The sequence below is a fragment of the Ahaetulla prasina genome, chromosome 5 (assembly GCF_028640845.1).
Source record: "Ahaetulla prasina isolate Xishuangbanna chromosome 5, ASM2864084v1, whole genome shotgun sequence".
Taxonomy (NCBI): domain Eukaryota; kingdom Metazoa; phylum Chordata; class Lepidosauria; order Squamata; family Colubridae; genus Ahaetulla; species Ahaetulla prasina.
This window is the reverse complement of record NC_080543.1, coordinates 99,459,408-99,581,303: the sequence shown is the minus strand read 5'-3', so window position 1 is coordinate 99,581,303 and position 121,896 is coordinate 99,459,408. Positions and strand designations below refer to the sequence as shown.

The 121,896-nt window shown below is 36.9% G+C and overlaps 1 protein-coding gene across 4 annotated transcripts; it reads right to left on the bottom strand.

Annotated features, from left to right (window-relative positions):
• Nucleotides 1-18,652: 18,652 nt before the first annotated feature.
• Nucleotides 18,653-92,105, bottom strand: NCK2 (NCK adaptor protein 2). 4 transcript variants are annotated; one of them, XM_058186614.1, is made up of 5 exons: nt 91,683-92,105; nt 77,193-77,281; nt 45,228-45,471; nt 27,719-28,440; nt 18,653-19,683 (listed from the first exon to the last, which is right to left on the bottom strand). In XM_058186614.1, exons 3-5 carry the CDS (start codon nt 45,451-45,453, stop codon nt 19,489-19,491), a joined length of 1,143 nt encoding a protein of 380 aa, XP_058042597.1. In that variant the 5' UTR covers nt 45,454-45,471; nt 77,193-77,281; nt 91,683-92,105; the 3' UTR covers nt 18,653-19,488. The 4 variants fall into 4 exon arrangements, with proteins under 4 accessions (XP_058042597.1, XP_058042595.1, XP_058042596.1 ...); XM_058186612.1 differs by lacking the exon at nt 77,193-77,281; XM_058186613.1 differs by lacking the exon at nt 77,193-77,281 and having other exon boundaries at nt 91,727-92,105.
• Nucleotides 92,106-121,896: the final 29,791 nt, after the last annotated feature.

Sequence of the window (121,896 nt, the reverse complement as noted above, 5' to 3'; positions counted from 1 at the left end):
TGGTGGCAAAGGCACTGTGGGCCAGATTTTGCTGTTTCCATGGTGGCTCCATGGGCCAGATCTAAGCATCCCATGGCCGGATCTGGCCTCCGGGCTTTGAATTTGACAGCCCTGCTCTATTGGAAGTTACCGATGACTATAGTCATGCAACGCTAATATTGACCATAGCAACTAATATTGTGTTTCACTTAACTGCAGTGATTTGCTTAACAACTATGGCAAAAAGATAATAACATTGGCCGTGACTCACTTATCAACTGTCTTGCTTAGCAATGGAAATTCTGGTCCCATTTGTGGTGGTAGGTCAAGGACTACCTGTAATTATTAGTGTTATTAGATAACTTGTTTTTGAGATTTGTTATAAAAAAATCTTGAAAATCTAATTGTCTTCCTCCTTCTTTTATCCAGTAAATCAGGGACACGCCTGCCTGAATACCTTTCCAATACTATCTTGTTTTCCAGGACTTAAAGAACATTTTAACCCTCTTTGCCTATGGTTACGATATAATGGCTGATTTTTAAAATGTTAATTTTGCATCTAATTGTTTTTTTCCATTATTATACAAATGTTATGTATGCGCAATACTTACATCGTTGTAGGAGAAGGAGTGGCAGAACCAGGGGGTGGAGGTAAGAGAGGGATCAGCCTAGAACCGTGATGGCGAACCTATGGCACGCTTGCCAGAGGTGGCACGCAGAGCCCTCTCTGTGGGCACGTGTGCCGTCGCCAGCTGCCCTTCTGGTTTCCAGCGCACACTTGTGCACCAGCCAGCTGGTCTCTGAGTTTCCGGGGCTCCAGCATCCATGAAGGCCAGCTGGGGCGCCAAAAACCAGGTAGCTGGCACGTGCATGCACACCGGCTAGCTGTTCTCCGAATTTCCAGAGAGACCTCGACTTTTACTGAGACTCTGTTTGTAGCAGACCCAATAAACGAAGTCACTATTGGAAAGAAAACCAAGTTGGCTCCAAGTTTCCAGTTGGCACACACACGTGTTCCAGTTTGGGCACTCGGTGCCAAAAAGGTTCTCCATCACTAGCCTAGAGTCTCTATGTAGCCACAAGAAGACTAAACCCAACCTCCCTTGAATTCTGTTGACCATAATTTAACTCCAAACCAGTGATAACCATTAGCTGAAAAAATTCCTGTGCATGGGCTGTTTAGTAATACAGTACATTTGAATTGGATCTTCACAGCGTGGATCTGGTCTTCGATGCCTGACATTAATTTTTCTCAATTTTTCCTCCAGGTTCTGCCACTCCTTCTCCATTTATTGTCATCTCTGCAAGTAAAAATGTTCCTATTCACAAAGCTCAGAAATCAGGATTTAAAAAAAAAATATTTAAGAGTATTTAAGCATATCTAGGTCCCATTTTAGTAAAATTAATTTGTAATTTGCTTTCTCATGAACCTTGGCAATTATATTGAATTACAAGCATTGGAAGAGGGAAGACTGCATGTTGACTATGGAGGCATGTGTTGGTTTGCTCATGTAGACCTGGTTGCTAACTGTCCTGGGATCAGAGATTGAATGACATCCAAGTAAAGAACAATCATTATCAAAGTTAATTACTATAAATCTGCAATTTAAAATTAGCTGCCTTGTCCCCAGAATACTACTAAAAAGAATTGTTAGTTTAGAATTATTTATTTGAGCTTTAGCCATGCACTCTGAGTCTAATCCGATTAATAAAAGAAGACAAAGTTGTATCATTACAATAAGCTCATTAAAAAAGGAAGCTTATTTGCATGTAAGACAGTTGTAAATACAAGCTACAGAATAGCCTGACTTTCACTGCTGTTTGCTCAGCATTTTTTAATCAAAATCCCTAAAGTCCACTTTATAAAGGAAATTAAGTCATGCATTCTGAACGCTGCATGCAAAAAAGAGAGAGGAGAATCAGTATTCTACAAAAAATGCACTTTTTCATCATTGACAACTCTGTACATTTAACAGGAATATGTTTAGGTCTTCATTTGGAAAACAATTCACTGTTCTGATTAGAATCAAGACACTCTTAAAGTGGCTATCACATTGAAACCCATGTTATATGGTGGACACAGTCAGAGTGATCGTAAAATATTTTCATACCTGTGTGCTTGATTCAAAGCTGGGCAAGCTAAACTCACTTAGTTTTTATTTATTTATTTATAAAATTTATCATCCGCCCATCTTAGCATATGGTAACCTTAGGCGATTTACAATATTTGAGATGTTCCATCTCACCTGAAATCCTGACATTGGAGGCATTTAGGAGCCTCCCTCAGCAAAGAATTTCTTGTAAAGTTGATGCTCTAAAGCAGGGGTCTCCAACCTTGGCCACTTTAAGACTTGTGGACTTCAACTCCCATAGTTCCTCTGCCAGCAAAGCAAAGCTGGCTGAGGAGCTCTGGGAGTTGAAGTCCACAAGTCTTAAAGTGGCCAAGGTTGGAGACCCCTGCACTAAAGCAATATCATGAGGCGTTTTGTTCAAACATTCTCATCTCATTCCTTGTGCAGGGGATATAGCAAGTTCACTGATTTCTCACAGCAGTGGTTCAATCTGGACTCCCTGTTCAAATCTGCTTTGGAATAAGAGTCATCAACTGACTTTAAAATGGTAGCCAGGTCGACAAATGAAGGGTGTATTCAAGCTTTCTTGCCACATAGGGGCATCTCTAGAGATGAGACTGCTGGAGAAAGAAATGCTAACGTTCAATAAAGCCAAGATAGACAGTCCTTTGATTACATGGACCCAGCCACACCCTTGACATTTTTGACATGTTCTTAAAGCTGGCTTGCATCCATTGCTGCAAAATCCAATTTTCTGTTTAACTGCTTGAGTCTATGCAATGCGAGAGACTTGGTGTATCAGACAAGAAATGTGGAGAAAGCAAACTGGAAGCTCTAAACCTCAAATTAATTCCCCATCTCTGGTATATAGTCAGTGATGGTAACTAGCATTTATACACAATTTTTGTTGTCAAAGCTGTCATCTTTAAGTTTTGTAACAAGAACACTGGATTTGGACATTTTTCCCAATCCTCGCTTTTCAGTCTTCCATTCTATGATGCTTTCCAGATGTGCTGGATTGCAACTTCCATCATCCTCAATCATCAGCTTTTGCATCTGGAGTACATTAAGCTGGGGAAAGCTGTATTACAAGTAATGCAATTGGGAGGGAGTTGGATAGATATACATTTCATAGACACCCATATGTGTGTGTGAATGTATGTATATACTGTATGCATATGCACACACATATGCATGTGTATACACACACACGCATATACATGTATACAAGTTTGCATATCTGGAAATATGTATCTCCAGACATTTGTAAAATGGAAAGAAAACCTTTCTTCTCCAAATGTGTTTGTCTTTTCTGCCTATTTCTAGCATACTGTCTCTATTCTAAAAATCTGATACACTTATAACCCAATTGCAGAGAGAAAACCCGGAACCATTTTTTCCTCTCCAGCTCCCTTGCTTGTTGCCAGGAATTCTTTCCAAATCATCTCCATGTTCTTTCCCAACACCCGGGAGCAGCACTGGCTGTCTTTCCCTCAAATAGCTGCTAACATTGTGCCTTTCTATGGGACTCACTCCTCCCTTCCTTCCTATTCTGAAATCTGTGCTCCTCAGCAATGTACAGTAAGTGTTCCAAATAATACAGGCAGTCCCTAACTTACAACTAGTGGCGGGCTGCCCCCGGTTCGGACCGGTTCTATAGAACCGGTAGTAAAACCGGTGGGAAGGTCCGCCCACTGACCCAAACGTCATCAAAACTCTTCTGCGCATGCGCAGAAGCACGTGGGCACGATGTGAACTGGTAGCAAAGTTAAGTAGAACCCACCCTGGCTTACAACTATTCCTTTAGTGACCATACAAAGTTACTGCAGCATTGAATAAAGTGACTTATGACCGGTTTTCACAGTTATGACGGTTGCAGCATCTCTACAGTCATGAAATCAAAATTCAGATGCTTGGCAACTGGAATGTATTTATGATGGTTGTACTGTCATGTGATAACCATTTGTAACCTTTCCAACAGGCTTCCGTCAATGGGACAAAACTTAACAATTGCCTTGCTTAACAGCAGAAATTTTGGGTTCAGTTATGGTTGTACACCGAGGACTACCTGTAACGCTCTGGTGTAGATCTCACAAGGGGCAGCAAGCTCAAACGAGGGGCAGAAGTACCTCCAAACCACACTGAAAGTTGGATGATCTTGGCCAGTAAAGCACATTTACTGGATGATCTTCGGAAGCACATCAGCCTTAATTCATTTGAAACTTGGTGAAACGTCTGTTTCAAACCACTTGTATTCTAACTTTCTTTTCTCTGCCTGGATCAGTCAATGTTGTAACCATGCTCACTTTAGCAAATTTTCTAAATTTTCCTCAGTTTCTATTTATTTTTAGAGCACTCTTAACTGCTGCAGCCAAAGCCATTGCAAAATTATTCTCCCAGGACCACATTCTTAATATGGTTTACACATCACACTAAAACAAAAAACGGTATGGTTTACTGAACATTTACAATTAGAGGGCTCCTACAATCTGCTTAGAATAATTCAGTCTCAAATATTAGTTGATGCCTCTCAATTAGCAGAGATTTTTTTTTTGCTTTTTTTTTTTTTGCATAGATGCTTAATTCACCTGATTTCATGGCTTGGTGAGACTGATTCTTTGTCAATTCTGCAGATGTTGTGATCTTTTAATAAGGCAGCAAACACAATCAAATTTTAGTAGGCTAAGCATTGAAGAATTCTGTACCTGTTAATGGTTATTTTCCCCATCCATTTCTAAGGACACATTATTGGTTGTGCTTAATATGCAAAACTTACTAAGGTTTACTTCTATTCCATTAGTCTCATCTCCTTTTCAAGATTAGCCTTCCTCGTTCCAGTCTCCAAAACTGTGATCTGTGAGCAGAATGTTAAATATCAAAAATTCCACTACCTGTAACAATTCTCTTTCTGCATGCTTCAAAGATGTCAATATTTGCAATCCTTGGAATAATTTTGGTTATTTTGCACTTGCTAAAATAGTCCTTTCAGTATGCTATAGGTACCTCCTAATTGGTGGATGATGAATTCTTCTACTTTACGGATTATATGTCACAAAATATAATATGGGTTTGCGTGATCTAAAATTGGGAGTTTGGTGCTTGTAGTATGGAGGCCAAAATTAGTCCAAACTGATTGTGTCCCTACCATCAGCAGTAATTGCTGCATGAAATGTGGGGACAATAATTTAATAACTTAAGTCTTCATCTTATCTTGCTAAAGTTATGGTTATAAAAGCCATGTTTATAAAAGCCAGAATGAGCAGTGAAAGTCAACAATCATGGTTCCCATCTATTTGTTACTATGGCACAGGAAGAGCATGCATGACTCAGAATGGAAGAGAATGAATAAATGAAGGAAAGAAAGTTTTCTAAAAAGTATTATTATTTTTTTGCTTTAATGGCTTTGGAATATTTTTTGGATTAATGTTGCTTTTAATTTTGTGCATGCACAAAGTGGGGGAGGAATTTTTTGTAGGTGAGCAGAGCATCTGTATTAAAACTCTGAACATTTTGAGGAAAACTAAAAGAATAATTTAATTAGAACTGCAGAGTGGTAGCCACAAAATACTAAATGGGAAAAAGTGGAAAACTTGATGGGGAACAAAAAGAAGTACCAGTCCAGTGAGGACATACTAGAAATATTTAAAACATTGTAGCATCATTAATAACAAAGACAATATAAAAGCAGTGACCTGACAAAGAAATAAACAGGTTTGTCAAAAACAGATCATGCCAGACTAATCTTATTGCATTCTTTGACAAAGTGACAAAATTAGTAGACCAGAGGAATGCTGTCGATATAATTTACTTGGACTTCAGTAAAGCATTTGATAAAGTAGACCATAACCTACTACTAGATAAAGTAGAAAAATGTGGGTTAGACAGCACCACCACCAGATGGATTTGTAACTGGCTGACCAACCGCACTCAACGTGTAGTCCTCAATGGAACTACATCCATATGGAGGGAAGTATGCAGTGGAGTACCCCAAGGCTCTGTTTTAGGCCCAATACTCTTCAACATCTTCATCAATGACTTGGACGAGGGATAGATGGGGAACTCATCAAATTTGCAGATGACACCAAGCTGGCAGGAATAGCCAACACTCCAGAAGATAGGCTCAAGTTACAGAAGGATCTTGACAGACTTGAACATTAGACGCTATCTAACAAAATGAAATTCAACAGTGAAAAAAGTAAGGTTCTACATTTAGGCAAAAAAAACACCAATGCACAGATACTGTATATGTGGTACCTTGCTCAACAGTAGTACCTGTGAGAGGGATCTTGGAGTCCTAGTGGACAACCGTTTAGATATGAGCCAGCAGTGTGCAGCAGCTGCTAAAAAAGCCAACACAGTTCTGGGCTGCATTAACCGAGGGATAGAATCAAGATCATGTGAAGTGTTAGTGCGACTTTATAATGCCTTGGTAAGGCCACACTTGGAATACTGCATTCAGTTTTGGTCGCCGCGATGTAAAAAAGATGCTGAGACTCTAGAAAGAGTGCAGATAAGAGCAACAAAGATGATTAGGGGACTGGAGGCTAAAACATATGAAGAACGGTTGCATGAACTGGGTATGTCTAGTTTAATAAAAAGAAGGACTAGGGGAGACATGATAGCAGTGTTCCAATATCTCAGGGGCTGCCACAAAGAAGAGGGAGTCAGGCTGTTCTCCAAAGCACCTGAGGGTAGAACAAGAAGCAATGGGTGGAAACTGATCAAGGAAAGAAGCAACTTAGAACTAAGAAGAAATTTCCTGACAGAACAATTAATAAGTGGAACGACTTGCCTGCAGAAGTTGTGAATGCTCCAACACTGGAAATTTTTAAGAAAATGTTGGCTAACCATCTGTCTGAGATGGTGTAGGGTTTCCTGCCTGGGCAGGGGGTTGGACTAGAAGGCCTCCAAGGTCCCTTCCAACTCTGTTGTTGTTAAAAAGGTCATTTTAAAACAGCTGATTTTCATTTTCACCAATTTAGCATTTTAAATTTTCATTTAGTGTTTCTTCTTAACCAAGGTTAAGTATCAGAAAATTCCAAATATCAGCTAATGTATAATGTAATTTGGTCTTTGGGTTGAAAATATACGTACAGGCCTTGCAAATACGTACAGGCCTTGCAGGCATCCCAGATGTTTAGAAATTTCTATTGTTATTATAGTTTATATTTTTTCTGATTTTTCTATTTCTACAAACAGAAAGTCACAATATAAAAGTAAATAAATATAATTTTTGGATAATCAAGACATCTGATTCAGGCACTGGATAAGTTGAAATGAACTAAGTCAATAATCTTTAATACACCCAGTTGGTTCTGATAGATTTATTGCACTGCTTCTTCAAATTATTAGCACTCCCAAAGTGCACGTGGCAATTACCCAGTTTCTGAATGTATTTATCCACTGTATTCACAATAATCTCCGTGAATTACATATTACCTATTTGCTGCTGTTAAACTATTTTTAACTAAACACAATGCCCATTCTTTATTAGGATAACTACATCACCTAAGTATAAGTGAAGAATTTGGGTACTTTCTCAAAAATGGTGAATAACAACTAGAGCGGAATGCAAAGGCACATTATTTACGGTAAGCTGTTTAACTTTCATTTAACTAAAAGAAGGAAAGAAAAAAAGATCAATAAATAAGTTTTTGGGTAAGATTGCTATGTACTCTCAGGACTTTGACAGGGTAGCCAAATCAGTTCTTATTAAAATGACATTTTCAGAACTCTCCTTAATACATCCAAGAATACCATCCATCAAAACTTATCTTGCTGTAACTTTTTAAGGATATTCTCCCTTTAACTATGGTTCTATAGACATTAGTATAAACTGTGCATTACAATTTCAGTTTTGTTAGAAGGAATAGCCACAAATGTAAATGACCGAAGATTTTTTTGGCTACTAGAAAGGGGGAAATAAAATATATTATTCCCAGTAGAAAGAATTCTTGTATAAGTTGTATGCATTTTGCTAGAACACCTGTAATGAGAATTTACAAATCACTATATTCTATTAAATATTAAACTCAAAATGTGACAATACTGTAAGCCTACCCCAGTCTGGCCCTGGAAATACACACTGAACTTCCTATTTACTTCCTATTGAGCTCTGTTTATTTTTCTCAAGACTAGGTCATGCTGTCTTTCCCTTTTCTTTTTGCAGCTATTTTCCACTCATGAAAATCATATAATTCTATATTAAAATCTCAGGATTTTGACACTCTTAGCAAAAAGCAATTGGGCAAGATTTTTTTAAAAAAAATTAGGCTTCAACACTAGATTTCCTTAATTATTAAGGATTGCCTTTATTAGATTGCATGGCTGTCTTACCCTGTCTTAATCCACTCTTGTGTGTTTCACTAACAGAGACTATCTGAGAAATAAATGCACACAGAAAACGGTTTTAAAAGATTCAATTTCACAATCTTTTTTGCAATATTTGTTAAATAAATCTGGCTTCCCCTATTGACTTTGCTTGATGGCAAAGTCAATAATCCTTTGAAGGATTTGCTTCCCGAATCCTTCCAGGAAGGTGAATGATCACATGACCCCAGAATGTGGCAACCATTTTAAGTATGTGCCGCTTCCCAAATGCCTGAATTTTGATCCTGCGATTGTGGGATGCTGTGATGGTTGTTAAGTGTGAAGACAGGTTATCTTTTTACAATGCTGTCATAACTTCAAATGATTAAATGAATAGTCGTATGCCGAAGACTATTTGCGTATTTCTGGAAACTGATGTTTTTGGGAGAATTATAAACTGAAGCAAGAATTCCTACATTATTGTACAAATATAGTCTTTTGCAAGACTACGCAAAAGAATATTTTGTACTACTACTGGAGGGCGCATATTCCCTGCAACTATAAAGTTACTCAATTTTAAGTTTTGGTAGTTTAAATCAAGCATCCTTCGTTTTCTGTTTTAGTGATCAAGAAATTTAACAATTAAAAACAACTGGACTTGGACTGCTTCTTCATCTTGGTGGAATGGAGGAAGTCCTCTGAGCTCATCACAACCCCAGGAATCTATTTGACTGCAATCGCCTCTCACATTCTCACAGTTGAGACTTGTGATTGAAGGCAGATTCATGTCTTCCTTGCCCTATTTAGTTCTTCAGTTGCTTGAAAGATTATTGAGGATTACTGAGAACTGCTACTCCTGATTTAAAATGGATTTTGGAACGAATTCTAGTAACCCTCAAAAACTTCATTTTTAGTAATTAAATCGGGATGGGAGGAGTTAGCTAACTGCTGAGGAAAAAGGCGACATAAAAGAAATATGTGATGTTTATATAGATTTGAATGTAGTCCATAATTTCCATTGAGATAAATCCATATTATTTAAGATAGTAGTCCTACTCACTTCATAATAGTACCATTAACCCCCAAATATATGGCTAGAAACTGAATCCTGAACTGGCACTTACCAAATATGCCAAGGAAACAATTGAATTGTGATTTTCTTCTCAGGCACTGACAAGTTAATCCATTTTAGCTGACTGCCTCCACCATTTTGACAGCTTTTACAATAATAGAAATCAATGTAAATATAATGAAAGCTTCTTATTCACACAACTGGAATAAGACAATAATCAGACAGATGATCAAATGGAGGACAAACATAAAATAAAGATAAGCCGAGGCCAACAATAAATAAATTACAAAAGATGGGCATCTAATTATCTGGCTATCTAATATATACAAAACAAAAAATCTAGTATCTTCAGTTCATTTGCTATGCACAAAGTTTAATATATTGTCTCAGAATTGGCAATAAGACATGGTTTAGGATAGGACTATATATATATAATTCAACTTTTAAGAATGCTGGACTTGTTTCATAGAGTAGTACAGGTAGTCCTCAACTTATGACCACAAGTGAGCCCAGAATTAATGTTGCTAAGTGAAACATTTATTAAGTGAGTTTTGCCCCATTTTACAACTTTTCTTGCCACATTTATTAAGTGAATCACTGCAGCTGTTAAAGTAGTAACATGGTTGATAGGTGAATCTGGCTTCCTCATTGTCTTTGCTTGTCAGAAGGTTGCAAAAGGGGATCACGGGACACTGCAACTGTCATAAATATGAACCAGCTGTCAAGCATACGAATGTAAATCATATGACCATGGGGTTGTTGCAATGGTCACAAGGGTGAAAAATGGTGATGTCACTCTTTTCAGTGCCGTTGTAACTTCGAACGGTCACTAAATGAAGTGTTCTAAGTTGAAGATTATCTAGGTATATATGATTCAACTATCTAAATAAGGGGTCTCCAACCTTGGCAACTTTAAGCCTGGTGGACTTCAATTCCCAGAATTCAGCCAGCAAAGCTGGCTGGGGAATTCTGGGAGTTGAAGTTCACCAGGCTTAAGGTTGCCAAGGTTGGAGACCCCTGACCTAAATAATACAGATGACCTAATTCATAATATATTGGAATATGTGTACTTTTTAATGAATGTTATTACATATATAAATTTGAATTCCTGAATTTCAAATTTGAATATAAATTTGAATATATTTTTTTAGTTTGAGATAAATCAACATTTCTCCACATCCTTCAATGGCCAAGAAAAAGAGATGGGGCCACTCTACTTTCCTTCCCACCAGTAACTCAAGAACCTGTTTTTATTTAAAAACTCACATGGATTGCAGCGTGAGCCAATGTGGTTTACAGCTGAAGAAGTTAGACTGAGATGGCAAGACTTGGGTTCAATTCCATCCTCAGACATAAATGCTCACTGGATGGTTTGGGCTATTCTCTTTCTCAACCTACCTCACAAACGGCTGTATTTACTGCCTTGACCTGCAGGAGAAATGGGATAAGATGTAATAGAAGTCTTTTCACAGAATACTGGTAGTTCAAAGGCACAACAGTAGTTAGATCATTTCCATTGGCAAAAAATGTTAAATAAATGAGCAAAAGAATTTATTTAAAAAAATCTTAAAAGTATGGGAAAATGAATCTATACAGATTTGATCGAACCCTGAAATAAGGCATAGGAGAGATGAGCCTGCTTTGCCAATTAGACTGAAAGAAGGAAGAGAATCCGGAAGACCTTCTCTCAGAATCGCTACTAGCCAGTAGAAGATTAAAGCTATCTTAAGGAACCCAGCTACTATTGTAGCAACTGCTAGGTTTATCCATCACCACCTAGTAATTATGTGCTGCATAACATGAAAACAAAAAAAAGCTAGGCAACAATCAAAGTCTTGACTTAAATTTCTGAAGCTAAAATGGGATAGTTCTGAAGTCACCACCTCCATTTCCTGTGTAGGAAGCTCGCTTATTTGACTTTCTGCCATCACTAAAAGCACATATAACGGAAGAATGTAGTCCTACAAGAAGAAAAAAGCGTAGTAATCCAGATATACAGTTCAACATTTTAGAAGGAACTAGAGGTACCTTCAACTCATGACAATTGGGATCAGAATTTCCATTGCAAGTCAGTGCAGTCCTAAAGAGTCATCATATGATTGACCATTTTTACTGCAGTTGTTAAGTGCATCACATACCGTATATACTCGAATATAAGCCGATCCGAGTATAAGCCGAGGTCCCCAATTTTACCCCAAAAAACTGGGGTAAACTGGGGACTCGAGTATAAGCCGAGGGTGGGAAATGAGGCAGCTACCGGTCGGGGAAACCCTCCCTCCCTCAGCCGAGAAGGCTGGCGGCTCCCCCGCCCCGCCCTCTCACTGCACCGGCAGGGCTTCCCCGCGCTAATGCAAAAGCCCGCCAAGCCCGGTATAATGTGAAAAAAAGAAGGAAAAAAAAAACTCGAGTATAAGCCGTATATACTCGAGTATAAGCCGAGGGGACGTTTTTCAGCACAAAAAACGTGCTGAAAAACTCGGCTTATACTCGAGTATATACGGTAATTGTTAGGCAAATCCAGCTTCTCCAGTTGACAAACTGCAATCGCATGACCGCTGTAACTGGTTGTAAATGCAAGCCTGTTGCCAAGTGCCCAAACTGCAACCATATTTATTTATTTATTTATTTAATCAAATTTGTATACCGCCCTATCTCCCGAAGGACTCAGGGCGGTTCACAGGCCAATAAAAACATATAAATACAGATTAAGATCACAATTAAAAAACTTATTCTAAAGCCAAATTAATTAAAATGATATAAATACTAAAACCAATTAAAATCAATACAAATTTAAAACCTACCCCAGTCCTGCGCAAATGAATAAATATGTTTTAAGCTCGCGGCGGAAGGTTCGGAGGTCCGGAAGTTGACGAAGTCCTGGGGGGAGTTCGTTCCAGAGGGTGGGAGCCCCCACAGAGAAGGCCCTTCCCCTGGGTGTCGCTATGGAGATCATAGTGTGATGGTTGTAAGAGGTAGGACACACTGTCAATCTCTTTCTCTAAATCTATTGTAACTTTGAACCAATGTTAAATGAACAATTGTAAATCGAGGACTACTTGTACGCTAATTCAAAAAATAAAGCCTTGACCTGGCTTTTGCACATTAGCAAAAGCAAAAATATTTGGTTGTATTGAAATAAGTATGGGATTCCTTAAAAGTATCATGAGCACAATTAATCAGGAACCACACAAACTACACTAAAATGAAGCTCACCATTAATAGCAAAATAAGCAAAAATGAACCTAGTGGATCATACAATTTATTCATAAACACAAGCTGAGTTTCTATTCAAAAGTCCATTTTAAATGGCACTCTGAAAATAATTTTAGATGTTTCTGACTACTTCCCAAAGCCAAAATACAATAAAAACATAATAGCTACAGCCTTCAAAACATAGGGCTGTTTTTGTAAAAGCCCTTCAGCTGAGGTTTGGTGACCATATGAAAGCCAAGATCTAAGTAAGACCAAAAAATGATTAGTACCTTCAGTGATGAGATAATCCCATTAAATTAGATGAACCGAACTCATTGTAAATAAAATGTTTACACATGCCAGACTTAAGTTATACATTAACTGGTGGAGATTGAAAGGAAACTTGCCTTTGAACAAAAGTTTAACTTTTGCCAACAGATTCTTGGAGTGTCTGCCGCCAGCTTCTGTTAAGACAGGATATCAGAAAAATGGAACAACTTCCTTAGTTGGCTTTAAAATATCATAGTTTTGGACTATTTGCAATTGGACACATTAACAGCTGTGACACATAAACTAAAGCGAGTATGCAGACTAGGATTTAAAGTTATTTAACACTATTGAGGGCAAAGGTTGCAAAAGTGAGCACCATTTAACTATAAAATAATTTGACTAGTATCAGTGCAAATGATTTAAGATTATTTTGCTTTAATGTGTTTAAAACTAATCTAAAGGACATTTAGATGATTGTGTAACTCCAGAGAACTATACTACAGTAAAACATGTAAAACTGTAAAATTGATTTTGCTAAATCATTTGAAAGTTCATCCAAGGTTCTTATCTACTAAGTGGCCAATCAAATGTCTCCAGAAAAACGGGGTGGGGGGGAAGGAGAGTGTTCTTGAAGGTTACAGCACTTCTAGGCCATGGTATTCAGTGGTATTCCATCTCTGAACAAAATGATTTTCTTTATGCGTATATTAATATCCATGATTACTTATCCATCTTTTTAAGCCACCTCACAAGGATTTTTAATAGTCTTGACAAAGAGTCTTCCCTATTCTTCTGCAGTATCCACTTGGTACAGGTTAATATAAACATGGTTTAAAAATGCAAAACTTACCAGTGATAATCCTTTCAGTATCCAATCTAGCTATTATTGCTGCCAAAATTTTAGCTAGAGTATGGAATTAAATTTCAAATACTAGAAACCAACTAGTCAAAACACTGGGGGAAAACCCCTGTTTATGCTCCAAAAGCAATTAAATCTGCATTTTTTCAAAAGGCTTGAGGGAAAGTTAAGGGAGCTGTCATATGAAAAATTATGCTTAATAGGAGGTTAGAATAGAAGTCTGCCCACAAAACAGAACATCAGCATAAGGGATTAAAATGATGCAAGGCAAACTACCAAAAATATTCTTCGGAAAATGGATAATCTTGAATTGATTGCTATATAGAGGCATAAAATGGTATTGTAAAGAATATCTTAATTTTTCCGAAAGACATAGATCTTTCTATAGAATAGATTTGTTCTGGATTTCTAAAGGATTAGCCACTTGTGTGAACAAAATTGAAATACTTCCAAGGAATTTCTCTGACCACAATCCTATTATTTAAATATATAAGAAGGCTAGAACTAATAGGAGACTAAATGAAGTGTTACTATGATGTGATCTAATATGGAAGAATGTAAAAAATATATTAAATATATTTTTAGGATAATCACAATAATAATAGTATGGCATGCCATACTATATAGGATAATTTATACAGGAGAAAAACAAATTAAAGAAAAAGATCAAGAAAATATGTAAGAGATTCCAAGGGATCTAAACATAAAAGGGCCGTGGTAGCTCAGGCTGGTAAGAAGCCTGTTATTAGAACACAGCAGCCTGCAATTACTGCAGGTTCAAGCCCAGCCCAAGGTTGACTCAGCCTTCCATCCTTTATAAGGTAGGTAAAATGAGGACCCAGATTGTTGGGGGGGGGGGGGGCAATAAGTTGACTTTGTAAATATACAAATAGAATGAGACTATTGCCTTATACACTGTAAGCCGCCCTGAGTCTTCGGAGAAGGGCGGGATATAAATGTAAATAAATAAATAAATAAAAAAAATTTAAAAAGAGGAAGAGCCAATAAGATCTCCAAGGTGGAAAAATACGTTACAGCAAATTAAACTCCTACGGTATCAGCTTTCTATCTTAATGTTGTCAGACATGGAAATAAAATTCAATTTCATTAAATTTTTGAATCAACAAATAATTGATTCAATTATTGAATCCAGGAAATGAGAAAGGAGAGGGAGGGCAAATATTAACAGAAGAAAATGAGAAATTTATGATAAATTATATTGTCAATGAAAACACTAATATGTTTTCTATGTAAGACAGAAATATCAGTGGGGCAGATAAATACTTAAGAAGCAAAACCTGCCAAGTTAACTGATACCCAAAGATGAACAATGAGTGGGCCATTAACAATAAATGAAATTTGTGATGCTATAAAGAAGGATAAAGATACAGCCCCTGGTCCAGATGGATTATCAACTTGTTACGGTATAAATACTTTGAAAATATTTCTGAATAATGATTGGAATGACAATCTTAGCCTAAATGCTGAAAATGTTTTACAAGAATTTATCCATGAAGACCAATGGAGATGTTGGTAGGAAACATTAGGAATGTTCTTAATGTATTAGAGTACTTGGAGCAATACAGTGAAAAATAAGCTGCCTTAATATTTCTTGACGCAAAGAATTTTTTTGAGAATTTAAACTGGACCTTTCTGTTTATAATTTTGAAAGATTAGTTTTTTGAGAAAATTTTATTGCATGGATTAAATGAATATATACTGTACTTCACAAAAGGCAAAAAAAATAATGAATGGAGACCTCATCAAGGCCTAATAAAATAGAGAAATACAGAGAAATATTCCATTCTTTCTGGCTCTTGAAGTTTTGAATAGAGATGTAGGGCAAAATGAGAGAATTGCTAGAATGAAAGTTAAAATGAAGTTCATAAACTAAGGGCATTTGCCAATGGTTTGGTTTTAATTTTGGAGAACTGTTTAGAAGGGATAGATATATTAATGGAAAAACTAAGAAAAAGATGTGTATTGGCTGGATTTAAAATAAGGAAAAGGAAAAATACTGATGAAGAATATGGAGATGGAAAATTAAAAAGAATTATTTGTAAAAACTGGTTTTCAGATCAATAAAAATTAACATATTTCTGTATTATTATAACTAACATAAATTATATGTTATTTAAAATGTTGAATTGAATTGAATTCTTTAATTGGCCGTGTGATAAGATACACAAGGAAGTTGTCTCCAGCACAGAAGCACTCACTGTAATACAAAGCAATACAACGCAAAGAATAATACCAATAAAAGGGGGAAATAAAGACGTTAATAAAAAGGATAAATAATCCTACTACAGTCATACTATATACTACACTAACTATATGGGTTAATATATAGTACATGGGTTACTATATACTACACTACACTAACTATATGGGTTAGACAGAATTGTTAAAGTATAGAATGAAATTAAGAAGGATTTATTAAGATAGGGAAAATTACAATTGTCATTGTTGTGAAGAATTTCTATGATAAAAATGAGTCCCCAACCCCTGGACTGTAGCCCACTACCTGGCCGTGGCCTATTTATAACCAGACCACGTGAGTGGTTGGCTGGCACATGTGTGAACAGCTTGACTTGTGCAAGCAGCGGGCTGTCACGCATACACGCACAGAGCTCAATTTACACGAGGTGCAGTTTGGCCCACCAGTTTTCCCCTCCCCTCCCCACCAGCTGGGCATCCAAGCTGTAAAGGTTGGGGACCACTGATCTAGGATCGTTTTTTGTTTTTTTTTACTTCAGACAATAATGTTTTGAGAACTGATCTACCATTTAAACCGGGGAAAAACACATATCCAGATTTATATGGCAGGGGGCGAAAAAAACCCAAGGGTTAAATATAAGATTCTCCAAGATGCAAAAGAAAATAGGAGTAGTGAGATTATCTGATTTTAAATTTTATTTTCTTGCCTGTTTTATGATTTGGATAAAGGAATGGCTGTTATTAAGAAATAAAGAGATTTTTAGATTTAGATGGTCTGAGGTTTGGGTCGCATGATTACTTACAATATGATAAAGTTATTGTATTATAAATTATAAAAGTTATATATGAATGCCATACTAAAAATATGGAATAGTTACAAATCCAGCTATATCCGAAAATACTTTGTTGGCCTCAGCTTGAGAAGCATTTTAAACAGTGAATAAAAACAAATAGTAAACATATTCAGACTTGATATTACAGGAAGATGGAGGGAGCTTAAGAAGAAATCAAGAGAACAATTAATTATAGAGGGATTTAACTTTCAATAGTTCCATATGCGTAATAAAGAGAATGATTTAATATATATTTAAAAGGACCTGGGACAGACTGTGATGAAATGGCATTTGGAAATGAGTTATGTACAAATAGTGAACACTTAATTGCTAAAATGTGTAAACTTTTATTGAAATTTGAAATAGTGAGTTAAAAAATGTATTATAAAATGAGCCAAGTATTTTGTTTATAATCATTAAATGGATAAAATGGGAGACCATGTGATTAAAAAAATCTAAAATTCAGTCTTACAATTTAAAAGAACACTTTTAAAAAAATGATGTATCAGTATATGACACCACAGAAATTGTCTAGAGCAGGGTGTCAAACTCATGTCGTCACAGTAGCATCACTTGACGTATCAAGACTTTTTTCCCCTTCACTAAACTGGGCATGGGCATGGCCAGTGTGTGACGCATTCAGCCTGTAGGCCGGGAGTTTGACAGCCCTAGTCTAGAATGCATAAAGTTACTTCTAATCATTCTTGGAAATGTGAAAAACATAAAGGGACATTTTACCATGCATGGTGGAGTTATGAAGAAGTTAAAAATATGTTGCACACAAATATATTTAGTGATGCAGAGAGTTTTGGGAACCAGAACTTTTCTTATTAGAACTTATGGACAATAAACTTAAAAGGATCATGGACAATTGGTTTTATACATGGCAACTGAAGAAGGCTATTATATGCACAAAGATGAAAGACCACAGAAACAACAATAATGGAGGAATGGATTATGAAAATGGCTGTGTTTGCAGAGATAGCTACATTGATTTGTTTTATTAAGGAAGGAACTGCGACTATTTTTATAAATATTGGAAACCCTTTATAGACATTTTGCTGAAAATGGACAAAAACTAATTGCTGATGTCAGCACTGATTTAAAAAGTTTGTTTATGGGAAGAAGGGAGCTTTCATATGCAATATGAGATACCGAAGATGGTTTATAATTGCTACAAAATGAGAAATCAGCTATTTTCCTTTTTTTAAAATCTTATTATAATCTTTCTTTTTCTATTTCTTCTACCATGTTTCTGTGGCTTTTAAAACCTTTGTAACATCTTTTAATAAAAAATTGTTCATTAAAAATTAACAGTTAATGATATCCATGCTATTTCAACAAAGCAAAACTATAAAATATTTTAATTTGTCCAGATTTATGTAAAGGGGAAATGCTATCTTTGCATTGATTTGACAATGATACCACTGTCAATGCCATTACCAAGGATAAATTCAATACTCCATCTTCACATGATACCTTTTTATTACAATATCAAAAAAGTGGGGTGGGGGAGGTATGCAAGTTTTCAGGATCAACAAGGTCCTTTTTTTAATATTTTCAGGAATGTGCCATCAATACTATATTTAAAACCATAAGAAGGTTAAAAGAAACACAAAAGAAACGCATTTTCTTCATATAACATTCTGTGTGTCTTACTACCAATCACACCACCTTCTGTAAACCCTGATTTTTTTGTTATGCAAATATATATATATATTATAAGTAAGTATGTATGTATGTTATGTATGTATGTATGTGCTGGAAGCCCCACCCACCCATAATTAGCTATGTTTATTAAACTTCTGTATTAGTGTCAATCGGCTACAGATACATATTACTTTAAGAATTAAATACATAACTGTTTAATTCAAACAAGCAGAAGGGCAAGAAGAGAAAGCATTATGTGGATGGCACATCTGGTTGTAGATACCAAAACATTCAACCATTACAATTCAATGATTCTCTAAGTAATCAACTTTCAATGAAACATCTCGGTTGAAATTACATGTCAAAATACGCTAGATAGTTTTCTTTACTACAATCATACCGTAGTAGTTTAAGAAGAACTATTACAAAATGCTTTAGTTAGTGTACTCTTCACAAAGAGCCAAAGAAGCAATGTAATAGTTGTAGGAGAGTGTGGGAAGAATGCTTCTAGAAACTAGGAATTTCAGAAATATATTACTTGGTAAGCAAAATAGCTACAGAACTCACAGCCACAACCGTTATGTCTACTATTATTTCACTTAGTTAGCTGCAGGTTCAGTGCATTCAACTGTGCCCAGTCTCTCAATGATGATTTCTGCCATCAGGAGCCGTCTGATAACACTGTTTCTCACTCAAGAACACCCCTCCTTTATCTGGATTAACTCTGTAAACGTGTACATAGAAAGAGTTAAAAACCCAGGAAATAAAACGAGTGCTTACAATGGCCCACCTAAGTGAAAATTTCAACCTGAGGGGATTCAAAACAACTTAATTTTTAAAAAGACTAATAAGCAAAAATGGGGGTAGAGAAAAGCAAGGAGGAAAAGAGAATATAACCAACAGAGCAAATACTCAGAAACAGACCATTCACTGACAGTTGTGTCTGGTGCAGAGTGCCCTGCTCTATAAAAGTGATTGAGGACCTAAGGCTTTTAAGTTACAAAAGGCCCCAGCAGGCCTAGTCCATCTTCAATGTCACTGAAGTGCTTTGACAAGATATAACTTTTCCCCGTGCTCACTGGTGAAGATAGGAGCCTTTTTGTAGTGTTCCACCAACTCATCCATAGTATTAAATCGACGCTGCCCAATGCAATAGACATTGTCCACCAGCTGCACCTTGAAATGTTTGTTCTTCCCTGAAGCCTTTAGAGATACTGAAAAGTCACTGGGCTGTAGAGAGAAAGAAAAGACAAATGTTTAGAGAATGCACAACATGGGATTTAAAGTCTGTTACAAGAGAAATTATCTGTACTCCGTCTCCACATACACTAAGGATTAAGTATTTTAAAATGTGTATTACTATCATCAATGGCAGAGTAGCTATCCAGCGAAAGTATCTTAGTAACATCATAGACTAATATAAATCAATCCATTTATCCAGAATATTACTGATTTAAACCAAAGGTCTCCAACTATCTAGAGAAAAACTTCTATGCACACTCAATAAATGTAAATATTCAAATGGAGAAATAAGATCACTATGCTAGCTTTACATTTAATTTCATGACCACAAGAGGGCCTTTCTTATTTTTTTTAAAGGGTGCCTAACACAAGTTTTAACAATTCAACATTTAACACGGCCCAAGATAAATATGTGCAAATGCCACATTACTGGTTTAAAAATATATTAAAAACTCTGCTCCTCTTATCTCATTATATAAGAACTAAGTTTTCAAACAATGAACTCATTTTTGCTATTTGCAAAGGGGAAAAAAATCACTCAGCAAAGATTCTTGAGCACACAGATTTTTCTTCCCGTTATTTCATTTAGCCTCTGACTGCGATGATTTTCTACTGACAATAGTTCACTTGTTTCACTTTAAAATGATTTGCTTCAAAAATATTTTTTCATTTCCCAAATTCGTGTAGTGAAATATTAATCTCTTTTGGCTATTTACCTAGTTCAGTGCAGGAGCATGTTTAAATAACAAAACTGGTACAAATGATTGATTTGTAAACTGAATATAGGAAGTCCTCAACTTACAACCACAATTTAATTCATCCAAGTTACTGTGATAGACCAATGCAGAAAATAAACAAAATAAAGTTTAAAGCAGAATTAAAATACATTTGTAAAACAGTCTAATATCCGTAAGTGAGATCCAAGATACAGACTATATTAAATTACAATGTAAATATTAAAATTATAGCATATATGATAACATTTTATATGATAACAGTGGTATCTAAAACTATTAATATCAACAAAAAAACAATATCTAAATTTTAAATGAATGGTAGTTACAAAGAATGCATTGCGGGAGATTGGTCCATCAAAGTCTGATGGACATACTAGCTAAAACATGCTTCATCTATGAGCACTAAGACGTGCTTCATCTATGGCCATACACTGAATCTGTGTGACTAGGATATATACTAATCATTTTGATGTCTCCATAAAAGGACCAACAAAAAAAGATATGTTTTCTAGTTCTACTTCTCTGGAATTAAAGGGCGAGAAACTTATGCCATAAGGAGCATAATGGAATAAGTTGTGACAGTCATAAAACAGGTCACCCATGTGACCGACCTGATTTTGCTACCTTTTAAAAAGCAACCTCGATGGTCGTTAGGTGGGCTAGTTTTCCTGAAAACCAGAAGTAAATGCTGCTTTTTTGGTAAAACATCGTAAAACACAGGATGCTGCAAACAGCAGTAAATGTGGGCCAGTTGCTAAGCCGCCAGAAATGCAGTCATGTGATCATTGGGGCCCCACTGGTGAAAATTTCACAATTGCCTCGTAAGTACTGCCAGGGAGGTCTGTCATAACTTTAAACAGTCATTAAGCAACCAGTTGAAAATCGAGGACTACCTTTATAGGTTGCCAATAGCTCCTTTGCTAAAGGATTAGGTAAATTCTTTGTTAAAGGGTTAGGTAAATTCAAGTTCTCTCATGCTATCTGTGAAGCGTGTACAGGAGCTGTAACTGATACAAAGTGATGCAGCTTTTTTTTTCCTTTCAAGTCTTGTAAACACATACTGTGTTTACACTGATAGAGGGGTTTTCAGAACTTAACTATGTTTTTCTACTTTGATATTTTAAAGAGCTTAGAATGATCTGATGGATGACCAATCTTGTTATGATCTAACCCAGAGGCAGTATCTGCAGTAGTTCCTATTTCCTGAAACCCTTGTTTGCTTTTACCCTGAATTTATTCCTTTTCTGCATGTTTATTCAGAGGTAGAAAGCCATATATGGCTCTCAGCTGAAAAAAACCAGAACAAAATGATGACCTAAAATTTATTAGAAATTATGTTGAATAAAGCTCATTTTACGGATTGAATTTTCCATTATGCTATCCTGGCAAACTGATTATGCCAATACTTTGCACTATCTAATTGTAGAAGGCACATTTACTTCTAAAATTAATTTATTTGCCCAAATTTTCTACCAATAGAAAATTTATTGCTCATTCTCCATATTATGCAGGAACTATTGCCAAGAAAAATTATGGGAGCAAGAATTTGTAATGCTAAACTCTATTTGCTATGAGTACTTGTACTTTAAAACAGGGCACTTGTACTTTAAAACAAGGGTCCTCAATGGGCCACAGCCCATTGGAAACTGTGCTGCACAAGTAGTGGACATGCATGTGAAACCATCCCCTCTCCCACCACCGCTGCCAGTTCACAGAGTCGGAAAGGTTGGGGACCACTGCTTTAAAAGATACAAAAACAACAAACAAAAAAAGAGAAAAAACATCTGATTCAGAACTGAATGTCTGAGACAAATGTTCAAGGATGTTCAAAGATTGTTTATTTCATTGAGAAAAAAACTTTACATTTAAATTTTACCACTATGTCACTATTGGAAAACTCCAAATTGGGGAACAGAAACTGAATCTAGGTATGAAAACCTGTTTCATTGGCTATTGGAACGTGGTTCTGATAGTATTAACGTTTGTTGAAATAAAAGAGACATTGGTAAGGAAAAAATGCGGGAGATAAACTGGTACTGATGGAAGATTAAATACATTATTTCCTTTGTACACTGCTCTAATCCTGCCAATTCAAAGCAGTGATTTCAATTACTTTAAAATTTGAAGTAGAATTTCCTCTCGATAGACAAAGTGAGCATTATGACAGCCACGGAAAACAAAGTATAGTGGTTAAGATTGATTTCTATACTAGTGACAGCTTATCTGGAGAAGGAAAAATCAAAGCAATGTGCTGAACAAGGCCTACGCAGCTATCTCAGACTCATTAGTTACAAAGCAGACATAAAATAATGTTTCTGTCAAAGACATTTCTACTGAAAAATGAATATTAATAATTGCTTTCCAAATCAAACTCTCATATTTACATTTCAAATGCATATGCCTATCATTTTTCCTTCCACCAAATAACAAAGACATTGTTTTTGTGGCATTATATTTAAAAAGGGCGGAAGAGGATGAGGGGAAAAATCTTTAGTTCTCTTCAGAGAAGCGCTGCCGAACAAGAGGCTCTGACAATCTTCCTTCTGCAGAAAGGAAAGGAAAGGTCTAGGCTCCCACCTTTCTCCTCACAATGGGCAAATATTTTAAGTAACAACAGGAAATGGGGAAAAAAATGCATATGTCACTGAATGTATTCTTGACTTCTTCCTGTTGTGAATATTTAATTAATAAAACCTTAAGACTTCATCTTGGCATGTTATGCAGACTACAGTGTGTGGAGGTTAAAGTCAGTTTCAAACTATTCCCTGCTGTCTTCCGTTGAACTCATTTCAAGAGTGTTTATTTTTATAGTTTGCATCTGTTTGCCTTTTGGGTTTTCAGCTCTTGGCAGATATTTCTGTGACTTTTCCCACTGGACATGGTTGCTACAGCTGGATGGTTTGCAAACAATATTTCCCAGGCTTAAGACTAGTGGAGCTGCTGCAATTGTGACAGCTACTTTAAGGAGACATCTGAACTAGTTACTTGCTATGGGTCAAACTCTAACGCATAGCTGATCAGTGTCAGTCACCATGACAAATATAAAACCAGCCTTTGTAAAGGTTCAAAATAAAAAAAAATATGTAAAAAGAAATGTTTTTTCCATCTTTAGTTCTGTACTAAATAGTTACAACTCAAAATGCATTTTCCAAGTTTCCATACTTTTGGATCTTTGCTGGAAAATTGACAATTTGAATCAGGCGACATGAAAACAATTACACCTGGTAATGGCATGCCAGTCTCAAACCTCTTGTTTAATACAGTATCATTATAGATAACTCTAGACTTACAACAGTTCATTTAGTGACTGTTCAAAATTACAATGGCACTGAAAAAAACGGACTTATGACTGTTTTTCACACTTACGAACTTTGTAGCATCCCCATGATCAGGTGATCAAAATTCAGACGCTTGACAATTGACTCATACTTAAGACCGTTGCTGTGTCATGTGATCAACTTTTGCAACCTTCTGACAAGCAAAATCAATGCGGAAGCCAGATTCACTTGACAATCATGTTACTAACTCATCGACGGCAATGATTCATTTAACAACTGTGGCAAGAAAGGTTGTAAAATGGGGCAAAAGTCACAACAAATGCCTCATTTGACAACAGAAACGTTGGGCTCAATTGTGGTTGTAAGTCGAAAACTACTTGTATTACAGCATCCTCTTATGCAAGAAATCTACTTTCTTCTCAAGGTCTAACAAGCCTAGCCTTTTACCCTCTAATCATCATAGAAAACTATAGTAACTATTTAGTAACACAGCATGCTGTTTTCCCTCCCCCATTTCAATATTTAATTATTTTTCAATTCGTACTTTTCTAAAAAAAAAAAATAAGCTCAGCTCTATCTATGAGTTAATTTTGGATATTTAGAACACATGCCCGCTTGTGTCTATAACCTTCTGATATATAGGAAAAATGCATGCCAGAATCAAAGGTCATAAAGATCCTGTAGAAACCCATTCTGTCCTTTTCCTCCTCCTCCATCTATATGCTACAGGAATGTAGAAATAAATCTTCAGTCAATTATTCTGTAATTTGCTTTGCATATAGCTGCCATCCTCATAACATTTCTCAGATAACAACCTCAATAATTTCCTTTGTTTTTTACATAATACATATCACCAAATTAGTAGTATGCTGGCTAAAAATTCTGGCAATTTTTAAGCTCAATGAATTTAAGAACACCAGATTCAGAAAAGGTGCAATTAAATTCACCAATCAATGCTTTATTCCTGTCAAAAAAAATCATTTGAATAAATGTAAAACAGAAAGAATAGTCTCTTGGCTTTTTCCCTTTTCTTTGATGAAGATTAATGGTTATACTTTCTATTTGTTCTAGCTATGGAGCATACTATGTCTTGAATTCTATAATTCATAAATTGAATATAAATATTGGATTTGATTTTTATTTAGGGCAGTTCACAAAGTGTTCTTCTAGCACAGCAGGACATCTTTTAAAAAGTGCATAACGCTACTTGCCCAAAGGCATTAGAGTCTTGAATTGTCCTAAACGTATTCAAAAAGATCACAAGGGAAAACTTGTGTTGCTCTTCAGCTTAAAAGTACAAAAAACACTATGAGTCAGCAAAGGCCACTGAAAAGTCATGATGAGTATATAATAATCTGCGTGCTATTTCTGAAACTCAAAAATTTTTGTAAAGCGAATATTGAAATCACCATTGGCCTTCTGTGGTCAAACTTCAGATAAGATAAAATGATCTCATAACTAATGATCAGTTCTAAGGAGGTGCCAGCTGATGGGACTGAAATGCCCTACGAGCACTTCTCATTCCATATTCAAAGAATATGCAAAGAATTAGCAAAGAGAACTCTTTTATCTTATGTTATTCATAATTTTTCAAGGAACTGATCCAAGGCCTAAGATATAAATCAAGTACAGGTAATCCTCAACTTACGACCACAATTGAGCCCAAAAAAATTTATGTTGCTAAGTGAGTTTTGTCCCATTTTACAACTTTTCTTGCTCCATTTGTTAATTGAATCACTGCAGTATTAGTAACACTGTTGCTAAATGAATCTGGTTTCCCCATTGACTTTGCTTGTCAGAAGTTAGCAAAAGGTGATTACTTGGCCCCGGGACATTGCAACCATCATAAGTCACGCATCAGAATTTAAATCACTTGACCATAGGGATGCTGCAATGGTCATAAGTATGAAAAATGGTCATAAGTCACTTTTTTGAATGCCATTGTAACTTCTTCAAACAGTCACTAAATGAGCTGTTTTAAATCAAGGACTATCTGTATAACAACGCAAAAATATTCTCCAATATTTATTTGTTACAGTATCAGATGTACAAATATATTCTTTCAGCTTTCTGGGACTTTAAGCCAGAGTTCACGTACCATCCTTATCATACAAAAAAAGAGAATAACGCTATTGCCTATTTCATACATAAGAGTGAACTTTTTTTTCATTTCAATCCAGTAAAGCAGCATCATTCCAATTTTTTTTCTTCACCACCCATTAGTGCAGCTATTGTTTGGAATTGTCTTTTAAAATACAGGTAGCGACTTTTAGCAATCACTCATTAGTTATTATTTCAGCAACCATTCAATTACGATGTTGATAAAAAATTAAATTTACAACCAGTCCTTATATTTATGACCTTCACTGATCTGTTAAGCAAAAGAAAGGAAAGCTGAAGTAAGATCATAAGCACAATTGCAATTTTACTTAGTTACTGTTTTGCTGAGCAATCAAGTTGCCAGACCCAACTGCGGTCGCTAAATGAGGACTACTTACAATGCACAATCCTCTAAAGGAAAGGCAATAAAAGTTCACCAGGTGCAGCTCTAGATATCTACTACATCTTCACATAATGAAATCCTCAATGACAACTGGCATTCAAATTAGGCTGTTGATCATTTTAGTGACTATGTGACACAACTAAATGAATAATGGTATTCACTGCTCAATTAAAACAAATATTATTTCTATTGTACTGATTGATCAAAATCACAACTATCTCAATATATCTCACCCAATGACAATACTTTAAATATTTATGTTTATTCAAAACTGTTCCACCATGTTTACTAGAACTTATTTATTCCTAGTTCAGGCTGTACTGGATTCACAGACCAAACAATCATGAATTTTAAATCAAAACCAACAAAACATAAACCCTTTGCATGTACTTTGTAAATCAACTCTGCTTAACAAAGTATCTTTTCTTTTATGTACACTGAGAGCATATGCACCAAGACAAATTCCTTGTGTGTCCAATCACACTTGGCCAATAAAATTCTATTCTATTCTATTCAAATAGAATATATATCTCTATAAGGTATAATCTAAAAATCAATTTTTGAAACAAAGCTAGTAGAATGTATGAAACATTTAAAAATAGTGAAAAAGAAAAGGTGTAGAGATTTAACCATGGTCTAACTGTAAATTTTTCAGTATTACTGAAGTCCATCTTGAGGTGGAAACTTTAGAAAGCTGTAGTGTGAAACCCACAGGAAGTGGCAAGAGAGAAAGCCCATCTAAAAAGATCTGAAAATTATTCAACTGTATCCAATTACATCTGCTGCTGTAATAAATGTAGTCAATCTTTAAAGTAGTATAGGATTCTTTAGTTGTAATACTATGCGGTTAGATTTCAGCAATATTCTTCTCAAACATATATAGATTTCAAATCTTTTGGTAAAAGGGGCCAACATGGCTGTTCTTTGGAACTTGTTGACAATTCCATATACAGAACAGTCAGAAGCAGAAAAAGCAAATATGTAAGTAGACGCAAAAGAAAAACAGGTTAGCTAAAATTTTGCTGAGTTGAGCTTCTACAGAATCTGAATGCACACCTTTTGTAAGTTCATATGTGCAGGATTAATAAAGCAGAGAATTTAGATACAATTACTACACCCTTTGAAACTTCAATAACTTTTCCTAACATTTGCTTATGAGCTTAAATTTGCTATGAGAAAATCCAATTGAAAACTATATACCTGAAAAAAATTAAAACTGAGCACAGCAATGGTGCACCATATTTATATTTCATTTTGCCCTATATATTTTTTTCAATTAATGAAAGGAGAACTGTATTACACAACAGATGAATAATCACTTTGAAGAACTCCACTTGATTCATACAGCAAGGCAAAGCTATAATCTGTTACTTCGTTTATTCTGCATAATGCGCCACAACATTTTGAATTTATATGATGGTAAGCCGCTCAGTGTTACCCTGTGGTAAGATGGGCAGCCAATAAATTTTATAAATAAATAAAATTTTGAAACAATAGCTACTTACTGAAGATTCACTGTCTCTGACAAGGAAGTCGCCTTCTGATCCCCTTTCATTCAGAGCACATTCTGCCTGATGTCGAGTAACGTTCCCATAATACCATTCTTTTCCTGCAAACCGTCCTGTAGAAGAGGGCCCCGTGTAGCTTATCTGAGGAGGATGGGAAGCATTAATGGTAGGACCATCACTTAAGATTACTACATAGTTTTTGGGAACAAGACCAATTTGCCCACGAGAATTTTTACATTTCCACCATTCTGGGTCATTTTCTGGTTTCTCTATCACTTCCATAGTTTCACCTTTTTCAAAATTGAGCTCTTCTTCAGTGACAGAACTGAATGGGTACAATGTCTGGACAATGTGAAGTATTTTCATGGCTTGGCCATTACTCATGGATGCCCCTTTTCTCAAACTTAGAAAACTTGGCGAATCAGCAGTCGCTTCCTCAACTTCTTCAACTACATAGTTTGAAGGAAACCAGCCAATATGTCCGTTGTAGCTCCCTCTCCACCAGCCATCGCTGCATTTTTCCATAACAATCACTCGAGATCCTTTAACAAGAGATAGTTCATCCTCCCTCTCGGCCACGTAGGCAAACTTCACGTAGGCAGGGATGTTCAGATCATAAATCCTGTCAGCACTGCTACCATTTGATGGGTATTCTGCATCAGTACTAGGAGTTGGAGAGGCGTCTCTGGCACTTGTCTTCCGTTTGGTTTTACCCAAACCTGTCAAAAATAAAACAAAAACATTTTAAACACATATTAAGAATATGTTCATCTGATTCAGAATGGGAAAATACCTCAATCTGCGGGTCAAGGAAAAGAACTAAGACACTGAAGAACAAAGTATGCCTGTAGAAAACCTATCAGAAAAGTAGCTCAACATTTTTATTTTTTAAGAAAGTCTTTTTATCCTAGAAAAGTAGCTGCTAAGTGAAGCTTTGATGTGACCTTTCAGGGCATTTCTTTCTAAAACCACTAGAGATTTAATAGACACAAAATACTGCGGGCAAATAATAAAGGAAATACTATTTTTATAACCAGCCACGCTTCAGACTGCATTGTGGGAATAAAATCTCTTAAAATGATATCAGCCAGTCTTTACATGTAGTTGTAGCAAATGTAAAAACAGGAACAATTAATTAACCAAATGTAAGCTCAATGGTATGCAAAATCTACTACAACTCTTTGTGCCATTCAGTCCATTAGAATGCAACACCAAAAACCTTCTTCAGAATAGTGTGCACACACTAGAATTATTTTTGCATATTTTTGGTGGAATTTTGATGGTAAAATTATGCAGGTAGTCCTCGACTTACAACCATACTTGAGCCCACAATGTATATTGCTTAGCAAGAAATTTGTTAAGTGAGTATTGCCCCATTTTATGACTTTCCTTGCCACATTTGTTAAATGAATCACTGCAGTTGTTAAATTAGTAACACTGTTGTTAAGTGAATCTGGCATCCCCATTGGCTTTGCTAATCAGAAGGTCATAAAAGAGGATCGCATGACCCCAGGACACTGCAACTGTCATAAAATGAGTCAGTTGTCAAGCATTCAAGTGTGAATCACGTGTCCATGGGGATGTTGCAATGGTCGTAAGTGTGGAAAATGATCATACAGTAAGTCATTTTTTTCAGTGCTGTTGTAACTTTGAACGGTCATTAAATGCACTGTTGTAAGTCAAGGACTACCTGTACTTGTACAGTTTCCAAGATCCTTTTCAGAAGATAATTTTGACAAAAATATTGAACTTGTTCAATCTGGCAATGTGTAAACAAGCCGTGAGAACTACAGAATGGACAACTTTTTAAAAATAATTACTACTATGATTAAGTGATCTGGTGGAACAGGAATACAATTTCTATCATTTATGTTAATTATGTCCCATTTAAATATCACTATAATAAAGATTTAATATGATTATTTAGCACATCAAAGACATTGAAGAAATTACTTCTCAATCCTACAACACTGCTCAAGGTCAAAACCAGCCATTTCAATCATTTCAGAATTATTTCAATCTCAATAGCTTGGTTAAAGGAAGTCCAACCCATTGTAACTTTGAGTATTAGCAATTAGCAGGAGTATTAGGTAGTCTGCCATCTTGAGTTGACATACATACATAAAGGTAAAGGTAAAGGTTCCCCTCGCACATACGTGCTAGTCGTTGCTGACTCTAAAGGGCAGTGCTCATCTCCATTTCAAAGCCGAAGAGCCAGCGCTGTCTGAAGATGTCTCCATGTAGCCGGCATGACTCAACACCAAAGGCACACGGAACACTGTTACCTTCCCACCAAAGGTGATCCCTATTTTTTCTACTTGCGTTTTTACGTGCTTTCAAAACTGCTAGGTTGGCAGAAGCTGGGACAAGTAATGGGAGATCACCCCGTTACACGCCAGCACTAGGGATTTGAACTGCTGAGCTGCCGACAAGCTCAACGTCCTAGCCCCTGAGCCACCGCTTTGCTCACACAAGCACGAAGCCAAAAGCACCAGCCTGAAGTTGATGAGTGATACCTCGTCGAAATGTCGCCAAGATACTCTCAACTTTACACGGGAAAAGACCCGAATATGCCAAGACCTACACACACACACACACACACACACACACACACACACACACACACACATAAAGAGTTGCCTTGCGGTGAGATGGATGACTAAATAAATAAATAAACAAACACAAAAATAAATAACTCGCAAAATGTTCAAGAAAAATACATACACATATACAATCATGACTGAAAGTGTTGGCACCCCAGAAATTTTTCCAGAAAATCAAGTATTTCTCACAGAAAAGTATTGCATTAACACATGTTTTGCTATACACATGTTTATTCCCTTTGTGTGTATTGGAACAAAACAAAAAAAGGGAGGGAAAAAAGCAAATTGGACATAATGTCACACAAAACTCCAAAAATGGGCCGGACAAAATTATTGATTGCCATTTGCAATCTGTGTTGCTGGCTTCCTATAAGAAAGGTCAGTGGGGAAGCTGGCACAAAATCACAAATAGGGACAACATGACATCTTCACTTAATAACCTGAAATGATTTGCTTAACCACTACAACGAGAAGTGGCAGGATTTTTGTGGCTTAATTGGTATGACGTTGTATTCTATAACAGTGTTACTTAGTGGTGGGCATTCCATTTCCAATTACTGTTGTTAATTGAGGACTACTTGTTCTGACGTATTATTTTCCTAAATTTCACCAAGAGAAGCCTGTGAGACAAAATGGAACTTGTTGCAACAAAAGGAAAAATATGTTGTACTGATCAAAATTCAGGATCTCCCAAGGAATAATTCAGTGATTTCCAATACAATATATTCTAAATTTTCCTGTTTTCTGTACTTAATATTCAATGGAATACTTTCCTAGCATAGCTATTATATTCAGTTGATACAATTACAGGAAAACAGTACTTCTACTCTTTCCAAAATAGAAAGCTCCAGGACAAACTGATCATGACTGGGCTATCATGAAACGTTCCACTCTCTGTCTCTAAATAATAGTTGTGCATCAATGTAGTGAATACAAAAATTAGAGATGTTAACTCTAAATATTTTACTACTGAGAAATTGCAAAAACACAAGTCTAATGTTCAGGGCATGTTAGTTCCTTATTCTACTATGATGATTAAATCATTTTCCAACTGATTTTCGGGCCTTCTGGGCCCATCAGAAGTAGGGAAACAGGCTATTTCTTGCCTCTGGAGGGCCTGGGGGGGGGGAGACCTGTTTTTTTCTCTTACCTGGCTCCAGAGCCTTTCTAGGAGTTTGGGGAGGGCAAAAATGGCAAGAAGTTGGCAAACGTTTCTGGCCTCCGGAGAGCCTCGGGGTGGTGGTGGAGACCATTTTCACCCACCCGAGACTCCTAGGGAGGCTCTGGATGCTGGGGACAGCAAAAAAATGGGTCTTCCGGTCCCCCGGAAGTGGCAAACAGGCCATTTCTGGCCTCCGTAGGGCCTCCGGGGTGGGGGGAGGCCATTTTCGCCCTTCTCAGACTCCTACAGACTCCGGAGCCAGGTGAGAGAGAAAAACGGGCCTACCGGGCCATTGTGTACCAAAAGCGGGGATTGCAGGGGGGGTATCGCACGCGCAGGGGGCATAAAATTATGGGTATGGGCACGCGTGGCAAAAAGGTTAGCTATTACTGTCATAGGATGTATGCGAACATGCGCTACATTTCTTATTTATTCAAAATAATAAAAATGTTTAATCAGATTAGAAACAGGTAAATGCAGCAAGACAATGGTATCTGAAATAAGCCAGGATTCAAGAGTCAGATACTCTGCTTAAACCTCCAAACTCGCTCTACTATGAACCTCCTCTCTGAGGATAGAAATGTAATCTATTGTAACTTATATAAAGAACATTAGAGTAAATCTGAACTTTTCATTCATTGTATTTTGACCATATCTATTGCTGTGATTTACGGACTATTTTCTAATTACTAAGTGTGTAGCAAAATAATGTAAAAAGCCAGACAGACTTCACTAAGCTTTTGCATGTGTTTGCACATCTATAAATACTGCTAAATCACCTCATTACAGCATTTAAAACTGTAAGCTCTTCAGGTAAAAAAAGTAGAAACAGTAGCAGCCTTCCTATTAATGTCCGCTATTTTAGTAATTGTGTGTGTGCATGTGTCACATAGACTGACTGGTGTGCTTATTATTTCGTCAAAACAAGATCATAACTTCCCATACAAATAGTTGAGACGAGTTTTTAAAAGAACAATTTAACAAATATGGTTATTAGAAAGGACATGCTCTGCTAAATGCAATTATTAAAAGAAACCAATTAAAGCAAATCTTGCTTCACTCCTACTTTGGCATCAACTGACAAAACTGGATCACAAAGTAGCCAAAATTAGAAACTTGATCTTCTAAATAGAGGGTTTCCCCCCCCCATCCCTTTAAAGCAAGGCTTCTCAACCTTGACAACTCTGCCAGAAACTTTAAAGCCTTTAAAAAACAATTCAGGATACTTAATGGTTGCTTTTTCCCATGCACACTTGCTCAAAGCTTGATATCCTTTGAAAAAACTCTGCAACCTAGAGGCGACCCAAAGAAGTAAAATGAAGTAGAAGACACCAAGAGAGGCATTTTCAGTAATAAGGCTAACTGTAGATACTCTAACCAGAAAAACTTTGCCTGGCATCTTTATTATCATGTTAATCTATTTATGTACTAACATGCTTAAGCTTGAATGCCGCTCTTCTCCAAATGGTTCTGAGTAACTTGCATCAAACAAAAGAAATATTAAAACAGAATCATGCCACCAAGCTCTTTGAATGCTGGGTAAGGAAGAAGCAGGCCAGATATCACAGGAAGCTGGCTCACAGGTAGGCAACACTGAGAAAAATTCAGCAATGGGGTGTCTGTAATTGCAATTACTTGATAGAAGGGACCTTTAGCAAGTCCTAACTCCTAGCGAATGCGTAAACTCAGGTCAGAGCAGGTGATCTCAAATATATTCATGCATAGAGTGTAATGTAAATGACTTTAGCAAAAATATTACATAGGTAAAGAATATTAAACGTTTCTTAAGTCTTGGGAAGGAAGGTAATATTTGGAAGCAGCTGAGTCAAACGAGTCCCTCATTCACTGGATTATAAGAAGGAGATGTAAAGCACAATCAAACTATAATTATTATAGTCAGTCTAAATAAAGTACAACTGTAGAGTTGCTTTTGTAATCTGGTCCACCCAGTGTGGCTGACGCCATGTGACAATTTACATTTTTAATTGTGCCTGGCAGTCAATTAAGCTCCCACAGTGGTGATTTACATGGGCAAATCTAGGTATACCCAAAATACATTGCACCTATCTTCAAGGCCAGCCCCAGATAAAGCAAATTATAGTCGTTCAGCCATGAGATGACAAAAGCATGAGTGTGTAACTGCGCAAAACTCTATCCATTGCCTCTACTTGCTGTTCAAGTACAGCCATGAATCTAGGAGGGTCCAAATTATGAGTCAGCTCTGTTTCAGGCAACACAACTTTCCTTGTTCATACTTAAAAATAAAATTGATTTTGGATTTAGGTGGCCTTCGAATCCACAGCCATTTTCTCTCACTAATGAGTTTATTTCCTCATTAACTTTTGGGTATTGGGCACTACTGATGACCTCACACACTGCTTACAGATGATATGACACAGTGGCTTGGGATAGATGATAAACAGTGGGGACGGGGACAGATCTCTGAATCAGACAAATCTAAGGCTTAACCACTCCCTCTTACCACAATTGAATAAAACCAGATACTAGAAAAGGGGAACCATTGAAACATGGTTTATTGCTCCCAGCTGGCCAAGATGGATACCATAGTACTGAAGTCTGGCAAGACATGAGAGTAAGACTAGAAGCAACTTTCTTGCCAAAGATTGTCTAGTATATGTGGTTTCTAGCCATACTCTTATCTGAATCTTGACTTCTAAGAGATCCAGATCCTCTGTTTCACTCAGATTTCCTGTATCTGTCTGCTGATCACATTCTCAATAATGTTTCCTTAAAAAGAACTACAGCTTTTTAAAACAACAATTTTAGTGACATCTGCTTGAGCAAGGGTGTACACTGACTGCCTCTTTCAAAAGTAGCTGGTTCAATGACAGATTTACTTCGCTCAGCTTTTAAAAATGGATTGTGTATTTTTTCCCACTCTGCTCAACTGAATCTGCATTATGCTGATACTTTTAATGCTACAATTTTTAATATTAGGTTTTAATTGTTCATTTTACTAGTGTGTGTACATATGATACTGCTAAAAACAGAACTATTAAATCTTATATAAAAATTGTAGATATCTACATAGAAACAGCATGGGACTTTTCAACAACATTGGAAATTATAGCCAAAAGCTCTGCTTTTTACATTACAACGTATAAAGTCTGGTTTGGCTCCATTTATTTGAGGATTAAGACCATGTTTCTATACACATATACTGAATTAAGTTTATTCTCTGTAATTATGGAAAGGATTGCAGAAGAATGTAGTTGCTAAGCAGAAGAGCATTTTTGTACCTTTAGGGGGGGGAAAGGTAATGTTCTTATTATTTGGTTGAAATCTTTCAGTGGGGAATGCTTGAAAACTGTGTGGGTTCCCCATCAGCACTGCACTACAGCAAAAATACACAGTCTGAAATCCAGGATGGTGTATAGTTCACAAAAGCTTTAAATGAAGCCCTCAGACAACTCCCTATATCGACATCAAGTAGTATTATTTCAATGTGATTAAAGGGAGACATGATTAAATAACATGCATGGAAAGTAAACATATAAATGTTGTTTAATTTTAAACCCATGACCCATTGGGCTATCATTTCAAAGATTATTTCCTTACCTAAACAGATAAACAGAAGGACCCCAAAAAGGCAAAAATTCAGTGGAATCGGAAGCAACTGCAAATGACCATGGCAGCACTGAAATGCCACAACTTTGCCAGATTTCAATCCTGCAGGAGTCATGGGTCCTGGATTTTGAATGCATGCTGTAAGTTAGCCCATTTGTGGTATGTTCATTCAAAAACTGTTGCCCTATAGTGCACTGTTTTGCTAATTAAAGGTTACGGTCAAACAAACACTAACATTTCAGCAATATATTGATTTAAATATATGGCAACAGTTTTTTGTCCTGACAGCTTTCACCAGTTTTTAGAAGACGGCCTCCAAACAAAGCTCTGGTATTCTTTGCTTAGCCTAATCCAGTGGAGAAAAAGTTTGATTAAAGATGCCAATGTACTTGTAAGCATTCGTAATGTAATATAGTATATTGCTGAAAGGGCAATCCAAAGGCATGAGAGAACCAGTCAACTTCTAGCTAAAGCTTTTTATATTTTAGGGAAGAAAATGAAGATGGAGACGTTTTCAGTTTGATGTGGTTGAGGATAGCACAATATTGTAATGATGAGCAGATTTTTTGAAATCTGAGAACAAGATAAAAACACTTCCCAGATATACATATGCACACATCCAGAGTTTGTATATTACTTTCAGAACTAAGATTAAACAGGAAATGAAATGATGCTGTTTAAGAGAAAACCATTTTCATACCACTAGTCTCAGTTGGCAGGGTGAGGTGGTAGGGGAGAGGGAATAAAACAAGATTTCATGAAAAAAAATCAACAGCTGCTTAGAAAGTCTTGAAAGCTATGTTAGAGGATGGTGGATAGAATTGTTTTAAATCAAGCATCTACCTTCCAAAAATATCGGTGTTTTGAAAGATGAAAGGATGACTTGATTATTGCTATATGTTCCTTAAGCGTTTTAATACATAAAGTCCAAGGGAAGGGAAAGGATCTATCAAGCTGAAAAAAGTAAAAGCAGAAACCTGAACAATATTTCTATTTATATAAATCACATCATTTTATGATGCAATGATGTTTTCACTGACATTTTAATTATTTATACATTTCTATAGCACCAAGTTAAAAGTCTCTGGGCTTCCTACATGAGACCATATGACACCTATAATGTTATGCTTGACACACAACCAGCTCCGTCACACTCTCAGACTTAGAAAGAAGGAGCTAGTAAAGTGACAGCTAACCTTTTCAGCACCGAAAGTGTAGTGTGTATGCACCGGAGTGCCGGAACCCAGAAGAGAGCAGCTGGTCAGTGGGCATACGCACAGTGGTCAGCTGCTCTTTTTCCAGGTTCCGTCACACACATGCGCAGCGGAAAGCTGGTTCCACATTGGAACCCAGAAGACAGAAGCTGTCTGGTGTACATGGACGCCGGACCAGCTGTTCAGCATGCTTGCACGCGACGGAACCCGGAAGAGCAGCTGTCAACAATGAGAGTGCCCACAGAGAGGGCTCTGCATGCCACCTCTGGCACGCGTGCCGTAGGTTCGCCATCAGAGCTAGTACACTCCTTCCAAAAACAGGTATTATTTCATAAAAAATAAAATCTATCTGAATATTTACTTTCCAAAAACTTTTAAAAATTAAAACACATTATTTTTGATATTAGCCATAATTAGGTTTTCACCGATGTCACTACTCATTTTAACTGAACACTGAAAATTTTACCTGTCTACAGTATATATATTTACATTTAGGAATCATTTTTAAAATGCTTATTTACTCAAGCAATACTGAATCTGAATAAAAATTATATTATTTTTAAAAATTATGTGTTGCTTCTCCCCAATGTGGGATCCAAGACTGCCCCAAACATAAATAACCCATTATAAATAGCACGCAATCTGATTTCCTCTAGTCAGTCTAGACCACATTTGCTACAATTCCTTAAACTTGCCATTCTAACTGTGACTGGCGATTACAGTTCAAAACCTCTTAAAAGCAGCATGTAGCTTTAGCAAACCTTAAGAAATTGCTACAATTCAAATCCTGCAAAGAGCTGACCAATTTTTTTTAAAGGAGAGATTTGCACAACCAAAAAATCTCCAACATTTGTAGACCCTAAGAGCAATTGGCCTATTACATTAGAAGCAATGTATGGCCAAATGGAAACTTCAACAAGTACCTAAATGATCCGACTGTTTCTGGATAACACAGAATATGGGTGTTAGCAGGCAGCTTGGGATCAACCATGTCAACATTATGGGGACATGATCCAGAATACTGATCCTAACTGAGGAGATGCTCCAAAAACTGCTATAGGAAGATATATTCTTATATGAATCTTATTTCCTTAGCACAGTGGTTCCCAATGTGGGGCCTATGCCCCACAAAGGGGTAATTTGATTTTTAATGGGGGCAATTTGGAACCTTGTTTAAACCAAATTAATGGCCTTTTAGGTTTCCTTTGCATGAGTAGGAGTTCACTTTTTGAATAGTAAGAATTATAGGTCTGGGGGGGAGGGAGGACAATCAGGATTTTAGAGATGCTTAGGTGGGGTATGGCCCAAAAAAGGTTGGGAACCACTGCTTAGCAGCCTTCAGAGGAAAAATGTGCAATTGGGAAGGAGGGAGGGAAGAAAATTTGTACATGTGTAATCCTTGATTCTAGACTTGTACATGTGTTATCCATTTCAGGTTATCCTTGATTCTAGGAGGATGCCAGGACAAATTTCTGGTCTTCTTACCAATAGCACAGAAGAGGTTTGCCTTTGCCTGACAGGCCCAAAATCAGTTTTTGGACAAAGGCAGGACTAGAACTCATGATCTCCTGGTTTTTAGCCCAATGTCTAATGACTACACCAAACTGACATATTTATTACTGCTTAATATAGTACTAATGACTAATATTATTATATAAATAGTGCTAAAATGAAAACTGCTAAAAATAGGTTTCCCTAATATTTGATCAATAGCTGCAGGGCCAACAACTCAGCCCAACAAAATTAGTTTCTAATTCTCTTGTACCTCCTCCAGGCTCAGTCATTTGATACTGAATACTTAATTTCTGTCGTTTTGTGGTTCTAATTGGAGCATTTCCACTACCCTCACAATGACCATTGTTTTTGCTGCCTATTAGATTATTTTAATCTGGACTGTCTATTTAATTCAATGTTTTGATCCATTTTCTCTATTTCTGTATGCTGCCCAGAGCCCTTTGAAGTAGGAAGGCCAATACACAATACATTTAAATACACAAATGAATGAATAACAGAAGTGTTTTGGTTGCTTTATTATATCATGTTTCCCCGAAAAAATATAATCTTATATTTTTTTGAACCCCAAAATAAGTGCTTGGCCTTATTTTTGGGGAGGTATTATTATTTTAGGGCGCATGGAGCAAGATGGGGCTTCTCTTGCCGTCTTACCTGATTTCCAGTTCTCCGTTTAAGTATTTTCGGGGAGGGCTTATTTTAGCGCATGCACTCAAAAGTCCAATTGGGCTTTTTATCGGGGGATGTCTTATTTTTTGGGAAACAGGGTATTAAGGTCATTTCTAGGAAGTATGGTAACCCTCAGTGAGACAGGACATATTTGACATTTGCACTTACACAATACAATTGTATTTAAATATTTGGAGGTCTAAAATTTCAAGTGAAGCAATTCTATTACAGTGGCATACATTGTTCCAATGTCATTTAACTTTAAAAATGATTTGATATGCAGTCATTGTCAGGCTTTTCTGTTTTGTTTTGTTTTAGGGAGAGAGTAGAAAACCATGTAAGAACTTATTCACACCAGTACATATACATATGATTTCCAACTTAACGTATGAATAAGCTCCACTAAAAGATACTAGAGTCGTATAAAGTCGTTCTGCAACCCAACAAGAAAAACACAGACTTCAGAGGATAATTAGAACTGCAGAAAAAATAATTGCTACCAACCTGCCTTCCATTGAGGACCTGTATACTGCACGAATCAAGAAGAGGGCCGTGAAAATATTTGCAGATCCCTTGCATCCTGGACATAAACTGTTTCAACTCCTACCCTCAAAACGACGCTATAGAGCACTGCACACCAAAACAACTAGACACAAGAACAGTTTTTTCCCCGAAGGCCATCACTCTGCTAAACAAATAATTCCATCAACACTGTCAGATTATTTACTGAATCTGCACTACTATTAATCATCTCAAAGTTCCCATCACCAATCTCTTTCCATTTATGACTGTATGACTATAACTTGTTGCTGGCAATCCTTATGATTTATATTGATATATGGACCATCAATTGTGTTGTAAATGTTGTACCTTGATGAACGTATCTTTTCTTTTATGTACACTGAGAGCATATGCACCAAGACAAATTCCTTGTGTGTCCAATCACACTTGGCCAATAAAATTCTATTCTATTCTATTCTATTCTATTCTATTCTATTCTATTCTATTCTATTCTATTCTATTCTATTCTATTCTATTCTAAAAGAACAAGCACTTTTAGCCTCCTTCAGCCACTTAAGAGAGTGCAGCCAGTAAGAAATAAAATTTGTATTTGCAAATCATTGTTGGGTATATCAGTTACTGGTACAATTTGCATGAGATGCTATTAAACTATAATTGGCTTTTGTTTTAAGGATCTGCATATATGCACCTATGCTAAGAAAGAAACCATGATTAATTTTGGCAACAAATGACACTGTAACTGAAGTTGCAATTTGGTCCCCGTTTACAAATCTTACTTTATTTAAACTACTATATGATCATCGTGTCTTAATCTAGAACAGTGGTAGTCAACCTGGTCTCTACCGCCCACTAGTGGGCGTTCCAGCTTTCATGGTGGGTGGTAGAGGTTTTGACCGATACTGAAGCACTTTCTTTTTTTTAATTTAATTGACTTTAAAAAAAATCATAGCATTATTTAAAAACATTTTCATTAGGTTTTCATAAAATTCCCCGTGACAATTTAAATTTCTGAAAATATACTATTTGTATCGCCCGCGCATAAGTTTAGTTCACGTTACGTAAGTGAAACTGAATGGCGCTATAGCGCAACCACAAACAAAACAGCCTCATCCCAGAATAGCTCGCGTATCTCCCCCCACACTACCCAGCTGTAACAGACAAGCAGAGCTGGTAGCTGGCACGCTCCCCCTAACCCAATCCACAATGCGGGAGGCATGCGCAGACAACGATACATGGCACATTACTGTGGAACCAGTGGGCGGTTAGAAAATTTTACTACTAACAGAGATACAAAAGTGGGCGGTAGGTATAAAAAGGTTGCTACCCCTGATCTAGAATCTTAGCCTTATTGCTGGTATTGTTTGTGCCCTGTCAATTTTTCTGAACTCAAAAAAAAAAAAAAGAAAAAGAAAAAGAAAAAAAGAAAAAGAAAAAAAAAGAAAAAAGAGAAAAGAAATAGAAAAGCCAGGAATCTGCTGAATAAGTCTGATTACTTGGTTGACTGCAATACTGACCCCATTAGATCGAATTATAGCTCAAAGCTGTAATGTTATGTTAGTCAACCATTGAGTTCAACATCAATATCCAGTGATGGTTTACACCTGGCAAGTCAGCTGAGTTAAAAAAGAATTCTACACAATTTCCACATATCTGAATATGAATCTAAGAATGAAAGTGAAACTGATGTAAAAAACATTAGGGCTACAACACAATCTCTAAAATGAGACTGTAGTCCATTTCTTCAACTTAAAGAAGGTCCAGAAGTACTAAGACTTCAATTTCCCAAGACATACACTGTGCTAATTGTTTTAATCTGCAATAGTCATATTAATTCCAGATACAAATATATGTAAAACCAAAGCCTTCAGGAAAAGATGCTATATAATTAAAAATGTTACCCCAGGTTTCAGAGAAATAACAAAATTAAGGCAGGCAGACAAAGCCAGTGTCTAAACAAATGTTTCGTTTCCTTTTGGTGGTAAAATGGGGAGGGGTAAAATGTAAAGCATTGATACAGCTAACAAGCTGTATTGCCTCACAAAAGGAAATAGCTGACAGTTTCTATCAAGCTTTTAAAATAAACAGGAAGTTAAGTGGAAAAGGAAAAAGCAAGCCACACTCAATACTCATATAATGTCTTTCACATCAAACAAATGGAAAACTGCAAGAAAAGAGCAAGACCGTTTATGCTACTGACATAGGTAACATCAGCCAGTAAAATAATTATCAAACTATATTAGTTCAAATATACAAAAAAAACCTATTCTTTTGTTAAAAAGCAAAGATTTTACAGCAACGTTTAGTAACAAAATCTGATAATAACTTTCATGTATAGACTTATGCCTATCCTTTGGTAAAATCTTGGCCAGTAGGTTTTGCCAAAACACTTCTGCAGAAAAAAAAAATTCTTTTACTTGCAATTTACAGAAGCAACTGTCATTTTTGCCCTCATGATTTCAAAATTGGCACCACACTTAAAAATTAATTGAAAGCTGAACCTAGAGAGAATTTTCAGTATTCTAACTCAAGTGCAAAAAAAAAAATAATACTGGCCACTTCATGAATACTCTAGACTTTGTCTACATTTTTTTGTTTTTACAATTCATTTTATTTATTTATTTATTTATTTATTTATTTATTTATTTATTTATTTATTTATTTATTTATTTATTTTGTCACAACAATATATATAAGTATCATACAGAAAAGATTATATAGTGCAGAAACATATGTAAGAGTAAATATTAGGAGGAATAAGCATATATATATATATAAGAAGGAGAAAAAGAAAAACAATAGGACAGGAACGGTAGGCACGTTTGTGCTCTTATGCACACCCCTTATGGTCCTCTTAGGAATGGGGTGAGGTCAATATTAGAAAGTTTTTGGTTAAAGCTTTTGGGATTATGGGATTCAGAGGCTCCAAAAACTAAGCTTTAAACTATCTGTTTTAAAGCAGATTCTAATCTGATATCTCAAGTATCAAGGAAAATTCTGGTCCCAAATTATATAATTTTTTTAAAAAAAGTTAAAGTTATGAGCACAATTCAGTGGCAACACTCACACCAGTATGAAACTATGGCTTTTAATTAATTTGTTGTTATGTATTTAATTCAGTTTTTTAATGATAAACTACAATCTGTATTCAGCATGATGTGAATAAGCTTTGAATGGTTTACAATTACCAGGATAAAGAAAAGCATGGGAATTTCAGTCCTATAACATGATAATCCACATGTTCTCTTTGGAAAAGGCATAATATTATTGATAATTAGTAACAAGATAATCAGGAAAAAGGGGGCTTGATGTTCACGTTTAACTTTGAATCATATTTAAATGGACAAGATATAAAATCGGTCATATTAATCATAATGTCTGGGATCTTACTGGCAGTCCTAAAATACTGAGTTATCTATGTACCCTAAAACCTTAAATCTGCAGGATACTTTAAACAAATTATGAACAAATCTTTGGTTTAATGCATATTCACACTTGTCTGTACATCTACAGTTACGTTTTCACCAGATTCCAATAATTTGTTGATGAGCATTTTGGAACAATCAATGTTTCTATTCCATGGCTAGGCCATTATTATAGACAAAACTAAACTGATTCACTGTTGCAAGTGATAAAGAAAAATGGATATCTACCTATGTCTTCACAAAATGATTAAGAACTGTTACCGCAGAACAATAATAGAAGGCCACTGAACCAACAGATCTTACTGGAACAGAAGGAGATAAATCACTATAGAGATAGTTTTAACACTGAGCTTCAGATAGCCTGATTTAACTCTACGTAAGACTAATACTAGCAATAAGACTAAAAATCTCCCAGTTATTTCTGTTCACCTCATCAGAACTGACTGAGTGGACATGCTCGAGGTCCTCTCTATTAAACATGTCAACTTATGATGTTGTGCCTTTTTCTGCTCCTGTGCTGACAAGCTGAAATAACATGCCCCCCCCACCCCTGAGATCCGGATAGTCTCAAACATGGTGATCTTTCTCAAGGTTTAAAGACATAGTTGCTCCACACAGCACTTGGGCCAGGATATTAAGCAAATTCCATTGTTTCTTTTGGTTGTTTTTATTAATTGTGAATTCTGAATGTTTTAAATGTTAAGTAGGTTTTCTGTTGATAGTCTTGGCTGTCTATTTTAACAATTGGATTGTGGTTTTTAATTTTCTGTTTGCCTCCTAGAATCACAGCAGTGGGATGATTGGCCATATTGATTGCTTAGGTATAAGAGTTAGACTGTGGTAAGAGAAAGCGAGTGGGAGAGAGGGAGGGAGACAGAGAGAGAAGAGAAAGAAAGCGAAAGAAAGCGAAAGAAAGAAAGAAAGAAAGAAAGAAAGAAAGAAAGAAAGAAAGAAAGAAAGAAGGGCTAAATGTAGTACAGGGTTTTAGGGTTGATTCCCCAAGAAGATATTGCCCTATGAGGCCCAACTAGCCTGCTCCAGGGCCAAATTTGAACCATTACAGCTGGATGAGAACTAATAAATTAGGCTGTTTATACTAGACTATGTAGGCCTTTAGTAAAATGAGGCTCTGGAAAGTCAGAAACTAATGCTTGTTGAGTTTCTACTCTGTGGTATGACTTAATTATTCTTAAAACAATTACTCTTGTCATTCCTCTGTCTCTGTTATTTCATTCTATCAATAAGAGCCAATTATGTGAAGTAGGAGATGTGAAAACAAAGAAAAATGATGTCAGAAAACAGCATGAGTTATTCTAGATGGAGGAAATAATGTTTTATTAACAGTACAATGTTACTTACAGAATTTAACTTATAAGATTCGAGTTTTTTTTTCAATTTACAATATATAAACACTGTGAAGTATGCTACATAAAACACTACTTGATCACAATTCCCATTCCTATTTGTTTTCTAAGGGTTGCATGACTGGGAACTAACTGTACCCTTTTCTAGCCATGAGAGTCTGGCAAGCTACTCATATACCTGGTTCAAAATGGAACTGCCTATTTGCTGATCAGTCAGAATCAATACAGCAGAATACCATACTGCAAGAGCAGCACTGATTCCTGTTGGCTCCCAGATCCAATTCACAATAGTGCTGAAATCTTTTATGGTTTGTTCCTTTATTACCTCAGGACCACCTGATCCAGGTAGAATCTAATTCAATCCTTCCATTCAAGATGTTAAATGGGAAGAATTTAGAAATAAGTCTACACCATTGAAGCTCCCTAGTTCAAGAATAGCCTATTCCCCCCCAAGGTTATGATATGTCCCCCTCCCAGCAAACACGTTGAGACTGCTTTTTGGCAAGCCTTTGGGGCAGAAAGTGCCACTGAACCGAAAACATCTATTTAAAGTAATAAAGAAACCTTGAGTTTCAGATGTAATGAATCCATGGAGAAGGCAATTTACAAATGTCAGGGTAAATAGATAAATAAAATAAAAACATAGAAAACATGGATATCTTCATAACAGCAAACTTTGGAATATACTTAAAAGCAAAAGCCCCAATTTCTGATTTTCTTTCAATGAGGCAATAATTTATTTATTTATTTATTTATTTAATCATATTTATATACCGCCCTATCTCCCGAAGGACTCAGGGCGGTTTACAGGCAATTAAAAAACACATAATCACATAAATACAATATAAAAACAGTTAAAAAACTTATTCTATAAGCCCGTTAATTAAATTTTAGAAATAAAACCCAATTAAAACCCATAAATTTAAAATCTAGCTCAGTCCTGCACAATTAAATAGGTGTGTTTTAAGCCCGCGGCGGAAGGTCCGAAGGTCCGGAAGCTGACGAAGTCCGGGGGGTAGTTCGTTCCAGAGGGTGGGAGCCCCCACAGAGAAGGCCCTTCCCCTGGGCGTCGCCAGACGACATTGCCTCGCTGACGGCACCCTGAGGAGACCCTCTCTATGAGAGCGCACGGGTCGGTGAGAGGTATTCGGTAGCAGTAGGCGGTCCCGTAAATAACCCGGCCCAATGCCATGGAGCGCTTTAAAGGTGGTCACCAAATAATCACTTCCCATTAGGGAAGAATAAAAAAGGTTTTGGTTTTCTCTACCAAAAAACCCCCAAAACCCTCACCTAGTCACAAATTGAAATCCTCTTCTATCTATATTCTGAATTAACAGAAACTCTACCTATATTTGTTAAAAAACAAAAACAAATCCTTAATATGACACTCCAGCTAAACATTTGAATAAAACATTTGTAATATTAACTCAGGTTTTAAATAAGGACTTACCCAATGTGTCTTTTAGATTTTTAACCAAGGAGCCTTTCTTCAAGCTGTTCTTTCTCTCCACATAATTTGATGGCACATATCCTGTTTTGTTGGCTGCGTTTCTTACCCTCCACCATGTCTTGGAATCATCCAGCAGCCAGAGGCGTTCATTCTTTTTTATGTCAAGTTCTTGATCCTGTTGGGCAGTATAATCCCACTTCGCTATAACAATAACTTCTTCTGTCATCTTTCATGGAGTCTCTCTCTGTCATAAAACAAATAGATGCATTGAAATACTCATAAGTTCCTCCACCGTTCTTTCAAACTTTAAGGCCTGAAAAATGTTAGAAAATATCTTTAGGAATATAGTGATCATCAAGTCATTTACCACGCAAAAAATACAAATTCATTGAAATGTATTCTCTGCCGCCTTGATGGTTAGTGAAAAGAACGGAACAAACCGAGAACCTTAAAAGCACAACAGTGACATTTTTTTTCAACTTTATGACAAACTCACAGACTATGCTCAGTTTAGCACAATATGCTTCTAATAATTCTAAAGGAACAGAGTTCAGTCCTCACATGTCATGATCTTTGACAGTCCAATGAATGACAGGCAGGTTTTTCTACATGAACATTTTCCCATTAAACAGAAATACATATGCAGGTAAAATATTTTTGTGCTATAGATTTTCCTAAGCAACTTCATTATCTCTGCTCTTTTATTTAACCTTCTTCATCCCTCCTACTGCACTGATTTGACCACAGAACACAAGCATTATTAATGTAACATAAAACTTACCCAGTTCATATTTCTGAAAATTAGCTAATTCATAACCTAGATGCTGATATGGCAAATTAAGCACAGCAATACTGTGAAATCCTGTTGGGAGAGAGACCGTCCCAATCAGGAGAATGGGTCAAGTGGGGATTAGTCTGGAATCATTAGTAGACGCAAGAGGGTAAGGTCTGACCTTTCAATGCCAATAAACCTTTTCTAGTTCTAGTTCAGAGGCAAACTACCAGGCTGGGAAGATTCCTCTGAAATAGGCAATAAAACAAAACAATAAAGTAGCTACTTTAAACTCTTCTCCTTTGGGTCTAGCTGTGTGCCCGACAAATCCTTGTGGAATACAAATTGGAATATGTATAAATTCCAAATCTATTAATCAACATTTAAAATTTTTGTTAGCTGTATGGTAGTAATTCTTTGTCAAAAATAAACAATTCATTCCCTTTTAAAGTGAATATACCATATTCAGTATAGGATCAATTTATTAATGTTGCTCTACTTCTTTTGTTCCAAACATTTTCTGCAATTAGACCTATGAAATTGAGGAAGTCGCCTTCCCCCAATAGTTCTCCAGTTTACTTTAAAAAGTATACTGCTGGATTTCTAATCCAATTTTACTAGAAAAGTTTCAGGTGAAACTTTTTTAAAAAAAAATCCTTACCATTTCAACTTTAATGAATTAATACGACAAATGTTCTTATGGCAGGCAAAGATCTAATTTTTGCCTGCTATCATGAAATCATTTTTCTTGATAAAGTGGGTATTGAGATTCTAAACAACTACTTTCATTACTGAGAGCTTTCCCCAATCTAGCGGAAAATGCATTATTGCAGAAGTGATTTTGATACATGTACCTATAAATACTTACACTATGGGATAATCCCAGCATAAAAATAGCATCTAAATCTGGTGGTGGGGTTTTTTGTTTTTGCAAACTGGATATCTCACAATTACTTCACTGTAAGGAAGTCACTTTTAAAACTTTCAGAATTAAAAAGCTGTGTTATACTTTTTTCCTGTAGTTACTTGAGCATATTTGTTTTATGATGCAGGGGCTAATGATGCTTCTGAAGCTTCACCGCCTTTAAATGTTTTTGACCATTTAACTCAGGAGTGTCAAACTATTATTATTATTATTATTATTATTAATAATAATAATAATAATAATAATAATAATTTTATTAATATTAAGTTAAATTATTTCTCACAAATTTTTGTTCATCAGTTCAGAACTGGTTGAAAATAGTTTTAATATCATGGGGATGGTGGTGGTGGAAGGGAAGGAACACAGTAAAAAGTAAGCTATGTGAAGATATGACACAGTAGGCGATAAAAAGAAATTAAATACCGTGTATGCCTGAAAATAAGGCCAGATCTTATTTTCTTTTGGGTCCCAAAATAAGCAATAGCAATAGCACTTGGACTTATATACTGCTTCACAGTGCTTTTGCAGCCCTTTCTAAGCGGTTTAGAGAGTCAGCATATTGCCCCCACAATCTGGATCCTCATTTTATCCACCTCGGAAGGATGGAAGGCTGAGTCAACCTTGAGCCTGGTGAGACCATCAGTCAGCAGAAGTAGCCTACAGTACTGCAGTCTAACCATTGTGCCACTGCGGCTCTAGGGTTTATTTTTGGGGGGTATTTATTTTTTCCCATGTACAGGAGGCTCACTTCTTTTGCTTGCTTGTGGCGGGGCAGGAGGCTGCATGGTACACCAATGCTGCTATCGTGAGGCAGTGTGGTGGAGCTGCCCCCATATCCCACACCGGCTTACCTCAGGGCCCCCACAGCCAGGCCACCCACACCTCGACACCTGCTTCGCCTTGTGGCCATGGCACCACATCTCACCACTCGGCCTCCTGCTCCCTTGTGACCGTGAGCAAGCAGAAGTAGTGGGCCAGCAGCCATGTGGGCTCCTGGTGCACATGGCTGTCAGTGCTACTGCTGCGAGGCAAGTGTCGGGAGCCCAAAGTAAGCCAGTGCAGAGCATGTGGGGCAGCTCTACCAGTCTTCCTTGTTTTGTGGCTGCAGCATCGCCAGCAACTAGATGGAATGAGCAGGCAGCTTGCTGCACAGGCTCTTAAATAAGGCTTATTTTGAGGGTAGAGCTTATATTAGACGCCACATAAAAAACATGCTAGGGTTTATTTTCAGATAAGTCTTATTTTTGGGAAAACAGGTAAGAATGCAAAAAACAACCACTGTAACAGCATGTAAGTTTCAGTGAATTTCTGTAATGCTAGCCATGGACATAAGTATATGTAATAAAATCCTTTGCATTCAGTATTCTATCTTGTGTGCCACTTTTACTGCTGCTCAAATCAAATTCTTTGTCATGTTATTACATGGTTTTTACCACAGTACTTTTCTTTTAAAATGATACACAAAATTAAAAAATAGCACATTTGATCAAGAAAGCTAGGATTTTTGCCAACATCTTCTGAGAAGATAGACATAATTGCTGCTGAACATGTGGAACTACCAATTCTTTATTACACTGAATTTTCCTATTCAGTCTTAAAGCATATCCACCATAAAGTAGTTTGCTATAAATTTTAATAATCTAATTAGTTTTCAGTGCCATTTCTAAACAGAATTTTGTAACACACAGGAATTTGCTCATACTCCAATAAAAACAGAAGTTTTTGTTAAACAGGTTTTTAGCATAATGTAATATTCGCAAGAGAAAAAAGCCTTATTTCTCAGATTTCATTCCTTTGAAATATTGAGAAAGTACTACAAAATATTTTATAGTTCCACACAGTTGTACACCATAGTGTACATAACAGTACCACACACACTATTAATTTCTTTTGGGATTTTAATGACAATGACCGAAAATTGTGACATACAGGAAAATTGCCCATATAGAAGAATGTTAAGAGAAAAGAAGAAAAAAGTGATGTAACCTTCTATCGTTATTAACACCAGCCCCCTGAAGCAAGATACATACAAAATAGGGCTGTGAATGCTCCAAAGTGATTTGGAAAAAGGAAAATTTCAATCTCAAGTGAGCATCTTTTTGCTATTCATTATTGTGGACTAACTTTCTGTGAACTGACATGTTTCAGCATGATCTTAAAATTAGTATGCTGTGTAAGAGTCAAATTAACCTTAAGGAATTGATTCCTTAAAGTACTGATGCTGCATAGTTCCAAATTTCTAAAAAATACACAAGCTTAGCGTAAGTAAGGTGAGAAATAAGAAAGCGAGCATAGTTTCTTATTCATCTAAACTCTTCTATCACAGGTGTTCTGCTTGCTGGTGGATAGACAGATAAGCTTTCTATCTGATAGATAATCATACTTGATATGATTTTATTCACTGTAACAAGCCCTTATCTAAAATTAATGTATTATTTTGCTATTGTATGAAGTCATGTTTTTGCTATATTTTACTGTCTACTTTGTAATAAGTATTTTACATGTACAATAAGAATTCAATAACTTTAAAATGCTGTAATTTCAAAACAAATTAGTCATGCTTCTCTACGTAAAAGATTAATACAATTCCATTATTATTTCCTTTGAAATCAACTATTTCTCTATAAATACCCAACTTACTACTTTATGAAGGTCCCATTCTGGTACAAAACACCTGCACCAATCACACACACACTCATTGGTTTTGCCAGATAAGGAGTCCATATTTATTTCTGATAGTACTCTTTTAAATATGCAAACAATAAAACAGCCCATTCAGAGAAAGGAATCATTTGTGCAACAGTAAATAAATTATGATACTCTCTCTAAACAAATTGTTCCAATTTTTAGACACCCCCCCCCCCCCGTTTGAGATATGCAGGGCAACTTTTAGAACAAAGCTGATACACTACAGATACAAAACAAATAATGTGTTCTTGCTACAGGGAGATTATACCTGTGGATTATTTATCATTTAGTTTACATTACTTTCAATTACCGTGAAGAGGAAAATTTGGCCTTTGCATGATTGGAAAATATAGCTGCAGCATGAAGAGCTGCCATGTCATCATTATTAAGAGCATCCAAAGCTGTCATCTGGGCAGCCCTTCTTAAACAAAGCAGTGTTGATTTAAAAAGTAACCTGCAATACGCATTTTAGAAGTTGACTCTTTAAAATATGTTGTGACACAAGAAAACGCTCAGTTGAAAGCCATTAGGACTGACTACGGTAGGCAGCTAAAACAGGTTACTAAGCAAAGTTGATTGTGAAAGATATTGTATGAATTAGCTTAGAAGCCATTCCATTCTGGATCAAACTTATCTCACTACACCTATCGGTGCACCAATGAGACTAATGCAGAAGCACAAAGATGTTCCATACTGATAATGAGTATGTTGTTGCTTACAAAATTGCTTACAAACAGATACTCAAATGTTTCCAGTGCCATATTTATTTCCAGAAAAATGTATGTATGGTTGTTTAATCTCTGAAATACTGGTAGAGACTCGTACTATGACTATAAGGCAAAATCAACCTGAATCGTAAAAACTGACCTCGAGTGAGTTATCAGGCTGTGTTTGCAGGTATTTATTTATTACCAAAGTTTCTTTAAAACTGAAATCTGATTGGAAGAAAATAAATCTCAGAAATATATCAATATCCTGAGTATTTTCCTGTACTTTCCTATTTTCACACAAAAATAACCATACTATCCCAAGGAACAGAAATATGATATAAGGGATGCTAATAGCTTGGTATGCATCCCTATATTGTCTCCAAATCCCCTCCCCCTCCCAAATCCCAACTGTTACTGAAAATGCATAAAAAGGAATGTACTTCCAATTATAACAGATAAAACTTAAAACAAGTGTTATATTTTCTCTTATTTACTTTTATTTTATAAATGCTTAAGGCATTAACCCAACTCTACAAAAACTCTGGGTGGCATAAACAATCATATAATACAAGAAAACAAGAAAGGAGAAATTGTTCAGGCAATCATTTAAAAGACAATCAAACATGCATGACCTGCCATCTACTCCAACCCAACACTTGGGAGAGGACACCTTCATTATCTTTATCATAATTTTTTAATATTTCCCTCAGATAGATAAGCTATTTTACAATAATGAAGTCAGATAAACCATGCAAAATAGCCTACCTTATTTACATTGCTTTTTCTGAAAATGCAGATGCTAGGCACTCTTCAAAGTTTTTTTTTCAATGCCAACACCTGCTCTTCTGCCTAACTGTACAATATATCTGATAAAAACTTCAACCCACAGCCACTCCAAAGAACATACAAGCCCTTTCCTACACAGGCCTGCTTACAGGAAACCTCAAGTTAGCTTACTTTTGAGGCAACAACAACAATATAGTTCCTTTGCAAAAGGAAAGCTGGTTGCATGCCCGATTAGTTACACAGTGCACCGATTATTTTATGCACATAATCCTATCATATATTCTTAATTATGTAATGACATTATTATTTGCAGTTCCTATCTTAAACTGTGATAATCAGAAAAAAACATGTATAACAAAGGCAACTTGACAATTTTTTTCACATGATTTTCATCTGAAAGGACAACCAACCCTTAAAATTGGGGCCTCTGGTGGCTCAACGGACTAAGTCTTTCTGTTATTAACACAGCTGCTTGCAATTACTGCAAGTTCAAGTCCCACCAGGCCCAAGGTTGACTCAGCCTTCCATCCTTTATAAGGTAGGTAAAATGAGGACCCAGATTGTTGGGGGCAATTAAGTTGACTTTCTATATAATATACAAATGGATGAAGACTATTGCTTAACACATTGTAAGCCGCCCTGAGTCTTCGAAGAAGGGCGGGATATAAATTCAAATAAAAATTTTTTTTAGCACAAACTTAAAATTGGCAAAAGCCAGCAAACCTTTTTTTTTCTTGGATCCAATGTGTGGTTTCAGCCCATGAATGCAAGCCAAGAGTGAGTAATGCAAGTTAATAAGCAGTCTTGAATACAAGTATGCTAGAGACTGGAGAAAGGGTGTGAGATACATCAGGAACTCAAAACTCACTTATTTATCTGCGCTGGACTGGGTTAGTTTTTTTTTTTAAGTTTATGGGTTTTTAATGGGTTTTATTTCTAAATTTTAATTCTGGCCAATTTAATAAGTCTTTTAATAGTATTTTAATTGTATTTATAGTTTATTATGTATTTTTACCTGGCTGTGAACCGCCCTGAGTCCTTCGGGAGAAGGGCGGTATACAAATTTAAATAAATAAATAAATAATAAATAAATAAAAATACTTTAAAACAAACAAAGTCCTATCTTTAAAAAACAAGCAAAATTATCCTGTGTAACCTGAAACAACTTTTTCCTGCTCCCTTGATAATACAGCATTCTCATGCTCCATTCACCACCCTGACCTGGCACCAGTCAAAGTTAAACTGCAGTCTATGCTTCAGTTAATATTTCTAATGTGCTATATAACATTGCACCAAGCTGGCAGCCTCCCTTTGGTCAATATTTATTTGGTCAATATTTAAGAACAACAATAGAAAATGTCTCTCTGCTTTTTGCTGACTTTCAAGAGGAAAAATAATTCATTAAAGTAACCTTGTCTTTTCCCAGGATTGCAAAGTTCCTGTAGTGACTTCCATTTCATCCTCGTTATGTAAGAAACAAACGTATCTGCTTTAATAAGATAACAATATTTTCTGGATTTGTATTTTTGCAATTCTGAAGCACTTCTTTCCAATAAAATTAGAAATATTGCATGGATCTATTACATATCTTCCTGTTCTGTCCCCCTCCGCAGTCCGGGAGACACGAGCGATGACTTAATTAGCCGGCAACTATCAGCTATGGCAGCAAACTAGCGAGCGTCTGCCAAGTGTCTCTGTTATCTCTCTTGATGCCGATGAGTCAGCCAGGAAACCAGGAACAAACAGGAAGGACTTCAGCTCTAATTCTCCCTCTAAGCAGTTGATTTGCTTGCCACGAAGTGATATAGCAGCCCTTGCTGCTTTTATATCCTGTGGGGTGTGGCTCCATGACTCAGCACTTCCTAGGCCTGCCCCACCCTTGCTTCTGTTGTTCCCGCCTCTCCTGCCTACGAAACCTACGGTCCAGCCAGGCCTGATTGCCATCAGCTGGGTCTGGAGGCATGGCCTGGGGGGGGGACGGAGGCCTTGTTATCTGCCCCACCTGGCCGGCCTCTGGCTCCTGGAGCTGAGCCAGGGAAGCCGGTGCTCCAGAGGTAAGTCCTGATGGCCCTTCCCCCTCACTTTCCAAGTCACTTTCTGGCAGGGGGCCCAGCTCGGGGGGCGCAGTCACGACACTTCCAAAGAGTGATTACATTAGCACACTCAGGAAAAAGGCAATTAAAAATTAGAATGAGAAAAAAAAATAAGCTTACTCAAACTTACTTGCCCTTGAATTTAAAATTCTATGAAGACACAGAAAAGATCCAATTATTTTAACTCATTACAAAAATATAATTTCCTTCTGCAGACAATTTGCTATTTTCATGTTATTTTTAAAATAAAGATTCTTTGCCAAAACTGCTTGCGTATCAGTTGTTCTTTGAGCTTGGTTGTTTTCTTGCAGACTTTTCATTACCAAACTAGATAAACACAGATGATGATGATGATGATGATGTTACCCAGTTTGATAATGAAACGCCTGCGGAAAAAAAAACCCAATCAAGCTCAGAGAGCACCAGAGACTCCACAGTTCAACTCTCAGCTACAAATATTCTATCTGCTTCCTAGGATATAGCAAGTGATAAGCTGGCTTTATTCTGAAATGTATTTGATGTTAGTTCCTTGAGAGCTAAAATCCTACATAGACCATAGACATAAGAAGACATGGAAAGAAACTTGGTTTCCATATCAAATTCAAACTATACAATTCTACCAAAACATCCCATAGGTGCTTTTTCAAGAGGCAACTGGACTTTCTGGTTTTTCTTTGAAGACGTTTTCCCAACTGGCTCTTGAAAAAGCAACTTTGGGACAATTATGACTTGGATGAATAAGACTCTCTAGACCAGTGATGGTGAACTTTTTCAGCACTGGGTGCCAAAAGGGGAGTATGCGTGCATCTGGCCTGCAACCCAGAAGAGGAGTTGCCCAGGGCGCATGCGTGCACCAAAAATGAACTTCCAGTTTCCTCCAGCTACTCTTCCATGTTTCTGGCTGATCATCACGTTAGCCTGAAACCGGGAAGAATGCATGACACCGCGTGTGCCAGGAGACATGGCTTCATGTGCCATAGGTTTGCCGTCAGGCTATAGACAATTCTTCCAATTCTACTTTTGTGTTAACAACAGATTTGATTATCACACAAGTTTTCATCACAAACACCAGGCTTAGGTCTAAGGGTACCAATACCTCTCAAGAACAGAAAGTAGTTTTCTATTTTGTCCACTAGGCCCATGATTACTTACTAAAACTTTTAATTTATTAGATTTTTATCCTACTTTTATTACTCTAGAAGTAATTAAAGCCAGGAAACATACATAATGCTTCTTCCTCTTCCTATTTTCCCTACAAAAACCTTATGAGTCGAGTTGAAAAAATGACTGGCCCAAGGTCACCCGGTTGGCTTTCATTCCTAAGGACAGACTAGAATTCAGAGTCTCCTGGTTTACTCCCCAGTTTAATATTTAAGTAATATTATATCCAGTTATGCCTTTGTAGGCATTCTAAAAACAGTATGTGGAAGATAACTGGACTTGTTTTCCTACCAGAGGGGGGGGAAATGCAATTGAAATTTTGTTCCAAATCAGGAAGGTTCCCATTACCGTACTCAGCTAAAATAATGCCTGTAATTTACATTCAGCCAAATGCAAACCTTTTCCTTGAACAAGAAACTGAAGTGCTGTGGGGAGCAGGGGAACACTAGGGCCAGAGCATGGGTCCTGTCACTCCACTGTTTTAGAATGCCTGAGAAATGCTGAAAATGGAACAATTTAATTGGAAACACTGCCAAACAGAAGAAATTACTTATTCATAAGTATCGTGATTTTCAGCTCAAGCCAGCAGACCTGAAAATTCATCCATTAGAGAAATGGGGTCACTTCTTTAGTTAGTATTTGTAGCTACTGATAATCACACATCACTATGTTTTCATTCAAGTTTATTTCATGTTTTCAGGCATTCCAAAAATAGAGTGTACTGGAGGAGAAAGGAAGGCAGTTCCAAATGACTGAGATGATTGTTTTCTTTTTGAAAAACTTGCCCAATGTTTATGTTTTTCAGAGTTAAATTTGAACACACACAAGCACACACAGACCTACTGACCTTGTTATGATTGTGAGATTAGGTTTTGGTTTTTTTGGTGCCTATAAGTCATTCTTGATTCCTGGTAACTGCCTGGAGAAGTCTCTGCACTTTTCTTGGCAACAATTAGGAGTTGTTTGAGTCCTACTTAGGTAGAAACTGATGTTGGGCCAGTCCCTCTCTTAGCCCTAGAAAGAAGACAATGGCAAACCACTTCCAAATCTCTTGCCAAGAAAGCTACAAGGGGTTGCCCAAGCAGTTGCTAGGAGTCAAGAATGGCTCAAAGGCACTATATAGCACAAACAAATTAAGTGATGATTTGTCTCAAGTCTGTTAATTTAAATATATTGATACATCTTGTGGTAAGCATATATTTAATTATGTTTATGCCTTGGTAGTTTTAAAAACATGAGACCTCAGCCCTCCCTTTTATTTTATATGAACGTGGTACAGCAAATTTCTTCTGAGCTTTACTTAAAACACTCAAAATATTGCTAATCATCTACTGTCTACATTTTTTTATGATAACTAGAAAAAGTTTATTACAACAATTATTGATAGGTGTCTACAGGAGGTATACGCGTCATGACGCAAAAGAAGTGAACTTTGCGTAGACATCACAATGTCACACACAAATACTTTAAATGGCAGCTTTCAGTGCAGCATTGTGGTAAAGTCTTAACTTGCTGGTCTTTGATATAAATTTGTGAGATGAACTAAATTTTTGGGGAAAGTATAGAAGAGACATCTAATTATAAAATCTACATTTATGTTTTAATGTCAACAAGTTTTATGCTTTAAAAGGGAAATGAATTGTTGCATTGCGCTGCAGTAAGGAAAGCCTTTTGCAAGCAGCAAAAATCTGCTAAGACTTTGCTTCTGTATAAAAATAACCTAACCTAACCTGATCTTTAAGAGTAAAAAAAGCCCTTCTAAACCTGTTGTTGAATATAAAAAGAGATGGCACAGTATTCAACCAGTCTGGAAATGTCAGCTAAAAAAAGGCCATATTTGAAAGCTGAGCTACTAGTATTAAGAGCTATCAGTGTGCCACAGGCAACAGGAGACAAACCGAATATTGGACATGAGTGGCCTAAGCACCCAGTCCAATTTTGTGCCATGTTCACAGAGATGTTTAGGAAAAAGCACCAGAAAAACACTTGATGGAGAAAAACTGAAGAGAATCTGAGCATGGATACATGTCTGTGCTGTACCATGTTGATAAGGGAGGTAAAGCATTCTTACCTAACATTCTATCCTCTCTTATTGTGAGAGGGGCTTGTTGTCCAATTGTCCAGTTTATAGTTACAAATTTTCTTTAGGTGAGAATCAATATCATATCCCTAATCTGGCTACTGTCACCAAACTGCACCCTGGTTTAGTATCTGGAGGCTATGGTGGTCTTAATGGAAAACAAGCTTCAAGAACAAGTTGCTGTAGGGACATTCTAGCTTTTGTTCTGAATGAGAGTGTACTACCCCAGATGGAACCTAAGCACAATTTCAAAGAGCGGATGGCAGCCACAGGTAGGAGGCCCTTTGTATCACTTTCTCATAGTTATCAACTGCACCTGTTTCTAAACGACCACAAGCAGAAAGGCTGTGGATCATTCATGTCTTGGTCACCTCCAAAATGGATTATTACAGTGCATTCTATATGGGGCTGCCCTTAAAGACCAATCAGAAGATTCAGCTGGTACAAAAGGCAGTAATGAGGAAAACTATGGGTTTTTTTATTTAGTCCATGTAATACTTCTGCTCCACAAGATGCATCGGTTGCCAGTGTGCTTTCAGATTCAATTTAAAAAATGTGTGGGTACCTATAAAACCCTTCATGACTTGGTATCAGTGGTGGGTTGCTACCGGTTCTCCCCAGATTGGGCAAACCGGTAGCGACGGCGGGAGGCTCCCCCACCCACTTCTGCACATGCACAGATGCAACACGTGTGTTCACCCACGAGCAAACCTGCAGTGATGGGATCTGAAACCCACTACTGCTTGATATGGGTTACTTGCAAGCTTGTCTCGGTTTTATATATCCATCCTGTTAGATCCAGCAGGAGAGGCATGCTCTGAATCCCATCCAGTACCGACTTAAGATTCAGCAGGCCTAAGAAGAGAGCCTTTTCTGTCTAGGAAGCAGCTCCTCTCTGGAGCACCATTCCTGCTTTTCAATGGCAGCACAGTGGTTTGGAATAAAATCTCAAGGAAATCAGAGTAGACTATTCCCTCATAACTTTTAGATAGATATTAGAAACTAAAATCTTTCAGATAGTGATCAAATTAAGAGCATGAGTATTTATTTCATATTTCACCTACATTTTTGTTTTAGTGGGTTACAATTTTATGATGCAAATTGCTCTACTTGCTCTGAAAGGCAAGAACAAATAGAAACAAGAAGTTGTTTCTGGCAGACTCTCATATTCTAGTATTAGCATACAAGGGATATATATCCCAAATGTACTGAGGGCTAGCGGACGTAACTTGGATTAACTGGCACACAGAGGTAAGTTTTCCACAAGTTCAGGGATGCTATAAAATTTATTATAATCTGGAACTTCGGGCAATAAACCAATTAATTTTCTTCAAATCTTTCTTTTTCCACATAATAAGGAGTAGTGAATTAACCTGAAATATTGTAGATAGTACTAATTATATAGTTCCTGTACTGGAAAAAAAATCTATATCCTTTAGCACTATGGAATGTTTCTGGATTTGGGAAAAAAATAAAATTATGAGTTTGAAAACAGTCTATTATAATCATCTTAAAGTGGTATTTAGAACCCACATGTCTGCTATTAAATTACATCAAAAGCTAGTAAAGAAGTGCAATCATTTTAGCATAGTTACTATTGCTTTTTATAGTAAACAAACTAACACAATGATCCTTGACATATTCTAAAGCTGCTATGTTTACAATGAGGTCTAGACCCACCTTGAAATTATGAGATCTGCTACAGAACAAGTACAGAGGAAAACAATGTAACACCCCGAGATCTTTATACTCCTCCATTTTGGCCTTATTCTTGTACTCAATTAAAACTTTCCTAAGTACTTTTAAATGGCTTGGATTTGAAATCTATATTCCAATTTTAGGAATTACTTCTATGTACAGTGACTTTATAGGCCATGGCTCAAATTAATAAGTGAATACTACTGAGACTAATATCCACAGAATAAGCTGCAGAAGTGCCATATTTTGCTAAGTTATTGATTTCCTGCCTGTCAACCAAATGCTCTGGGATTAACCGTAGGCACTGATTTGACTAAAAAATCAAGTTCTCATAAACACAGATGTGAGTAGAGCTTTCCTAAAGCAGATGCTTTATAGGCTCTGTATAGGAAGAACTTGCTGCATCTGTTCTACTCAGTGGGTCAACCACAACATGTTAATAGCTCTGAAACTAGGACATGCTACAGAAGCATCCATAAAAGAATACGGGGGTAAAGGGGTATTCCCTCTGACGATCTTGAAGAAATCCATTTACACTTTTTTAATCTTAAAGAATATCTGATATCCAAACAGATATCAGACACCCAACTCCATTATTTGTGGATTGACTAGTATTGCGTTTCAGGGTATTTTAATTCCATAGAGATTACTATTTTTGACAGCTTGACATAAAATATTTAAGGCTGCTAAAAGTCTGGTTATGTTAGGTTTGGACAATGGCAGCAGTGTTTTATCAGTCAAAAGTGTACCCCATTTGTGAGGACAGCAGAGAAACAGAGTGCTCTGATAAGACAAGACCTGAGCTTGCTTGAGATGCAAGTATCCATGACTTGATATATTCTCTTGACTTCTCAAGCGTCATGGTTTGGACAAGGAAGACAAAGGGCATCTCTTGTGTTCTTGTAAGAGACCATGTCTATCATTTACCCTTTCTACAATGAGACAGAAATCACTTAGATAATTACAAGCACTCTTATTTATGTCATGCCTCCAGCATCAGAGACCAACAAACTGAACGGAGGCTCTTGCATCTATATTTGAAAAATTAGACCCCATCAAAACAAGTGGAAGAAACAAGCCAGGAAGCTAAGACTACTCTCTTCTAATGTGGGAAAACTTCTGTTGAAATATCACTTTCTGAAAACATTAGGAGAAAAGACATTTGCTTTTACTATGTGTCTTATGGGTGGTGACAAAATTTAGCATGACCATTTCAAAATTAATCATTAAACACATGAATTATTTAGATCCATCCACTCTTAGGATTCCATATATATGTATTTAGCCTAACAGATGCACATTAGAAGTGCACATTTTAAAGACAAGCTTTGCTGGGAGAGTATTAATGTTTAAAATATACCAAAGGAATGACGATGAGAAAATAAAAGCAAACAGAGTTACAGCCTCTTTACAGAGTTGCCATTTCAATTTCTGAAATGATCTCCTTTCAATCTTATCTATGAGATCTAAAAATGATTGCAACATACTTTATAGAGAAGAGAATCCTGTGTCCAACCTTCCTAAGCATATAACTGTTTTCTAAATTAAACTCACTGTAATCAACTTTTCAATGTAAGTCAGTTATGAAGAGGCAGTTTCATCAAGTTCAGAAGGTGATTCTTTGCTCCAACAAAGAAAAGCTTCCTTGAAAGTGGTGCCAGGAAATTCCTTACTAAAATCAACTAAAAAAAGAATTAGAAACAATATATACAGCAAATATTTACTGCAAGATATGAACATGCTTTAATCATACTAATAAGGAAATAAAAAATCCAATAAAGCTTGTGATATAATTTGATTCCAGTCAAAATTCCTCTTAACCAATCTTAGGGTTAAAAGTATGGTTCACACATGCTGTAGCATGTGGACTTTAAAAAAAAAAATCAGTCACATGCTATTTCAAAAATATTGTAAATTTCTTCCCAAGCTTGAAAAATATGGCAATTTTTTCTGACCCCTTTTAATCTGCATCTTTTAAAAACACTCAATTCTGAATATATGAATTTATCTTAGAAAAAATCAAAACAAGACCAACCCTTCAATTTGGTCTATTGCCATGGTATTTTACATGAATAAATCTTTTTATATGACATTTAAAAAGCTCTAAGACAACTAAACTTCAGTGAATTTATTGTAATGAAGTATGATATTCATAGAACAAATTACTCTGGCTCTAAGTGATAGAAACCGAAATGTTAAAAAAATCAATTGATTTGGTAAAAAATGCATGTAATAACTCAAAGCATGTTATTTCCCCTAAAAAGAATTATCAAAAGAAGAATTTGCTATATAGCATGGGTGTCAAACTCAATTTTATTGAGGGCTGCATCAGGATTGTGTTTGACCTTGGGGGGCTGGGGTGGGTGTGGCCAGGCGTGCCAGCTTGATGTCACTCATGTCGGGGGCGCCTATGGCGGCCAGAGCACTCTGCCAGTGAAAACAGGCTCCCGAGCTCTGTTTTCTGTTGCAATGGCTTCCTGCAACCATCTGCAGTGAAAGTGGAGCTTGAGAAGGCTGCCCGTGGCCCTCCCAAGCTCCGTTTTCACTGACAGAGGCACCACAGGCTGGTCCTTCACTGTTTCCAGGGTGGCCCAATGGGAGGGATCTGACCCCCAGACCTTGAGTTTGACACCCTTGCTATATAATATAAAGTAGTTGTTTAAGATTAATATGACTATGAGTAACTTTTAAAAAAAACCAAAGCATAATAATCCTATCAATAAGCCTATGTGTCAGGGTTCCAAGTAACACCCTCAACGAAAGAAGACGCCGAAGCTAGAAATTCCTCAAAGTTCCATTTTATTAGAGATGTCATACTGGCGCATCTGGGAAAACCTGAATTTGAAAGCTTCCAGGTTTTCCCTACCCAAAAGAAAATCCAAGTCCCTTCCCCTGTACCCACATGTTCATCACATGACCCAATCAATGCACCATCCCAACTGGAGATGCCTCCCAGTCACACCACCCCAGGTGCAAAGCAAGATGTCCTTGAGTCTCCAAGAAAGGATTATTATGACTATTATGACTATCTGTCTTCCCTACTCCATACAACCCCCCATCCAGTTTCCCACAGCACTAAATATGGCAGGCCTGAAGATCCACTGCAAAAGATGGCTTCCAGGCCTGACACTATGTCCAATTTAAAACTATACCTTTGCAAATTCTAATATATACTATACTAAAAATTTTATATAACGTTTTGTTAATTTTCTTTCAAACATGAATACACAATCACTACCACTTTACCAACGTATTTATCTATCTTCACTTTCCCACTCATCATAGACTAGCAGATTGTTTTCTTACATGCAAACACAGCAGTTCTAATTATTTGGGACATTAGAGATTATCTGATCAAAAGAAACCATATTTTCAGAGTAGGCAGAAATCTGCAAGCCAAGAACTTCACTATTTCATTGTTCATGAGGAGAAACAAATACATACAATGAATTCTTTCGGAAGGTTGCAACTTTTACATTTTACAGTCAATAGGATCTAGAAATATTGCTTATTTCACTTTGAATATCTATTTCATGTTCCTGACTCTGGTCTTAAAATCCATTAAGGGATGCTCATTAAATATGCCAAAAATGTGGCCAAAGCCTTTATCATTATACACACATATATACTGTCCTTAGAAGGTGGACTAACCTGTAAACCATTTTTGTAGCAGTTACTTTCAATCCTAAAATCACTCAGCACTTGGAAAAATCCTCTTTCCTTCGGTCATGTTAGAATAACGTCAATTTATAATATTGTTTATATGAATTAATTACATGCCCAGAAAGTTATGCCAATTAACAGAATTGTGATTCTTGCATTTATACATAATGATTTTGCTTTGGCCACTTTTTTATGGGAAGTGACAGCAACCTTCTTATATAGATAGATAGATGCCTGTGGTATCTATCTTCTATCCCTATTTGTCAAATTGAAGTAGGTTCTCTATTATTTTGATACTAGATGATAGAGATGCTAATATAACCAGCCATCTTCAGTAGCTTTCAGTAAGAGCAGTAATGTTGGTACAGCCACCGATGTATATGCTGTCAACCTTGAAGCTGACCTGACTGAAGCCATTTTTGACCGCTTCAGTGTTGCCACCCTGAAACTGAGGGACAGGGAGGGAGGAATTGAGATAGAGGGGGACATCTAGCCAAAGCAACATATTTTCTTTTGGGAACCAAGGACATTCTCACACCTGGTTAGAAGAAGGCAGAGTGATGCCAAATGGCTGCCAGCCCGTTCTATGATTGGATCATGTGACTGATTGTTTTGAGAAAGTGGGGAAACTTTTAATTAGGTGAAAACTGTGGGAGACCTTAGAGTCAGTTTTCAGTGTGTATGTGCCAATATGGTAATTCCAAATCAAAGTATTCTTTGAGGAATCTACATGTCTTGCTTGCTATGGATTTATTACTTGGAACCCTGACATATGCTTCTAAATGTACTACAGTCCTTGGAAGATGATGCCCTTAATCTGATTGGATCCATTACTGGATGTGAAGCACTGATTAGAAACTGTAATTGTCCTTATCATCTTACTTTTAGGTATCGCTACACTGTTATTAGAAAGATCCTTTCTCTTTTTTGTCTATGGCAGGAAACATGGACTCCAGCAGACTAGAGTTGGAGAAAAGTAATTCCTAATCCTTGTATATCAGAGGAATAGAAGGGATATAATGGGGTATCATCCGATAAAGAAATAGGACTTATTATTTGGGAAATGGTTGGAATCATTTTTGAGAAAACCGATACAGGCGCCCTGTATCTTTTCCAAAGTTTCCATGCTGACTTCCAAAAATCATTTCCCATATGCCTTACTGGACACTACTTGCAGTATATAATTGTATCAATGTCAGGGTCCTCTTCCACAGAAGGAAAAATTGGTTTGTTGCCTGAATATGAATAATAAACTACTGCTATCTATAGAACATTTGTAAAAGGGGACCTTGGAGATCATAAGCTACATTCTTTCACAGAATGCTAGTACCAGAAACCTTGCAGATTACACAATAAATGCTTATACAGTGTTTACTTTTTTGAAGAATTAGGAAAATCTTGAAATAGCATTACCCAGATAACATTGCATCAACAAATAATGGCCAGAAAAATCTACATTCTATAACTACTTACATTTTTAAATATGACAGAGTAAGAAAGAGGGCAAACAAAATATGCAGCTGTAGACACAGTAGTCAAAATGGAACTGATAAGAAAACAGGCGCTTCAACTTAAGATCTCAACTATGAAAATTTCAGATGAAGCTTCCGTGCAGGCAAAAAATTCAAAATTTTGTTGTAAAAATTGCAACAAAAAATAACTTCCCTTCCATATAATGCAAATCTATAACATAATAACAAGGCCAAGATATTTTAATTGAACTACAAGTTTTTTTATGCTTTATATTATTAACCATTCACTATTAGCTAGCATTCATGGCTAAGGCAGAACCTGAACTCACAGTCTCATGTTTGAGTCTAGTGCCTTAACCACTAGACCAAACTTATCAAAAGTTGTGAAGAGTTTATTAAAATCTAATGAATCTAATAATTTACAATCAATATTTTCATCTCTAAGGCTGTCTGGTGAAGTCTGTTAATCAATTAGAATACTTAACAGTGTGGTAAAGGTAAATGTCTCCAAAATTTACGATAACCTTCACTCAAAGTATTTCATCCTTCATCTTACATAAATAATTAAAATTATATCCCGCCATTCTTATACTAAGATATTGACTGCATTTGACATTCAAAATGGGCTTCAAACTCAATTTAGTCACCTCTCTGCTTTATAATTAAATCAATTAGCTTTTTAACAAGTCAGTGGTGGAGTGGGCGGATTTCATGGTTACTATCTGCACCTCTTTATAAAAATAAAAAGCTGGCTCTTTCAGTCTGAATGTCTTGCACCAAATCCTCTGCTTAAATTTGGCTGGCTGTAAGATGCAAGCCAAGGCTGAGAATGGGTATTGCCAGAAGAAATCTAACAGGTAGAAGAGAAAAAGTATCCGTAACATAATAACACAAGGCCAAGATATTTTACTATAAGCTTTTTTATGCTTTATATAATTTTATGCTTTATACTTAAAGGTTTTAACCTGCTCAGTAAGAAATTTTCTATCGATGCAGCGGCAGCCAAAAAAGCCAATGCAATCTTAAATTGCATTAACAGAGGGATTCAATCAAGATCACGTGAGGTACTAATACCACTCTATAAAGCCTTAGTAAGAATACCTGGAATACTGCCTCCAATTTTGATCACCACACTATAAAAAAGATGTTGAGGCTCTAGAAAGAGTGCAGAGAAGAGCAACAAGGATGATAAGGGGACTGGAGACTAAAATATATGAAGAACGGTTGCAGGAACTGGGCATGGCTACTCTACTGAAGAGAAGGACCAGGGTGAGACATGATAGCAGTGTTCCAATATTTGAGGAGCTACCACAGAGAGAAGGGGGTCAGCCTATTTCCCAAAACACCTGAAGGCCAGACAAGGAATAATGGATGAAAACTGATCAAGAAAAGATTCAACCATGAAATAAGAATAAATTTTCTGAAAGTGAGAACAATCAGCTGGTGGAACAGCTTGCTTTCAGAGGTTGTGGGAGTTTCATCACTGAAGGCTTTTGAGAGGAGACTGGACTGCCATTTCAGAAATGGTGTAGGGTCTCCAGCTTGGGCGGGGGGTTGGACTAGATGAACTACAGGGTTCCTTCCAACTCTGTTATTCTGTTCTAATCTTTCCAATACTTGGAGATCCAAGCACTTTCTTGACAATACTGAAAGTTCTGTTAGAGTGCAGAATTTTATTTATGTTTTTCTTGGTATTTGAAATTTTTAATACAATAGTCTTAGACTATAAATAAACTCTACCTCTTTATAAAAGGAACACAAGATATGTATTTTTCCCAATATGTACATCCACAAGGAAAATCTGTTAGCAATTATAAAGAGCACCAATGTGTCTAGTCTTTTTTCTTTTAGCTGTGTCATTTTACTATCAATACAGGTACTGGTGTAATCATTACAATTAAGCTATAATAGCTTCTTGACATCAATTAATGCACTAGGCTACTTTATGATTGTATACATTATTGTAGAAGGAATACAGAAACAGGAGTACATGTTAATATTCTGATGGGTGTTTGGGAAATATGTACTCAATATGCTAAAATATTACCATATTCCCAAAGTGTAGTTACATGGTGTAATTTGGTGTGATAAAAATTAATAAAAGTCTCAAAATCTTTCAAAGAATATTAAAGAAGAAAAGAAGGCATGGAGGATGGAAGATGCCAATTTTGTCACCTTTCATCTCATTACCCCAATACAAACCTTCACTGTATGAAAGAACATTTCACAGCAAAATGATACCAATTGGGTATTCATATGTCAAGTCTTTTAGCATAATCCAAACAAAAGGGAATACAAGAATTATACACACAAAATGGTGATCATTCTCTTAAGGTATTGGAGATTCTCTGAAACAATCTTAGAAACTTGATACAGTCTTGGTAAGTTTAGTATTATGATCATAGACAAATTAGAATGCAAAAACACAAACGTAAAACTGTCCAGGATTATGTACACATACATATGTAAATAGAGAGACTTCTTAAAAATCACTTTACCCTTTGGCTCAAAATAACAACTGCAGAAAATCTGGTTGCGTTGTGAGAAATAGCTTGGTACTGATCTGATAAAAAAAAAAGTACCGTATATACTCGAGTATAAGCCGAGTTTTTCAGCACGTTTTTTGTGCTGAAAAACGTCCCCTCGGCTTATACTCGAGTATATACGGCTTATACTCGAGTTTTGTTTTTTTTTCTTTTTTTCACATTATACCGGCCGGCGCGAACTTGGCGGGCTTTTGCTTTAGCGCGGGGAAGCCCTGCCGGTGCAGTGAGAGGGCGGGGCGGGGGAGCCGCCAGCCTTCTCGGCCGAGGGAGGGAGGGTTTCGCTGACCGGTAGGTGCCTCATTTCCCACCCTCGGCTTATACTCGAGTCCCCAGTTTACCCCAGTTTTTTGGGGTAAAATTGGGGACCTCGGCTTATACTCGGATCGGCTTATATTCGAGTATATACGGTAAGTAAAATACTCTTGCTGGCATGCTCATCAAAATAAACTTAATGTGGGTGAAACAAAAGTTTCGCAGTAGGAACAATATAGGAATACATGATCTATTCTCTGTTTCATCTAATAATCTCATTATCATACATGTTATATTCTACAACAAAACTACATTTTAAAAAAATACTGTTATTTTCCGGAATATAAGATGCACTTTTCCCCCCCTAAAAGAGGCTGAAAATTTAGGTGCATCTTATACTCCAAATGTAGCTTTCTTGAAGCCTTTTTTCAGCCCTAACGAGCGCTAGCGAGTGGAGCGATCTCTGTGCTTTGCCTGCTCCGTGACTTTCAGCTGTGCTTTAGCTTTTTTTCAGCCCTAACAGGGCACTAGAGAGTGAAGCATCTCCGTGCTTTGCCTGCTTTTCTCATCACTGCTCCCTTCTCAGCTGTGCTTTAGAAGCTGTTTTTCAGCCTTAATGTAGCGCTTGCGTGTGAAGCGATCTTCCGAGCTTTGCCTGCTTTTCTCATTGCTTCTCTCTCCAAAGATCAGCTGTGCTTTAGAAGCAACAGGTCAGGCCCAGGGCAACACGTCCTGATTGTAATGGTAACCATGTGACTAAGGAAAAAAAGAAAGGTGCAAATGTGCACATTTGTTATAAGTTATTTTTACTTCATAACTTTGAATGCTCACAGAATGGGGCAGTTGGTAAGCATGGTCTACCTCTAATTTTATTTTGATGTGCACTTAATAATTGGGATTAGCAGCAATTTTAATCTCCATACCATAGATTTTACACAATTTCTCTCAGCAATAAAATGTATAATGCTTGTGATAGGCTGCCCCTTACATTATTCATGTATGCATTGATCCTGATTAAATTTACTGCTACCACTTCCCATTGCTTTCAGTTTGAAATGAGGTTAGCTACTGGTAGCGGTTATGAAACTCTTTAATTTGTCACTAGAAGTATCAGTTCCATATTGTCATATTCTTTTTTCATAGTAACTATCATATTCTTTATTAAACAAATTTATATAGCCACCCAACTCACACATGGATGACTTGAGGCAGCTAACATTGAAAATCTTTAACATAAAAGCCATATGACTGCAACCCTCCCATAACTCTCATAATACCCTGTATTAATAGAATATATGGTTTGAGAGTTTGCTATGGATACCGATTACATTTTCTCTTACTTCTTTGCACCTCTCCTATTCTGCAGAGATTGAGTAAATTGAGTTTTAAATGGATAATCGTGCTGAAAAACAGATGTTGGATTGAAAGGAAAGTATAGGATTTGTGATATTTTCTACAGTTACAGATTACTATCTACATTTATTGCTGTGCTATAAATAAAGATACTGAGTGAATGAAATAAGCCAGTGGTAAATATAATACTTTTTGTAATGCAAATAGATCTGGTAGGTGGTTAGCATATATCTTAAGGAAAAAACAAAAAGCACGTATTATAGAAAAAATAGAATATAAAGGTAAAGAGAAATATAAACAGGATAAAATTAAAAAAGCTCTTTTACAATATTATACAAATTTATATGCTAAAGATACAATCTTGAACATGGATATTGTTCAATATCCATCCACACTACTAACCAGAGCATATAAAACATTTGCTAGACCAATTCTAGAATACAGCTCGCCAGTTTGGAACCCTCACCACATCTCTGACATCAATACAATTGAACGTGTCCAGAAATATTTTACAAAAAGAGTTCTCCATTCCTCTGAAAACAATAAAATACCCTATCCCACCAGACTTGAAATTCTAGGCTTAGAAAACTTGGAACTCCGTCGCCTCACAGAATCATCTATTGTAATGTCCTTCCTGTTAAAGACTACTTCAGCTTTAATTGCAATAATACTAGAGCAACTAATAGATTTAAACTTAATGTCAACCGCTTTAATCTAGATTGCAGAAAATATGACTTCTGTAACAGAATCATCAGTGCTTGGAATACTTTACCTGACTCTGTGGTCTCTTCCCATAATCCTAAAAGTTTTATCCAAAAACTTTCTATTGACCTCACCCCATTCCTAAGAGGACCATAAGGGGCGTGCATAAGCGCACAAACGTGCCTACCGTTCCTGTCCTATTGTTTTTCTTTTCTTCTTCCTATATATAGGCTTATACCTCCTTATATTTACCCGTATATGTGTTTATTTACTATATAATCTTTTTGTATGATACCTACATATATTGTTGTGACAAAATAAAATAAATAAAATAAATAAATAAAATATTGATAAATATTTGAAAGAGTACAAGGCTAAAGGTTTAACCTTAGAACAAAGGGAAGAATTGAATCGGCCTATAACTTCTGAAGAAATTATTTTGACAATAAAACAATTAAAAATGGGGAAAAACCCCGGTACGGATGGACTTACAGCAATTTATTATAAAAATTTACAGAATGAGATAGTAGGTCCACTTAAGGAATTATTTAATCAGATACAATTAGGAGGGGGAATACCCCCATCATGGAGAACTACTTTCATTTCATTGATACCAAAAGAAGAAACTTCTTGTTTTGGTTGCGAGCACACATTTTCTTAGCTTCGTTCATAAAAATTGGTGGTGGGATGTGACCCTTTATGGGAAAGGAGTTAAAGCACAAGGAACATCTTGGTATTTAATGTGAAAGAAAACAGTAATGTGATGTTATATTTTTCAGATTCTCATAAATAACACCAAGAAGATTAAAGAAAAACTAATCTGACATTTGGTAGAATATACCAAGATAATTTTTTTTCTTGAGAAGTGTTTTTATATATGTATTACACTGACAATTCCAATTCCCCTGCTTCATGGATTTTTGAGTGGATGCAAATAAATGAGGAATGATAGGAATTACACTGGATGTTCTAAAAACTCTTAAATCCATTGCACTAATCTTGAATGGATCTGAATTTGATTATACACAGTAGGATCATTAAAATCAGTAGGGCTTTAGTTAGAATAATTTAAGTAATTAATTTCAGTCAGTGAACTCATTAATATGGATCCTGTCCCATATTCTGCATTCTGTCTTGTAAGTAATAGTAAGTTTTGTTTTAATCATTAATGTATATTTATGTTTTTTTAAAAAAAATTTATCCTTTTAAAATGAGAAAGAATTACAAAATAAAAAGGTACATATTTTATCTCAAATAGCCAAGATTTGGAACTGCCAGAATATGCAATTCGAGAAAATAGTTTTACATTGGCTATGCTGTTCATATTATTGCAGAATTGTTTGATTGCCACTTACGGTCCTTTTGGATTGAAGTGGCATAAAAATCTAATAAGTAAGATTGGCTTGTTTTTGCTGAATGCTATTTAAAGATATCTTCTATTCCTTTTGCAGGAGATAAGATGAGAATTTCTGTTCTGGTGTCATTTAGATCTGCTTATGAAATTAGTCCATACTTTAGTATGATTTCCACATCTAATCCTGCAGGACACTCTTTCAGATTTTAAAACAAAAATGACATGATTAGATTTGTGCTCAAATTCTATTCAGAGAGCTTTTGATTGATAGATGAGATAGATGCTGCAGTGATTTTTCGTTGAGATATTATTTAGAGATTTATAATGTTCCACCATCCCTTTGGTGTCCATTTCGTAAAATATAAAATTTTGCAAAATATAATATTGCCTACACTTTGAATAAGATTGGAATTTGGGAATATCAATAGCACTTATGAAATGACCCATACCGCTTTATAGTGCTTTACAGTCCTCTCTAAGCGGTTTAGAGAGTCAGCATATTGCCCCCAATAATTGGGTCTTCATTTTACTGACCTCGGAAGAATGGAAGGCTGAGTCAACCTTGAATGAAGTGAAAGAGGGAAAATAGGCTTTTTAATCAATTTACATGGCATATTACTTACAAATTTTCACTTGTATTTACTTAGTTTATTTTTAGGATGAAATAACTGGTGGGATATTGTTGACTCCCTTTGCATAGTGGACCATTATGGTGATCATTCTCTTAAGGCACTAGAGCCGTGATAGTGCCATGTGGAGCCATATCTGTGGGAACGCGAGCGTTTCCCTAGCTCAGCTCCAGTGCGCATACACGTGCCAGCCAGCTGATTTTCAGGTCTTCCGGGCCTACCGGAAGTCAGGAAATGGGCCGTTTCCGCTCTCCAGGGGAGAGGGGAAGGCCGTTTTCTCCCTCCCCAGGCTCCAAGAAAGGCTCTGGAGCCTAGGGAGGGCGAAAAACGGGCCTACCAGGCCCACTGGTAACCTTTTTACCGTCACATGCCAAAAGCGGGGGGAGTGCAGGGGGGTTGCATGTACATGCGTGGGGTGTGTGGGGGGAATTGAATTATGGGTGTAAAACACAAACGCGTGACCCCCTTGCACTCCCCCCGCTTTTGGCACGCAACGACAAAAAGGTTAGCCATCACTGCACTAGAGAATGATCCACTACCTTAATACTGTTGCTTAATAATGTTCATAATACTCATAATAACACTCATAATTCTTCTGTTTGCTAAGCTAACTTCTAAGCTTTTTCACTTCTATCCAAATAAAGATCACTATGTGGGAAATGTACCATATTTTTCAGAGTATAAGACACACTGGAGTATAAGACACAGCTTAGTTTTTGGGGATGAAAATAGGGGGGGAAAATGCCTACCAGGTATTCATCTGGCTAGCATCCTTAGTCTGGTCAGCTTCAGCACATTAGTTTGGTGCAGTGGTGAAATCTGAACCAGCTTGCCACCAGTTTGCTGGCTGTGCATGCGTACATGTATGTGCAGTTTGCTCCAAACGCATGCTGTGCGTGTATGTGCAGCACACACCAAACGCGTCTTTTGCACAGAAAAAGGAGGCTTGGGAAGGTAAGTAGAACAGTGAGGGGGGGAACAGCTGTGCCGCGTGATTTAGATTCACTAGAATCTAAATTTCCTGGTTTCTAGCGATTTTTAATCACACGGCACAGCTGATCGTCAGAAATACTGGTTTGGAGGAACCGGTAGCTTTTATCACAACCAGTTTGCCCGAGCCGGTGCAAACCGGTAGCATTTCACCACTGGTTTGGTGATTTTGAGCATGCATGCATGCTTTTTATCCCCTGCTTGGGGATAAAAAACAGCTATTTTCCCCCCTCTAAGTTCCAATAATTGCACCACCCCTGTGGCCACGTGATTCTAATTAAGGTGTTTGCCAACCAGCTTACATTTACAACCAGTTGCAATGTCCTGCAGTCACGTAATCATGATTTGCAACTTTCCTGGCTAGTTTCTGACAAGCAATGTCGATTGGGGAAGCCAAGTTCACTTAACAACCATGTGATTCACCTAATAACCAGACAGAAAATTCAAGACTACCTACAAAAACCTGAACGGATAGCTGGCTAGTATGGCCTTAACTCAGATAAAAATGAACGGTTAACATTAATTTGTTTTTGGAACAGAAATCAGAAATTTTTAATATAACTGAACTGCTTCCAACCTTCCTGATTTTTCTGAATGGTGCTAGAATTTCATCGCATTTTTTTTTACTTCTCAGTCTTGACTACAGCCAATTATATTATTGACATCTTCATCTAAGTATTAACCAGTCAATCCTGAATAGCTTCCAAGGCAAGGTTGGGCAGATGTTATCGCTTGCAAGAAACCAACACAGTACAGCCATGTTTATCTCCCTTCCTAGACAGTTTTGACATTTGTTATGCTTGCTCATAAAAGAAATTTGCCAGATGGAGTACACAGAACTGTTAAATGCCATAAACATAATGCAGGTAATATAATCATGAAGTATTCTTTTCTACCAACAACACTACATTAAAAAATAGTTCCAGTTTAAGAAAGGGAAAGAAATGAATTTTAAATGTAAAAAGGAACTTTCCAAAGAGTTGAAAGAAAATCTGATCCATCACTAGTCAATGATACAATGTCAAACAGTTTTCTGAAAATAGATTATTTTTATATCTTAGGAAGAAGGAAGTAGAGAGAAAAGGGGAATGAAAACAGACAAGAAAAAGACAATATAGTTACCATTACATATTAAAGGAAAATTGGGTTATTCTCAACTGGTAAAGAATGGTACAGGCACAATAACCTTCACTTCCTTATATTTGGGAACAATATGTATAATACTGAAGAGAACCCATAAAGCGTTCTATCTTTTTGAAAACATGAGAAAAATTAGCTCCAACAGTCAAAAGAATTTTGTTTATTGCACATTTTATAAGATTAATAATGTGGCATTTAAAATGCTCAGTATGAATACATGAAGTTAACCATCTATCAGTCTAATCTATCTATCTCACAGGGTCGTTATCTTGATGAAACATAGGAAAAGAGTGCAATTTATAAGGCTTCTTGAGTGCCTGGATGAAAGTACATGGTAGTAGTAACGTGTTTCCCTGAAAATAAGACCCAACTAGAAAATAAGTTCTAATGCACCTTTTGGAGCAAAAATTAATATAACAAAACTCTTATTTCAGGGAAACACAATACATATTATGATGGCACAGAATGCAGTACTGCAGGCTACTTCTGCTGACTGCCATCTGTGTGCAATTTGGCAGTTCGAATCTCACCAGACTCAAAGCTGACTCAGCCTTCCATCCTTCCGAGGTGGGTAAAATGAGGACCCAGATTGTTGGGGGCAATATGCTGATCAGGGGTGGGTTCTACTTACCTCTGCTACCTGTTTGCAACAGGAGCACGTGTGCGCTTCTGTGCACGTGCAGATTGTCCATGATGACATCTGGCCAGGTGGGCAGAGCCTCCCGCCGCCGTTACTACCGGTTTGCAAGAACCAGACTGAACCGAGAACAATCCACCACTGATGCTGACTCTGTAAACCGTTTAGAGGGCTGTAAAACCCTGTGAAGCAGTATATAAGTCTAAGTGCTATTGCCATTTCTCACATGGAAATAGTAGTACCCTGTTTCCCCCAAAATAAGACATCCCCTGATAATAAACCCAATCAGGCTTTTGAGCGCATGGCAATAAGGCCAAGCACTTATTTCAGGGTTCAAAAAAAATATAAGACAAGGTCTTATTTTCGGGAAAACACGGTATGTAAATTATCCAAAGCCAACTTTACTTGGCAATCTCTATATAAATTAATAAACACAGTAACACAGGTTAAAATACGTTAAAAAGCTAACGTAATAAGACATACATTGTATCTGTCGTATTATCTGTTACTGTTTTATTATAGTTTGGATTATTTTATGCAATTACATATTCTTTAAATTGTATCTATTCGAAGTGTTTTCATAAATAAAATACAGAAATAAAAGTTTACCAAGTGGAGAAATCTCTATGCCTGATTTACAACCGGCTAAGAAATTTTTATTTGAACTTCTAATTTGCAAGGCAGATAAGAATTCCTTGATTAAGTTTTCTACATGACAAAAAATCAGTTAGATGGCAATCAAATTACATATGATTAGGATTAGGCTAAAATACTTCCAAGTGGAAATCCTTTCTACCAAAGATTATTTTAAAAGAAACTAGTTACATTTGACAGTATCTAAATAAAAGGAAACAGGATTATAAAGAGATCGACTACAGATAGTCTTTGCTTAACAATAATTGGGACTGTTGCTAAGCAACATGGTTGTAAAGCACAATACTACATGACAATGCTGATTTACAAAGGCAGTTGTGGCAGTTCCATTTGCTGTTAGGTAAATCCTGTGCAGGTGCAAACTCCAGAAGTCACATGATAAAATCTTATTGCACTTCTGTAAGCGGATGTAATTCTACTCCCCTGATATACATAATACAGTATATATAACTTTTCCTTCAGCTTTAATCAAAATGAACTTTTGACTTTGTTCTTGTGGAATTAGGTTGTATATTAATAGTCCTGCCAGTTTCCCCATTTGGCTTTGCTTCTTTGAAGCTGGAAGTAAAAGTTGCAAATGGTTTTTCATGTGACCAGGGATGGTGAGATGGTTCAACTATGAGGAATGGTCATTAAGTCCCCCTCATTTAGCACTATCAACACTTCAAAAATTCACTGAACATGTGGTTCATGAGAATTACCTATATGCAATCTTTTCAGGCTCCCATTCAAATCTGTGTCTCATGTTAATCAGCAAAGAACCTTCATATTAAGACCGGAAATTATTTTTTTAAACTTAATTTTAATTATTAAGTTGGTTCTTAGACTTATTCAGGCCAAGTGACCCACAATTTTTAGTATTTTACATAATCTTAGGGCTGAAACAATTGTTTCAGAATGTATAACTGCATAAAATGCATTAGGAGTACTACTACAATTGTGACATATGCTGTTAAAAACAATTGATATATTCCCTTTTGTGAATTATTTCAAACAGCTTTCTAGTAAATGGTGTAAAGAAAACCAAAGTAAAATGATAGTTAAATTGCTGCTTGTTACATTTATTTCAATCCATATAATATGATGGAGATATGTACACTAACATTTATGTTAATACTGTAAACAAAACCCAATAATTTTTAGCAAAAACACTACAAATCAAGTGTTTTTGCTAAAAATTATTGGGTTTTGTTTACAGTATTAACATAAATGTTAATTTCTCAGAAAAATTAATTCCCTACAACAATTTGAAGCACTATTTTATATGCAAAAAGACTAGATCTAAGAATTAATAATATACAATCTAATTCTACAAGAACAGAGTCAAAAGTTCATTTTGATTAATGCTGAAGTTACATATTTAAAGCATACCAGGAGAGTAGAATTACATGTTTACAGAAGTACAATAAGATTTTATCCTTTAAAAATTGTTTTTTAATGGAAAAAACTAATTTGATTTTCTTCCCCATGCATGCTAGTGTTTCTCAACCTTGACAGCTTGACAATGTGTGGACTTCAACTCTTAGAATTCCCTAGTCAGGTATGCTGCCTGGGGAATTCTGGGAGTTGAAGTCCACATATTTTAAAGTTGCCAAGATTGAGAAAAACTCATGTAACCTGTTTAGCTTTTAATATATGTTATACTATACTTGGAAATAAGAACTGGTTTTATAATTAGTCTTAAACAATTCTAATTATTCATTATAAGTGTCCTTGTGGTAGAAAACAGTGGTTATCACCATCTGTTGATTTTGGCTGACTATTTCTTAGATTTTCTTTTGCTTTGCTTTCATATTCATCAAGAAAAATCATAATCACATTTCAACCAAAGCACAGGTATAATAAATCCATTACTATTAGCTACATGAAAATGTACCATTTCACAAAATAATTGCTGTATAAATTGACCATTTCACACACTAATGAACAATGTGAATAGAATACATTTTAGAAATCTATATGATAAAAAAAACAAACCAAAATAATTAACTGTATTTCCTTTCTACATCAAACGTAAATATAAATTCAAGGAAAACACATAAAAATCTGAGTGTAAAATGCTTGGAGTCAGGGTGGATTTTATTTAAATAACGTCTATTTAAATCACGATTTAAATCATAATTTTTTAAAGAGCAATTGTCATCTCTGTCCTGCAGTGGCTCCTCCTCTGACCCGCTGTTGACTCACCGACAGTCCCATTCACTTTAATGGGACAGCTGGTGATGCGGCAATGACACAACAAGGTGAAGGATGTGACGGGCAACAGGTGAGTGGATGCCTGCTAACAGGCATTGCCATGATGGATCTGAAATGACAGGCGCTCTTTAATATTATATTTATAAGGTGTTTAAGTGGTTTTACTTTTGTTTTTATTGCTTGATCTTCCTCCTCACACCTAGAGCCTAATGGTACAGATGCATTTCTCTTCAAACAATCATATAGTTTGTACTGTACATATATTTGCAAAACAATGGGATAAAGGAATATTCCTGAACATTGTTTTATGATTTATCTCATGGTTACTGTGAAACTGTGTGAATGCATCAATGCGGTGCATGTTATCTCAGCTTGCAGAGCTTGGATTCATTGAATGAGTTTACCAAAAATGTAAATATTTCAGAATATACAGCCTCATGCTACATAACTAAACTCCATTTCATGCTAAATAAACTAAATTATTAATGTATCTTAAATAGAAAATTATCTTTAGATTTTTATTCCAAAATCAAAAAAATCCAATTATTTTTTTTTAAATCAGTATTTTTTTTATTTAAAAAACCATCAATTTTTATCCACCCTGTTTAGAGTGAATGAAAGATGCATATAAACCAGAATGGAGAAAGGAAGAGAAAACAAAAGGAGGGATGACGAGGCAGCAAGAAAATCTGATTAAATCTTGCAAAAAAGGTCTTAAAACAGCCCTCCCAAGAAATTGCTAATGTGAAAGGCCCTCTCAGTGGTCCTTTCCATCACTTGCCCAGTCTTTAGTTTTCAAATGCTTTTTGTACTTTGCCCCTGAATTTCACAAGTAATTAAAAAGGATTCCTTCAAAAGGTAAAATTGGGGAGTAAGGGAAAGGAACGAGGGAGAGATCTTCCTAGGGGACACTTATATTACATTGGAATGTGTACTTCAGCGGAAGCAAATGGGCCGTTTCCAGCTTCCAGAGGGCCTCTGGGGTGGGGAAGGCTGTTTTCGCCCTCCCCAAGCTCCTAAAAAAGGCTCTGGAGCCAGGGGAAGAGCAAAAAAAGGGCCTTCCGGTCCCACCAGAAGTTGGCAAATGGGCCGTTTCCTGACTCTGGAGGGCCTTCGGGGGGGGGAGGCCATTTTTGCCCTCCCCAAGCTCCTAGAAAGGCTCTGGAGTCTGGGGAGAGAAAAAAATGGGCCTACCGGGCCAGGAGCGGGGGGAGGGTCACACACACATGCACAGGGATGGGGCGCATAGAATTATGGGTGTGGGCACATGTACACGCGACCCTCCCTCCCACCCACTCCTGGCACTCGATGGCAAAAAGGTTAGCCGTCACTGCTATATAATAATTAATCTAACAACCAGGTTTGGACCACAGCAGCAAAAATACACATACACACAGATTTTTTTAAAAATCAAATCAAAACAATACATTTATTTAGGTGAAATTACAGTCCTTGTTTGACTACCTAAAAATGGAAAATCAAGTCACAGCAACTTCCATCTATTTCATTCTCAAATAGCACTGATAGTGATGATGATGATGATGATTTCCATCCTAAAATTACAGAAAAATCATGTTGGAATAGTTATAATAATTTATTAACAAACAGCAATAAGTATAAACATATCGATTCTTCTCTCCAGAGTTTATGGAAATATGATAGTTCTTCCTTCATAAAAATGATCTCATATAGCACATGACATTTATTAGTAAACTCCAACAGGACAAAAGCTTCTGCTTGTTCCATAGGATTTACCCATTTTTTATTTCTACTAGCAGCCCTCAGCTTCTCTTTTCTTAGAAAATACAGCAATTGGGGAACCCAAAGGAACTAGCAAGATAAATCACCTCCTTTCTTCCTGTCTCTGGGAAGTTCAGAAAATTCCTATCCTCACATAACATGGTTACTTTCTCAACTATTACTTCTGAAAAGATTCAGTCTGCAATAATGGAAATTCCCACAATATACAATCATATGTCATCTCTGCAGGAGTTTAAGAACTCAGTCACTGTTCTCAGCATACTTTTTTATGGTCATTGACAAAAAGAAAAAGACAAATTAACTAAACTGTACTAAAACTAAATCATCACAACACTTATACTATTATTAAAAAAAGGCTTTTGCAAATAATAAACCAAAACATTTAGGAAAACAAAATCACACCAGTTGATTTGACTTAAAGTAATTAATTAAAATGAATATGGGTGGTCTGGTCACCTGACTAGATGAGAAGGTTTTTTTTATTGATTGACTTGATTTGTGAAGGCCGTCAAGCTCCATTCTAAGTGGCTTACGGTATGTCCAATACATAAATTAAACATTGTTGCCTGAACTCAAAACAAAACTCCCCAAAAAGAAAGACCGAACAGGGGCTCCACAGTCACCCTAATCCTAACCCTTGGAATAGAGCCAGATGTTAGGCCTCTTCTGGAACCCTAGGAGAATGGGAGACACACTCTGTTTTCCCCCAAATAAGACATCCCCTGATAATAAGCCCAATCAAGCTTTTGAGCGCATGGCAATAAGGCCAAGCACTTATTTTAGGGTTCAAAAAATATAAAACAGGGTCTTATTTTTGGGGAAACACAGTATATATGTCCAGGGGGATGCTGTTACAGAAAATAGAGACTGCAATAGAGAAGGCATGCTTCTGCAGTCCCATAAAATGGTAACATTCAACTGATAGGTCCTGGAACATGCACACTTAGCCTGAATACGATTGATAGCAGGAGCAACTGGCGATGTGCTGCACCATAGTTATTCATTCTAACTGGGCATCTTTGTATTAAGGGCAATATAACAAAACATGAGTGAGTTTCAGTAACTCCTTCACATTTTGTTTGAATGAAATCAAAACCCTTCCCTTCAAGCAGTTATTGATGGGTATTAAGTTTTGCCAGAGTTAGAGCTCTTTTGAATTTGGGAACGATAATTTGGTTTAAACATCCTGTTGGCTTGAAAAAAGGGAGAACAACTATGCAGGTGGGGCAGCTGGATCTAATTGGCTTTCCAGAACCATGGCACACTAATTAAGGGCTACCATGCACCTCACCTCCCATTATCAGAAGGACGTCAGGTAAAAAATACCCTACTCTCAAATTAAACAAAATCATCAATTAAAATCAGAGGAATCAAGTCCATGGGCAAAAATAGTATCTTGAGCCAATATGAGAAAATGCATATCCAAATGAGAATTTTAGTTTTAATCACACTGGCCTTGTGGCCCCCCTCCCCCCCAAAAAACAAACACCCCCCCCCCACAAAACAAGTAAGGACAGAACTTCCCAAAAAGGTGAAGGACCTATATGGTTCCATTGAGGGACTATACAAAAAATAGTTTCTGGATTCTAGCCAAAAGTATATTTAGTGCAAAGTTATGACTAATGCATTTTAGATTAATATAAAGATTGCAGGACTGTTAAAACTAAATACCTGAATGTGTTTATGATCTTAAGTATGGTTTAGTCCTATTAATAGTTACCTCATTATAAATTTCAGCATTCTTTTTTCAGTTCACCATCAAAGCTAATTATACAGGTTAGATATCAAGAGGTTTTGATTGCTTCCTTTATGGATAAAGTTCAATACTATTAAAACTAGAAAAACAAAGAAATTTCCTTTTAAGAAGCACCATTTCCAACCCTAAGAAGCTAATAAGTACTCAATGTTGTTGTATCTACGCATCTCCTGCAGTATTATTAAACCAAAGCAGTAAAAAAAAAATCAGTTAGCTTGAAGGAGAAATACTATTTTAGTCAGTTATTTGTGCAACTCAAACTTGCGGCTAAAGTTATTTTCAACTACATACAAAAACATATGTAAAACTGTTTGGAACTATATGGAAGACAGGTTTGTAGAGTGACCATCACATCTACAGTTTGAGAAACACGTAATACTTTAGGATATTGTGTAATTTAGACAGAAAGATGTGTAAATGTTGGAACATTTTTCATGAACTGGCCCAAGGCTGTGTTTACTAAGAATGACCACTTTCCCAACCTTATTAAAACTATTTAGGAATAATGCTAAACTATAGCTATATAATGTTAAGTCTTGCATATTTACTCATTACGAAAGTCAAAAAATTATCTTGTGCTGATGTCTGGCGCAGGCTACAATGTCATAATCTGAACAAAATAAATAATTCAGACTTTACATTAATGAAAAAAGATGGTCTCCTATTTTTTTGCCCCTTATCCATAAAATCTTGAAAAGATCCCTGCTAAATCAAATCAAGAGGCCATCTAATCCAGCACTCAACCAGCAGCCACACAGGGGCATTCAGGAAGCTCCCTGGCAGTTGGTATTTAAAATTTGTAGCTTACTAGAAGACTACTATTAAGATCTTTACCTACCAATGAATTTGTCCAATCCCCTTTTAAAGTAAACACCCTTGAGATGAGCTGTTTCAGGTGACTAGATGGACACATCCATTTAGTTACTTCCAAGCAGAGATAGTCCTTGACTTTTCACTAGTTAATTACCATACAGAGTTACAACAATCTTGGAAAAGGTGCACTACGGCCTGTAAAGTTCTTGTGGGCATTATAAAATGTTTCCCGCTGATTTGGGAGAATGAATACAGACTGATGGCTGTGTTTTGTTTAATAATTGCAAGTTTTAGACCTACAATTACATGATATGTTAATGACCACTGTAAAAATTGTCATAAAAATTGGGTCCAGCCATGTAGGTGCCTCGACTTACAACTATCACAATTTACACCAAAATTCTGATCCCAATTGCAGTCATAAATTAAGAACTATTTGTAGACCAAAGCATCACTTTTTTTCAAGATTTTGTGTTTACTGGTTTGCTCTCTGGTCTAGACTATATTCCCTGGAAAATACCAGTTCTCTCACATCCATAATAACTATTTTAGAAATCCTGTTAAGCTTCTTAGCACAGACGAAATTGGCTAAAAGCTACCTCTTAGTGAGACTATCCATTTTAAAGTTACTTAACCTGAAAGTCAATATCATATTGGATGCAGCAATGAGACTGAGGGGCTCATTCTGGCTGCATATGAAGTCTTAAGAACAAATACATATAAAACTAGGATTGACAAGAGAGCAACAGACAGCAAATGTTGTTTCTGAAAAAAAGCTGAATAAATGGTGGACCACTTAGTTAGCTGCTACAAGAGGATTGCACAAACCGATTACAAAGATCGGCATGATAAACTAGCAACAACGGAACACTGGAATTTCTGCAAGAAATACCATTTGCCTGTAAGTAAGAACTGATGGGACCACAAAACAGACGAAGTCATAGCAAATGAAGAAGGTAAAGTGCTCTGAGGCTTTGAATTTGAACAAGCATCTGCCACACAACATTCAGAGTTAACAATTGTGGACAAGAAAGACAAAAATGTCTGGATAGTGGATGTGGCAGTACCTGGAGATAGAAGGAGGAAGAAAAGTTCTGCAACAGAAGTAGAACCTTGGCAAAAGAGAGCAAAAATAATACCAATAGTAATAGACAGGACAGGTATAATCCCCAAACATCTGAAGCACCACTATGGGCATTAAACACAGTGGGCATTGACAAAATCCTCATCAGTTAACTGCAAGACAGCTTTAGTTGGAAAAGCTTACATCCTGCCACTATACCTCTAATACCATCAAACATCTACCTATCCCAAGTCCTTGAGACGGCCTTGATAGATGGGAAAAAAACAACAAATCCAGTCTAAAACCTAACTGATTGATGTGACAAAGCGTAATAAAAACCTATATACGGCATTACTCCCAAAGACTATTGGATAGCTCACAACAATCAAAGAAATTATATTAAGATCAATAGCAGATATAAAAGGGAAATGTGACAGACTAGATCAGAGGTGTCAAAGTCAAGCCCTGAGGGCCGGATCCGGCCCACAGGGTGCTTAGAACTGGCCTGCGGGCCGGCCTAGAAATAGCAAAAGATTGGCCCACGATGCTTCTGCTACCCAAAATCGGGCAAAGTGGGGCCGTGTGTGCCCTCCCAGGTCCCCAAGCCCCATTTTGGCTGCCAGAGTGCTGCAGGATACCGTCCTTGACTCAGAAGGTTATAAAAGGGGGGAAAGGTAAAAGATTTTAATTTTCAGGCTTGCAGGATTCTGCTATTATAGCCTATGACAATAATTTATAGTTCTAGTCTTCCTATGGAGTCAGTTTCTTGATCTGGTCTCTCTCTCTCATAGGTGATCAAATAGATCAAGTATGAATTAAAAAAACAAAATCACAGAAATGTACGCTTCTCTATTTTTATAATGTACAATGTCTGTGGAGGTGCGGTCCCGTGTCACACCCCCATGACCACACACCCCCAGCCACGTCCCCTGGCCTCCAAGGTCAAGCACAACCCTGATGCGGCCCTCAATGAAATCAAGTTTGACACCCCTGGACTAGATGGAACAAAGCAAGTCTCCCTCACTGTTGCAGAGAGAAGCTATCCATATCTCAAAGAAACCTTATTCCAGAGCGCAAATAGTGTCAACCCTTGCAAAATTTAATTGGCCAGGCAGTACTATTTATTTATTTATTGTTTAAATTTATATACCGCCCTTCTCCGAAGACTCAGCATAGATAAAACAAATGTACAAAAGAATTAAAATACAATATATATTTAAAAATCTAATTCCATGAGCCGAGAATTTAAAATAGGAAGATAAAATTATAAAATAAAATAGCCCCGCTAAAACCCCACTAAAAACCCTCAATTAAAATTTATCATTAGGCCAGCCCTGCTTGATGAAAGAAAAAAGTCTTGAGCTCACGCTTAAAGGTCTAGAGATCAGGGAGTAAGCGTAGCCCCACGGGTAGTTCATTCCACAGGGCAGGAGCTCCCACAGAGAACGCTCTTCCCCTGGGGGCCGCCAGCCGACATTGTTTGGCCGACGGCACCCTCCCTGTGAGAGCGCACAGGTCGATGGGACGCTATTGGTGGCAGCAGGCGGTCCCATAAATATCCCAGTCCCATGCCATGGAGCGCTTTAAAGGTGATGACCAAAACCTTGAATCGCACCCGGAAGACCACTGGCAACCAATGCAGTCTTGCGCAGGAGAGGTGTTATATGGGAGCCACGAGATGCTCCCTCTATCCCCCGCGCAGCTGTATTTTGCACCAGTTGGAGCCTCCTGGTGCTCTTCAAGGGGAACCCCATGTAGAGAGCATTGCAGTAATCCAGGCGGGAGGTAACGAGGGCATGAGTGACCGTGCATAGAGCGTCCCGGTCCAGGAAGGGACGCAACTGGCGAATCAGGCAAACCTGATAAAAAGCTCCCCTGGCGACAGCCATCAAATGATCTTCTAAAGACAGCCGTACATCCAGGAGAACGCCTAAGTTGCGGACCAATTCCCTGGGGGCCAACGATTCGCCCCCCACAGTCAGCAATGGAATTAGCTTACTGTGCCGGGACGCTGGTATCCACAGCCACTCCGTCTTGGATGGGTTGAGTCGAAGTCTGTTCATCACCATCCAGACCCGAATGGCCTCAAGGCACCGGGACATCACATCAAGGGATTCGTTGGGGTGGTTCGGGGTGGAGATGTACAGCTGAGTATCATCAGCGTACAGTTGACAACTCACCCCAAAACCACGGATGATCTCCCCCAGCGGCTTCATGTAGATGTTGAACAGGAGAGGCGAGAGAACCGACCCCTGTGGCACCCCACAGGTGAGGTGCCTAGCGGTCGACCTCTGCCCCCCTGCCAACACCGTCTGCGAACGGTCAGAGAGGTAGGAGGAGAACCACCGAAAGACGGTGCCCCCCACTCCCAAACCCCACAACCATCGCAGCAAGATACCATGGTCGATGGTATCAAAAGCCTATTAGACTAATAGGATCTAATAGGACAAGGACAGAGGAACAACCCCTGTCCCGTGCCCTCCAGAGATCATCAAGCAACGTGACCAAAGCTGTCTCCGTGCTGTACCCTGGCCGGAAGCCAGACTGGCACGGGTCTAGATAGACAGTTTCCTCCAGGTACCGGGGAAGCTGCCATGCCACTACAGAGACAGGCAGTGACAACCAAGTACTGTGAATGGAACCTAGAAGCAAACTAGGATTCAGTGCATCTCACAAAACAAAGGTGTTATATGGGCATACTGAGGCATGGCCACCATCCCCTCCCCCCAACCAATCACCACTTAGTGGAACTGACTTTGGACAAAGGAAGAAAACGGCTGAAAAAAGAATGACCCCATCTCCAGTATGCAGAGCCAGCTCAAAAGTATATGTGGGCAATGGTATTGAAATCAAGGAGCACAAGGATGGATGCACCCCCTTTATCTTGGCTCACTAAAGGTCATCAACAAGCACAACGAAAGCTGTCTCAGCATTAAGTCCTGGCTTGAAACATGAAGGAAACAGATCTAGATAATCTATTTCCTCCAGGGTTCTCAACTGCACTCTTGACAGGTGATGGGATTTTGTTTTGATCTGACTCACGAGTCTGGGGGATCAAAATCCCAGTGGAACAAAGGAAGCACCCCAGACATTGGAGTCTGGAGTTTGTTGGAAGTTCTGGTGTCGGTCTGGTTGTTACACGAGTTAATAAGGTGGTTTTTAAATGTTTTGAGCCATTTTCTTTTTAATGGAACTATATAATTGGTTTCTGATTTCTGTTTTCCACAATGAGTTCCTTAGGTGGATGAGTAGCTATATAAATTAAATAAATCTCACTACTTTCTCTAACTGCGGGCATGAAAGTTTAAAAAGCCATCATATGCAACAGCTTTCCAAATTTCAGATTGGCATTTGTTATTTTACTTCTTTTTTCTTAAGTAATTTCCAGTTCATGAGAATACTTGCCTCTGTTATGACTGCTGACTTGGCCTTCTGTGATATCTGAAATCTTTCTAGAGAATTCCCCAACCCCTAGAAAGAGGTTTCCAGTACAACAAGTCTTTACTAAGTCTGAGGAAATTAGTGAAGAAGTGAAAGCAAAGACACTGCTGGACACAACCCATTGTATTCTACTTGTTAATTAAATAAGAATCTGAGCAGGAACAAACTCTGCATGCCTTTTAATCCATTTCAACTCTGTCATTACTTCCTTAATTATTTAGAATGGAGGCATACAGATTGATTATATCTGATGTCTGTGGCTGTATAATTTATTTTTGTCACCCTTCAAAATGAATCAAGTGTAGGTGGCAAAGAGAACAAAATGTATTAATGTGCTTCAGCTGCCTGCTGGAACATTGACAGTCCTAATTCTAGGTCATTTCCTGCCTAACTTCCCATTAATCAGAAATAAACATGATTTTTCATTAAAATATTCCAAGTTTATCAACTGTAAAAACACTGGAAGTAAAATTATTAAGGCCACATGAAAAATTTTCATGCCTTATAACACTGGCACTAAAAGCATCTATCTATACTTAATAAACTATACTTTTTAAAATATATAATAGAAGCGCTACAATTAGCAATAGCATTTAAGACTTATATATCGCTTCACAGTGCTTTACAGCGAGAGTCAGCATATTGCCCCCAACTATCAGGATCCTCATTTTATTCACCTTGGAAGGATGGAAGGCTGAGTCAACCTTGAGCCTGGTGAGGTTCAATCTGCCAAACTGCTAGCAGCTGGTGATCAGCAGAAGTAGCTTGCAGTACTGTACTCTAACCACTGCCCCACCACGGCTCTTAGAAAAAAGGGCTGCATAAAATATTTGAAAGATTCATTTACAATATTTGGGAGCCTCCATAATAACTCTTCTCAAGTTAAAGCAGCCATATCTCTGACAAAGTTTAGGCAGCTGCTTTGGAAGATATGCCCAATTTGTCTACAATTATGTATTTTTTTTATTTTTTTGGCTGGGAAAAAAAATAGCAGGCAGACTAGGGCATTTTTTAAACGGTGAAACCTAGATTTTGCTTTATAATGGACTTTGTAAGCAGTAGATCAAATTTCCACTGTAATTGATGTCATTTGCATAAATTATGTCATTTTCCATAGATTTATATCATTTGAGTAATAACCACATTATGCAAATAGCTAAATGGATTCAAGTAAGATCTCTATTGCATAATGATATCACAGCAGTGACGCAAAATGATACCAGTGATATAATTTATGCAATATATGTAATTATGATAAATTGTATTTAATATATATTTGTAATAACTGATGACCTCTTCTTCTCTATTGGGAATACCCTATGATACAAAGAAACCTTTAAGAAACTGATTTGCTTAACATGCAAGCTTAACTAGTATGATAAGATATCTACAATTTAGCCTGGAAAAAAAACTAAAGCTGGGAATACTTTTTTCAATATTATTGTGAAACAAAAATGTAAGAAACATGACTGCAGCACTGAATAACAATGATGCTCAATAATAAATATAGTACAATTGTATATTTAAGATTTAAAATCTTAATTTTTTCTTTTAAATTGAATTAACAATTGACCTCAGTCAAAATAGAAAAAAATGTTCCAAATATATAATGAAACACTATATAATAATGTATAGAAGACTAATGAATATCACAAGTAAATCACAGAAATTTAGAAAAAACTATGAAATTATTTGACATCCATATAAGGTAACAATAGGACATCTTTCAGAAGTTAATGTAGTTACTACAAAATACCATATTTTTCTTACTATAAGATGCACGTCCCCCCCCAAAAGGCGATGGAAAGGTCTGTACGCCTTATAGTGGAAGAAGGGGGTTGGTGCAGCGGCGGCAGCATTTTCCACTGGAAAATGCTGGCGCCTTTGCTGTTGATTGGCATTTGGATCAGCCTCCCGGAATACTGCCTAGCTGTTTTGGTGGCGGGGTTCACCACCCGTTCACCGTTGCCCATTCGTCACCGCTGCCTTCCGCCACCTACCGCCAGCAATCTGCAGCGGTGAATGGGCAGAACCGATCAGCAGCAGCAATCCCGTCCGTCTAGAACAGCTGATCGGCGGTATTCCAGGAGGCAAATCCAATCACCAATCACCTGCTTGCCAGCGAAGGCTCCATTGTTCTCCAGCAGCAGCAGCAGCTCAGCTCATTTGACCAGTGGTGGGAGAAACGGAGAGGAGCCCTGACGAGCCTCATGCTGGGGCTGAGATAACGTGCTGAAGCTGACCAGGCTGTTTGCTGCAAGAACGCTAGCCAGATGAATAGCGGATGGATGCTGGGAGGCAGAGGCAGATTTTTTTTCTCCTGTAAAGCTAATGTGCCTCTTATAGTCCAGAGAGTCTTATAGTGCAAAAAATATGGTACATAATAGAAGCATTTTATAGTTCTTAGTGAAGCCTAAATAGTAACATATGCACCAATGCAGTTGACCTAAACAATATGGAGTAACAAATCTGGCATGCTAAATTTACAGTTGTGCCTCATTTTAAGCCAGGGGTGTCAAACTGGTGGCCCATGGGCTGGATGCATCATGAGGCCACACTCACCCCAGCTGATGATAAAACGTAATAAATGTCATGTGATGGCAATGTGACCCAGCAAGTTTGACACCCATGTCCTAAGCATTCCGAGTTCCAAATGTATTCTTAAACATTTAATTAAAATAGCTAAGTCTGATTTGTCATTTGTACATGATACAGCTAGTGAAATTATAAAACTATTTAGTAGGATATATAACACAAGTTCCTGTCATACTGAACAATTTTATTTAATTTCAATCTAAGAATGCATCATGTCATATGGTTAGAGGAAATGAAAAAAAAAATTCCTAAAGCTACATTATATCCTCACTCACCATACTTGCTTTTGGAGCAGAAAATCTGTGGTGAATTCACTTTCTACAATAAAACTATCGATAAACATTCATCCCTAAACAAGCAGGTGATGTATGAAAATGTTAGTGGGTAAGCCATGTAAAAGTTGCCAAAGAACAATGCTGAACCCATATAAGACTTTAGGGAACATCAATTAGGAACACCAAAAGCTTAGGCTAAAGCTTATTCCCTGATCCTGATTATTATCCAGTTATTAAACATCAAGTCAGGATAAACTTATCTGTTGCAGCATTTATCTTCTGAATATTATACATAGACCACACATACTGATGCATACCAGTGTGAAAACAAATACGCACAAGTTATTTCACCAAGAATAAAAGTCAACATAAACTTTACTGATAAGTTCTTTAAAGAGCATTAAAGCTGTTTTCAAGTAGACAGAAGTAAACAGGCATCCTGCACAAGGTATTAAATGTGCACAAGACATACTTGGCCATGCACACCTTATGTGCATTTGTCTGTCCCATCAATCCTTAATCTTGCCATGTTCACACAGTTGGATGGTTTGAAGGTTTAGTAACTTCTTATGCTCTCTCACTGCAATGAACAGGCATACCTGAAAACTTATCTCACAACATGGCAAGATCAGGAAGTAAGGAAGAAGGCAGCATCTGCAATCACTTGTCCTTCACATACATTTAAATATCCTGTTTAGGCAGAATGCTTGGGCACAGCTAGAAATGTATTTAATGCTATACTAGTTAAAATTTTCTTTATCCCATTTCTATTGTTTTTACAAATAATTCAAAGTTGCAAACATATCTAATACTCCTTTCTCTATTCCTGTCCCCCAACAACAACCCTGTGAGTTGAGTTTGGCTGAGATACTATCCAAAGTCACACACCTGGCTTTCATACCTAAGGCAGGACTAGAACATACAATCTCCCAGTTGCTAGCCTGACATGCAATATGGGCTGTTTCCAAAGCAATATATCTAGTGACTGAAACACAAATATCTCGTATCTAAAGCAGTAGCATTATCTCTTTAAAAAAAGATTCACAAATGAACTTAATATAATTTTCTATCTACAGTGTCTCAAAAGATACCATGACTAAAGAGCTTTAGTATATACCAAATAAAGTATATATATTTGCAAATGCATCATATCTCAACATCTAACAGGTATACTTGACATTCTCCATTATATTTATACAAGAGCTAATTAAGACAAATGCAGATTGGTGGGCCCCAAGATAGCACTCTCAGTGATTGTGGGAATGGCCATTATGTTTTAAAAAGGAGTCAGAGATGATTCTAGTAATTACAGACCAATAGATATGCTGAGTATTATAGAGTATGCAAGCTTTTTACCATTTACATTGGAAAATCCTGAATTGGGTAGAAAATGAATGCATCCTACATGAAAAATAAGCTGAATTTAGAGTAGGGCAATCTCCATAGGTCAAATAATCGTTGTTCAACATGCAGCTAAAAAGTACTCTGCAGGGTCAAAATCTCCATATACGTGCTTCTGATTTCGCGATCATTCTGAGTATTTCTTATATTCAAGGTAGTGACCTGATGCCTGATATTCATTATTTCAGGTAACAGCATTAACATAGCTTTTACATGATATATAATTAGGTTCCTATCCTAACTACATGGTGCTCAAAATAATATAAACAGTAATATTACAGCTTCCTGAATGGTCCCAAAAGCCAACATTAGAGCTGGAGGATGGACTGGAAAAGATGTAACCAATTGCATAATTAACAATAACCATTTATTGGTTGAAGAATATTAATTTAACAAATTTACCTCTCTATATATTTCATGCTAATTTTCAATGAAGATGGAAACAGCTGTGTTTCCATATTTCTTTCTCTACCTTTTTACTCTCCTTACATTGAGCAAGTTAAAATGGCAATAAGGCAGCAAATTAAGGATAAAAACAAGTAAACATTTCAAAGAGAATAACAGATTTCTCCATCTCAGAAAATCCTCCAGCAGAACATTTTCAAAACCAAGATTTGATGTGTGTGCATCTACAGTATTACAGAGCAGATGTAGTAGTATCCCATATAAGGAACATATCTGTTCTTCTGGATTAAGACTGCCATGTGTAATTTATTATATTGTATCTTTTATAGAGATCTCCATATTAAGTTCCACACTATAACCATCTTTTTAAATATAATTCCCAGGCCACTTGGAGCACTTACACTTCTTCATTTCTGTCAGAACAGAACAATTCTACAGCACATAATTGGCATAATTTTCATGACTGGGTGAACTAAATCTGGATTAGGTTTTATGCTGACTAGTGACTGATAACTGACTAAAATTTAATTCTGATCTTGTTTGTATGTATCCTATAATGATACAATACTTTACTAATTTTACACTATTGTTTATCTATACAAATTTTACTAAGTTTTAAAGAGAACATAAAAAATAACAGAAACTAGTACAGAATAAAACAGAAAGAAAAGAAAAAGTATATAAAGATTAAAAAATTAGAAATTTCCAATTTCCTTTGCAGCCAATATTAGTTATTTCTTCCTTTATAATTACAAAAAACTTGTCTTTTTCTATTATATATTTTTATAACAATCAAAATCACAGGTTACAAAGCCATTTTTCTCTTTCATGAAAAAGGTCTATAAGGGGTTTCCAGTTAGTCATAAACATAGATATTGTCTTTTGTTTAATAATAAAAGCAGTCAATTTAGCCATCTCTGCAAGTTCCATCATCATCAAGCATTCCTTATTGCGGATAACGTGGAACTTAATTTTACACTATTGTTATAAAAGTTTATTTGGGTTTGGGCTGTATGTATTTATTTGGGTTTGGGCTGTATTATTAAAGCATTGTATTGTACAATAGTATAATATAAATTTTATATATTTATATTAACCAGTATGAAGATTCTATCTTATTTCCATTTAATGTTACAGGATGCCTAGTATATAGTTTAGTGATACATTATTAATATGATTAATTTTATACTGTTCCATTTACTAATCAAAGTCTGGAAAAAGTTGAAAGATGTGAACTGGCTATATAACTAAAAACAAAAATCCCAACTTTGGGGTTTTTTAAAAAAAAGATTCAGTCATACTTAATCTAAATTAAAAAGGGGTCAAAATTATCCTAATCCCCTGTTAAACTCTTATACAACAAACCTGATTTACAACAAGAAATATGCAAGGGATTAAAAGAGCAAGCAACTCTGCACATTAATGAAAACAGTAGTCTATAGAAGTTTAGATGGTTTTCCAGAGATTCCTGAAATGTAGGTCATTTTTATTACTGTGCATGTGAAGAGGAAGTTCCTTTGACACAATGCATTTTATGAAGCGACTTCAGGCAAGGATGTCTCTCTTATTCCCCACCCTGACACAAAACAGCAGCTAACAAAAACTCAAGAGAGGAGCCACAGCTACTCCATCTTAACTTCCAAAGGCCTGGGCTGGAGAAGCACTCCCGGCTTTCAGTCTAGTTTATCCACTATCCTTCCTATCCCTCTATCTCCTTAGAGAATTACTCTGGGGCCCATCGTCCTGATCTTTGATTTCAATCCCCTTTCTGCCCTTTCCACGCTATGCACGGGAGCCGAAGAGAGGGACTTTTCCCGAACTGCAAATTCTTTAGGAGGAAAGGGAGGTGGGCCCCTACCTACTTGCCACCCCGCGGGGGTCTCCTCCCAATCCACCTGGTTCTCCCTCGCAATTCCCACCCACTCAAAGCGAAAAGATCCCCCGCCTCTTCTCAGGGATTTTTCTGCTAAAATCCCCCCCTCCATCCTTTCCTTTCAGATCCCCACCCGAAACCCCTCCCTTGTGGGGAAGGAGGGGAGAGAAACACTCTATACACCCTTTCCCTACGAGACCCCCGCCCCACCCCGGCCAAGAACACGAGTTCTCTCCTTTCTCCCCCACCCCTGTGGGTTTGGTTAGGTCTTCCCCCCCCCATCCTTAGTTTTAGGCGCTTCGACCCTTCTGCCAATATCCCTCCCGGTGTGCCCATCCCACCTCCCGGATCTTTCCCCCTCAGCCCAGCCCAAGGCAAAGGGCGGGGAAGCCGAGCCCGGGGGTCTCTTCCTACCCGGCCGCCTTAGCTAGGCCCGGTGGCGACGGGACGGGAGGCGGCCGGCGGCGGGTTTCGTTGGGCCGGAGTCGGAAGGCGCTTCCCGCAACTCCTCGGAGGCGGCAGCAGCAGCAGCTGCTTCAAGTTTTATGGCGGCTCTTCCCTCCCTTCCTACCTCCGTTCCTCGGCGGCTGCCCTCCTTCCTTCCTTCCTTCCTACCTGCCCGCCTGCCGGTCTGTTGCTCCCGGCTCCGGCCCAGCGAGGGGGCGCGGATGGGCAGGAGGAAGAGGCGGCGGAAAGGAGAGGGGCGAGGGAGCGAGCTGCCTTCGGCGGCGGGCTTCGCTCTTTGTCTCGGCGGCGGCCGAGAGCTGGGCTCGTGGCTCTCCCTTCGCCTTCCTGCCTTTCTTTGCCCAGCGGCGGGCCGCGCTCGCGGAGAGCTGCCGGCCTGGCCCCGCCGCTTTGCGGGCTCCTCTTCCCCGCCCGTTCCCGGTCCGACGTGTCCAAGGCCCCGCGCTGCCGCTTGGCTCAGCTCAGCCTCGGCAACCCGGCGGCGGCAGCCAGAGCTCCCGCCCCTCCCCTTCACATAGGAGGCAGGCAGGCAGGCAGCTCCCTCCTCCTCCTCCTCCTCTCCGCCTGCCCCTTCCCTTCCCTTCCTGCCGCCGGGATCGCGCAGGGGAGAGGCGGAGATGGGAAGCCCACGAATCCGCCCACCCATCCCCCGCTCCTTCTCCCGAGGAGGAGAAGGAGGAGGAAGATCTCTTGCCCCACCACCTTCCCCCACCACACAAGTCCTGCTTTCCTCCATCCGGTCCGCCAGGAAATGCCGAGGGGAAGAGTGAAGAGGAAAAAAACACAAACACACACGCACGCACACAAAATTATTGGAGGCGCGAAATTGCAGACTCTGATTTTGCTTCTCTCTCTCTCTCTCTTTCTCTCGTTTGCAGAACCGGAGAAGTTTGCGAGGGCTCTTCCTGCTGTCCTGCTTGCCGCCCCCGACACACGCAGGGTGGGGTGGCGAGGCCAAGCGCGGCGCTGGACGCTTGACCCCCGAGGCAGGACTCGCGCCTCCGCCGCGTCAGACGCCACCCCGCCTGTGTTGTGGCTCATTGGCGGGAGGCGCCTTCCGCCCCCCACGCCCAGGGTTCTGCAATCGGGGTTTTGCGGTGTCCTCTTAACTGCGTCCCTGCCGGTCTGTCGGCCTCATTCAGTTTTCAAGGTGTGAAGAGATGAAGGTTTAGGAGCTCGGATCAGATTCCAACCTGGGATTTGCCAGCCTAACTCTTCCGTTTTGACGATGCATTACAAAATGCCCTCAAATCCATATAATATTTTACTCTAAAGAAGCCCAAAGCCGCGCCTCCTCCAAGGCATAATTATGAATCCTTTTCCCCGCTCCTGCTTCCGCTGTCTCGAATGATGCTCAGTTCATTTGGAAAAGAGGCGGGGAGCAACGTGTTGTCTTGTTTGCCTTACTGGGCACGGGAGGACGGTTTTTCCTATTTCCCGGGAGAAACGGGATGGATTTAGATGATTCCAAGTTTTCTGCGGGTCACACAGGTTGCCGCCTAAAAAGAGAAAGGAGCCAACCCCGGCACATGAATTTTTCCACCTTAATAACTTGTAATAACGTGTGGACAGGATTACTTCAAAAAATGCACAAATATTCTCTATTTAGCCCAATCTGTATTAAGTTAAGTAAAACATAGACAAAACACACAGATATCATTCCTTAATAGAAGCATAAAGTTCTGCAAGGATATAAAATCAGAATCAGAATCCAGTATATAAAAGAACCATAACTGTAAAATTCTGAATAGCTCAAAGTACTTCACTGAGAAATAACTTCGACTTTGATCTGTGGGACTTTACAGATTAACATGGATAAATATGGATAGATTTTTTTCCAGTGTTGCAGACTTGTCTAACCAGATTCTCTGAGTTCCTATGAGAACATTTTTAATTTACAAGAAATGGCTTATAATTCAGTTACTAGTTGTTAGTCTTAAAAACTATTTAGTGTTAAATAATATTGAATACTCCCCCTCTTTATTACTGTATAAAGTTTGTAAGGATATATAGTTGGAAAAGGTTAAGTAATATACTGTTCTCAAAACACAAATACTTTTTGTGTTTCAGTAATATATAGGTAATATTTTCAATGAGATCTGTGGATGTTTTGCAAGAGACTGAGTACCCACTGTTCTCTAAGTGGAAAAGATAACATTTTTTAGTAAACATTTTGTTTAACTGCAGAAATCTGTTATAGTTCTTGAAATCATGCAGTTATAATATACCTAAGACACAGGTTTCCCAAAAGCAGTCTTTGATTTATAGCCTGTGACAGAGGGTATCCTATGAACCAGACAACCCTGAAATGCTTTCTATCTGGCTTGAAAGCCAGATAGGAGGATTGCAGTTGCAAATTTGGCAACAATTTATATACAAAATCAGCCATGCAATTTGCTGCAGTTGGTTTTTGGCATGAAATTAAAGAAACAAGTTACTCTTAAATTTTCATAAATCTTCCCTTTTAAAAACAGTCCTATTAATTGGCATGATATTAAGACATTGATGCTCCATTCACTGATGTTCTTGCCCACATTCAGAAAATTAAATGGTTGCCTGCCTAAAACAGCAAACTTTAATGGCAGATTTAAGCCAAGTTCAATCTTAATAATAAATATACTGTATATAACTGCAATAAACAGAACTTAAAAGACTTCAAATTTTTGGTGTTCATATACCACACATATAATTTACATTATTATTACAGAGTAAGCTAGTAAAGTAAAAAGAAATTAAAAATTTTGGATGTGTCTTTCACTCTGTGGGACATTCATATGTAAAATGTTTAATCAGTTACCACTAAATCAGATTCCAATTGGGATCATATTGGGCAGATGATGAGCAGTGCCTGATTTCCTCCAGACATGACAATATAGCTGCTTTTATTACATGATTGCTACATTGTCAGTAAAATTTACTAAAAACAGGGTGAATAAGGGATCATTTCAGAATGGAAAAAAATTGCCACATCTGTGCATGTGCTTTTAAAAGACTCATCTTTATACTTCTAATATACATTTTGGAAGTATCCAATATACATATGCAATACATATTTTTTATTATAATCAGTGCAGTGTGTTTATATAGCGATGATCCCAGGGGAAAAAGTGTGACCAAAAATGTAGATCTATCTGAGGGCTATCTTACATTGAGGGGGGGGGGCTCTTTTGAAACAGAAAACCTTTATAGTATCATTAACTTACAAGGTTCCAAAATGAATTGAGACTGCAGTGCCCAGAATTTTCAGGTTGCATAGCATTCTAGGTTGTAATTCTCCACTGTTAGTGAGAGTGAACGTATTGCAAGGCAAACCTATTTTTTTTCCTAATTGTAGGAGCATGATGAACATTGCCAAATCAACCTCATAAATTCTGCATTGTGAATAGTGTGCCATACAATAGTTACACCCAAGTAGTCTTGAAAGCTCCCTTTCTAGGAAAGCTAGTGCTGCCTTGTGACCCAATAAACTTGGTGGTTCCTTCTGAGAGAAATCACTGGGCTCATACAGTGCTTTCAGAAAGTTTCCAAACCCTCTTCAGTTTTGTCACCGTAGCCCTTGTTATGCTGCAACCTGTTTCTACAGTTGTTGAAATTTATTTTTTTCCCATTAATCTACACTCAGTTACCCACAATGACAAAGTGAAAACAGAATTTTAGAAATGTCTGTAAATTTATTAAAAAGAAAACCATGATATATCACATTGGCATAAGTATTCAGACCCTTCACTCAGTACTTTGTTGAAGCACCTTTGGCAGCAATTACAGCCTCAAGTCTTTTTGGGTATTAGGCGACAAGCTTTACACACCTGGACTGGGGGATTTTCTGCCATTCTTCCTTGCATATCCTCTCAAGATCAGTCAGGTTGGATGTGACTATTGTGGACAGCCATTTTCAGGTCCCTCCAGAGATGTTCAATAGGCTTCAAGTTAGGGGTCTGGCTGGGCTACTCTAGGACATTCACAGAGTTATCCCTAAGCCACTCCTGTATTATCTTGGCTGCTTAGGATCATTGTCATGTTGGAAAGTGAATCTTCACCCTCGTCTGAGGTCCTAAGCCCTGTGAAACAGGTTTTTAGTGAGGATATTCCTGTACTTTGCTCCATTCAGCTTTCCCTCAAACCTGACCAGTCTCCAGATCCCTGACGCTGAAAGACATTCACACAGCATGATACTGCCCCCACCATGCTTCACTGTTGGGATCATATTGGGCAGATGATGAGCAGTGCCTGATTTCCTCCAGACATAACAATTTAGAATTGAGGCCAAATAGTTTAATCTTGGTTTCATCAGAGCAGAGAATCTTGCTCCTCACAGTCTGAGGTGCTTTTTTGCAAATTCCAAATGGGCTTTCATGTGTTTTGCACTTAGGAGAGGCTCTGTTTAGCCACTCTGCCATAAAACCCAGATCAATGGAGGACTGCAGTGATAGTTGTCCTTCTGGAACTCGGTCCCATCTCCACACAGGTTCTCTCAAGCTCAGTCATTAGTGACCCCAATGTCCCTCTCTTACTAAGGCCCTTCTCCCCCGATTGCTCAGTTTGAAAAGTGACTAGCTCTTGAAAGGGTCCTGGTTATGCCAAACTTCTTCCATTTGAGAATTATGGATGCCACCGTGCTCTTAGGAACCTTCAGTGCAACAGAAATTTTATTGTAGCCTTTCCCAGATCTGTGCCTTGCAATAATACTGTCTTTGAGCTTTACAGGCAATTCATGTGACTTCATGGCTTTTGCTCTGTTACAGTATGCCTTGTCAGCTGTGCAGCCTTCTACAGAGGTGTGTGCTTTTCCAAATCATGTCCAGTCAATTTAATTTACCACAGGTAGCCTCCAATCAAGGTGTAGAAACATGTCAGCAACAATCAAGAGAAATGGGAGGAACCAGAGCTAAATTTCATATGTTGTTGCAAAGGGTCTGAGTACTTATGCCAATATTTCAGTTTTTTCTTTTTAATAAATTTACATATATTTCTCGCATTCTGTTTTCACTTTGTCATTATGGAGAACTGATTGTAGATTAATGAGGAAAAAATAAATTTCAAGAATTGTAGAATCAGACTTCAGCATAAGAAAATTGACAAAAGTGAAGGGGCTCTGAATACTTTCTGAACACACTGTACTTGTGGTACTAAATCATCATGTGTTTAAATGTGGTTGATTGGATAAACAATAGGCTAGGTACTTTCATGTTCTGGATACTAAATGAAACTAATCAAAATGGCTTTGTTGACATAACATTCTAAACCAAATGCAAACAAACTGTTCTGTTAGTTGGCTGCTTTGCTGGAATAAGCGTGAAGTTGGGTGCAACTTTTTCTGGGCTTTGGGCAATGCCTGGTTTGTGAATGGCATGGCAGCATGACATTCCATAAAGGAATAGAATCTCCAAAGACCTACGCAAGAGTCCTCTTTGTAGACTTTAGTTCAGCATTCAATACCATCATTCCAAACACTCTTCTAACTAAGCTAAACCAGCTAGCGGTACCTGAACACACTTGTAAGTGGATCATAAGCTTCTTAACAGTCAGGAAGCAGCAGGAAGCTAAGCAGAATTACATCAGATATCTGTACAATTAGCACAGGGGCCCCCCAAAGCTGTGTGCTCTCCCCAGTTCTCTTCTCTCTGTATACCAATGACTGCATCTCTAATGATCCATCTGTTAAACTATTGAAGTTCGCAGATGACACAATGGTGATTGGTCTCATTCGAGACAATGATGAATCCGCATACAGATGGGAGGTAGAACAACTAGCCTCGTGGTGCAACCGGAACAATCTGAAACTGAACACACTCAAAACCGTAGAAATGGTGGTAGACTTTAGGAGAAACCCTTCCATCCTTCCACCTCTTACAATATTAGACAACACAGTATCAACAGTAGAGACCTTCACATTTCTAGGTTGTACTGTATCGCAAGATCTAAAATAGACAGCTAACATCAAAAAAGGACAACAAAGAATGTTCTTTCTGAGCCAACTCAGAAAACTCAAACTGCCCAAGGAGATGCTGATACAGTTCTACAGAAGAATTATTGAGTCTGTCATCTGTACCTCTATAACTGTCTGGTTTGGTTCTGCAATCCAACAAGACAGACACAGACGTCAGAGCATAATTAGAACTGCAGAAAAAACAATTGCTACCAATCTGCCTTCCATTGAGGACATGTATACTGCACGAGTCAAAAAGAGGGCTGTGAAACCCTCTTCCTGGACATAAACTGACCCCTCACATCCTGGACATAAACTGTTTCAACTCCTACCCTCAAAAAAACGTTACAGAGCACTGTACACCAGAACAACTAGACACAAGAACAGTGTCTTCCCAAACGCCATCACTCTGCTAAAAAAATAATTCCCTCAACACTGTCAAACTCTTTACAAAATATTATTAATCTTCTCATTGTTCCCATCACCCATCTCCTTTTACTTATGACTGTAACTTTGTTGCTTGTATCTTTACAATTTATATTGATATTGATTGCTTATTTGTACCTATGATGATCATTAAGTGTTGTACCTTATGATTATTGATCAGCGTATCTTTTCTTTTATGTACACTAAGAGCATATGCACCAAGACAAATTCCTTGTGTGTCCAACCACACTTAGTCAATAAAAAATTCTATTCTATTCTATTCTATTCTATTCTATTCTATTCTATTCTATTCTAAACTAACCAAGTTTTTCATGCAATCAAATCCCTTTCCTTTTTTATGTGTGTTATATGTAAGAGGCTATGAGTCAGTGAATGCAACTGACATCTCTATTTTTTACCCCACCTCTGCAGACATTTTTGTAACTCTGTGGCTTATTGCAATATCTAAATTCTGTCTGTATACCTGAGACTTGAAATGTCATTAGTAAGTTTTAAGGAAGTACAGTTTTTGGCATTTTTTCCCCTAGATTATTTGTATTACTTTAAAGAACCCTCTTTTTCTCACAATATTTTAAAATCTTTTATCATATTCTAGAAAATTTTATGTTGTATCACACCATTTTGTTGGACTTTGGGATATGCTTTCTTAGAGAAAGAGAAGTGGAATAGTAATACAGTACATACATATACTGTATACATACAGGGAGAGATTATATAAAATAGGACACTAATGTAAGTGATGCTGTGCAATCCCAAAATTCTTAAATTCCTTGATTGTATATTAATTTATCTTTCTATGGAGACCCATACAAATGTCAGTTGCTTATCACTAATAAGCTTATCACTAATAAGCAAAGAATTTACATTCATGTGTCATGGTAATCTAAAATTGGTACAATGTCTGACTTCTTGTTAATGAGCAGCATAGTTGTGCATGCTTGACTGGTCATTTCTATTTTGCTTTTACAGCATGGGAGAATGCCTGCCAGTGGGTGTGCCAACAAGCCAAATGTCATCCCTGTTTTTAAAAGTCTCCTAACGAGCCAAATACTGGAGGTTTCTAGTTTGTTTGATGGTGACAGGCTAGACGTTCCAGTAATGCTGAACAAATCAACACTGGAGGTTACCTAATTTGTTTAGCAACACAGCAGTTCTGCTTTATTGTATATCAACGAGCCAGTGAAATATGCAATGTCATTATTTTTAACTAAAATAACAGTGCCACAATTCATCAATCTAGATTCCTGTCCCACAGTCCATCTGACTGACGGTGGAATTAAAAATCACTTTATATATATTACAACAGAGACACACAGATTTCTAGGAGGAAATTATGATAAAATCATGGCTTTTTTTCCAGGTCCCCCCCCCCACATCAATTCAAGTTCTTGGGTAGTCAGGATAGCATTATTTAAACCTGTGAAGAGTAGCTCTCTTCAAATTAATGGAACTTGAATTAATCATGCCCAAGAATGGGTTCATTCAACTGTTTCTTTCAAGGATTGAACAGACTCGGTTATGGGACCACATATTGCTTTTAGTTAGCATGTAATGCTGGATTCATATGCATTTTTTTTAAAACTGCACAGGTTCATGTAAAGATACAAATGGATTTTTATTCCTCAGGATTCACTTGAAATCTTTTATATTTTCTATTCATGAAACATTCAGTTTATATTTCAGATTACAAAAAATGGTTTGAGATAAGCAAAGGTTATCTGTCTGCATTGCTGCTACACACACACACACTCACACACCAGTGGAACAAACTTCAGAAATTGTGGGCACTCCATCACTGGAACTTTTTAAGAAAAGACTGGACAGTCACTTGTCTGAGATTGTATAAATTCTCCTGCTTGAGCAGGGGGCTGGACTAGAAGACCTCCAAGGTCCCTTCCAGCTCTATTTTATTCTACATTCTAGACACACACACACATACATACAAAATTTCTCAGATGTAATCAAAATAAGGCTAAGAGGCAAAGTCCTGGAAACCATATTTCCCTCCTTCTGTCGTTCAATATTGTAAAACTACAAAAAAAATTTTTTTAAATCTTCAGTGAGCTCATCAGATATAACGATGAGTTCCTTTGTTTCTGCTCTTCATTTTCCAAAACTGAACAAATTTCCTGCTAGTAACTTCCCTACAAAGGTAAATGTGGTGACCAATAATAATGGTATGAGTCCCTAGGGAGATAGGGCGGTATAAAAATGCGAAAAATAAATAAATAAATAAATTTGGGAATGTTTAAAATAATACAATTATTACTGTTATCTAATAAAATAAATGGTTTGCAGATTTACATTTTGAACATGCTCATGTTGAGCATCTTCAAAGAGCATCTGTTTCCAAAAGCAAAGCTGTTGACAGTTGTCAAAGAGCTGGAAACTCTATTACTGAGGTTTAGGTTCTATGCCTCACAAGCTATCAAATGAAACCAATGTTCTTTGAAAAGGTTTTTCTATTATAATGGTACAAAGTTCAATTAAAAAGTTATCATGCTGCATATAGTAGCTGTAAATATAGCTGTTTTGTAATGACTTTTTAGCTGAACTTTGTATTATTGTAATTGAAAATGCTTCTATTTGTAATAGTTTTGCTGATTCCTCGGATAATGTGTAATCATACACAGAGTTCATTATATCTAAGTCTTAATGGTGTAAATAACCACTTCGGATAATATATAATGAAAGTAGAAAGATTGGTGGATTTTGTTAGCCTATTGGGGAACTTTGATCAAAAAGAAAAGAAACTATGAAGATCTGTAAATTCATCGACTTCCTCAATACCTAGAAGACAATTATATTTCTCATTCTTGACAATTGTCTAATACACAAATACAACAATCAGGACAAGGGAAGAAAATACTTCAGACTCCCCATAGAAAGTCCCTAAGCTAAAATGAGCTGCTATCTTTCCATTCATACATATATTATACTGTAGATTTCCCAAGAAAACTAGTTCAATAGATTCATATTGACAAATAATCAGTAGATTGTTCTATGACCCATTTGTTGTTTTCCTGCCTAATGGTTGTAATTCTGGGAGACTTCTGCAACATCAGTCCTGGTAGTCCAACTTTAGCTTCTACAGAGCATCACAGAGAAAATCTTTGTTTTGTGGCATTTTTAGGTATAGACACATCAGACCCTCTGAATATATTTTCCGCAGTCTTCATTGCTATTCTATCAAGTCCCAGTCTTTACTATTAGTTTACCACTGATAATTGATCCTAAAAAGAAGAAACTATCTCTTATTTCACTATCTTTATTTTAAATCCAGTTTTAAATCTGGTTGCTGTATCTGTTACTGTTATCTTGGTGAGCTTAATATTTAAAATTAACCCCATTTTTACATTGTGTTCCTTGGCTTTTATTACTAGAATGTGGAGCTCATTTGCATTTTCAGGTATGAGAGTAATGTCATCAATAAAGCACGAGTTATTGATATTTCTTCTAGTTTTAAAACCACACTCATCATTTTCCAATATAGCTTCTCGCAATATATATTCAGCAAACAAGTTGAATGAATAAGAAGAAAGCGTACAGCCTTGTGTCATTCCTTTGCAGAAAACTGAGCCAGTCTATTTCACTGTATTCCATCTGGATCATGGCTTCCTGACTTGTGAGCAAGTTTCCTAGGAGGACAATGAGATATTCTAGGATTCCAATTTTCTTAAGCATGTTTGTCAGATTGACATTATCAACATAGTCAAGGATCTTTCTATAATCAACGCATATATTGACCTTTTTGGTAATATATTTTTTGCTTTTCTCAGTTTTGTAGATGTGTCAGCAACAATGTATGTTGTTCACCTTGAACACATGGTAACATTTTCCATGTACAATTCATACATATATTGGATGCTCTTAATCATTGTATATGATTAATCAGTGTGTGAAATTGTGAGTATTGATCATTGTTTATGTACTTTGTTAAGTATCCTTTCTTTGGTAATGGTAGGATGACTGATTTTTCTAATCTGTTGGGCCATATTTCATTCTCAAAATTTGCAAGCTTACTTAGAACTCTTATAGATTCCTATTGCTTCTATATTTTGTAATTATTCTATCAATTCCTGTAGCCTGACATGATGAAGACTAGGGAACAGGTATAACTTAATCTTCTAATACTAGAGGTGTATGTAAGCAAGGAATACCCCCTAAAGTATCTTGAATGTTGACATCTCTATTATACATGATTTCAGTATATTCTTTACATCTTTGTTTGATCTTCTTTGAATCAGCTATGTACCATCTGTTCATTGGCATTCTTTAGCATACCAATTCAAGGTTGCAATCTTCTTGAATTCTGAATTCGGAGACTCCTTATTTTTTTCCATGTTTGTTATTTCCATCTTTGAATTTCTTGGCTTTAGCTTCTCCTCCCTTCACGACAACTTCCATTTTGCTTTCTTCTGTTTTTTGGCTTTGGTATATTCATCCAGAACTCCTTTGATTACATGACAGAGTTCCTTTGTTTTTTAATCCATAAAGTTCAGAATTTCAAAGAAAATCTGATGCTTTCTTTGAAAATAAAGGGTACGCATTCAAACAAATATTGTGGAAATTGGTTGGCTTTGTTAATTCTATTTTAGGTTGGCTTGAAACTTTTACTCAAGCAGTTTGTGATCAATTGCCCAGTTAGCCATTGGTCATATGTTTGATTTAGAACTCAGCTCCTTCAGTTCTCTGTACCAATAATATAGTCAATTTAATTTCCATGTGCTGCCTTTGATGTTTCTAGAGAGAGACATTATTTTGATTGTTGGAAGAAGGAGTTAGCAAACAATAATCATTAGCACAAATTGATGCATCATTACCCTCCTTCATGTTAGTTTCTTAGATCATTATATACAACTCACACCAAATGGTGAATTCGTTTTGGTTGTCTAGCTGTGGTTCTTCTATTTCCCAAGGTAATTCTCACATGCCATTACATCTATCTACCTGGATTTGCTATATTGCATTTTTTAAAATAGTGCCTTTTTAGAATAAGCCATTCTTAGAAAGAGAACCTACCTGTTTTAAAGATTTGACTATCCTTTTTATTTCTTTGGTACAAAGTATTACATTAGTCATCCAATTTTTAATCAGTTAAAGTACTTGTATATTTTCTAACAAAAAACAACAACTTGATTCTCAGAATTTGAGATATGTTTATTTTACAAACTGACTGAACTATTAATTGCTTTTATTTTTCTCCTGCTTGGAAATGCCATTTTTATCACTGCACTTTTGTTGTTGTTACTTTTGCTTTCTTATTATTGTACTTGGGATTTTAATATTGTATTTGTTTTTGTGTTCTATGAGCCATCAAGAGAGCATTTCCTTTCTTGTACAAACTCAGAAAATAAAGATATAATTACTAAAACAAATACCTCTGTGCTACTTTTTTCTGCTAGCATACTTAATGAAAAACCTTGGTATGTGGCTGCAATTGAACAGTTTCTCAGTACAATCAATTGTTACTATAATTAATTAGTGGAATTAACTAGAAAACATAGTCTAAAGAAATAATAGCAAAGAACTAAAATTGGTATTGCCTTTAATGTCATTGATTTCAATTTAAATAGCTAATCTAATCTATTAAAGGTAGGAATGTATCACGCTAACAAGAGAGTTATGGAAAGTATTAGGCCAACTGTAAAGGTTTTCCAAAGTGTAACTGAAACCAAGTGCTTTTCATTTGCAATAGAAAGCACTGGTATATAAAAACATAAATAGGCTTCTTATGAATTCACTATAAATTATGAAAAAAATTACATTCTTACACACGTATCTTGCACATTAAACGATGTGATTGTTTCCTTAGATATATGCCAAAGCCATTCAGGACCATGGTAAATTCTACCATATTTGTCAGGCACTGAGGAAATCAGAAGATCCAGGTAGTTCAAATCAGTATAAAGATTTATTTCAAGCTTAAGTTCCCTACAAGAATCTGAACTACTAAGAGCCCAAGCAAATTGGTGATAGATAAGAGTCGAAGGAATTCAAGGAGGGCTGGATTTAGATCTCTTGGGGTGTTAAGAGATTCATGATTGATGATGCATTTGACTCCTCCTTCGGGCTCAGCCTGGTTATCTCCTACAATATCTATATACCATGCTGCTCTTACAATAATGTTTAGAAACAAAGAAGACAGAAGTGTTTCCTTTTTAGAAATGCATTCATAATAAACATAGTAAGCTGAAACTGTGGATGATGTTCAATGATTAGCATGTCAGTCTTAAAAATGTATCTCATTTGGCTAAGTAGGCCTGAAAGAACTCAACCACAAACTAAAGCTGGGTCACAAAGGACCAGATATGATTGTTCATTCATGAGTTGGATCATCCAAGAATGTAGATCCTTAGGTGGCTTTAAGAATGCCAAGCAGCTCCATAACTCCTCAAAGAGTTATATCTAGAAATATTCTTGGCTTTCATCCTAGCCTGCATTGTATATAACTCTTCTCTTTCCCTGTTTGAGATGAGATTAAATCCAATATCTGGAGAGTCAGATTTTCCTATCCTTGACTTGATTTTTTTTCTCCTTACTTTGGACCATGCTGATAAGGAAACAGCAATGTACTCAAGATGCTCTGAGTGTGTTGAAAAAATTTAAGGCTTTATATGAAGCCTTTGCTGTTTATACTGGCTGTGAATAACATTACTTTGGTGTGAACTGCATGCATTCATACTCAGATCTAAATTAATCCTTTTGGGGATGATAGTTTTGTACAATTTCCCCTAATGTAGCACTTTCCTGGTTTAACAGTTGACTAAGGATAAAGAAAGATATAGTGCAATACATCTGGACAATACCTGGTTGGGAAACACTGATTTAACCAATCAAACCCAAAGTGTAACTCCTATGGGAGCTCTTGCAGGGTATTACAGTTTTCTATCTATGGTTGTATTGCCATGACTTGAATAATCTATCTACAAATAAGCACAATAGATCATTAGCAGACCAAAGCCAAATATATTCAGGATAAATAATTAAAAAGCACTATGGTAGGTTTTTGAAGAATTTGATTAACCATCATATCTTTTTGAATACAGTTAGCAAAGTTAAGAATGAGCAAAAAAGTTGACAAATCTCTCCATTTGTCTTTTGGCATGGAAACCATACAGTGCTTGAAAATGGTGTACTGCCAGTTCCATAAGCAAGGATTTGGCTTCGATAGGGTGCTTGAGCACATGCCATTCAATCTATATAGCAACAATCTAATCCAGTCAATGGATCCTGGAATTTGGCATTAACATATCTCCACTTGAACAGAGTGGTTTATGAAAAAGAACTGGTTTTGTGTGCTTTTTTCTATTGATATGAAGGTGGCAAATTGGAATTAACTTGGCATTGTTGCCTCACAGTTCAATCACGTTTCACAACTGAATGAGTAGATATATAAACACATAACACTGATGGTGGTTTTACTTTTCCCTCTTCTTTTATAATTGTTACCTTTCCTTGCTGTAAACAAGACAGCCGTGCCAATTTTCCACAGAATGGAAACTTTCGGTATCCCTCTGCAAGAATACAGTAAATAGTGTACATAATGGAAATGCTTTTCTGTGCCAGCAAAATAGAAATGTGAGCGTTAACTCTTAATGGAGAGTTCAAACATAATATTTTTGTTATTAAGGAAGAGATTTGGAGCCATAGGGTATTACTTACAAGGCAACTTGGAATCTGCAAACTGAATCTGGCCCACTTTTGGCCAGATTCAAACCAACTTTTGAAATGTTTCCTATAATTCCTATTCAAAGCAAATGGCTCATAAGCCATTACTTCATGTGCACATTTGCCTTTCCATGGCTTCAAACAAAATTCCTTCTGAATTGTTCTTAGGCTTGGAAGAAATTGAGTCTAGGAATAATGAATGTGTTTTACCAACGAGCTTTCAAAGTAGTCAAGGTATGTTGCTTCCAAATATGGAATATTTCCAATTTAGTAGACAAAACAAAACAAAACAAGACACTCTGTACCAGTTTCAGCTTCCAGTCCATCTTCAAAGGCAGATCCACATACAGCATTTTTCAGTAATCCAGTCATGTGGTGCCTAGGTTGTATGTTATTCCTGTGATGCTTTGAGGTCCAAGTCCAGGGGTGAAATCCAGCAGGTTCTGACAGGTTCTGGAGAATTGGTAGTGGAAATTTTGAGTAGTTTGGAGAACTAGCAAATACCACCTGTGGCTGGCCCCAGATTGGGGTGGGAATGGAGATTTTGCAGTATCCTTCCCCCAGGAGTGGGGTGAGAATGGATATTTTGCAGTATCCTTCCCCTGCCATGCCCACCAAGCCACACCCACCAAGCCACACCACACCCACCAAGCCACGCCCACAAAACCAGTAGTAAAAAAAATTGAATTTCACCACTGTCCAAGTCAGGCCGTAACTGGCACAACAGCTGTACCTGGGCAAAGGCCTTTCTGGCCATGGATTCTGTTTGCTGCATCAAGCAAGAACTTTAAGTCCAGGACAATCCCCAGGTCACCTAGCAGCTACTTTAGTCAGAGCATTAGTTCCAAACAAAGATATACATCATGACTAACAATCTTAAATAAGTTAATTGTCTATGCATAAATAGAACTATATCTTGGAAGGGTTTAACCTAAGGTGGGACCTATATAGTTATTGGTCGACATGGTAGCCATCGTTCCTCAAGCCCTGCTGGACTCCACACATAAGACATAAAGATTGAATCACCCAAGCAGCAGCTACTTAGAACCTCAACAGCAAGAATAGTTTGTATCTAAGTTCATACACAGGGTTCTGGCACAGAACACTCCTGATCAATGCTTCTGGCCACTGAGTGGCCTCATGAATTATTGTTGACTATCCCCTTTCCTGATTTTGGTGTTCCAGCTACCACAGAAGCTGAAACACAGATGGGCAAATTTTTGAAAAGGCTATGTCCCGTTACTTTCCTGGTGTTACTAAGCCTGGTCTTAGTAATACCTGGAAGGTTTGCAAACTCATCCATCAGCATAGTGGTTGTGGTCTTATTACCTATAGACATGGCAATATCCTGCAGTGGGAGACCAAGGCACCCAACCATGTAGGGTGGGGTTCAGAGGCTTAAAAGAAGGGACATGTTGCATTGTGTGGGTCCTCCTCCTCCTCTGTTAATAACCTACCTTGATAATCTGTGTGTGTGTGTTTCTGTGTTGCTCTGCAGTTTGTCCTAATCCAAAAGAAAAGCTTATATTGTTGCCTGAATCCATATGTATTTATGAACTTAATTTACTTACAAGTTTATATGAAAGAAATAGAAAAAGAAAAATTAACTGAACGAAATATATTTTGTAAGCTATGTTATATTTATAAATGGATAAACATTCTTTTAGGAATTATTTCCCAAGTGAGCAATAAAGGCAAGTATCAAATGTTTTTCCTGATTGTACCTTCCACCGTTAAAGAATAGAATAGATTAGATGTCAAAACAGCAAATGAGATGTAAAAACTACCAAAATTGAATTTCTCCATCACTTCATAAGTCACCCACCAGCTACAGAAATGTCCATTCATTAAACAAAGATCTAAAGGTAGATTTTTTCCGTATCTAATTTTCCATTTCCATTTTAAGTTATACTGATATTTAAGAACCTCTATAAATACCCCAAATATATTGACATATTGTACAATATCTTAAACTGAATTAGGATTTTCAATCACAAAAATGTCATTCAATGGTATGTTGAAAACTATATTAGTGTTTTACAAGCATATAAAACACAGAAACATTAGCGTCTTCTGTAATAATTCCTCAGAAATAACCATTCCTGTTTGTATTTATGTTTCTTCATGCATTTAAAAATATTACTCCATATCCTAGACTTAGAATAACCTTACTCACTTTGAATGTATACTAATCAGCATACATTAAAATAAAATTTTGTTGCATACAGCTCTCAAAGGGTCACCACCTCCAATATACACTACATAAACATGACAAAATAAATAAATAAATACAAAATTATACATATACCCACATATATTATATGACGCAGAGAAATAACACAGTCTAGTTCAGATGTATAAATGTATATGGGGAGAAAAACAAATCTTGCGAATTTACCAGACCGATGGCATAGGGAACAAAGCTGTTACAGAATCTGGTAGTCCTGCTAGAAATACTTTGAAACCTCCTCCCAGAGGGGAACAACAGAAACAGACTGTGAAGTGGGTGTGTGGGGTCTCTAGCAATGCTTTGAGCTGTAAGCACATAGCGCTTATAAGCAGTATCTTGAATAACAGGAAGTGAGCTTCCTACAATCTTCCAGGCTGTCCTTACCACTCTCTAAATGGCTGTTCTATCTGAACAGCCACCAAATGGATGCCACCAAACCAAACAGGGATGCAGTTTGTTAAAATGCTCTGAACTGTGAACCGCTCTGAGTTCTTCGGGAGAAGGGCGGTATACAAATATAATAAATAATAATAATAATAATTGTGCCTCTGTAAAAAGTGGCCAGGACAGAAGGAGAAAGATGTGCTCTCCTCATCTGCCACAGGAAATGCAGATGCTGGTTTGCACACTTCACTAAGGATGATGCTTCACTAAGGATGACATAACTATATATAATTAAACATAAGGAATGTTGAATCAGTGGTGGGTTTCAAAAATTTTTACTACTGTTTCTGTGGGTGTGGCTTGGTGGGCATGGCTTGGTTGTTGTGGTAGGGGAAGGATATTGTAAAATCTCCATTCCCATCCACTCCAGGGGAAGGAAACTGTAAAATCTCCATTCCCTCCCCACTCCAAGGGAAGGTAACTACAAAATCCCCATATCCTCCCGATCAGCTGGGACTTGGGAGGCAGAGAATAGATGGGGGCGGAATTTTTACTACCGGTTCTCCAAACTACTCAAAATTTCCACTACTGGTTCTCCAGAACTAGTCAGATCCTGCTAAAACCCACCTCTTGTGTTGAATGTTGAAGTACACATGAGTGTGACAAACACATCAGTATGAAAAACATATAAAGTATAAGAATATAGCTGAATGTTCATTAAATCTATTCTCAGAAATATTACACTGATTACAGTGAGCACTAAAAGCACTTCTAGATCATCCGTCACCCAACTCTTGGTTTCAAGATAAAATTCACTTCACTAGTTTTGTACCTATGCCTTGTCTCGCATTCTTTGTAGCACTTCCCGGAAATAAGATTGACTAGAGTTAATTTGCCATAGATAGGCTCTCTTTTCTTCTAAGAAAAGAACCCGCTCGTGGCTTCCATGTAACATCACTGCTCCGCAGTCTGCACTGGCTTCCTGTGGTCTTTCGGGTGCGCTTCAAGATTTTGGTTACCACCTTTAAAGCGCTCCATGGCTTAGGACCCGGGTACTTACGAGACCGCCTGCTGTTACCTTATGCCTCCCACCGACCGGTACACTCTCACAAAGAAGATCTCCTCAGAGTGCCGTCCGCCAAACAATGTCGGCTGGCGGCCCCCAGGAGTAGGGCCTTCTCTGTGGGAGCAGCGACGCTCTGGAATGAACTTCCCCCTGGCCTACGCCAAGTGCCTGATCTTCGGACCTTTCGCCGTGAGCTAAAAACATACTTATTTATTCAAGCTGGACTGGCATAATGGTTTTTTAACATTTTAATTGGGTTTTATTGTTGTGGGGTTTTAAATTTTTAAAATTTAAAATTTAAATTTTTAAACATTGGCCTTTTTGTAATATGTTTTATTTTAAATTTTGATTTTAATTGTATATATATTGTGTTTTATTTAGGCTGTACACCGCCCTGAGTCCTTCGGGAGAAGGGCGGTATAAAAATTTGATAAATAAATAATAAATGATAAATAAATAAATAAGAGGCCGTGAAAAAGGTAGAGTTGTAAACTTTAGAGAAAGCAATTGCGCTGCACAGAAGATTTCAGTCCACACAAGTAATAAAGGTATCATGAAATCCTGCATAGTTACAGTCCTCTGTTCCAACATAATTTGATTATCAGGGCTTATCTAATGCCAAAATTGAATAGTACTTTTTTTCACAAAAAAGCAATAATTTAACATGAATATTTTAGCAGTATGCTTGATATGGCATGACTATTGTACAGAGAACCTAGGAAGGGTAGAAAAGTGTAGAGTATATTTTCCAGATTCATGGTATCTCACAGAATTTATCTAAGTTTATGAAATCTTATTATGCACACTGAGAGCATATGCACCAAGACAAATTCCTTGTGTGACCAATCACACTTGGCCAATAAAGAATTCTATTCTATTCTATTCTATTCTATTCTATTCTATGTGAAAAGTACATTTGGTATATATTGATACAAAATTATGTTAATAAAATTTTCATGATAACTTACACTTCAACCTTATTTATGCATTAAAAACTTCTATATAAGGGTTTTTTTTCCCCAACACAAACATACACATACTGTATATTCACTATTACATGCCAGCTACTGTCTCCAGAAAATACAGCCTTGAATATTAAGAAAAGCCTGCAGAATGGATTGATGGAGAAAAAGAAGTTTTACTTTACAAAATACAAAGTAAAAAGAAAGAAAAGCTATTTACAGTTATTATTGTGCTCTTCTAAAATACAAGTTTTTCAAAATATTTAGAATATCATATAAGCTTTGCAATAGCTCAAATCTGCAGATAACTTTTTCAAAATTTTTATTATGTTTCAGCAAAGATTGCCACATAAATTGCCTTCATTGACTTTTAAAATTTAAATTTTTAAACATTGGCCTTTTTGTAATATGTTTTATTTTAAATTTTGATTTTAATTGTATATATATTGTGTTTTATTTAGGCTGTACACCGCCCTGAGTCCTTCGGGAGAAGGGCGGTATAAAAATTTGATAAATAAATAATAAATGATAAATAAATAAATAAGAGGCCGTGAAAAAGGTAGAGTTGTAAACTTTAGAGAAAGCAATTGCGCTGCACAGAAGATTTCAGTCCACACAAGTAATAAAGGTATCATGAAATCCTGCATAGTTACAGTCCTCTGTTCCAACATAATTTGATTATCAGGGCTTATCTAATGCCAAAATTGAATAGTACTTTTTTTCACAAAAAAGCAATAATTTAACATGAATATTTTAGCAGTATGCTTGATATGGCATGACTATTGTACAGAGAACCTAGGAAGGGTAGAAAAGTGTAGAGTATATTTTCCAGATTCATGGTATCTCACAGAATTTATCTAAGTTTATGAAATCTTATTATGCACACTGAGAGCATATGCACCAAGACAAATTCCTTGTGTGACCAATCACACTTGGCCAATAAAGAATTCTATTCTATTCTATTCTATTCTATTCTATTCTATTCTATGTGAAAAGTACATTTGGTATATATTGATACAAAATTATGTTAATAAAATTTTCATGATAACTTACACTTCAACCTTATTTATGCATTAAAAACTTCTATATAAGGGTTTTTTTTCCCCAACACAAACATACACATACTGTATATTCACTATTACATGCCAGCTACTGTCTCCAGAAAATACAGCCTTGAATATTAAGAAAAGCCTGCAGAATGGATTGATGGAGAAAAAGAGAAGTTTTACTTTACAAAAATACAAAGTAAAAAAAGAAAGAAAAGCTATTTACAGTTATTATTGTGCTCTTCTAAAATACAAGTTTTTCAAAATATTTAGAATATCATATAAGCTTTGCAATAGCTCAAATCTGCAGATAACTTTTTCAAAATTTTTATTATGTTTCAGCAAAGATTGCCACATAAATTGCCTTCATTGACTTTTAAATTTAATTTCTGCATCTACAATTACCAAAAATTCTAAATTCATAATTATGCTTTCGCATTTAAAGCTTCAGTTTTTTAAAAAGATATATTTATTGTTGTAGAAGCTGTCTTGGAAAACCTTTCAAAAAGCCAAGAGTTTTGCACTTTCACTCTGAAGAGATAGAAATGAATTATTTTATAGATATTACTTTTTGAATGCTTGCAGAAAAAAGTCAGAAGAAATCAGCAGTAATTGAAAAAGCACATAATGTTAGTGTTTTTAACCTTCAAAAAAAATTAGCTATATTTTCCATGCACAGAGCTCACTTTATAAGATACCACAGAAGGAATTTCATGCCTAATTTTTGTGTAAATGAAGTTTTTAAGATCTGCTAATTGCACTACATACGAACTTCTTTTTAGTGTTAAATAATAAAAAGCTAAATCTAACTTTCTGCAGGAACTAACAATAATTACAGATGTCAGTGCAAAGTTGCCAACTCAGTAATGATTTTTGGTTGATTAAATGTCTTACTTTAGTCAATGTATTTGATGAATTAACCAGCTTAGGTAAATGTTAAATTAGCTCAAAACAAGTGACATTGGAAGGACATTGCGGAAAAATAAAATCTGTTGACTAAATATGAGAGCTATTTGATTTCTTTTGGAGAATATAGAAGGTATGGATCAGTTTTAATTTGAAGAATCCAAAAATAGCAATTAATGTGTACTGTAACCCAATACATTTATTTATTTATGTTATGGCATAACATAAATTAAAAACACAGTAAAATATGAATGTTAAACAGATCTCTATTCAGATACCAATATCTAGGTCATCTAACCATTGAAAAGGAGCACTGTTTATCTGAAAAAAGTCAGATTCTATATTGGTATATGCTGTCAGTTTACAGCCATCAACCCAATCCCACAAAATATAGTCCCAATTACATTTAGAGGTATATTTTTTTAATATTTATTTATTATATTTGTATAGTTGCCCATGTCACATGAAAATGACTCTGGGTGGAATACAACACTTCAACAAGTAAATACATAAAAACCACCACAAATATAAAAATAATTATTCCAACAGCATAACGATTAAATGGTTATATATAGTAGAGTGATACCACAAAATCAAACATAGTGTATCAATTATTAAGTCTTAATTTTATTTCTACACAAATATAGCTATATATGTTCTTTTTTCTAAAAGAATTCAATAATTCATTGGCAGTGTGGTTGCAGTAAAATAATAAAAAATGGCAGCCATTTTAACATTTCAGCTGATGTTCCAGACACCAGTCTGCTATGTCTTCTAATTATATATAATTGATAGATTTATTTTCATTTATTAACAAAGTTATTGTAAAAATGTGTGCAAGTGAAATATATATATATATATAAATGAAAGTTATCAGAATATTTGCCAGTTCTGTATTAAAGCTCCTTTAGATTCCTTGTTATTGGCCAATTTAGAGATAGAATGCTAAATCAGATACGGTTCTTTTCAGATAATGAAATTTCGAAACTATGCACCCAAAGATTCCATTCCCACCTTGAAAGATTATTTCTTCTCTTTCTAATTTTATGCAGTCAATTAGTTTTACAGGCAATCCAACATATAAACATGAATTGTTCATATAGGCTGCTCAGTGCAAATTGGAAACATTTGAAAATAGTTATTGTAATAATGAATTAGTAACTATGATTCTTTAATTTAAGCAGTAAATTCAAACAAGCTTATGCTCTAAGTGTACTCTGTTGATGATGGCAAGCCCATGATCCAATCTTGGAAAAAATTACTCCTAAATATACAAAGATGTTAACCTGTTCAATTGGTTCACGGTCTAATCTATGGCTCTGATGAGGTTTTCCAAACACCATGATTTTTTATTTAGATTTATTAATGGTTAGGGAGTTATCTTGGTAATAGGAGCTGAATCTTCTTAATAGCCTAGGTAATCCTACTTGTGAATACAATAATAAAATCATATCATTGGCATAGAGCAAGCTGTTACAGTATTATTTAGGATCATTGGCATATGTACCAAGGGATTCTTCATTAACCCTGGCAAGTCATTGATATAGAAAATAAATAATAATGGGGCCAGGATACACCGTTGCCTTACCCCTTTATTTGTGTGAATCCTGTTAGTCAGTGCCCCATTAACCCCATACCACACCCTCAAACAGGTACTTGTATTAATCAAAGCCAGCAGTCTAGGTTCTATTTGAAGAGATCTGCGTTTATTCCATAGTACTTCTCTATTTACTATATCAAATGTTGCTGTGAGGACTATAAAAGCAGTAAACAGGGGCATATTTGGCAATTGGATGGTTAAAGAGAAAGCAGTTATCGAGGGTAGATCGGCTTTGCCTAAAATCTGCTTGCTCTTCTGCGAGGATATGGTTTTTCTGTACCCAGATTTCAATTCTATTTAGAAGGAACCTAGCATATATTTTTGCTACAATGTCAAACAGACTGATGGGCCTATAATTACTAGGATCCTTTTTATTCCCTTTTTAATATATGGGAACAACTATTGCCATCTTCCACCCATCTGGTATTTATATGTGTTATTTATATGTGTAAAAAGACCTGCCAATACTGGACCCCACCAATTGGTAAATTTCTGAAAGAATTTTGCTGGATAAAAATTCCTCACCTGGGGCTTTATTGCTCTTTAAGCTTTTAATGGTGGATTGTATCTCCTTTTCCGAGATTGGTTGCCAAGGGGGAAGAGTTCTAGGGTTTACTAAATCACTGCTTAAAGACAGTTTCTCTACAGGTTCTGTGGAAGCAAACAAACATTGATAATAATTCTCCCAGTCTTCAGCAGAGATTGGTATATCAAATGCAAATCTCCTTTCCTTTAGAACACCTGCTACAGAATGCCAAAATATTACTGAGTTATGACTTTTGGCTCAAGTTCTGACCAGACTGAAATGGCAAAACTTTTTTTCTTTAATTTTATGAGGGTTTCTTATATTCACTTTTTATATGCAGCATCTCAGTTTGTATATGAGCGGTAGGACTCCTCTGAGCAAGTCTCATTTCTTTTTCAACAACTGGCATTCAAAATCAAATCAGTGAAATCTACCAATTCAAAAACTTTTGGCAGGGATTTTTGTTATTAGATGTTTCTTCATCTAATTGCAGAGATTAAAGAATGCTTTGGAAACTGATAGCCAGTTGGTTGTAGATGACTGGGTTGTTCTAGCCCAATTAACAGCCTTCTCTGTTTTAAGACTGTCTAATATGCATTATTGCATAATAATGAATTAGTTCAGTTCCTCGGAAAAGAGCAATGAACTTTTAGCATGTTTCCAAATTCTCTTTTCTAAACTTAAGCTCTGTGCAATAAAGCACATTTGAAACACGATAAATCTTTCTAGACCAGGGTGATAGTAGTTGACACGTATCATTAGATATAAAGATATATTATGAAATAATAGTCTTTAACTTTGGTTTTTCTGAATATTTCTGTATCTTTGTCACTGAATGTTATTAGTTTCATGTGGCTCCTACCAATGTATAAAGAAAATCAAAGTAAACCCATAAAAAAAATGACATTTGCTGCATTTATTCAATACATTCATCTAACATGAACAAGTAATTGTCCTCTTAGATTTAGTACATAGTTACACCACCTTTATCTACTACAACAAAAGAAATGTCTCAACCAATTAAATGGAAACTATTTGGATGGCATGAAAACAGAATAAGAAAAATGTATCCTTTATTATACCAAAAGTTCCAAGGTATTTTAAGGGAACTTTTAAACTCAGTTCGAAAGCACCTTACAAAGTATTTGCATCATACTACAAGTAATACTAGACTTACCACTGTTCATTTAACAATTGTTTGAAGTTACAATGGTGCTGAAAAAAGTGACCTACAACTAGTCCTCATACAACCGTTGCAGTGTCCCTCCCACAGTCCTATAATCAATCTTTGGGCATTGAGAAATTATAGCAGGCTGCCTGCAGCTTATTTAACCACATTAAATCAGTAATGACTAAAAACTTGTAACTAATGGTGAATCAGTCATACCTACTTTGTATAAATCTTCCATAGCCCAATCTTCTACAGTGAGCTACTTCAACTCAAGGATGGGGGTGGGAGGTTTAATATGATCTGTTCCTTTTAGATCCTGCCACATTTCTATGAAGTATAATTTTTGACTTTGACTTGGTCATTATCAAACATTGTTTCTGTTTTTTTGTAGCTGTTCCCTTTTTTGTATGTTTACAATCATCATGATCTGGATTTATGGCCTTACATTCTTCTACAGAATTCTCTAATAGGTAGAACAAATTCTGAAGAATAGGTTATTTATTTTCTGCTAAACATAGTGATATCTAGATTGCCCAAAATATTTTGACTATATTGTATTGAAATTGTGTTCTCTTCGCTGATGATGTTAAATTATTTAACACTACCAACAATACGGCTACTCTTCAAAAAGACCTTGACTTTTTGTCGGATTGGTCAAAAACTTGGCAACTCCAAATCTCAACCAGCAAATGCTCTGTCTTACACATTGGAAAAAAGAATCAGAACACTAAATACAAGCTCGATGGACATTATCTTGTTGATGACCCTCACCCCGTTAAAGACCTTGGAGTTTTCATATCAAATGATCTAAGTGCCAAAGCCCACTGCAACTACATCGCAAAAAAGGCTTTAAGAGTTGTAAACTTAATCTTGCGTAGCTTCTTCTCCAGAAAGATTACACTACTAACCAGAGCATATAAAACATTTGCTAGACCAATTCTTGAATACAGCTCGCCTGTCTGGAACCCACACCTCATTTCTGACATAAATACAATTGAGTGTGACTAGAAATATTTTACAAGAAGAGTTCTCCACTCCTCTGATTACAACAAAATACCTTATGCCACCAGACTTGAAATCCTGGGTTTAGAAAATTTAGAACTACGCCGCCTTCAACATGACCCGAGTTTAACTCATAGAATCATCTGTTACAATGTCCTTCCTGTTGAAGACTACTTCAGCTTCAATCACAACAATATACGAGCACACAATAGATTTAAGCTTAATGTGAACCGCTCCAATCTTGATTGCAGAAAATATGACTTCAGTAACAGTTGTTAATGCCTGGAATACACTACCTGACTCTGTAGTCTCTTCCCAATATCCCCAAAGCTTTAACTATCTACTATTGATCTCACCCCATTCCTAAGAGGTCTGTAAGGAGCGTGCATAAGAGCACCAGCATGTCTACCGTTCCTGTCCTAATATTTCCTTTGATTGTATACAATTCGTATAGTTATTTCATGCTTATGCTTATATATACTGTTGTGACAAATAAAATAAATAAAATAAAATAAATAAACATTCCTTCAAAAATAGGAAGGGTAATCCAGATGTTACTAGCAAACTTGGGTTGAACATCAGTGTTTTTCTTAGTCCTTTTCTGATGGCGGGGGTCATGAACATTGATAGGGCAAGGCAAATCTGTAAAGGGGGGGGTAGTTTGTGATTTAGATTGATATTCTTGGGAAGCTTCTCCTTTGTATCAAATTATTGCCATTCAAGATTATGTCTCCGCCTGTAAACTAGTTGAGTCTCAGAACTTGAGAGATGTCTTTGTTATCCAGACTGACAGGTATCAAGGACTTTTTTTTTTACAGAAGGCAGAAATGTCTTTTTAGCAGGATGTGTCATGTGCCAGAGATCCTCAAACTTTTTAAACGGGGCCAATTCACAGTCCCTTAGACTGTTGGGGAGCCGGTGGCTAGGTGGTCATGTGACTGGGTGGGCATGGCCAATTTAGCAGTCCATTAAACAATACACACAAATTAAACTTTAATTTGTTATGCTCCTGGGTGTGGAAAGCAGGTTAGTGAAGGGATGTGGCTGTCTTGGGGCTGTGTGAGGGACTTATATTAGTCTCTCTCTCTCTCTCTCTCTCTCTCTCTCTCTCTCTCTCTCTCTCTCTCTCCCACTCCCTCCCTCTCTCCCTCCCTCCCTCTTTCTCTCTCCCTCTGGAGGCTGGGGAGGGCAAAATCAGGCCTGTTTTTGGCTTCCTTAGCCTCCAGAACTACTCTGCCACCCCAAAACAGTCCCATTTTTGGCCTTCTGAGGCCTTAGTGTGCCCCGTTTTTGGCCTCCTTGGCCTCCAGTATTACTCTGCAACCGAAAAATCAGGCCTGATTTTTGCCTCCTGAGGCCTCCACGCTTCCCATTTTAGACCTACTCAGCCCCCAGAACTATTTATTTATTTATTTATTTATTTGTCGTAACAATATATACAAGCATTGCATAAAGGGTTATATAATATATGAACGTATATATGAGGAGAAACGAGGTACTATAAACATATATATACATAGGGGAAGAAACAATAGGACAGGAATGGTAGGCACGTTTGTGCTCTTATGCACACCCCTTAGAGTCCTCTTAGGAAAGTGGTGAGGTCAACCGTGGACAGTTTTTGAGTAAAGCCTTTGGGGTTATGAGAAGAAACCACAGAGTCAGGTAATGCATTCCAAGCATATACAATTCTGTTACAGAAATCGTGTTTTCTGCAATCTAAACTGGAGCGGTTGACATTGAGTTTAAATCTGTTGGTAGCTCTTGTGATATTGTTATTGAAACTAAAAAAGTCATTGACAGGAAGGACATTACAACGGATGATTTTATATGCTAAACCCAGATCCTGTCAAGGCGAAGTTCTAAGTTTTCTAGACCCAGGATATCAAGTCTGGTGGAATAAGGTATTTTATTGGTTTCAGAGGAGTGGAGAATTCTTCTCGTAAAATACCTTTGGACACGCTCAACTGTGTTGATGTCAGATATATGGTATGGGTTCCAGACAGGAGAGCAGTAATCAAGAATTGGCCTAACAAATGTTTTATATGCTCTGGTCAGTAGCGTGGTGTTTTTTGAAAAGAAGCTACGTAAAATTAAGTTAACAACTCTTAGAGCCTTCTTAGCTATATAGTTGCAGTGGGCTTTGGAACTTAAATCGTTAGATAGAAAAACTCCAAGGTCTTTGACAGGGTGGGGTCATCTGCGAGGCAATGTCCATCAAGCATGTACTTTGTGATTCGGTTCTTTCTTCTAATATGCAAGACTGAGCATTTACTGGTTGAGATTTGTAGTTGCCAAATTTTAGACCAAGCAGTTAGATGATCAAGGTCCTTTTGAATTGTGGATGTATTGTCAGTGGTGTTGAAAAGTTTGACATCATCAGCAAAGAGAACACAGTTACTTGAGATATGATTACAAAGATCATTTATGTATATTATAAAGAGAGTAGGTCCAAGAACGCTACCTTGAGGAACACCACTCTTGACAGGAACAGGATTTGATAGAGCATTACCAATTTTAACTATTTGTTGTCTGTTTGACAGAAAAGCAGATATCCAGTTGTGTAAGGGTCCTGAAATGCCATAGGATTTTAATTTTAGGAGAAGTTTATCATGTACTACTGAGTCAAAAGTTTTACAGAAGTCTATGTATATTGCATCTATTGATTTACCTAGATCAAGATTTGTAGTCCATAGGTTTTTACAGTGGAGAAGTTGTAAATTGCATGATAATTTTTTCCTGAAGCCAAATTGTTTATTTGAGAGAAGGTTGTGTATTTCTAAGTGCAAGGTAATGGATTGGTTGATGATGGATTCCATAACCTTGCAGGCGACGCAACATAGGGATATTGGTCTATAATTATCAACTAAGCTGGGGTCGCCTTTTTAAAACTTTTTTAACTACTCTGCCGCCCAAAAATTGGGCCGTTTTTGGCCTTCTGAGGCTTCCACGCATCTTGTTTTTGGCTTCCTCAGCCTCCAGAAGGCAGGTGGGGGATGGTGGGTAGTGGGTGATGCGGGCAGGGCAGCCTCATGGTCCCATGGGGGCCAGGTTAATGGCTTTAGCAGGCTGTATTTGGCCTGTGGGCCGTAGTTTGAGGACACCTGGTCTAAAAGCTATACGGGAGATTCTAATGCTGATGAGAAGAGTTTGTGAATTTGTGAGATTAACACAGAGGCCTGCTTACCTCCAACTATCCTGACCCAATAGCTGCACAACTGTCCTTAATTATCACCTTAATTGAACTGACTGAACTAGGGGAATAATTACTTTTTCAAACTGGAACATCTCTTGTTGTATGACAATATTAATAAAATGAATGAAATGATAACTGAATTTTGGTGCTATTTGTTCATTTAGACTCCTTTTATATATAAATAAGATCCACAGAGAGTTCTGACAACATTTAGTGGTGAAGAAATGCCAATACTAAGAAAATTTAAGTGGTAAATACTTCTTCATAGAGAGGTAGCTATAGCCTAATTCTGCAGCTATAATATCAGTTTAACTGAGGATAGGATATACAGTCCACAACCATGCATAGATTTTATTAATTTATATTTTATCCCACTTATTATTTTTAAAAATAATGCACTAAATATATCCAATATGCTTTCCTTCTCCTATTTTTCCCATAACAACATGCAGACAGATGGGTTAGGCTGAGAGAAAGTTATTGACCCAAAGTCACTAAGCTGGTTTTCAAGGCTAAGGCAGTACTAGAATTCATGCTCTCCCATTTTCTAGCCTGATGCCTTAATCATTAGACCAAACTGGCTCACAAATAGTTTACTTTGTTGGCATTGCTCCTCGTACAACAAAATTAAATGCCATCTTCAGTGCACATCATATATAAAAAAACTATTAAAAAATCATTTGCTATTTTAATTTTGAATCTCAAGATCGTTTTGCACCTTTCAAGAGGACCTGCATCATATCTGATTAGGATAAATTTGGTACACATGTATCATCAATATTAGGCAGAATTTGGGTGGATATTGGGTTAGGTCTTGAATTAAATTTTGTTCCTTTTGGATATTGTTTAACAAGAACTGGGGAGAACCAAATGTAAAACCTTAGTCACTGATGAAGCTCAGTTTGGGAAGCAGGGCTGAGAAGATATGTAGTCAATTATTTTGTTTTCAGTATAAATATTTGACAGTGCTGCTGAGAAGATAAAAAGTTGTTGGTAAAGGTGAACCTAATATATGTTGTGGAATCCTTAGAGAAACAGCAAGAATGCAAATGACTAAATAAACATGTAATCTGGGGATAAAATGAAGAATAAAAAAACTAGGTGGCAACACTGAGACTGGTTGAGAGTCTCAATTGTTTGTATACCACACTAATGTGGACGTGATTCTAAAAAATATGGAAGAAATGCAGCCCATATTGGCTTTTCTTCCTATAACCAAACACAGGATTTAAAAGTGTGGATGTCCTTCTACAGGCAATAAAATCTGCTTGTTTTAGGACTGCTGGTTTGGTAGTTTTGTTTTCTACTATAGAAAGTTCAGGAATTTAACATGGCCTTATTTCATAATACTGGCAATAAGAGCTACTTTTCCTTTCCAACTGTTTAAGGAAAGATTTAGCTTCATCCCATACCTATTTATATCACCTTTTTCGTTAAGGATTCAAACAATAAAGATTTTTAATTGCTGATTAATTTTGCTGACACTGTTGGATGGATAAGAAAAGTGGTCAGGCCTGCTGATTCATTCAGCAGGCCTGACTACCTAACTACCATTTACCACCACAGCCTCAATTTTACTGTATTTTGTTTTTCATACTAATATTCATTTCAAAACTCCCTCTCCCAATTAAGATTGTTCATCACAATTATCCTAACTGTATGTGTATGTTTGCCACCACAGTATTTCACATTCTCTCTGCTTCTTTACTCAGCACTTTCAAAGCTGATTTTCATGAAGTCTTTTTGACCTTATCATTTACTGCCAAGGCCTGCAAGGCACACCCTAAAGAAGCTGAACAAGCAGCACTGATCCTCTGTACAGTTTTCCCCCTAAAAAGAAGGATTCAGATATTTACAACTATCTTGTATAAATTCTAATGGTCAAGTGATAAACTTTGGTGAAAGTAAGTGAGAAAATGATGAAAATTTGTTGCTTGATGTTTAGAATAGAATAACAGAGTTGGAAGGGACCTTGGAGGTCTTCTAGTCCAACCCCCTGCTTAGACAGGAAACCCTACACCACTTCAGACAAATGGTTATGCAACATTTTCTTAAAAATTTCCAGAGTTGGAGCATTTACAGCTTCTGGAGGCAAGTTGTTCCACTTACTAATTGTTCTAACTGTCAGGAAATTTCTTCTTAGTTCTAAGTTGCTTCTCTCCTTGATTAGTTTCCACCCATTGCTTC

What these genes read in the sequence shown, in the direction of transcription:
- NCK2 (XM_058186614.1), bottom strand. Translation starts at nt 45,453, where the DNA reads ATGACAGAAGAAGTTATTGTTATAGCGAAGTGGGATTATACTGCCCAA. An exon ending in AAATCTAAAAGACACATTGG is followed by an intron (nt 28,441 to 45,227) that starts GTAAGTCCTTAT and finishes TATTTTTGACAG; the next exon opens with GTTTGGGTAAAACCAAACGG. An exon ending in TCAGAGACAGTGAATCTTCA is followed by an intron (nt 19,684 to 27,718) that starts GTAAGTAGCTAT and finishes TTCTCTCTACAG; the next exon opens with CCCAGTGACTTTTCAGTATC.